Genomic DNA, 123,633 nt, shown 5'->3' on the forward strand with positions numbered 1-123,633 from the left:
ATGCTGCTCCACCTAGTGGTAGCATTGGCATCGGATGTAGCCAAGTGGCTAATCAGAACCTCAATAAATTCAAAAGGGGAAGAGGGGGCTCTTGTGGCACACTGGTAGTGTCCCTATCCCTGGCCCAGGAGGCTTGGGATCAAATTCCAGAGCTGCACAACATTTCTGAACAGGTTGATTTGGGGGAAAAAAAATAGGTCAAGCATAAGATAGGTAATGTGTGAGGGAACATCGGTGGAGAATTGACCAGGTCAGATGACTTGTTGGGCTAAAGGTCTTACTTCTGTGCTTAAAACTATTCCAGAGTTTTCCAAAGTGGGGTCAGGAGCCCAATTAGGGTTGTGAGCTTTGAGGCAGTAATGGTTGTCCTGGGATTCTGAACAAATTAAAACAGCTGTACTCCCACTCTGGCAGGTTCCCCACTCTGATGACACCCAACCTCTGCTGCCCCTCACTTCTCACTGAGGTATTGCAACAATTTTCAAGCCTAAAACTGTGGTCACAGTGGGGCAAAAACAAAACTGAGTGATCTATCCGCTCTGGTTATTTGTTGTGTGTAAATTTGTAGTTCTACTTCAAGAGGAATTGCTGTTCAACACAGCAGACTGAGAAAGAATTTGACTTTGTGAAACACTGAAATAGATTCATTATTACTTTCACAACAAGGAATCATGACTTTTTTTCCCCCAGAAAATGCAATTAAAATCCACCACTGAATTTGATGAAGGAGGTCATTAACAGCAAAGCATTGGCAGAATTGGATTGTGAGGGCTAGTAAATCAGGCTTGCCCCTCAAGCCACCAGAATCCAGCATGTTGGAGGGCTCATTTCAGCCCCCAAATACCAAATGGCAGGGAAGTGTGTGTGTGTGTGTGTGGGGTGGGGGGGGGGGAGGAGACGAATACTGTCAGAAACTACTCCTCCAATCAGATGACATCTCTCTCCCCCATTTGCTGCTGTTCAGCTCACTCTTAAGAAACATAAGAGAGAAGCAGTCTCTGATTGGTGGAGCTGCAAGAGACTTAACATAGATAGAAGAGGCCCAGAAACAGCAGAAGTATTTTCAGGGAGAGGTGGGCACCACAGGGCGTGGAGTGTATTATTTCCCCCCTCCAAATCTATTTTGATTAAATCCCTGCTGTCCCCTTCACTGTTTGATCACGGAGCAGTGCCCTTTGAGAAGGGCACTGCTCGTCACTGGCCACTCGGGTGTTCCCTTTCTTTCCTGGTGGTGGAATATAGATAAAGATTTACACACTTGTTGTTTTTCACTGTGTCTGACACCTGCGCATGCACACACACACACACACACACCACTTGGCTGCTGGGGAAAAATAAGCACTACTGCTGTCAGGTGGTAGTGTGGGAAAAAGAAAAGAAAAAAATAAACAGGAGTGGTAGATATCCTATTCACTCGGAAAATTAAAAAAACCCAGAATAAACACAGAGATGCTGTCAGCAGCTATCTCCAAGCACTTAGGGCCAATCAGAAGTCCTAAGTTGCTTATAATTGGTGTAAAGAAAGCTCCAAAATCAGAGGTGTCAATTAAGAAGACAACATTCAAGAATGTTGAACACGAGTTTAGAGAACTTATGCTATCCATCAGGAAGTTACGTTATTGCTTGGTGTAATGGTCTAGGGGAGAAATATTAAAATTAGATTACCTACAGTGTGGAAACAGGTGTTTCAGCCTAACAGGTTCACACTGACCCTCCAAAGAGTAACCCACCCAGACCCATTCCCCTACCCTAAACTTACCCCTGACTAATGCACCTAATACTAAGGGACAATTTAACATGGCCAATTCACCTGACCTGCACACCTTTGGATTGTGGGAGGAAACCAGAGCACCCGGAGAACGTGCAAACTCCACACAGACAATCGCCCAAGGTGGGAATACGAACCCAGGTTGTTGGTGCTGTGAGGCAGCAGTGCTAACCACTGAGCCACCGTACCACCCTTTAACTGAAGAAAACAGCATCTATTAACCATCCAGGAACTGGCCAAAAGGAAAATGATTCAAATATGCCAAATGAATGAGCAGGTTTAGTGTGGAAGCAGGCATGACTTTTCATTGAGGTTTGAGTGTCTGTGTTGAATGATTTACTGCTGCTCCTATTTCTTTTGTTATTTCCTGCGCTCCTATGAAAAAGTGACACAGGGAGTTGGGTTCAATTTCAGATTTTCAACATTTGCAATAAAATTGCAATAAATGGAATCACGGGCACTTACCCACACATTCAGAATAACTGAGGAGCCCTGTATGTAACATGATTTGTCTACAAACATGTTTTTAAAAATGTAAACAGTGACGCAGTAAATATATGAAAACTGACATTATTTTTCAGTTTGTTCAGGCCCGAGAATGGCCCGATCTTGTAAAATAGAAGCCTCATACTGCATGGACAGTTCTTGACATTTGCAAAGCAGTTTGGCTTCTTGGACTTGCCTTACACAAGACCCTTTTGGCTGACATCCATGTTGGTGCTCAACATAGCAGTGACATTGCTTCACTTTCCACTATTACCCATTTCATGTTTGAATATTAAAGAACAATCTGGTAAGTGACAGTAAAACAGTCCAATTTTATCCACATTAAAGTGTCCCTCGGCGCTTTCCTGTTCAGGGTGAAAAAGGCTTGTCTGCAATTTCATACATCAACATGGTCTAACTCTGCTCCTATATGCTGGTGGGGTCATAAATGACAAATGTACATGTGTGGCCAATCTGTAGTTACAAGAATTTTGGAATTTTTCTATTGGATTTCCTATTGTACCAATGGGAGCACTTGACAACTTTGTCACAACTGGAGTTTCAGGTTTTCTTAATTTGACTCATCACAGTTAGTGTGGCATGTTGCCAGTATAAATATTTACATGGAACATTGCCACTGGAAATTAGACTAATTTTTTAAATTGGGTGGTGCCCTGCCCTATAGTCTGAAACTTTCGTCAGGTTTCTCTGTCAAACTACTGCTCTCAACAATACTGCCAAAAGATTTTGAATGAGTGTTTTCCCCTGTATTGAATCTTCTATAGTTTGTTCAATTGTCAAGTCTGCTGGACATGTTCTTAGATCTGGACCAGGAGGTATTATTTACAGGAAGGTGAAGGAAGTGCTATGTTGCCATCCCCTGTGACTCTGTATTGCTGAAACAGGACAAATATCAACATGGCTGCTTAAAGTTGCTGAACTACGAAAAAAATTGTAATCTTTCTTTGTCGAGACCGACAAAAATGACCTGCTCTATTCAGTATGATCTCTTTAACTGCTTGTACAAGTTTGTTGAAGACTTCAATGGATGAGGTAGAGCTGGATGATACTCACAGAACATGTGTGATATAACAATCTACTTTCAGATGATGTCACCAATATCTGTTTCCAAAATATTAATTTACGATGTCTTGGCTGGATAGGATGTTTTGAAAAGCGGATAAGGACAGCAGTTTCCTTCCCTAAAGGACATGAGTGAAGCAGATGGGTTTTTCTGACGTTTGGCAATGGTTTCATCGTCACCCTTAGACTCTTCATTCCAGATCTTTAATCGAGTCCAAATTCCTCCATCTGCCAGGGCAGAATTCACACCTGCAACCCCAGAACATTAACTGGGTCTCTGGATTAATATTCCATGAGGCCACTGCCTCACCCCACTGGCTTACTGGCCCACTCCAGCCCCACTGTGAGCTCAGCTATTCATGACATTGGCATATTCCATGTTGCCCACCTGCCCACTCAGTATGCCACCCCACCCTGACACTTAGCTTCCTTGGTTCTCCTCCTCACCCCCACTCCTCCCCCATAATTTTGTGAGCTCAGATCACCAAGCACTTGGCTCTGTAAAAACTCCAATCCTGAACCACATTAGCCTGGAGGAGTAAGATCACATAACATTTAAGATTCTGAACATTACTGAAGCAATTGAAAAAAGAATACATTTGATTGGTTCCACGGTAGTTAAAATAGCTTTGAATTGCTCGATATTAGGAAAGGTCCTAATCACTGGAGCAGAAAGCTACCTGTGACAGCCTGGGTGGTGAGTGCTGCCCCTGTAGACATGTTGGAGTAACTGCAGCTAACCACACACTGATATTTGGAGACCCAGAATGTAAGGAAGTCTCAGAGTTGATGTGACCCAGCTCTTGGGTACAAAGAATTGCTGGATTTGAACAACCAGGCAGAGGGATTGGAACAGGAGTGTATGGACAAAATCCTGACCCCACATTAGTTTACTCTGAAGCCTCTTTCATGAAGGCTGCATAATCTGTGATTTGAAGGTACACCAAATAACTTAACTGTTGCAAATCAAGAGCGCTTAAGGAAGAATTCTGAATTAGCATTCAGAGAACAAAAGAATCACTCTTGTCACTACTGCAGACTGACTATTCCAATTAAAAACCTTTGGATACCTTTCCCCGTGAAATAACCCTTCAGTCATAAAGAAGCCCCTTGAAAAATGTATTAATGAATTTTCTTTTCTGACTTTACTTGTTACCTGAGTATGTTTTAAGATCTGATACGCTGCAGAGATTAATTGCCTCCTTTGGATGCTTGTTTGATGGAGATTGTGTGCCTTGTTTCTCCATGACTGGATAGTTGGGCATAGCAGTATATTATACCTTTTGTTCATGATTTCTACATCTTTGCCTGGAGTGAATTTTACCAATTAAATTAACTCTGCTAAGTTAAGGAACCTGGCTGGATTGCTTCTTAAACCAAACTATTCACAGAGAAGTATGTATTTATTGAATTAGCTGGAATATCACCCTTTTAGTATTTGACTCTGCTGTTACCAATTGAGGAATGAGACTGCAACTCTCTCTCTAATTTGAGAGAGCAGAAATTAACAAAAAATGTTTGCATTTATGCAAGTACCTTTCATGACCGAAGGATGCGTTGGAAGCCTAATAAGACTTCAGTTTAAAATTTCACATACAGAGCTGTGTTTCTCAAATTCAACTTAGACATTCCACGAGATGTTTGGCTTAGTAACTGACCTGAGAAGAAAATGGATAACATATTCTCACCTGTTACTGTCAACCTCTCAAAATGTATGCAAAGTGCATCCTTCTAAGAATAAGCTGAGATTAAAATATTGTCTTGAGAATGCATTTCAATACAGTAAGGATGTAAGAGGGACCAAAAACACAGTGATGTGCTTGGAACATACATGGAATAAACAATATAGAAACAAGGAGCAATCCTAAATGGTCTATCCATCCCCTGGGCCTGTCCATTGATACTAGACTCCCCAATCATGGAAAACACCCTCCCTGCATCTAGCCTGTCCAGCCCTGCTAGATTTTTTATACATTTCAAATCAGATTCCCTCGCATCCTTCTAAAGATGAGCAAATGCAGGCCAAGTCAAGCAGTCAAATCGTTGTGCCCAGAGTGTGGCAGTAGTTGGGGGCCTGGAGTGGGGACTTTGGCAGTCGGTGGCCTGACAGCTCATTGCAGTTATAGCAGCTGGGGGCCTGGATCTAGGACTTCAGTTGTCAGAAACTGAGCCCAATACAGGAAGAACGAGCACAATGCAGCAGTGAGGGAGGTTCCCCAGCACCTGTGGTGGTGAGATCAGTCAGCCGGAGGTCTGCCAGAGAGCGGGGCAAAATGAAGGTGATTGAGCTCTTGTAGAGCGAGTGCAGCTCTGCGTGGCTAAGAAAAGACCGTTTTTAGGAGAAAGTGAGGACTGCAGATGCTGGAGATCAGATTCGATGAGTAGGGTGCTGGAAAAGCACAGCAGGTCAGGCAGTATCCGAAGGGCAGGAGAATCAACATTTTGGGCATAAGTCCTTCATCAGGAATCTTGCCTGACCTGCTGTGCTTTTCCAGCACCACACTCATCAACTCTGATCTCCAGCATCTGCAGTTCTCACTTTCTGGAGGCTGGAATCAAACTCAGGTCCCTGGTGCTGACAGGCAGCAATACAAACCGCTGAGGTACCATGCAGCTTGGAGGAAAGAGCTGTATCTATGATGATGCTGGGAATGGTGACATTGTACATTTTTCACTGCACTCATGTACTTTTGTACTTGAGTACACCTGACAATAAATTCTAATTCATAAGATAGTCATGCCACCCCCAGTATCAGCCTAGGGAATCTTTGCTGTACTCCGAATATAGCACATATATACTTTCTTAGATAGGGAGACTAAAACTGCACTGTTCTCACCAGGACCCTATATAACTGCAATAAGTCATTCCTACTTCTGAACTCTCATTCCTTTTCAATGAAGGTTAATATAGCATTTGTTTGTCCATACAGAGGTCTAAATCACTTTGAAGCCTCCTTGCATCTTCCCCACAACAGTCTTGTGTTATCAGCAGACTTGAAAATATGAGATTCCCTGATCCAGGTAATTTGTGTAGATCATGAAGAGTTGGGCCCAAGCACTGATCTTTGCAGTGGGAGAAAGCGAGAACTGCAGATGCTGGAGATCAGAGATGCGTGTGCGGTGCTGGAAAAGCACAGCCGGTCAGGCAGCATCCGAGGAGCAGGAGAATCGAAGTTTCAGGTCCTTCCTGAAGGGCTTGTGTTCGAAATGTTGATTTCTCCTGGTCCTCGGATGCTGCCTGACCTGCTGTGCTTTTCCAGCGCTACATTCTCGACTCTGATCTTTGCAGTATCCCACTTGCCACTGCCTGACTCTTAGAACAAGTTAGTTCCACTGTTTTTCCAGTCTATCAACTAATGCTTGGTCCATGCCAATATAATCACCCTCTATCACGTTTCATCTTTGCGCACTAACCTTTGTATGAGCAATTGAATCAAAAGCCTTCTGAAATTGCAAATACACCATATCCACTGGTTTCCCTCATCTATTCTATTAGTTACATGCTCAAAATTGCTAATAGATCTATTAAGTATGTTTTCCCATTCATAAACCCATGTGTTCTGTTATCACACGTTTTATAATTGGCTCCAGCATTTCCCTTCTACTAAATGTTAGGATAACTGATCTGTAATTCTGTTTTTTTTTCTCTCCCTCATTACTTTATACATAATAGGGTTATATTTACTACACCAATCTATAGGAACTGTTTCAGAGTTTGTAGCATTTTGAAAGATGACCACCAATACATCCAACATTTCCAGAGTCATTTCCTTTAGTACTCTGGGACATAGATTATCAGGCCCCTGGTGATTTGTTAGCCTTTAATCCCATTAACTTCCCCGAGCACTATTTTCTTACTTATACTGATTTCCATCAGTTTTTCTGTCTCCCCAGACTCTTAGTTCTCTAATGTTTCTTGGCGATTGCTCATGCGTTCTTTTGCAAAGACAGAAGCAAAGAATATATTCATTTCTTCTGGAATTCTATCATAATTTCACATCTTGACTGTAAGAAACCTACATTTGTCCTTACTAAACTTTTTCTCTTCACATATTTATAGAAGCTTTTACAGTCAGTTTTTATGTTCCCTGTAATGTTACTTATACTCTATTTCAGGCATGCTGCTTTTTTTCATTTTTAATTATTCCTCTTTGGATCTACTCCCTAATTTATTTTGTAAGCCAAGGTTGAGTCACCTTTCCTCTTTACCTCATTGTCATGCACATGTTCTTTAAAGACAAGCCATTGCCTATCCACCCCCACCTTTTTTTAGTAAGGTCCCCCAATACGTCTTTGCCAATTCATACCTCATTGTTCCCTTTATTTAGATTCAAGGCTTCATCTTAAATGAATAATTTACCATATTATGGGTATTCTTCTCCAAGGGACAGGCATAATACGATTGTAAACCTCTCCTTTCTCATTGCAGTCATTGTTTAGAATAGCCTGTTCTCTGGTTGGTTCCTCAATGCATAAATCTTTAAAAAAAAACCACTCTAGCAAATCCTCACAGTATCATTGTTAATTTGGTTATCCAATCTATCTGTAAATTAGTCATCTATAATGGCCTATAGTAGTCTAGAGGACCAATGACAAACAGCAGATTGCCTTTAATGGGAATAATTGATTATTAGGTCACTGTTAGATGCATCTGACCATGATTGCAACAGGATCCAAGTTGCTCGCTGTGTTCCTACTATCTGTCTTATTATCATTGCTTTGCAGTTCCAGGAATTTTTGTTCAAATACCAGAAATGTTATTGTTTATTTGACAAGGGATAAAGCCACTCACAATTCCAAAGAAAAAGGTTTTATAGGATATTGCATCTGCTATAAATAATCTTTTACAGCACAGGCTTGTAATTTTGTTTTATATAAATAAGAAATTGTCTAATATTCTGTCCCTTTCATTTGTGCCTTTTGAACCTGGCTTTCTCTTACCTTAGTATGTTTAATATTTGTCTCCTTGGCTGCTTTGTTCCCTCTTCTGGAATTTCTTCTCAACACATTGCATCCTAATGCTGCATACATGCCCCCATTAGTCATTGTTGTCATTCAGCAGCTGTAGTGAAGATGAGGCACTGGGCAGAATACAGCTAGCCTTATCTTCCTGATGTTGGTGTGGGAGCTTTAAAAACAATTCTAACACAGATGTAGGTGCCCTGGCGACAGTAACATTTATTGTCCATTTCTAATTCCCATTAAGAGTATGATAATGAACTGCCTTCTTGAACTGAAAAATCAGTAAACGGAACTTATACGGAAATTTCAATGTAAAACAATGTGGTAGTGTCAGATTTAAATAGACATTATCCCAACAAAAGATCATTGCAAGGCAGCATCTTGATCTGCATCCCCTCTCAAGACTCACTCTCCAAATCACACATCAACCTGATGTGGAACTATCACCATTCCTTCATGGTAAAGGGGTCAAAATCCTGGAACTCCCTTCCTAACAGCACTCAGTGTCTCTACACAGATGGTCTGTAGCAGTTCAAGAATATTCTCAATATCATATAGGAGTCGGCATTAAATGCTGCCCTTGATGTTTTCCAGATCATGTATCTCTGTACCACAACAAGGGATCACCAGTCTACAAGGTTTAACAGGTAATGAAAGATCAAGCAGAATTGTACGTTTCCTAAGTGTATTTATTTTATACATAACTATGACAACTGGGAAGTAACACTGTAAACACAGATCACAAGGATACAGTATGCTCATGCCCATAGATTCCTGAAAAGAGGGTCTACCATTGAAGATACAGTCACACAATAGAAATACAGTGAAAAAAACATTGAAACTACTTTGAATAAATTAGTAATATAACAAAACAATTCCCCCATCTTTTTCAAGCTGAGGGGCTTTCTATCTGGTTTTAATATGCAGAAATTTAATGTTTCCCTACGTTTCTGCAAGACTGTTGTAGTAAACTATTAGGAGCCCAATGCGGCTTTAACAACATTGTGAACAAGAAAAACATGTTCGACCTCATCCTTTAATTCTCCCCATTCCCCTCCCTCCCCCTTTCCATTGCTGAGCACCACATCAAAGCTGCAGTATCCCTTCTCATCAGGTAGCATCAGCTCATGGTACATCAATTGTGCACAGCACTCATTGAAAAGGAACTTTATGCCTTACCCTGCCCTGCATCTTCATAGTGCAATAGTTGGGCTACCAGTCCCCAAAGTTGGTATAAACAGAATAAGGGACACCACGAGGGGCAGTACTAACAGAATGCTGTCAAGAAATCAGAGATATCCATCCATCAGTAGTTCCCAAAAGGCAGATCTCATATTCTGCAGGAAAATATGTTTGCTAGCGCAGTGTGAGGAAACACCAGACCCACAATTACAAACAGGCACATTTTAAATCCTACTGGCTGCAAAATGCCAGTGAGCAGCTGAAGTAAAATTCTGTTCGTGCCATTCTGCAGATCAGCCCTTTTTGCAAAACAGCAAAGTTTGAAAAACCTAAAAAGCAGATAAACATACCTAGATCAGGTTGTTCCTGTACGGTGGGCAGTCACTTTATGTGCTCTGACAAATCTGCATGTTGGTACTTCTCAGACCAGGCTGCTCCAGATTGAGTTTACCCAATATACTTCTGGTTTCAGGGTAAATTATTGCTCGCAACCATAACTATTTGCAACAACTTGGGACTGAGCAGATACTCCTTATCAAAGTCACAGTTAATACTGCATGCGTTCCAAGAGCACAATGTGGTCCAAGATCCTAAGCAAACCTGGTATCATTTCTTTAATTCTCTATTTCTTTTCATCGACCTTGAATTTTAAAACTGCTGTGCTGTCTGCAGAAAATAACGAGAAAGGAAGTTGGAACCTGACATTTTAAAACGTTCAGAGCTGGACGTCTCTCATTTCCTGGTCCCGTCAACCTCTGGTTCTCTGTAATTGAGCATGGTTAGATGGAAATGTCACTCAAATGCTGGTTCCTTAGTAATGTGCTACCATAGAAACAAAGGACCTAAAAAGATAGGTGCAGCTCAGAAACTGAATTGACGCTTAACTCATTTGTAATTGTTTTTGAAAAAAATCTTTAAACAACTAAGATACAACAGGTTAAATATTAAAAAGTACATTGCTAAACAACGGTAGCCCGTATTAACAAATTCTGGGCTGAATTACTTCAGAGTACATTTAATTCACTGTCAGTGTCTTGGAGGGCCATGAGGATCCAGGGCTGCTCAAAATATACTTGTCAATGAGTCACAGAATTGGTGCAATGCTTCTCAGAAAATATCCAGCAATAACTCTGTTAAGAAGCAAGATTGAAAGCTGCAGAGATGTTTAAACAGTACTATTTGAGTGCTGCTTATTTCTCCCATGAGGTAAGAGAAGGAGATGAGTGTAGTGGAGTGACTGGTTTATTTGTGAATGGGAAACTTGAGCCATTCAAAATCCACTGCACTGGTAAAATAAAATATTGTATTTATTAACAGTCCTTACTTGCTGAACTAATGAGCAACATGCATCTGCCACTAAAGTACCACTCAAATACCTGAATTATTTGACTGCTTTGAACAGCCATGTTGGTCCACACCTACATATGCCCAATAAAAGATTAAAAAACAATTCTGAGATTTAAAAATATTACTGACTCCCACCCCCCTACCCCATGATAACTTTCTTCCCCACATGAGCCTCCACTGTCTCCAATGCTATTTAAACTTGTGACAAACCATTTCCAGATCTTTAACCCTTGATACGGTCAGCCTGAATGCACATGCATGATGACCTTCACTACTGCTTGGTCCTAGCTGCAGATCTATAGCTCCCAGCATGCTCCATTAAACAGTTGGCTCCAGCTCAGAGGGATGGCCAAGTTCATGGTGACCTTCCTCTCTTCTCCTCTCTCCCCCCCCCCCCCCCAAAGTGCAAGGACTGTCCTGTTTTCTGGAATGTAATGAATTACATGTATGGTAGGCAATGAATGGACCTTCCACTTTTCCAGCTTACATTGAGAAGTACTCCTTTCACTTTCCCTTTGTCTTTCATTTCCCATTGACTAACTGAGGCACTGGAATAATGACAATTCAGTACCTCATTTATGGGCTATTCCACAAGGAATGCAAATGTTTAATTTTTATGGGGAGAAAGGCTTATAGTAAGAGATGGACACAGTGACAGACATGCATCAGAGTGCTCAGGTCCCTGCCACTGAGCCCTGGAAACATTCTACATCCATTGAATCATATCTAGCCCCTTCTTAATAGCTAGAAAATACAAATTAATTTGGATTCAGGATTACCTCGTGTGCAAGAAAGCTTCACGTAGAGTGCAGTGACGACCGGGAAACATTCAGATGAACAGAATTACGTTTAATATACGGTGCCTTACTAATTTTCTCTAAGAGTGTTTGTTATTTTGGGTTGGATAACACATTTTCAAAAGCATTTAATGATGTGCCAGGAACTTTGAGAGTAGGACGTGATAGGTTTTAGCTCAAGTATCATTTTCTGCTGCCTACTACACATGAACAAGCTTCGCTGTTCTGCTCCATGGCTGTTGCTTCACACTTGCTGAGAGAATCATCCAGTAACAAAGCCACCAAGGAGGACTATGGTTCAATCACCTGGTTAAACAGGTCAAGTAAATCAGTAAGATTTCCTTATGAGTTGTTTACGACTGCTCTTTTAGCTGGGAACTTACACTGAAGTCACTCCAGCAGATGCTGCAGGCTCTTGCAACTTTTTGGTATATTCTGTTTATCATCTGCGCTCTATGTACGATTCATCCCTCCCCTTCTTTCACAGCATCGGATATTAAGATGATACCAGTCACAGTTTAAACATCTGACAAACCTGGCAGTGTCAGAACAATGTTAAGAGCTTACTATAATACCATTCAACTTGAAAAGGCAGGGCTATGGAAATTACCTCAATCCACTTTACCCACAGACAGCTTGGCATACAAAGGTTTGATGTTCACAATAAAATGCTTACACGTGTTTGTGCTGACACGCCACGCAGTTTCATTCAACTGTAGTCCCTAAACTTGGTCACACAGGGCAATGCTCCAGGTCAGTGTCTGTCTCTAGGGGGAAACCAATCCAGGTTACAGCCTTTCTTACTCAAAAAGGGGATACTGCAGTTTTATGGGATAGATAAGATCCTGTAAACCAGGGCTCTCAGAACTTCATGATCCAGACTGGAATATACACTTCAAAAGACAAAAATAAAGATTTTGGAACAACGTAGCAAAATAGCAATCTTAAAAATTACACAGTAGAATTAGTTTGAAACTTGTAACTACTGCAAATACTTGTAAGCAAAGATGTATAAAGTCAACATATTTTAAAAGGATGGCAACATAACCGCTTCATGTTAGGAACAGCTTGCAGGTCAGTTTTATAAACAAACCTGCCAGCTGCATTATGCCAATGTGCTTTCCTACAAATTATTAAATGCCTCCACTGTATCAGCAGGATGTATTTCTGTAACTACATGAACAATAGGTGAAAACCAATTCCTTCTGGGGACGGGCAGCAGGAAATAGCTCTCACTCTTCTGGTTACATTCACTGGAAGTCTGCAACAGTCTTGCGCTTATTTATCTTCATTATCCAGTGTTGTAAAGGAGAGATTGTGATAACTGAAAGAGCCTTACTTTGTGATACTTGTATCTAAGACCCTTACAAAAGTTCTAACCTCACGGTGCACAGTCCTTTGCAGTAATCCAGCAGTGGTCCGTGATCTGACTCTTGGGACATTACTCTGATACATTTTCTGAAGAACGTGCAACAGCCTTCCAAAGAGCTGGCGAGCCACAGGCTCTGTGCATTAAATTGCTGGCACAGTGAGATTAACCCTGGCAAGATACTGAAGGGAATAATATTCAAGGGAAGAAGTGAAGTTCAAAACAAACCCGCACACCTGTCAGCTAAAGAACCTGAGTGTTAACCTATGGAGTCCTTCACTCACATTCAGGTGGTCGTAAATGAGGAAAATTGTCCCAACATTTACAAATATACAGCAATCCATGCAGTCTCAGTCTTTGGGAGCAGTAGGAGATTACCTGGCCTGCTTGCTGCTTTGGTACCGAGTGGGTGCCCCCACATGGCACCTGCCACTGTACAATAGGCCTCAGTAAGTGAATGGCATTGCTCCCTTTTTTCACAAGATGCATTAGTATCAGTACAGGCAGTGCTGTTCCATGTGACTATGTAATAATTTTATACATTGTGATATAACAAACAGTTCGAACAACAAACTCATTTTTTTCTGTCTAGCAATTTGCCAGAAGTTGACAGTATTTTTGTCTGTGGCATCATCGCTGCGATGAGTATCTGAATAAGCAATCATAAGGTATGTGCTTGAGGGGGAAAGTTCAGTACCTTTCCCTCCCGAATAATAGGTAAAGAATTAGGAACAGTTCGGAATATGCTATTGGTTCTGGAGTTGAATCTCTTCCAGAATACTAATGAGATTCTCCAGTCCAAAGAGATAACCTGTGTCAGGCCCATCATGCACAGTTTGGTCATCCCGAAACCCCTTGAATGTGCTGTGGGCAAAGTCTATCATCCGCACATCAATTTGCGGCTGATCCTGAATGCTGCTTGAGAAGGAAGATGAGGATGAACTGGTGCTTGCCTGCAGGTTGTCTTGGTTCATTGCTCCTGTGGATTTGTTTCGATGATCTGTCTTTCGCTCCTTTCCATCATAGATGATCAACAAAGAGCTGGAATAGAAGCGGTAAGAAGCTTGCTTCTCCAGAACCTCCTTGAGGGTGCGAAGTTTCAGCAGAATAGCATCAAACAAGTCCACACGTAGGTACCTGCCGTTGTGCAGAAACTGATACAGAGCTTTGCTAAACCCTTCGATGGAAAGACTGCGACCATAATACTTGTTCCTGCACACATAATGCCCTGAGTCTAACTGGTACACCTGAAAACACAAAGCATAACTGGTAAACATGGCTTCTTGGACAAATCAGTTACAACCAAGTTCACTGCTGGTCAACTAACATATAATACTATGAATTTATTTTCAACCTTTATATCCAGATAGACAAGGCAATGACTTCATGGTATTTTCACTGGACTGTTAATCCAAAGACCCAGATAATGTTCTGGGGACCTGGATTCAAATCCCGCCACAGCAGATGGTGGAATTTGAATTCAATAAATATCTGGAATGAAGAGTCTAATGATGACCATTAATCCATTGTTGATTGTCTGAAACACCCATCTGGCTCACCAATGTCCTTTAGGGCAGGAAACTGCCATTTCTACTGGATCTGGCCTACATGTGACTCCATACCACAGCAATGTGGTTGACTCTTAACTGCCTTCTGGGATGGGCAATAAATACTAGTCTAGCCAGTGACACTGTCATCCCATGATTAATGTCCTGCCTTTGTTGTACGCTCTCAATATCGCTTGATTTATTCTCTGTCCCACCACATAGCTACTGTCAGAGGGCCTACGGACCTTTCATACTTCTTTCTCTTTTTATTTCTTATTTGCATTCAAATAGATTCTGTGTCTTCTGATCCAAGGTAATATCTTACTACTTCTTCCATCTCATACTAAATGCTTCCCACCACCCTTCTGGTGTGTTCTTTCAAAACGTCAGATACCCCTGAATACTTAGTGCCCAGGTTTTATCTCCATAATGGCTATAAGATCGTGCACATTAACCTGTTTTGTGCCACTAGTTCTTTACTTTGTTGCAAATATTACACACTTTCAAGTAAAAAGCTATTAATCCTACCTTCTTATTGTTTCTCCCTATCTTTGACCCTTTTTACTTCTGCTTTTCTATGTACATTCTGTCTCTTCCAGTCCCACTCTTGGTTTGTAAGCTTAATATCCCCTTTCCCAGCCCGTTCCTCACCCCAGCACAACATCCAAAATTCTCTAAAGCCCTCTGTATAGCTCTGGTTACTTGACTCACCAGGACCATGATCCCAGCATAGTTCAAGTGAATCCCACAAGAATAGCTCCCTCCTGGGTTCTCTCTCTCCCCAGTGTCCCCATATTACACTGTACATCTCGCAAGAACCTTGTGACTATTGGACAACTGCATGGGCCAAAGCTCCTTGATAGTAACTGCCTGAGTTCTAATAGCTGCCTCACTTGCAATCACACTTGCCACCTCCTGAGCACAAATCAAGTTTCTAATCACATAATCTGAAGGGTGTGACTATCCTCTGGAGCAAAAAGTGTCCAGGTAAATGCCCAGGGAACATGTCAAGGAATAGACATTGTTTGAGATATCAGGAGAATTTAGCTTCTAGATTTTAAGAAAAAAACATCAAAAACATTTATTCAAAAGTTGGCCTTGATAACAAAAAAGGGCTAGAATTTAAAGGGAGAAAGTTTTACTATAGTTCTGAATTGGATAACACCTGGAGTACTGCGTACTGGAACACAGCACCTATTATCACCACCCAACCGCCTGCAAATGAACAGTTTGCATTGAACTGATTAAACCTGTCATTTAATGTAAATTGGAAACTCTAGTCACGCGAAGACCAAACTCTGTCACCTCAGCTTTCCTCCTTCCCCACTATCCCACTTCTTTACCTGTTACTTCTTGCATTGCAGCTCATTTCTTATCCATTCAACAGTTTTTTTAAAGAATAGTTTGAATCGCACAATGGGTTAAGTTTCTTTCAGCAGCAGATAAACAAAATAATTGATGTCAAACTGAATGGCAGGCTACATTTTATGATGTTAAATGAGTCACTTACTTGCATTCCGCACACTCGCACACCCAGTGCTCCAGAGGTACTCAGCTCACATTTTTTAATCTGTCGTGCCGCTTTCTCCTCAGATGCATCATCCCCGTGCTGCCTGGTCCCCATTTTTAGGTCCAGAATACAAGGATAGCCAAAATGATGAACCACATTCTCCAGGAGTAGGAATTCTTTGAAGAGCTTCGTTAAGGAATGTCTATGCTTTTCTATCCGAAACAGCAAGTATTATCCAAACACGCATAGTGTGTATAGTGTTTATGTTAGTGGATTTTACACGGAAGGGCCTGCACTGCTGATTGGGAGACAGGACAAAATCCCTCCAACACCAGATAGCAAAATTCAATTAAATAAATCTGGAGTATAATGCTAATATCAGAAATGGTGACCATGGAGGCTCACCACCACCCCCCACTCAAGGGCAATAAGAGGTAATAAATGCCAGTCTTGTCAGTGATGCCTCCATCCCATTATTTATTTTTAAAAAACTATTTCAATTGAAAGGGGATTCTCAAAAGATTTCTTATTAGTAGGCCTCTGCTCCTTTACTTTAAGGTGAGCTCTGATTTTGTACTCAGTCCATCCTCAAGTCTTTCCAAAGATATCACAGAGTAACTCTTAGACCTACATCAGATAAAAAGAAACTGGAAGAGTTTGCCCAATACTAAATAAGCCACTAACTCCTCAAACTCTGATTATGCAAGGGACTTTCAAACTAAACATAGCACAATTTCTTCCTCTCAGATTCCACTCAAGAAAATATCATTTTGGATCAGTGGGTGGAATATAAATTAGTATATCAAACAGTGACCTAGAGGTTCTGATTACATTCTAATGGTACAAAGGTATTTCTTTTCAAATATTTTCTCTTTTTTGCCATTGCCTCTCATCCTCTCTCAAACACACTACCTCACGCTCAGCTATTACTTCATCTGTCTTAAGTGGTCTTTCTATATCTTCAAGTCTTGATAGTGAGAAGGGATGCTGATATTTGACTTTGGAAACTGACAGTCAAGCTGAATTCTATTTCACTTACATTAAATACTTGCCTCTTTGCCAAGAGGATTCACAGTGTAGTGATCAGAGGCAGAAGTCTAGAGAGTGTTTATGTCAAAAGTTTTCAACCAGGCCTAATAAGGTCAACTAAAATGACTGGCATTTGCCAAAAATGGATAACTTAACACAGATCAAAACCAAATTTCTAGTTTCTGGTTGTATGGCTTGGTATCAAGATTCTTATTAATGCTTTTAAAAATGATACTATGGGAAAGGTCAGCTCAAATATACTTTTGCAGTCTGGATTATAGAAGTGGCTTTTATAAAATGTATAACACTGATCAATTATGCAAGGTTTGTGAAGGTTTGTAGCTCAGTTTGAGGTTAAGGGTGTAGGTTTGCTCGCTGAGCTGGAGGTTTGATATCCAGACGTTTCATTTCCTGGCTAGGTAACATCAGTGGCGACCTCCAAGTGAAGCAAAGCTGTTGTCTCCTGCTTTCTATTTAGAGGTTTGTTCTGGATGGGGTTCCTGGGGATGTCATTTCCTGTTTGTTTTCTGAGGGGTTGATAGATGGTATCTAGATCTGTGTTTGCTTATGGCGTTGTAGTTGGAGTGCCAGGCCTCTAGGAATTCTCTGGCATGTCTTTGCTTAGCCTGTCCCAGGATAGATGTGTTGTCCCAGTCGAAATGGTGGTTTTTTTCATCAGTGTGTTGGGCTACGAGGGAGAGAGGGTCGTGTCTTTTTGTGGCTAGCTGGTGTTAGTGTATCCTGGTGGCTAACTTTCTTTGTGTTTGTCCTACGTAGTATTTGTGACAGTCCTTACATGGAATTTGTAGATGACGTTGGTTTTATCCATGGGTTGTACTGGGTCTTTTAAGTTTGTTAGTTTTTGTTTGAGCGTGTTGGTAGGTTTGTGTGCTACTAGGATTCTGAGGGGCCTTAGTAGTGTGGCTGTCATTTCTGAAACTTCTTTGATGTATGGTAAGGTGGTTAGGGTTTCCGGTGGTGTTTGGTCTGTTTGTCGTGGTTTGTTCTTGAGGAATTTGCGGACTGTATTTTTTGAGTATCCGTTCTTCTTGAATACGTTGTATAGGTGGTTCTCCTCTGGTTTTCCGAAGTTCGTCTGTGCTGCAGTGTGTGGTGGCTCGTTAGAATAGTGTTCTGACACAGCTTCGTTTGTGTGTGTTGGGATGGTTGCTGGTGTAGTTAAGTATTTGGTCAGTGTTTGTCGGTTTTCTGTATATGCAGGTTTGTAGTTCTCCGTTGTCCTTTCTTTCGACTGTGACATCCAGGAATGTGAGTTTGTTGTCGGTTTCTTCCTCCTTGGTGAACTTTATGCCTGTGAGGGTGTTGAGGAGGTTAAATGTCTCTATCTTGTTTCGTTTTGTGATGACAAAGGTGTCATCTACGTAGCGGACCCAGATTTTTGGTTTGATGGTTGGTAGGGCTGTTTATTCTAGTCTTTGCATTACCGTTTCTGCTATGAATCCTGATAGCGGAGATCCCGTTGGTTTGATTGTAGACTATGTTGTTAAAGGTGAAGTGGGTGGTGAGGCACAGGTCCACTAGCTTCATGATGTTTTCGTTGGTAATGTGGTTGATGGTGGTTGGGGTGTGTGTGATGGTCTCTAGTGCAGTAAGTGTTTCCTTTGCCAGGTCGATGTGAACAGTGCTGTTACGTCGAATAAGATCATTGTTTCGTCTTCCTCTATTTTGGTATTTTTGATGATTTTTTAGGAATTCCTGGGTGGAGTGGATGGAGTGCTGTGACTCTTCTACTCGGTATTTCAACTTACAGACTGGCCAAAGAACGACTCAAGACTGAAAGACTCATCAAGTGTCTTTTCAAACATAAGCACAAATACCCTGTCCAATACCACTTCTGTATCAATTTTGAATCCGTCAACTGCTTAGGAACTTGACTTAAATTTTCCTCCTTTAATCTCACCGTTTCTTCAGCTCTCTCTTCCTTTAAGACACTCTCCAAACCTACTTTATTGACCAGGTTTTTCGTCACTTGTTCTAATATCCCTATGTGGTTCAGTGTCAATTGATGAAAGGCTTTTGCCCGAAACGTCGATTTTCCTGCACCTCAGATGCTGCCTGACCTGCTGTGCTTTTCCAGCACCACTCTGATCTAAACCCCAGTGTCAATTTTAGTCTGATAATGCTCCCATGAAGCACTTTGGCACATTTTACTATATGAATAAAACCAGTGTTTAGTCCCAAATGGCTTTGTCTTTCCCATACTTAAAGCCACAATAATTTTTATTGTTTGCATTGAGAATTTCTAGCCTATAAGCTTTTAATCTATCAGAAAGCAAAAAATACAGTTTTTCTGCACTTCATGAAATCTGCAGTTGCCTCACCCACATCTCAACAATGGAAAACCAAAGGGTTGCAATCAGCAATTTCAAAACAACTATTAAAAAAATGCATGGGACTAACCCTAACCTTAATTCAGTCATTGCTTGTCAGAAGCAAAGCAACAACTTAGAAACTGCTGACTCCACACGTGTAATTGTAAAGTAAATTAGCAGCTTCTGCTAGTTGGACAACATCCAAGACTGTATGTACAAAAACAAACTTAATGCAGGTTAACCCTTTGGGGCTGATGCATCACACCCTGAGACATCGTGACTGAGCAGATTCATCAAAACAAGGAAAAACTAAATTGTTCATTTCCTTGTTCCAGTCACACAACTGCACCTTGCACGTCTTATGTTTCTATTGATAAAGGCATGTCCAATATTTTCTGTTTTACTTTCCTGGCATAGACAAACACTTTGTCATAATCAATGTTCACAAAGACTCTATTCACTACACTTAAGACCAACACATTTAAAAGCAGTAATCTCCATAACATTCACACATCAACAGACAAATGCTGATGCAAAGTGAAAAATCTTTTAACTACACCAATAACATACATTCATATAGCACCTTCAATGTAGAAAGATTTCACCCTGCCCTTCAGAGAAAGACACTCAGAAGTGGCAAGGTAAAGAACAATATGTGATCAAATACTTGAGATATTGGTGAGTTTCAATGAAAATCTTAAAGGAGAGAGGGTGAAGGGGTAGAAAATTAGAGGAAGGAATACCAGAGTAGGAATAACACAAATATTTTTCAAGGCAGCTGAAACAGTAAAGGGCTTGGAGGTGATGAAGGGGTAGTGTTAGGAATGGAGTATATTAGAGTAAGGGAGCTGCAATGGCATAAACAGAATCAACCTAAGAATAATCATTTTAAATGCAATGCACTGAGAATGACTGGTCAATGTAGATCAAAAGCACAAAGATGATCAGTGAATGTGATTTAGTGCATAACAATATATAAGTAGCAGTGTTTAACTATTGCTATAGCTTAAAGAGAGAGAGTGTGGAATAGATGACCATGAGGAAAATGCAGTAGTTGATTCTATAGGCTCCAGAAGCATGGATGAGGGTTTCAGTAGATTTGCTGAAGTTGGGCAGTTGTAGATAAGGTTATTCAGGTGGAAGCAGCCAGTCTTTGTGATAGAGACAATATGAGTCTGAAACACAACTGAGAATCAAATACGATGCCAGAATTGCATATATTTAGTCAAGATAGTAGGAAAATAGAGGTGGGTAATGGACTCAAAGCAAGGATGTGTAACCCTGGAAAAGGAGTTGAAGATAATGGCTTTGAACTTCATAATGTTTAGTTGAATCGGGGGAACCTGTGACAACACCTTTATACTCCACCTATGTGGCTGATACCTGCACTTTATAAACGTACAGCATTAAATGTATTGTGTAAGATTACAGAACAGCTAACTGAGATGATATCCATGTTTTCAAATGGGCACGTGAATTAATGAATACTTCCAGACATGGTATATCTAGTAGTGATGGTCTGCCTAAGTAAGGACAGTCCTCTGGTTATTTCCCTACACCTTGTGATCTTGACCATTCTTCATCAGTTGCTTGTGGAAGCTGCTTATTTTTAATTTAAATGAGCAATATGACAAAGGAAAATAATGCACAAGACAGTTTCTCAGCACCTTCTGCATTAATGCTGAAAAGAAACAAATCCTCTTCCCAGAGGATCCTCCTCAACCTGTAAGCAGCCGTCACTTTTTCAGATTCTAAATTCCACTGTCAACATTGAAAGTTTGCTCGTTCTGCTGTTGGTGAAGGTTTGCAACCTTGAGCATCAGAACCCCCTCTCTCTCTCTCTCTCTCTCTCTCCCCCCCTCTCTCTAAACTTGGGATGACTTGTAAAAAGGGCAGCAAGGAGCCACCTAGTATCAAATGATACTTCTACATTAGCTACATAAAGTTGCCTGTGAAACACTGCTGGTCTCTGTTGTCTGAGCTTATGATGTATATAAAACAGTGCAACACTACACAGCACAGCATCATGACCCTGTAATGAGTCTGTCACATCCAATTAAAATAAGGCCGTTGCTAACATAAAACATATACAATTAACAAGACCTGCTTCCAATGTTTAGTAAGAAAACTGAGAAGTATAACGGAACAACTGTCTATGCCAGGAAAGTAAAACAGAAAATATCGGACATGCCTAGTCAGCCAACACCTGTGAAAAAGCAATATATGACACTTCAAGTGTGAAGCACATCAATGACCAAGAAATGTTCATCCTGTTACTTCTCACTGTTTGATGTGTTGTGTACATGCAACATTTTCTCTATTTAAGGACACGGACATCTGACAAGCAAACCTCACCCTACATTTAATAAAAGCAAACATTGCAGATCCTGGAGATCGGAAAAACTCAGCAGGTCTATTTTCTCTCTCCACATGTTACTAGAGTTAAGGTTTTTTGAGTCGATTCTGATTCTTCAGTTTTACAGTCCACGTGGTAAAGCACACTGATTCTCCAGCCCCACTACACCCTGGGCTGATACAAGCTTTAAAGAATTAATCAAGCTTTGCAAAAAAATGTCAATCTGCTTCTCTGATGAAAACAGGTAAACAGAAAATATTGACCAGGTTTCTATATTTAACAAGAACTACTGTATATTGCAAATAAATAAGCTCTAACCAAAGCGGACAGAAGTGTCAACTATCCACGGTTTAAACACTAACGCCATTCTTGAAAAAACAGACACACATTCAAGAAACAAACAAAACACTGATGCCAAGGGTGGAGGAAAAAAGCACTGGGAAGCATAGGTCATAACACCAGTCCACAGAAACAGCGAGACCTTCCCTTTGCTTTGCAGGTTCTCTTGTCCTCCAATCTCCTTATCTAGATTCTTTCCCCACTTCACAAGCAGTATAGCGTGATAAGTGGACTCATTATTAACTCTCTTGGTTACTGGGGTTAAAAGCAATGGCTTACAGCAACTGGTGGCAGGTAATAAGTAGCTTTCTTTGGACTTCAGAAAGATGAAAACGCAGAACGTGCTTCTTCAGCAGTCCAGAGACTTCTCCCACCCTTCTTATAAACACTAAAACTATGCACCTGTCCAGAAGCTAATCAACAAATTGTCATCGGGCTAAATGATTTCCAACATTTGCAACTTTCCAACGTTTGCACAAACCAATCAGCAATCTGTTGCTGGATCAACCTCACTCTGCACACAACCCCCCCCAAGTGCCTTAGCCTCTTACCTCTCCTCGAGCTTCGAGCAACTGTGTGTATAGTGTTTGCACATTCTCCGTGTCTCCTTGGGTTATCTCTGGGTGCTCCAGTTTCCTTCTGCAGTTCAAAGATGTGCAAATTAGGTGGATTAGCCTTGCTGAGTAGCCCACAATGTCCAGGGATATGCAGGTTAGGATTAGCCATGGGAAATGCAAGGTTACAAGGATAGGGTAGGGGGGTTGCTCTGCATTGAATACTCTTCGGAGCATCGGTATGGACTTAATGGGCAGAATGGCCTGCTTCCACACTTTTGGGATTCTATGATTCTACATTTTAAGTATTAAAGCAATCTGAAAGGTAACACAGGAAGAATAAAGAACCTATTCTCACAATTAAAATTCTAAATTATAATCACAGCAGTGCTAATTATTATAATTAAATTATGACAATCGAAAGATTTTTCTGCACTATACCTTTGACAAAAAAAATTGAAGTCCTGCCTCTATTGTGATCCCAGAGATCAGAGTGGACTAATAATTTCCATAGTATGCATATAAAGATAAGTCGCCTTATGGACATAGGAAATAGAAATACAAAATACAATACAATACAGAACATCAACCAGTTGCAGTAATAACACATTAACTGTTGGCATTGCCAGCTGTTACATAATAGAACGAACCTATCATCAAAGCAGCTTAACTGAAGTATTCAAACAAACCATGCTGTAATACCACCCCTCTTTTTTTAAAATCATGAACCTCACTGGTAAATGTACTTTCTAGCTCAATTGAGAGAAAACGGTCTTCATCCACTAATAATGAGAAACTAAATTACAATGCTTAATATAGTCAATTCAATAGCATCATATTCACTTCATACTCCAATCAGCATAATGTTTCCCTGCCATTCAGGAACAAAAATCAGGAAGTTCTTCTTCCTACATGGAGTAAAAATCTAGGAATTTCTCTTTGAAAAGGCTATGGATGTTGGATCTCTATAAATTCTTTAAGTGGAGACTGATGGATTGTTGCATACAATAGCTTGATGCATTTCAGAAATGACTCTAATCAAAAGGCATTGCCTCCAATTCTCTCAGCTCGTGTCCTGCTGAAATACCAATCTCTGGTCTCAGTCCCAGGAGATGACAATCTCCGATCCAACCTCCCCTCCTCTGCAACATTCAACTCATCCAAAGGGAAGAAACTCCTTCAGAATCTTAGTCCATCCCACTTAAATGTTCTGTTCCTCTTATTTTAAGATTTTGCTAATCTCCCTTTACCTTAAAATCTACCATAGATAGATAGTAGTATCCATGCAATGTGGAAACAGGCCAATTGGCCCCACAAGTCCACACTAACCCTCCAAAGAATAACCAACCCAGACCCATTCCTCTAGCCTATACTCAACATTTCCCCTGATTAATGACTAAACCAATACATCCCTGAACACTATGGGCAATTTAGCGTGGCCAATTTACCTAACCTGCACACCTTTGGACTGTGGGAAGAAACCAGAGCACCCGGGGGGAACCCACACAGACACAGGGAGAACGCGCAAACTCCACACAGACAATTGCCCAAGGCTGGAATTAAACCCGGGTCCCTGGCACTGAGAGACAGCAGTGCTCTCACTGAGCCACTGTGCCGCCCTGTGTTCTGTTCTCTTTGTCTCACTTTCAGAATCCTCTCCCTCTTTTTCAGCTGGCAATGGCATAGTGCTAACGTCATAGGGCATGCAATCCAGAATCTCAGTCTCAGGTTCTGGGAAATGGACTTAAATCCATTCCCCCAGTGAATCAGTGCTCCTCCATATTGAACTTTGCTCAGAGGAATGGATGGGTGGATTAGCAGACAGAGGTCTCCGGATGGGGAACTTCAACACTCATCACCAAGATGGTTCAGCAGACCCAGCTGGTTAATTTCTAAAGGATACAATTGCTAAACTGGATCTGCGGCAGGTGGTGAAGGAACCAACAAGACAGAACAATCTACTTGGCTTTGCCCTTGCCAATCTGTCTTACCAAGACAGTACTGTAGGACTAAGTGAGGACTGCAGATGCTGGATTGATTAGAGTCAAGAGTGGGGTGCTGGAAAAGCACAGCAGGTCAGGCAGCATCGGAGGGGCGGGAGAATCGATATTTAGGGCAGTGCACTTCATCAGTATTGTAGGAGTGACCACTGCACAATCATTGCGCAGATGAAGTCCTGTCTTCATATCATGAATACTCTCCATGTGTCATATGGCACTACCGTCATGCTAAATGGGACAGAATTCAATCACATCTAACAACTTAAAACTGGGAATCCATGAGGTATTGTGCAGCAGAACTGCATTCAATAGCAACCTGTAATCTCATAGCATATTCCCCACTCTATCATTGTCATCAAGCAGAGACCAACCTTGACTCATTGAAGAGTGCAGAGAGCCATGCCAGTAGCAGCAGCAAGTATACCTGAAAATGAGGTCACAACCTGTTGAAGCTACAGCACAGGACTATTTATATGCCAAAATGTCACAGCAGCATGCAACACAGAGCTATGCAAATCCACAACCAATGGATTACAGTTAAGACCTGCAGTCCCCTCACATCAAATTTTGTGTGGTGGTGAACAGCTCACAACTTGCTCCATAGTGTGTGGCGGCTCCATAGAATTCCCCATCCTCCATGATAGAAGATGAGCCCGGCACATTCATGCAAAATTAAGGATAAAGCAGCTGCAACAATCTTCAGCCAGAAGTGTTGAGTGGATGATCCAACTCAGCATCCTCCAGAGGTCCCCAACATCACAACCAATTCAATTCACTCTACCTGATATTAATACATGGCTAAAGACCCAGGATACTCCAATGGCTACTGGCCTTGACAACATTCCGGCAACACTGCTGGTTTGGTATTGGCTGCATCTCTAGTCAAGCCGATCTAATGTAGCTACAAAATTGACAATCTACAGCACAATGTGTAAATTTGTCCAGCTTTGCCTTATAAATAAAAAAGCAGGGCAAATCCGAACGAACTAATCAGTCTAGACTCCATGATCAGCAACGTGATGGCAAGTGTCAGACAGTGCTATGAAATGACACTTGAAAAGGAATAGCCATCTCACTTTTGCTCAGTTTGGGTTCCACCAGGGCCACACAACTTTCAACTTCATTACAGCCTTGAGGAGAAGAGCTAAACACAAGCAGTGATGTAAGAGCAACTGCCCTTGACATCATGCTGGTCTTGGCCCACGTATGGTAGCAAAGGGTCCCAGCAAATTGGCAGTCAGTGGAAACAATTGATAATCGCTTCACAAGTTGGAGTCACACCTATCTAGAAGGAAAATGGTTGTATTTATTGGAAGTCAATCATCTCAGCTCTAGCTCCTTTGGTTAACAAAAGCAAAAATCCATTAAAGATTTAACATTAATAAGAGATCTAGCATCAACTGCCGTTGTGTTCCAAACACATACCATCCTTTCTGTACAGAAATCTTGAACGATCGGGACCTAAAGTTTAGACTATGGTCCTTCGTTCCAGAATCTCCAACCAGTGGCAACAGTTTATCTTTATTGACCCTGTCTTTCTCTGTTAACACCTTGACGATTCCTTAACCTTCTAAATTCTGGAGAAAACAGATCTAATTTGTATAATATCTCTTCATAGCTTAATCCCAGGTATCATTTGCTAAACATACTTCCTTCAAGATCAGATCAGCTTGCAGCACTCCAATGAGCTCTAAACACAACTTCTGCAACTTTTTACTCCATCCTTTGGCTAAATGGCCAGCATTCCATTAACTTTTTTGATTATTTTCTGCAGGTTTTTGTGGCATTTTAAAGATTTATGCACCTGAACTCTCAAATTACTTTGGAGTTCACGGTGTTTAAATTAACAAAACCTAGAAAGTATCTTGATTTTTCAGTCCAAAATGGATAACCTCATTTGTTTACATTGAACTGCATCTGCCATAATTTAGCCCATTCACCTAGTCCATCAATACTCCTTTGTAATTTTATGCTATTTTCTACATAGCCTACAATGCCATCTAATTATGTAGCATCGGCAAATTTGGATACAAGATTTTCTATGCCATTATTCTAGTCATTAATAAATAATGTAAATAATTAAGGCCCCAACAGATCCTTGTGGGACACCACTGGTCACATCCTGCCAATCCTACCCATTATCTCTATTCCTGTCGCTTGCCTCCCAACCAATTTCCCAGTCATGTTAGTAATATGCCTTCAGTTCTGTGGGCTTCTATCTTAGATGACAGCATCTTACGTGGGACTTTATTAAATGCCTTTTGAAGTCCATAATAAAAATATTCAATTTTAAGAAGGTGCTCAGTTATCCTATCCTTGATTACAGACTCCAACCATTTCTCCACTACAGATGTCAGGCTAACTGGGCTGCAGTTCCCTGGTTTTCTTCTTCTGCCTGACTTAAAAAATGGAGTAAGATGCAATTTTTCAATCCAGAAAGATGGCACCTGTATCAATTATAGACTCGGAGATAGCAAGACTGCAGAAGCTGAAAGTCAGAGTGTGGGGGAGTCCAGAACTAGAGGGCATAGGTTTAAAATGAGAGGTGAAAAATTTAAAAGGGACCCAAGGGGCATCTTTTTCATGTACACGATGGTGCATGTGTACATTGAGCTGCCAGAGAAAGTGATGGAGGCTAGTACAATTACAACATTTAAAAGGCATCTAGATGGGGATATGAAAAGGTTTAGGAGGGATAGGAGCCAAATGCTGGCAAATAGGACTAGATTAGTTTAGGATATCTAGTCGGCATGGACAAGTTGGACCAAAGAGTCTGTTTCCATGCTGTACATCTCTATGACTCTATAAATGTGTAGCTGGAAAAACAGAGTCGGTCAGACAGCATTGGAGGAACATGAAAGTCGACATTTTGGGTCATAATCCTTCATCAGAGTCAAAACAAATGTGCTCCTCTTCTTTAACACCCTTGGACGGAAACCATTCGATTCTGGGAATTAGTCACTCTTTTAGTTCCATTAAGTAAACATTGATAATGAGGAAATTAAGTTAGATTTATTCAGTCCCTGTCCCACCCCACTATTAGTTTCCTCAGAACTTTGGCAAGCTATATTCCTTTTGTACTATAAATACTGAGGCAAAGTAATTATTCAAAACTAAAATAAAGGACTGTGGATGCTGGAAATCAGAAACTGAACAGAAATTGCTAGAGAAGCTCAGCAGGTCTGGCAGCATCTATGGGAAGAAAGCAGAATTAGGATGTTTCGATTTCAATGACTCTTCAACGCTGTTTATACGTTTCTCCAGCAAAATCTGTAATGATTCAACATGTCAATCAATTACCCAATCATTGATACTATCTCCACTTTCAATCTTTGGTGGACCAGTATTGCTCCTGACCACCATTTTCTTATCACAAGATATCTTCTTATTGATTTTGATGTCCCTTGCAAGTTTTCTTTCATAATCTCTTTTTGTAGTTCTTATAACTTGCTTTGTGATTCTTAATTCCTGCCAACTGGGAAAGATACTATGTTATGTTTGCATTTTTGTAAGCCCTTTCTTTTAGTTTTATGCTATCCCTTATCTCTTTAGTTGTCCATGGTTGTCTCTGCTCTTAAGTGGAGCTTTTCCCTTTCAGGGATATAAACTGGCTCTGTACTACATGAAATGTTTCTTTAAACATTTTTTCTTCAGTTGTTTTATCCATGAGCAGATGTTCTCAGTTTACTGTGGACAGTCTCTGTCTCATCACACATAGGTTAGCCATCTGAAATTCTAGTAGTTGACTTATGCTTTTTGATGGAATACTCTCCACTTGCCTGGATGCGTGCAGCTCCAACAATACTCAAGAAGTTTGACACCATCCAGACCAAAGCAGCCTGCTCAATTAGTGCTGTATCCACCACCTTCAACAATGTCTCTCTCCATTGCTGAAGGGCAGTGGCAGCAGTGTGTACATTCACAAGATGCTCTACAACAACTCACCTTTGACAGCACCTTCCGAACTTGTAACCTCTACCACTCGGGCAAAGGCAGCAGACACATGGGAACACCTCCATCTACAATTTCTCCTCCCTGTCACACACCGATTTGCCCTGGAACCTATGCCATTGTTTGTTCACTATTGCTATGTCAAAATCCTGGAATTCCTTTCCAAGTAGCAAGGTCTGCAATAATTCAAGAAGGCAGCTCACCACAACTTTCTTCAGTACAATTAAGGATGGACAATAAATAATAATTCTGCCAGTGACGCTCACACCCTTCTTTCTCCTCCTTCTTTCAAAATCTCTCTCTTTGACAAGATTTTGGTCACCAGTACTAATTATTTCTTTGTCTCTGCTCACCAATGAACTACCTTTCGAGTTATTCCACATTAGGAGGTCCAATGTAAATACAATTTCTACTTGGCACGGGGTACTGCTGCAGTTACACTGTTGAGAAGCAGAAGTATTATATGTTTTGTTCAGAAGTAGTCAGGTATTACAGTTACATTAGGCTGCATCAAATAAAGAGGATAAATTGATAGGGTGCTAATAAGGGATGGCACTATTGTTAAGCACTGTATATTACAAGCAGTTCTGAGTAAAGGATACTGTAGAGTTTCCGATCCTTTGATTCTGAGCGCATGCGACTCAGCTGCTGCTTGTGGCAGCGTAGACTCCAAGGGTTAAAGCTGATCTTCTCTGCAATCAGCGCACTGTTGCTATCCAACATTTGGAAGGGAATGTCCGATGGAACCTGCAGCTCCACCTTTGGACTCTTCATCTCCTGAGGGCTGTAAGAAAGGAAAAGAGGTAAAAAATAAACAGGGTGAAGAGCAGAAGAAAGTCTTTTCACACAGCAGTCACACATATTCACTGATGAAAGGGTTTGGCTAGCAATCTTCCCTTGCCACATTGACCTGAACGCAGTCACACTGGAATCCAAGCATTCAATGGATATTCAAACTGCATCTTATTGAATTAACATGTATTTGTTTCTGTAATCCCAACCAAAAGATAGTTATATTTTTTACTGATAACCTTTGATCTTGTTTGTTGGGAGCTGTTGAGAAATATTATGGAAATTTAACTTATGATTTTGTTAAAAGTTCAATTTCCTTTTATATGCAAAGCTGACAACTGGAAAAGATGCGTGATGTAGAAAGTATCCAGCTTATAACAGCAGCAACAGTGTTAGGGATTGATAGCTACTCTTGAAAAGCAAGCTGGTGGAAAATGAAAATGAAAACAGACACCTCCAGTGTTCTGGGCAGTTGCACTTCATACAAGCCTCATTAACAATAAGTAACGGTCTGCTGCTTGTTAAACTGTATGCCATGGAGGGAGCTGATTTATACTCACTGCAATGGGCCCTTCTACTATACAGTGCTCAGGTCTGTGTCTCACACACATTGTGCAAATTGGTACCAACACAATAACAAATATCTGTGGCACGGGTAACTGCCACATTTTCTGCTCAGGGTTTCAATTACCTTCACAGTACGTGGGCAATTGATATCACAGGTTGCTGTGTGGCACCAGTCATTCCATCCCTGTAGCAATGCAAACACATGCAATGTCAGAAACACGCACCACGAACAGAAATCAGAATCACCCACCTGTTTCAGTGTCAATTCAGCCAACCAATTAGAATTGCGTTCATTAAAATAGGCACTTCACCCATTTGCTCTGTTGCCATGGACAGCAGTGCAGAACAATGTGGGTTCACGTTACCATCAGAAGACCTGAATTTCTCAGTGACACCTCTGAATTCACTTCTGGGAATAAAGAGGTTACGCCTATCAAATTCAAAACCTCAACTGTTCTGTCAAAGTGAGAGTTTGCTTCAAACATTGTTAAAGATGCTACGAAGCAAAGACAATAGTTCACAAAAGGGCTGTGGAAATCCTCAGTGATTCACAGTAAAGAGTTTCTAACGCTTACCTAAAATATATTAAGGAAGTCACTCGATGAGAAAGTCTACAGAATTAGATTTAATTCATTTTGTTACTTTTACTCAAAGCTATATATTCCTCCAGTTTAATGTATGCATTGGTACACTTATAGTGCACTTAAATAATTTACTCAGCTGTCAATCTTAGCAAGTACCAGCAGCTTTATATCTAAGTTTTAGTCAGCTAGGTAAAACCTGCAACAGTCACATAGATCTCATACTACAGGATAAACAGTATACAAGTCAGTATACTTTTTGTGACATTATAAATGTATCCCATTAAGCCATTCTTACTATTGCCATCACTAGTACTCTACCTCACTGGTAGCTTTTAGCAACAACATATCTCTCCAGTGAAACAATGACAACTTTTTAAGTGATAGACCTGACCCCACCAGTATTGTAATCCAGGGTTGAACACTAGCAGACCTGTAACACAACTATTGTAACTCAGTATTATACAGTGACCATTCTGTGGTCATTAGTAAGGTACCTTACTGTCATGAGGAGACAGACATGTATTCAGAGGTATTGTACCCTATGGTATAGTGACAGACTTGTATCCACCAGTACTCTCTCATCGTTATAATGACAAGTTTGGATACAGTGCACAAGTAATTCGACATACAATTACTGAGCATCACTGTAAATGCACCTGTACCTATCAGTACTGGAGTCCACCCACCCCACAGTCTTAAATAGTAACAAAGCTGTACCCATCAGTATGTTTCACAGTTACAGATTTGTATCAATCAGAGCCACACCTTAGTGTTATGGTAGCAGGCCTGTACACACAAGTACTATATCCTAAAATATCCACCAGTACTCTGTGCTACAGTGACAGTAGTACCCAAAAGTACTGTACCTAATCAATGTTTATTAGTGATAGACTGTTTGCCCATCAGCACACTACCTCACTGTTGTTATATGGTGATAGGTCAGTAGTTCACTCAAGCAGTTTTACATAATGATGGGATGTAGAATTAATGGATTCAAACCTTAAACTACACTGAAAGGCTTGTATTTACCAATTCATTACCTCAATGTGATAAACCTGCCCAATATCACAAGGACATGGTGCTAAAGTTACTTAAAGCTGATCATCAGGTTTTCTAAATTAGTAAGTTAAAACATGCTGCATGCTTTGAGAGAGAGAGACAGAAGCTGAATGAGAAACATCAAAATACATCCAAGTGATTGTGGGGTCTTAGTGCAGTTCTAACAAAGTCCATACGTGAAGAGAGAGGATAGATCCAGAAAGGCGATTGATAATTATCAGACACCATGTCAGGGTGGTAGATAAGTGGAAATAGAATTGTAATCAATAACATTTTCAGGATCAGAGAAGAAGTGGAAGCAGCACCAACATCATCAGCTATGTTACGAAGGAAGAGGTCATACTGTTGACCTAAGTAGTGCATTCCATAGAAAATAAAAAGTTAAATTAGTCAGCGTTCTGTGAAGTGATTAAAAAAATTCTATTGAATAATCCATTCTGAACCACTGACTAGTATATTTGCACCAAATGCTCATTGCAGTTTCAGGAATTGCATATGTGCCAGCTTTTAGCAACAATCACCTAGCTCACTGCCCTCCCAAATCTTTTGCCCACAGCCCTGCAATATTCTTCTCTTCAGCGAATTATCCATTACCATCTCGAAGGGAATCTGCTTCTACTGAACTCTCAGGAAGTACGTTCCAGACACCTACTGTTAAATACCAGAGGTTAAAATACTGGATTATCAGAGCCCAGGAATATAACTTTTCCAGTCAGAGGTTTATTTCTGCTCTCACTCCACAAACTGCAATCACACTGATCATTTGATTTCCAGAGACATTCTTAAGTAACGTGTGACAAACTTCTGGTGTACTGGGTCTTAAATGCAGACCTTCTGGATCAGAGTAGGGACACCACCACTGTGCCACAATACTCCTATATCATAATTATAAATTTTATATAAACTGGCTCACCCAATTTATCCCTTAATCAACATAGAACTATTGCCTGGACCCTAAAATACTCCATAAAAAGGTTTCTAATATGTTGACCATGGTTCTTTTAAAATTCATCTTAAATATCACAGATATGCTTGTTTAAGGTAGGATGGAGGTGACTTCAGCAGAACATACCTTTTCCAATTGCATTAAGGGTGCAAAACATAAGCAAAATCATTTAGGTTGGTAAACATAATACAAAACAAAGAATACACTCTGCTTGATTAGTATTAAGTTCCAAGGACCAAGATGGTGTGGATTTAATTCTTAGTCTACACTGAGCTGTGTCCAGGCAGAACTGGGGTGCTAGGATCTGTTTTAGCTCCCAGGATGGCGACAGTAGTAGTCAAACAGGACCCCCCACCTTGGACTACCAGCAGATGGAAAAGGTGCATGCACAGGCAGCAAAACAAATGTAAAAATAATGCAATGTTGGAAATCTGAAATAAAAACAGCAAGTGAAGAAACTTAGCAGGTCTAGCAACACCTGCCGAAAGAGAAACAGGGTTAATATGGAGTCTGATATGACTATTGTTCAGGGCTCAGAATTCTGAAGAAGAGTAAATTGGACTTGAAACACAAATCGGTTTCTCTCTCCACAGATGTGACAGGCCTGCACCATTTTCTGTTTTTAAGCACAGAGAGTAAGTAAGCCAGGATTATATATATCTGTGATAATGCACAAGTCAAAAGCATGAAAACCCTGAGTGTCAAACAGTGAGCACATTTCAGATATCCCAAGTTACGTGTTAAAGCTAATTTCCATCTCCTGCTCCTTGCTTTCCCTCAGCGAGTTCTGAATTTTAAAATAAATTTAGTTTGTAACTTCTCTGGGTATCAAGCCCACTCTTCAACACTGGGAAATAACTGAGACTCAGCTAATGTGTCTTTTTGTTTAGTTTATAGCTCATCACTACAGTCTGTTTTTTTCACATTCAGCATATGGTACTGATCCTACAAAGGATTTCAATGTCAGTTACTTGTGTCAAGAAAAAAATTTTCTGCTCTTTAGATTTATTTGATCACTGTCCAGAACTCAACTCCTGGTCATAAATTCACAGTCCCGAGCAGAAGTGTAGTTGTTCACCACTTCTACATCATATTGTTATCTTCAATTTCACTCTCTTGTGCTGCCATGCAACCAAATTTTGCACATCTCCTGGACCTTGTTTTCCAGAGCATTTACTTCAACAATGCATCCTTCATTACTTGCTCCTTCAAATAACTTCTAGACTCTAAACTCCTGCCCCTCCAAACCTGGACAATGTTGATACTCCATGTTGATTCTACCCTTCTATGCTTAATTCTGAACAGCTTTCTATTGATTTCTCTGGATTCTCTGCTCACGTTTCTATCTGGATGTCAGCGTGTAACAGTGCCTACACAACTTAATTTTTCTGTTTGTGTTATGGCTGCTATTGCAAACTTTCAATTACCTTACTTTTTATTTTAAATTCCTTCCCTAGACCTCACTTGTTGTCATTCTGCCACCACTACTTGGAACTACTTTTGCTAGATCTCCTTTAAATTTCTTCCCCTGGGGATGCTCGGCCTTCTAAAAATCCTACTACACCCCTTCAGCACTCCCTAAACTACCTACTTTCTTTTGGGGTTGGTTAGCTCAGTTGTTTGGACAACTGGTTTGTGATGTAGAAAGACACTAACAGCTTGGGTTCAATTCCCGCACTGAATGAAGTTACCACAAAAGGCTCTCCTTCTCAACCTCACCTGAGGTATGGTTACCCTCAGGTTACACCACCACTGCTCTAATGAGAGAAGCAGCTCTATGGTCTCTGGTGGTATTACTTGCTGCTGTTGACTCCATCACAATTTGCCCAATGAAGTGAAGATGTTAAAGTCGTTAACACAGAGATTCAACCAACATTCAAGGGTACATAACAAGACTACAACAGCAACAACAACGTGCAGTCATATACTGTGTTAAAAATAGTAAAATCCACAAATTGCTTCACAGGAGCATTATCAAATGAAATCTGACATCCAGTCAAGCAAGGATATTCTTGCAGAAGTGTTGCAATGCTGGTCAAACTGCTGGTTTTAAAGGGTGTTACAAAAGGAAGACAGTGGCAGAGAGGTAGCAAAAGCAAATTCCATTTCTTGGAGCCAAGGCTGCTGAAGGCACAGGCACTGTTGCCGAAATAAAATAAATCAGAAATGCATGAATGGCCAGAATTTGATGAATACAGTGTTCCCAATGGCTTGTGGAACTGGAAGAGGTTACAGATTGGATTGCAAGATTCCCAAATATTTCCATCTAGGAAACCATTATTAGAACTGTTCCCCCTCACAGGGTTATTGAATACTATTCACTCTGACCATGTATACCCACAATTGAAACCTTCCGCCTACCTCTCTGCTATGTCGGAATCATCCTTCTGGATCAGGTTCTCGCTGCCACTTGTTGAACGATAAAGGCTTCTCCGTGAATGCTTCCTGCGAGGTTGCTCCCGCTCTTGAACTTCATCTTGCTCTAAATTTTCACTTTCCACGTATGGGTATGCCACTAGGTTAATGTAACCATCACGCCCTCCTTCAAAACATACCAACACAACACCTAGATAGAAATATCAACATTTGAACAAGCTAAATTAGAAAGAAATAACATGAGCATTTAAACAAGCTAAATTCATTTGTATAAATACCCCATTATTAACAATCTATTGTATTATCACACATTTGTGAATTGTCCAAATGTTAAAATTTATTACCTAGTCACAACATCCTACTTCAATTAAAGGTCACCAACTTGGAAGTAATTTCTCAATTTGTAAATGGCTGTAGTAATACAGACAGCATTGGAATTCACTTGCCCAATCTAATTCTTTCAGAATATGATTATAAATGATTGAATATCTGCATGCTTAAAGCATATGATTACTTTTACATGACTAAAAACAAACAGGTTGGAAACCCAAAAGTAAAATGGAAAATACTGGAAAACGCCAAGATCAAGAACCATCCGTTGAGATAGAAAGCAGCAGTGTAGTTTTCTGGTGTAGGCGTTTTACTTACTGGGTGCCCTCAGGTGGCAAATTAAACTCTCAAGCAATCAATGCCCAACAGCCACAGGAAGAAAGCACTGTAATATTACAAACCTGTGAAAACATTGATTTTTCCTAATACTCTCATGATGGATACACTCTATTCACTTGCACTCTCAGGATGAGGACACTCCTTATTCACTTGTAGCCAAGTTAATTCTTCTTCCCTCACACAGGACTCAAATAACACAAATTCATGCAAGTAAAATGTAGGATGTCTTGCCTAAGGTTTTGAAAGAGTTGAATCTCCTTAATATTGAATTCTAACTCTGGTAACTATATGATCTAGTATTGCTATGGAACAAGAAAATAGAGGGGCTAAACTTGATAAACTGGCCTAAGCAGGCTCCATATGCAGCTGGAGTGAATGTTGAAATAGTTAGGAATCTGATGAATGTATCTTTTACCAGATAAAAGATCACAAATCAATATAAACTAAGAGGCAAGGTTATATTAGTACCTTGAAGACTTTTATTAAAATAGAGGTTTGTAACTATTGAGCTCAGAATATTTTTTGCACTCATCTTAGTGAAAAGTGGTAACTTCCTGTTGGCAATTGGTTACCATGGCATGAAGTTGTGTGGTATCCATTGTGTAAAGAGTTACAAACACCTGACAGTTGCCTCGGTCTATCATGCACATTTCTAAGACTGTGGTTGCAGGCCACAACCAGTGAGGAAATAAATGGACTAGGTGACAGTCAATGTAGCAATTCAATACCTCATGTCATTCTAAAAGGATTTTTTAAAATAACAGGTTATGATAGGCATGTGTGGTTTAACCGTCTCCTTCAACATATAATTTATAAACAGATCTTTATAAGCTACACTGTGCATGCTGTGCTATTAATACCACACTGTTTACACAAGATTGCTTTAGTCACAGGCAGAATCTGGATGGGAAAGGTCACGATGCTTTCAATCTAAGTTAATTCAGCCTACACCCAGAAACTGGCTAGTTACCATCTTTGTCAACATCCACACTGATTTCAATCCACTGAGTAGTTGAGGAAAGGAAGGCCACTGCTAATGTTGTGGGATGTTCATTCCTTGGATTACAATGTGTTTATTCACTGTCTTCAAACTGTGGCATAAGTAGCTTCCTTCGGCTTGATCAGATTAGCACTACATCAAGTATACTTGGAAAACATTTCAAGAACATTTCCTGATTACAAGGACAAAGTTACTCTTTTTTCAGACTCAGAATTCCTACAGTGTGGAACCAGGCCATTTGGCCCAATAAGTCCACACCAACCCTCTGAAAAGTAACCCACCCAGACCTATTCCCCAACCCTATTACTCTGCATTTACCCCTGACTAATGCACCTAGGAGAAACTGAGGGATGCAGGTGCTGGAGATCGGAGTCGAGAATGTGGCACTGTAAAAGCACAGCTGGTCAGACAGCAGCAGAGGAGCAGGAGAATCAAGGTTTCAGGTATAAGCCCTTCATCAGGGATGCATCTACCCTACGCACCCTTGAACCAACAGGAATGGCAAATTCACCTACTGCACATCTTTCTAACTGTCCAATCATTGGGATTTAAACTAAATGGTTTGGGGGGGGGGGTGGGGGTGGTGGTGGTGGTGGAGAGCTGTGTGTGTGTCTGTGTGCGTGTGTTCAGTTACAGGGAAAATTACAAAACCCAAAGTAAAGGAGGGGGATAAGAGTGCAGAACTCAGGAGAGGTTATTAAAATCTTCAGCACAGACACAAATAGGACATAGTGTATGGAAAGGGTTAACAATCAAACTTCAAGCACACAGGACAAACGAATGACAATGAGAAGAGACCTATAACAAGGTGACCAAAACTGAATCCAATACTCCAAGTGTGACTTCACCAATGTCCTGTATAACTGCAACATAACATCCCAATTTCTATACTCCGTGCCCTGATCGATGATGGCCAGTGTGCCAAAACCCTTCTTCACTGCCCTGCCAATTTGTGACTCTACTTTCAGAGAACCATGCACCTGAACTCCAAGATCCAACTCCACTACACTCCTTAAGGCCTGACCATTCGCCATGTAACTCCTACCTTCATTTGACTTTCCAAAATGCAAGACCTCACACTTATCTGTATTAAATTCCATTTGTCATTGCTCAGCCCACTTCCCCAGCTGATCAAGATCCTGCTGCAATTTCTGATACCTTCCTCGCTGCCCATGAAACCGCCTATTTTAGTGTCATCCACAAACTTGTCAGAGGGTTGTGTGTCTTTGGAAGTCCTTGCCACAGAGAACTGTTGGAGGGTGGGGGGGGGGGGGGGGGGGGGGGGGGGGGGGCGGGGGGTGGGGGTAGATATGGGCACAGAGATGTGTATATTTAATGTTGAGGTAGATAGATACTTTATCAGTTGGGGAAAATCAAGGATTATGGGGAAAGGACAGGAAAGTGAATGTGAGGGATGTTGGAGTAGCCAATATCTTATCAATACCAGAGTAAGCTCAAGGGGCTGAATGGCCTGCTCCTATCTCTATTTCTTATGGTGTTAACTTTGACTATGACAAAGAACTTTTTTCCACAATGATGATCTGAACTACAGCTAATGGTACAACAACGCATCCTTATTTAAACTAAATTTGCACAGTCTTTTCCTAACATGTTTTTCATGCTCTTCCAAACCTTTGATGTTTCATCCTAAAGTAATTAGCCATAATTCATAAAGGACAATAGGCAACGTTCTTCATTCAAGAGACAGACAATTGGTTATAGATAGCTTGAAGGGCACCATTCTACAAGCATAGGGCAAGGTAAAAATGCAGACAACCAGAACTATTATATCCTACACAGACACCAACATTTGCAAGACTCAAACATCCACATTAGCATTAAGTTTCCTTGCCTATTTTCCTCTCATACCTCCAGTAGACCCCTTTTCTCCAACACATGGAATGAAAATCCTCGCCGGCCTGACCCGCTGTGATCTCCAGCAGTTATTGCTTTCAATACTGCGTTAGAATTGTCTCTTTTGTTAGGATTTCACTCCTACTTTTGAAACTCTTTTCAAATAAAGTCTCAGACCCTTTCCTAACTCTTTTTGGTTGCCCAGGATCTGCTTCTCCTCTGCAAACCTCCTCAGGATACTGTAGTTAAGGTGCAAATTTAACTTTGATGTCAGTGACTGTGAAATGATTAGGGAATTCCCAGGTAGAATTATTGCCACAAACCCACATTTCATTTCTCTGTGGCACAGGGACTGGTGCATATTTTCTTAAGCAACCTTACTATATCTACCAAGCTCTCTAATAAAACAACTTGTGTCTTCTTAAGCGAGCATCTCCATGCTGATGATCGCAGTACTAAATAGGATACAGGAATGTGAACCATAAGTTCCAAATAAGGAGATTGGGGCCTTCAAACTTTGGTACATTAATAAACAAACCACGTTAGGAATGATTTAAGTTACGTTCAGGCATGGGAATATTCTCAGAATACATTGAGTTTCAGGATATTTAAGGTCCACTTAGTCCTGCAATAAACAGCAAGTGCACAGCCTTGGTAACCTTGAAAATAGTATCATCTAACAAGTCTAAACATTTAACACCTTTCAAAAGCTTTTAACAAGTACAGATGATCACTGGTTACTTAACATGTAAACAGAGCTCTTGGATTTATCCTTGGGAATGTACACAATTATTAGCTTGACTTGTAGATACAACAATTGTACAATATCTTATTTAGTAATGGCCACTCAATGGTGGTTAAAAGACTTCTGGAATTCAACAATTAAAAATACCAATGATGGAAGAATGGGAAATGAGGGAACAAATTACATCGCTTATACAAAGCTCTGGAAAGAGCTATTTTTGAAGTATGTCCTGGGTATCTCACCTCAGGAATGCTACTTAGCCTTTGAGGGGGTGGACTGTAGGCTCAAAATTACTCTGCATTTAAAAGGTTTAAAGTATGAGGGCACGCTGTATTCCCTTGAACACAGAAGATTAGTGTGTCATACAATTAATGCGCTCAAGACGATTAAAAGATTTCATAATGTAGATTGAGAGAGGGGGAGAGGGCGAGGGCGAGGGCGAGCGCAAGCGAGTGCACAGCTAAGCCATTCAAGGACAATGTCAGAAGCTTACTTCTTTCTACAAAGTATGTTAGAAGTCTGCAATTCTCTCCAAGGAGAGGTTTAATACTTCAATTGAAAACTTCAGAATTGATAGATCTTTTCTGCAGATCGGCACTTTTAAAGCCCTAATTTTAGAAGATGGGATCAGTTCAATTGTGAAGCTTCAGTTCTTGCTGAATAATGCTTTTAGCCTGCAGCATAAACGAATGCTCAGATGGCAACAAACAGCAATAAACAAAGCAATAATGCAATTAGCACTGTACCACACCCCCCAGTGTTCGAGGTGCTGCAGGCATCTTCTCCCGTTCCAAGAAACAGAACCAAAATAGAACTTCTCACACAGACACCAACACAGTTTCTGCTATCACAGAACATACCAAGAGATTAAAAGGGGGCATTCTCTCTATCTCCCACTCAAAATGTACTAAAGTATGATACAATTAACATTGGAGCCAAGTCTGAAAATGCAGAGACAAAAGCAAAGCCAAAATGAGTTGCCAGGGGAAGTGCTGGAGGCTGGTACAATTACACTTAAAAAGGCAACTGGATGGGTAAATTAATAAAAAAGGTTTAGAGGGATATGGCACATGGGGCTAAATTAGCTTAGGATATCTGGTTGGCATGGACGGGTTGGACTGGAGGGTCTGATTTCATGCTGTACATCTCTATGACTATGATAAAATATGCACTGAGTTTGCATTACTGCAGACAAGTCATTGGTTTGATTGGATTTATTATTGTCATACATACTGAGAAAGTGAAAAGTACCGTTTTGCTGCTAACCAGACAAAATCACATTTTAATAAATACATCAGGGTAGTAGAACAGAATGCAGAATATAGTGTTACAGGTGCAGATAAAGATCAACTCCAATCCATTCATAATAGCGGGGAAGCAGCTGTTGGTATGCATTTTCAAACTTTTATATCTTCTGTCCGAATGAAGAAGGTGGAAGAGAGTATAACTGGGTTGGGAGGGGTCTTTGATTACTTTGGTTGCTTTCTTGAGGCAGTGTATACAGAGCTAATGGATGGAAGGCTGGTTTATATGATGGATCGGGCTGCATTCACAACTCTCCAATTTCTTGCAGGCTTACACAGAGCAGTTGCCATACCAAGCTATGACATATACGAACAGGATGCTTTTTATGGCGCATCTATACATGGTCACTGGTGATGAGATTAATTACAGCTGTTGGGATAGGAATGTAATTTTTTTTTGTTTTCATTGAGTTTTAATCCGTATACACCTAGACAAGAGAAAGATTTGATGGCCTAGCTATCGCATATACATTGTGTGTCTCCCACAGTCCCAGTTAAGCAATACCTTCAATGTAATGAACCGTAACAAATATTTTCTTTCTAGTGTAATATAAAAACAGGCATTTGGCCCAACTATTCTGCACTGGTGGTTACAAACCAAATAAGTATCTTCCATTCTTTGCACCTCTACACAGCCTTTCATCATTTCTTTCTGTTTACTTTTTCCCTTCGAGGGCAACATAGCTGAGCCAAATCATTACTATGTTCAGGATGGCACATGCTGATATTTTTCACTGAGATTCAACACATCATGCCTAATAATACATCCCTATCCATAGCATGGGGTCGCTGAGCCCAATTATGTTTTCCTAGCTTCTAGAGCAACTGAAAATGCTGAGCCCTGCAACCCTGCAAGGTGTCTGTGCTCCTCCAACTCTAGATCCACTTGCAGATATGTGACTTTTATTGCTCTGCGATTGATGGATTTGGCTGTCAGAATGCTAAACACTCAAATTCTCTCCTTAAACCCTTTCACCATTCTCTCTCTCCTTCTTTAAGTCACTTCTTAAATCATGCCTCTGACAACTTTCAGTCAACTGTCAACATCCCCATCTGACAGACTCATTTGCCAGTATTTGGTCCTCTAAACCCTTCCTATTCATGCACCCATCCAGATGCCTTTTAAAATGTTGCAATTTTACCTGCCACTGCTACTTCTCTGGCAGCTCGTTCCATCCTCTCCGTGAAAACGTTACCCCTCAGGTCCTTTTTAAATTTTTCCCCTTTCACCTTAAAAAATATGCCCTTTAGTTTCACCCACCCTAGGAAAAGGACCTTTGCTATTCACCCTATCCATGTCGCTCATGACTTTATAAAGCTCTATTAAGTCACCTCTCAGCCTCTGAGTCCATGTACATCGATCCCTGAAAGTTGCCATCCAAGGCTGTTAAGGCGGCATACGGTGTTCGGTTTTATTGGTAGAGAGACTGAGTTCCAGAGCCGTAATGTCATGTTGCAACTATACAAGAGTCTTTAGTATAGTCTGGTCGCCTTATTACAGGAAGAATGTGGAAGCTTTGGAAAAGGTGCAGAGGAGATTTACCAGGATGTTGCCTGGTCTGGAGGGAAGGTGGATCTGTTCTCATTGGAAAGAAGAAGTCTAAGAGGGGATTTGGTAGTGACATACAAGATGATCAGAGGATTAGATAGGGCAGACAGTGAAAGTCTTTTTCCTAGGATGATGAGGGGGCAGAATTACAAATTGAGAGATGACAGATTTAAGACATATGTCAGAGGCAGGTTCTTTACTCAGAGAATGGTAAGGGTGTGGAATGCCCTGCCTGCCAATGTAGTTACTCAGCCAAATTAGGGAGATTTAAACAATTCTTGGATAAGCAATTGGATGAGGATAGGATAGTGTAGGGGGATGAGCTTAGATTAGTTCACAGGTCAGCGCAACATCGAGGGCTGAAGGGCCTGTTCTGCATTGTACTGTTGTGTGTTCTATGATGCTCCAGGGAAACAAGCCCCAACCTATTCAGGCTCTCCCTCCAGTCCCGGCAACATCCTTGTAAATCTTTTCTGTATCCTTTCAAGTTTAAAAACATCCTTCCTACAGAAGTGGTCTCACCAATGTCCTGGAAGGCTGGAACATGCTGTCTCGACCCATACACTCAATGCTCTGACCAATGAAGGCAAGTGCGCCAAATGCCTTCTTCACCACCCTGTCTACCTGCAACTCCTCTTTCAAGAAACTATACAGCTGCATTGGTAGGTCTCTTTGTTTGGTAACACACCTCAGGGCGTGGATGCAATTAGAAACTCTCCTGAACTATGAAGCGAGTTTAAACGTGGGTGTATCAAGCATGAGCCTGACAGCACACTAACAATACAAAATCTTTTAGGGAGAACTACCAGGTTATCTCACTTCAAAAGGATGCAACCCATTATTCCAGATCAAGTTAATCTTTCAGGATACTCAATGCTTTTAAAATGGCGAAAGTGAGGACTCCAGATGCTGGAGATTAGAGTCAAGATTAGAGTGGTGCTGGAAATGCACAGCAGGTCAGGCAGCATCTGAGGAGCAGGAAAATTGGCATTTCAGGCAGGAGCCCTTCATCAGGAATTCCTGATGAAAGGTTCCTGTGCGAAATGCTGACTTTCCTGCTCCTTGGATGCTGCCTGGCCAGTTGTGCATTTCCAGCGCCACTTTAATCTTGATTCCAATGCTTTTAAAAATGTCAGCTTTCCTGGACACTTTCTATCTGAGGAATAGTTTCAAAATGGTCTGTGCAAGCCTTTTCAAAAAAAATAACCAAATTAGGTTCTGATTAGAGTTTGTAACATCTGGCTTACAAAGTGTTTAAGTCTTCCTAGTTGCATTATCTCACTGTGGGTCAAGTTATACTAGATCGATCATGACGTCATTACAGGTTAGAACAGAGTTAAACATTGACAATCACTTCCCAAAAAGTCCTTTGGTGATCCTGAATGTGCATGTTATAGGTGAAGGTAATAAGTGGCAACTTTAGAAGACTGACAATACTTGGGAGTGCCAGTTGGAGCGATCAGATGTCAGGCCAGGAGACCCTAAACATCAATTTATACTGTGCATATTTAGAGCCTTAAAAGTAATCAACCATCCCAACACACTTCATAGGAACACAAGAACCAGGATGATCTCGGCATAATTTAGCAGACATTAAACCAGTTTTCCATAATAACTTTTAAATACTATATCTCTTGGACAGCAGTGAATGGAGGTGAGGGCTGTACCAGGTGAATGGCTGGGATGAGAGACAGACTGTTGGTTTTGTTCAGAACTAAGACACCGAAAACACAGCAACAATCTTGACCCATGTATTGATCCAGGGTGGTAACAGGCCTGAATATTAGGTCTGAACTTCTGTTCATCAAATGACCTGCGTCAATGAATCTCGAACACGAATCTTATTAATTGTACAGTATTGACATAATGCTTTATCCAAAATATGTCACCTCAGAGTGTACGGCATTCATTCAGTGCTGTGCTGAAGTGTCAACCTAGATTATATGCTCCAGTCATAGAGATGCACAGCATGGAAACAGACCCTTCGGTCCAACCTGTCCATACTGACCAGATATCCCAACCCAATCTAGTCCCACCTGCCAACACCTGGCCCATATCCCTCATAACTCTTCCTATGCATATACCCATCCAAATGCATCTTAAATGTTGCAATTGTACCAGCCTCCACCACATCCTCTGGCAGCTCATTCCATACATGTACCACCCTCTGTGTGAAAAAGTTACCCCTTAGATCTCTTTTATATCTTTCCCCACTCACCCTAAACCTATGCCCTCTCGTTCTAGACTCTCCAATGCCAGGGAAAAGACTTTGTCTATTTATCCTATCCATGTCCCTCATAATGTTGTAAACCTCTATAAGGTCACTGCTCAGCCTCCGATGCTCCAGGGAAAATAGCCCCAGCCTGTTCAGCCTCTCCCTGTAGCTCAGATCCTCCAACCCTGACAACATCCTTGTAAATCTTTTCTGAACCCTTTCAAGTTTCACAACATCTTTCCGATAGGAAGGAGACCAGAATTGCACGCAATATTCCAACAGTGGCCTGACCGATGTCTTGTACAGCCACAACATGACCTCCCAACTCCTGTACTCAATACTCTGACCAATAAAGGAAAGCATACCAAACACCTTCTTCACTATCCTATCTACCTGCGACTCCACTTTCAAGGAGCTATGAACCTGCACTCCAAGGTCTCTTTGTTCAGCAACACTCCCTAGGACCCTACCATTAAGTGTATAAGTCCTGCTAAGATTTGCTTTCCCAAAATGCAGCACCTCGCATTTATCTGAATTAAACTCCATCTGCCAGTTCTCAGCCCATTGGCCCATCAGGTCCAGATCCTGTTGTAATCTGAGGTAACCCTCTTAGCTGTACACTACACCTCCAATTTTGGTGTCATCTGCAAGCTTACTAACTGTCCTTGAGGGATTGGAGATTTTATTTCCCAAGTCAAGATTCCTTTTCATTAGGGAGCATTTATATAAGAGTCCAAATAGGAGTTCTGTTTATAGCCTCTAAGCCAGAAATCACTTGCGCTTCCACGACTGTGGGATATTGCTTGAGAAAGTGGTTACCTAATACTTCATCTAGCTGCTCAGGTAAACCAAAATTAACCCGACTGGGAATTGACTATTCAAGCATCCGTAAGCCAAGTCAAAAGGTTCCACCAGATCCTTGGCTTGTCTGTCATCATATGGCAAAATAGTTGACCTCCACTCAAACACAGACAACAGCAACGTATTCAGATTCAGCTCATTTGGAATGGTGGACACAGTTCCTGATCCTAGAGGCTTTGGGACATTCACACTCCCCTTCAACAAGACATAGTTTGGGGGTACCATAAAATGGTATTGATTAATACTGACATGCAACCTAAAGAAAGAACTTTCACTAGCATCATGTGCAGCTCATGAGATCTTTGCAAACATTGAAAATGGCTGAAACGGTACTGATCTACATTAATATGTTGTGAAGAGTCACAAGTCTACTGCCCCAAACAAAGGCCTAAGGACCATGAACTCTGCTACTTTGGTCCACAAAACTGAAAGGTTTTATAGTTTCAATGATTACTCCATGGTTTCTGCTGTTTTGAATTTCATGGATTTTAAAATTTGGGATGGGACAAAGGGTCTAGGAGAATCTGTACTTGGAGCTCCTCCAATTCTGGTGAACTCAGCTTTGCTAAGTTCACTAAGGACTCACTAAGATCAGTTTGTATCGCCAGCACGATATAGATAGATTGACATTAACAGGATTTGAAATGTGGGGGAATGCCATGACATAAATCAAACAGAACTAGAGGGCATAGGTTTAGGGTGAAAGGGGATAGATATAAAAGAGACCTACGGGACAACGTTTTCACACAGAGGGTGGTACAGGTATGGAATGAGCTGCCGCAGAATGTGGTGGAGGCTGGTACAATTGCAACATTCAAGAGGCATTTGGATAGGTCTATGAATAGGAAGGGTTTGGAGGGATATGGGCCGGGTGCTGGCAGGTGGGACTAGATTGGGTTGGGTTATCTGGTCGGCATGGATGGGTTGGACCGAAGGGTCTGTTTCCATGCTGTACATTTCTATGACTCTACTGTTTACACGATAAAAGATCCATGACATATTGACAGGTAGGACTGGCTAAAAACTAAATAACTATGCATCTTGGATCATATTTACACTCCGAATATAAAATCCTGTATTATTTAATAGAATCAGGAAGCAGAGATAGGTAATTGTGTGGGCCACCATGCCAGTTTTCCATCTGCCAAATGGCTATTGTTGCCACAAATTTATAAACAAAGTCTTGGTACCATTTAAGACAATGACAATTTTCAGCTTTTGACAAGAACCACTTTACCAAAACAGAAATTGCTGGAAAAGCTCAGTGGGTCTAGCAGCTTCTGTGAAGAGAAATCAAAGTTAATGTTTCGAGTCAGGTGACCCTTCCTCAGAACCCCTCCAGTTCTGAGGAAGGGTCATTGGACCCGAAATGTTAATACTAATTCTCCTCCCAGATGCTGCCAGACTTACTGAGCTTTTCCAGCAACTGCTGTTTTGGTTTCTGATTTACAGCATCCGCAGTTCTTTCAGTTTTTACAATAACCACTTTGTTGCAGACCACATGCAGTTATTATTTGTTATGACTGCCACTGCATTTCCTTAGAATTTCATCCATGATGCATCTCTCTAATCTGAGAATTCACATATATGCTTGTGTGTAGATGCTTTTGTTCCTATACCGCCAAATAAAGCACAATATTTACAAATAAATCTACTAATTAAGATGAAAGATTTGAGTGATGGGGAATATAAAAAGCCAAGTACATCACTAGTGAAATGCGGGGTGAAGTTTGTTCTGCCTTACCTCATCCAACACTCACAGGCCAGAACTGGGAGGTGTTAATTACAGGATGAAGCTATGCTATATGAAATTCTTTTTATAGGTACAGCATAAATAAGTACACCCGAACATTATCCCTCCCATCTCTTCCTGGGTAGTACCATTCATAATATTACTCATTCTATTATAACTCAAGCTTAAGCTCAGGAGTGAATTTTCTAACTCTCATATCAATGACCATGTGTCCATTAGGACCTGATTGGAGGTCGCCCAAATTATGTCAGGGGGACATTCAGAGCCTGTGGGTTAAGTATTCATGCATATACACGTGAACATACAAATTGTGAGCAGGAGTAGGTTTGTTCCTATTGGATTGTTCCTAGTCCCATATATCCCTCTCATCCCCTTGTTTATCAAGAACCTATCTACCTCATTGCATCAGTTTAGGTTGGATTCGACTTCATACAGAAGAGATGAAAGGCCAGCTCCCTTCAATGCATCATCCAAGCTAAGTATTTCACGTGACCCAATGGCAGCTTGGGACACATTGTTTTACTTCCAGTTGAAGTTGTTTATTGTCACTAAACTCCATCATTTGCATGGATTAAGTCTGCACTGCTGAAATAATTCATTGGTAACAAAGCTCCTTGGGATGCCTTAAAGACATTATATTTGTTATATAAAATACAGGCTCTCTCGAGTTATAACCAAATTGGTAACATCCTGGAACAGCTTCCATCAGGTTGGCCCAAGATTATGACCCTGGTTCTAGAAATTAGTTCATTTAGAATGTAGGTTAGGAGGAATTTTATCACTCAGAAGGTGGTGAATTTGAAATTTTCCAGTTCAGAAGGCTGAGGAGGCTATTATTAAATATATTCAAAGATATTGATAAATTTAAAAGATATCAATGGAAATGGCTAAGGTGTGGAAAAGTAGTGTTGAAAAGTAGGAGATCAGTAATATTCACATTGAATGTTTCTATGTTCAATTAACCTCCAACACACTGCTTTTAAAGAACTGGAAGGTCTGTCACTATACTAACATCACAGGCTTGCAGATCTACACACGCACCAGCAAACAAAGGCAGTGCCACAAATAGCAATGACTACTAATTGCTGTGTAATGTATTCTAAGCATTCTTTAGTCAAAGCATGCCCACTTTTCTAATTTGGGATGCACTACTGATATTACATTGCAGACTGGTATTTGCAGCTTTGTGTAGAGCATTCTGGCATGGCTATCCTAACTCATATTGTGTTTTACAGTTTCTGCCACCTAATGTCTCAAATAATCAAGAAATCAAGGTTGCTGAATGCTGCTATGAATACATCAGCTGATTAGTCTCAATAGTAGGTGAAGTTATCCTTAATGCCCAGAAATTATGCAGGATTGAATTTTTTTTTTAAAAAGTGCATCTGAGATTTAGATTATGTAATAAAGTGTAGTACTAGATCACACAAACAAAAATCGTTATGTTAAGATAATTAACTTCTGCAAGGGATGACAAGACAAAGACTAGAACTAGACTCAAAGTGTGGAAAAATCAAGAGTCATTCTTGATTCTATCCGTCCTCCCTACCTGCACGTAGGTGTGTGACATAGCTAACTGTGGATTGCATGAGGCTCAGCTCTGATGTGCCAATACTCAAAAGTTCTATGACTACTTATCATGGCCCTGACATGAATAAAGGGCATTTAGGTTTAGGTAGACAAAATCATAGTTCAACCTAGACTCAATACCAGATAAGGAATCTGACAACACAAACTGTGGTGAGGTCAAGAGAGGTAGTGAACACTTAGAACTAAGCACCGTCTATGTGCTTGCGGAACTGACCCCTATGTTTCCAAGCAGTGACATGGAGATAAGGAAGAAGAAAAAGTCATCAGGAGGATTCCAAGGTTAGGAAGAACAGGGTAGGAGAACCCATTGCTGAAAAGCATACCGAATATGCTTGTCCAGAGTAGGAAGGTTCTCTCAGTATAGTAAGCAGATTTTCAGTAGGAACTAGTTGGTAGCCTGTTGTTCTGTAATTTTTTGAGTTTTTAAATTTATGCCCAACCAGTACCCATTTCTTTGAAAAAAGATCTATGACATTAGAATCAAGTTATATTAAGTACTGGCATGATTCCCAAAGTGAAGGTTCTTAAACACACTCAGCCTGATACCCACGAATAGGGGTTAAAGGAGTTGATATTTTAATTTCAAGAATCAGAAGAAATATAGACATGAATTTGATAATTCTTTGGGATTCAATTCTTTGTTAATTTAGGTTCAATTAGCCGTGTTTTAAATTTGGGCATATTCTCATGACATTGAGGATGTTTTGGCAAAACATATATATTGCCCAAGTTTTTACATTCAAGGACTTTGGAGGAGAAAGGGAAATTAGGGGTTTGACAATAGTCTCTAAGAGAGGTCCAGATGATTTTTGTTTTGAGAATTTGGGTTGTAATGGCAATTTTGAACATAAGGAGCTCAGTAAATATCAAAGGGGCTCAGTGTCCATCAGAAAATGACTTATTTTATACTGATTTTGCCGATCACAGCTGGGGTCAACAATGAAGCACAAAACTTACTGCAGCGGGACTGGACAGGGAGAAGAGCAACACTCAGTCAGTGTTTCTGTTCTTACCCACCAAAACCCACAGCAGGGTAGAGCCTTTGTGCAAAAAACTGGTGAATCATAGAATCCCTACAGAGTGGAAACTGGCCCTTTGGCCCAGCAAGTCCACACTGACCCTCCGAAGACCATCCCACCAAACCCATTCCCCATTACTTTACATATACCTCTGACTAATGCATCTAGCCTACACATCCCTGAACACGATGAGCAATTTAGCATGGCCAATTCATCTGACCTGTGCATCTTTAGACTGTGGGAGAAAACCAGAGCACCCGGAGGAAACCCACTTGGACATGGGGAGAATGTGCAAACTCCACACAGACAGTTGCCAGAGTTGGAATCGAACTTGGGTCCCTGGCACTGTGAGGCAGCAGTGCTAATCACAGAGCCACCGTGCGGTGAGCAGAGGATAAGGCTGCATCAGGCAGGATGTCCAAACCTTGGATCTGGAACAACTTTGAGCTCCATTATTTCGATCCAGTTTGTACTTCAATTTCATACCTGCTGGTCAGTCAATTGGTTTGAAATTGATCAATTTACAGGTTTGGAAGAGTGGTTGCTTCATTGGTGGATAAATCTCGAACAAGAACACCAAGAGCTACTGTTATCAGCAACTTGGAAATTAACAAAAAGGCACAAAATCAGAAGTTTGGACATCCTTATCACAATACATTTGGTACTAATATAGACAATTGAATATAACTGAAACTGAGAGTTCGGTCAATATAACATCTGTATGCTGAAAATCTGAAGTTTGACTTAAAGGGCTGAAGTGCTATTTTGAAACATGATTCTTGTCCACCTCTGCAATGCTCAGACTAATTTATCACCTCTACAACCATGATTTAGTGACGTGACTTAAATACAGGATCTATTTAAAGTAGAAACATTCAGAGTTCAGCAGATTCAGTAAACAGTCAACTGTTCCTATTTCAAACAGATAATGAATACCTTCACTCAATCTGAACTATCCTAAATCAAGCAAAGAACATGTTTTCTTGGATGTGCATTTAAATTTCCTGCACTGATGTTAAACAAGAATCTGATAGATTGGTACTGTAAAACTAACTTTAACTGCATGACATGAAATGTCTCACCTTTGTACTCTGGAGTAAATTCTTTCATTTCTGGTGGAAGCGACTCATAGAATCGCTGCTCCCGGCTGATGAGTGGTTTACAAACTGTGTGATCGTCATAGCGCATCATGCTGGTGTGTCCGCCAACTTGGTGAATGAAAGGCTCCAAGAGTACTCCTTTGCTTCTCTCTGGAACTGTGTTGTTACCATATTTCCCCACTTCCATGGTGTCCAAAAGGCACATCGCGTTACTGGGCCGCAGCTCAGAGGAGACATAGAGCACAGCACATAGGCCTGGCTTCACTGGGAGGTGATATTTATGGACCAGAGGACAAGCCGCCCAAGGACCAATGAGCGTCAGGGAAGAACAGCTTAAAAACTTTCTAACAGCGGTGGTCAATGCTTATTTCTGAAAGAGAAAAGGGAGAAAGGAAAAACAGTTTGAAATCCAGCAATCCCTGGCATCTCACAGGCATTAGCTTCCAACCTCTGGGATAGAGGCTGATCAACAACTTTCTTTTTGTTAAATTAACAAAAGTCCTTTCTGTAAGGAGTCAGTGTGCGATATTACTGGACAATCCTTATCCAATTCCAAGTGAGCACAAAACTAATGAGTCTGTCATTCATTGAGAGACCACAGGATAGCCTCACCTGCAGCAGTTAGAATGTTCTTCTCAGTTGGAGTAGAAGTATGCATAAAAAGAAAGTGTATGTGGTCCAGGTAAACCTTACTAAAAGGTGTTAGTGAGGCCACATCTGGAGTACAATGAGCAGTTTTGGTCCCCTTAATTCAAGTAGATATCATTTCATTGGAGGCAGTTCAGAGAATACTCACTAGGATTATTCCTGGTATGAAGGAATTGCCTTATGAACAAAGATTAAACACGTCCAGACTCTTACTCATTGGAATGAGAGGTGACTTCATTGAAACATATAGGATTCTTAAGGGGCTTGACAGGGTAAATACTGAGAGACTGTTTCCACTGGGAGAGCCTTGGACCAGGTGGCTTAAAATCAGAATAAAGGGGTGCCAATTTAAGACTGAGATGAGGAGGAATTGTTCCTTTCAGAGGGTTGAAGGTCTATGGAACTCTTTGCCACAGAGATCTACGGGGGCTATGGCTATCCTTACGGTTGAGATAGATAAGATTCTTGAACAGTGGGGGAATCAAAAGGTTTTGGGGCAAATACAAGAAAGATGTTTGGGGTGTTGGACCAGCCATGATTCTACTGAATGGCAGAGCAGGCCAACGGGCTGAATCACCTATTCCTCTTTCTATTCCCTATGATCTTGCATTGGCTCGCAGACTCCAACAAGTTTGACTCAGCATTCTTACCATTATGCAATGCTGAAACTCAGTCTCTATAGTGAAGTGTGGCTTTTCCACAATATATCTTGCCTTCATGAAAAGAAGATTCTCTCACAGGCACAGGCACACACACACAAGAAAGCAACAAAACAAACCAGGTCAAAAGATGCCAACTAGGACAAGTAGCAGCAACATGAAGAAAAGTGACATGGACAACAGATCAGTCGAATCAGGATCAACTTCAACTACAGAATGATTGCTGTATTATAAACGTTAGCTGAGAAGCCATTTGATTAAACCAAACAGAAGTGCGTTTCAAAGCAAATTTGGAGTACATTCCAGAATAATTAACTTCTTTTTTGCTGCAGATATGGAAACAAATGTTCTTTGGACAGTAACCATGTATTGGCAGGAGCTGGAATATCAAAGAATTATAAATGACTAGCAGGCAGCTGTGACTGGTGAACTAAGTGATGATGCAAGATACTTATAAAAGTAGCACTACAGATACAACAGGTCTACAGTTTATACAGACGACAGCAGTCTATTTTTAAAAATGACTGGCAAGTCTCTTGTGGAAAGTGAGATGATACACTCTAAAACAATGGAGTGCTACAATATTTCATATGGAAAATTATCTTGCTAAAGAGGAACTGTAATAAGAAGTCAAATTACTTAAATTATTGAGCTGTTGGATTTCATACAAATTCATATGTTGTTGTTAATCCAAATCTTGAAGGAAATATAACTTCCCCCAATTGACATTCGGACACTAAAACTTGTGTTTTCAGCACCTGCAACTAATTACTAGAATTCCATTGCTCTCATTCTTTCAGATACAGTTAAGAAAAACTCTACTCCCAAAGCACTATTGGGACTGCTCACCTTCGTCCCACCCCTACCTGACCTGCTGAAATTTTAAGAACCTTGTTCAGATTCATACCCAAAAACCTAAATACACTATTTGGTGACAGTTCTCCTCTTCTCCAGCAGCTCTCACTCCCACCCGAGTTATACATGTTCCACGAGCTTCGACTAGTTCAAATCACTATACATGTATCACAACTTAGAATACAGCGCAGTACAGGCCCTTTGGCCCTCGATGTAAACTTGAGCAGTTTTTCTGATGCTAATCAAAAAGCAACACAGTTTTATACAAAAAATATTTCATAAAATGATAGCTATTGTTTGTATTATAGAAAGTGAATATCCTCCACACGTTCCACTACATGCGAAAGAATGGTTCCAGGACACTAAGGTGCTTGTCTGTTCAACATTGACAGAATTTAACAATAACATGGTGGAAATTCACATCAACTCACATTTAGTCAGCTTGAATTATAAAACTGATCCTTGTTAAAACTGCTGGTGGCAGGAAGCAGCAAACTGCAAACAAAATCAATAGATCCTGCTATTGCTTTTGGAAATCGGGGAGAATAGGGTCAGACTCATTGATGCTGACACATAGTAATTAGAGAAAACGGTGGTGTGCGGGAGGACAATAAGTGCATACAAAAGAAAACTTGACAAAGTAGTTAAACACTAGAAAACAACTATATTTAAACAGAGTTGATGTGTATATTTTTAAAGAGAGCTTCATTTTAGTTAACCACACTCTACAAAACCACTGATCACTAGCTCCACATTTTTATACAATTCACACCCAATTAACATATCCATCACCTACTTCCTCATTCCATTAAGTTTCAGGTATGCCTTCCAATATTATGTGATAACAAAGACATCTTAAAAAAAATTATCTAAACTAAAAACAGGCAAGTGGTCAACAGAGACTACAAGGAAATGTATGGTTACATCAAGTGAAAATTGCCAGTCCTAGAGGCAGCTCTCTAATGACAGAGAGTGTGTTCAACTGGATGGTCATCACACCTCAGGCAAGGAACAACATTCAGAAAGCAGGACCTTCAAGGTGATCTTAGTCGGTATGGGAATTGAACCTGTGCTATTGGCATCACACCATGTCAAACTATATGTCAAGGACATAATGGAGAATAAACAGTCAGTTGTTAGGTTTCCTTTAGCTGGGATTAACATTATGGAAAAAACTTTTGTCTACATGAAGAGTCATAAGAGAGGCATAGCACAGAAACAAACCCTTTGGTCCAACTCATCAATGTCGACCAGATGTTTTGACAGTGCAACAACTTTGATGCCTAAGCAGATTGGTAAAGCATTCCAACAATCCCATGGGTCAATTAACTCAGGACAGTCCAGAATTCTTATCGGAGACACTGTTGTAGGCTGTGAGATAGAGTGACACCAGAAGTTAGGCTCCCATAAACACATGTGTTTGTCAGAATTTCTCTTACCTAGGGTCAAAATATTACAGATTTAACTTTAGAACTTTTCTGAAATTATCAGAATAGTAGCATTCTGAAAATTATTACTGGTCCAATGCAGAATAGTTGGGCAGCACAGCAGTTTAGTGGTTAGCACTGCTGCCTCACAGCGTCAGGGACCCATATTCAATTCTAGCCTTGGGCAACTGTGTGTGTGGAGTTTGCACGTTCTCCCTGTGTCTGCGCGAGTTTCTTTCATGTGCTCCAATTTCCTCTCACAATCCAAAGATGCGCAGGTTGGGTGAATTGGCCATCCTAAACTGCCCATAATGTTTGGTATGTGTAGGTTAGGTGCATTAGTCAGGGGTAAAAAAGGATAATAGGGTAGGGGAACGGGTCTGGGTGGTTTACTCTTCAGAGGGTCGGTGTGGCCTTGTTGGGCCGAAGGGGCTGTTCCCACACTGTAGGGATTCCACGAGTTAAGGGAAAATATTCTAAAAATTTGAATTTAAGCTCCTTTCAAACTCTCAAACAAAACCAGTAAGTAATAATGACAGAAAACAAAATCAGTCCTGTCACTGGGATTTCAGTGCATGGTCAGTCACACAGTGCTCAGTAGCCTGTGCACTATGCATTCTGGATTAGTGTTGCTGGAAGAACACAGCAGTTCAGGCAGCATCCAAGGAGCTTCGAAATCGACGTTTCGGGCAAAAGCCCTTCATCAGGAATAAAGGCAGTGAGCCTGAAGCGTGGAGAGATAAGCTAGAGGAGGGTGGGGGTGGGGAGAAAGTAGCATAGAGTGCAATGGGTGAGTGGGGGAGGGGATGAAGGTGATAGGTCAGGGAGGAGAGGGTGGAGTGGATAGGTGGAAAAGGAGATACGCAGGTAGGACAAGTCCGGACAAGTCATGGGGACAGTGCTGAGCTGGAAGTTTGGAACTAGGGTGAGGTGGGGGAAGGGGAAATGAGGAAACTGTTGAAGTCCACATTGATGTCCTTGGATGCTGCCTGAACTGCTGTGCTCTTCCAGCACCACTAATCCAGAATCTGGTTTCCAGCATCTGCAGTCATTCTTTTTACTCTGTGCACTATGCACCTACACACCGGTCACTACTCTGCTCCTGAGAAATTCCTGGGTAATTTTTGCCCACTTCACCATCGTCTCCTCCAGGGCGATGAGAAAGGGAAACAAATCTGAAAGGACTATTTCTGTACTGTACATCTCTATGTTTCTACAAATGCAGCCGTTCCAAATGACACCCACATCCCGGGAATTAAACAAAAAAAACAAACTTGAGAGATTTCAAACCTAACTTGTCAGCAGCTGTGTCATGACCAGCTAATGTTGAACCTCTTGCAGCAGGGGGGGGGGGGGGGGGGGGGAGGAATAAAAGAGTGAGGCGTTGTGAGATGTGGTTTCAAAATGACATGTTTCAATCATGATATTTCAGATCCAAATCAACAAATTTATAGTCCCAGACATGAAGCAGTCAGCTTCAGTACAGGGCCTAGATTGACCCACTAATTAACTAACTGGGATTGTTCTCATTCTGGATGAAGGGCTTTTGCTCAAAACTTAGATTTTCCTGCTCCTCGGATGCTGCCTGACCTGCTGTGCTTTTCCAGCAGCACTCTACTGCAGAATCTAGTTTCCAGCATCTACAGTCGTTTTTTACCTGGGATTATTCTCATTCAGTTCCAGAACATGGAACCCAATATTTTGGTTTTGGGCGTTCTTAGATAGTATGAAACTTACCAGTATTCTGAATTGGTTAGCGATGTTAAATCTATGTATGACGGATCAGAGCTCTCACTGCACATCTATACACAAGCTCTCTGGATTTCTTAATTTTAATCAGTGGATGCAGATTTCTCAGCAGCTTCAATCAAGACTCAAACATTCCAAAGGATTTCTAAATGTCAAAGCATCTGGTGCACAGAAAGCAAAAATTCAGGTTTTTAGTAAACCTGCATGACTAACATATACTGGTTTAAGCTAGATTCCTCTTACATTATGCTGGCACTCATATACTAACAGCATGCAGTGGAAGCAAGAAACAGCACATGGACTGGTGGTTTAATATACAAAAAAAACTTGAGAAAACGTGTATTGCTGGGGCCTTCATATGCATGAGATGGCTTTAACTTTTGCCTTCAGCCTGATCTCTTCAATGTCAGGATCACTCTAGCAGGTACCTGAAAGCCTGTGTCCAGACAAACTTTGTAAAATCCACTTTGTAAGTTGTAGTTACATGGACAGAACTCCTATCACAAGTTCCCGCTCTTTTCCGACATCCCTGCAATGTATCAATTCCCATTTGGAGGCCACCATCTCATCAATAGTGTGCTTGAAATCCTAATCACTCGGATTGCAATAAAATTCTCTTCCATGTCACCCGGTCCCTTTTCCACCCAATTCTATCACCTTAGATTTGGACCCTGTGGCTTTAAACCCTTTAGTTACTAGTAACATTGTTGACTCTTTCTGACTCTTATAACCTCTGTTCTATTTATAAAGTCCAGGATCTTATAAATTTGATAAACTACTTCATTAACATGTCCTGCTATCTTCAAAGATTTGAGCACCTACACTCAGGTCACTGTTGTTGTCCCTCCTTAAGAAATGCAACAGTTAATTTGCATTGTCTCTTCTCATTCTTTCCTAAATGTATCACCTTTTCTTTGCCCACACTGAATTCAATCTGTCATATGTTTTGTCCATTCCACCCAGCATTTGTCCTATGACCTTTTGCCTTTCATCATCTTTCCTTCATTTGCACTTTAGAATGTTCTCCTTTATCCTTGGTGCTTATAATTTCTATAATCTTTCGCTCCTCAGCCATTTTTCAAGTTCATTTCAAATGACTTTTTTATTTTATTAAATGCAAAATTACTTCATTCTGTTTTTAGCTATGTCTGAAATCTTTTTCCAGTGACTTTAGGCACCTTCTCAGGATACACTAGAGGCACAACCCCTCTCTCCACATTGTAAACCAGGTCACATCCAATCGTAATCTGGCTCAGTGGTTAGCACTGCTGCCTCACAGCACCAGGGACCTGGGTTCGATTCCAGCCTTAGGTGACTGTCTATGTGGAGTTTGCACATTCTCAGATTCTGTGCTGGCCTCCTCTGTGTGCTCCAGTTTTGTCCCACAATCCAAAGATGTGCAGTTTTGTGAATTGGCTGTGCTCAATTGCCCATAGTGGTCAGGGATGTGTAGATTAGTGCATTAGTCAGGGGTAAATAGAAGGTAGGGGGACTGGGCCTGAGTGGATTACTCTCCGGAGGGTCGGTGTGGACTTGTTGGGACGAAGGGCCTGTTTCCACCCTGTAGCGATTCTATGATAACCATGGCTACCTTAGTGGTAATGATGAGCCCATTCACATTGCTTTTCATTGTCCTGCGTAGTTCACAGTCAAGTACAAAAGAATTAATATCAAATCCAGCTTTCGGCTCATTCAGAGGCTCAGTATTAATGCTTCGGCTAAGCTGGATTTTCCATTCAAAGAAGGCAAAATATAACAAACCGCTGCAATTACAGGATCACTTTCAAGCTCACATAGACAACCAGCCTGATCCTTTAAGCCAAGGGGAAACAGGAAACCACTCCAATGAAATAAAACAGAGGGCAAATTACAACACTTGTAACTCCATATTCAAACTGAACATCTCACAACTGCATGTAGAACTGGCACAGAGCCTTTGACTACTATTTTGTCCATGAGATCCATTCTGCGAAACCCTTTAAAATTGGGGTATGGAACTAAAGCAACAGTGTAAGTTACCAACAATACTTTGCTGAGTTTGGCTTATTGCAAATTGGTGGAAAGGGGTCTCTTAATTAGTCTCACACAGTACTAGGATACAAGAAAGAAAATAAATCAGTTAATGCAATTGGCTGACAGGCTAAACTGGGATGCCCAATTCAGTTAAATAGCTGACAGCATTCATGTGCATCAGGGTCTATTTGAGATGAGATATGTAAAAACTGTGCTTAATTACCTATGGTTTGGTTTAAACAAGAATGAATAATAGGAGAGTTTTACAGTAGGGTGGAGTACATTATAATGATGTTGTCAGATGATGGCCTTTAGACCTATTCTGTTGGACAGTCAAGCTTAGGAGGTCAAATACACTTCAGAAACTGCATCGGATTTTCAATAACGAGGCAACTACCAGTGTCTGACAATGAAACAATTTCAATAACAACACTGTTATAAAAGGAAATTCACCAAAGATCCTCAGACAGCACCCTGCAAACCCACTACCAATTCCATCTAAAGGAGAAGGGCAGCAGGTATATGGGAACACCACCACCTTCAACTTCCACTCCAAGCCATTCTACCGTCCTGACTTAGAAATATATCACCATCCCTTCATTGTCACTGGGTCAAAAAAACATGGAATGCCCTCCCTCAAGGCATTGTGGGTCAACCGACAGCAGGTGACCGCAGCAGTTCAAGAAGACAGCTCGCCTCCACCTTCTCAAGGGCAACAAGGAGAGGCAATAAATGCTGGCCAGCCAACAACCACAAAACGAGTAATGAAATAGAAAATTACCTGTTTGAGGTCATTCTATGGAGTGCTCATTACTTGTAGGATCATTTGTAATATCCCAGTCAAGTGCATCTTTTCTCAATACTGTCATGTAACACATTCAGGGAATTTCAGTTCAATACCTGTGGAAAAACTGCTCAACTACAGAAACTATAAATGATAGACCAAATATCCAGCTCATGCAAAATTTCACATGAATCTTAAGGTCAAATTTAGTAATGAGAGGGGCTCCTCACACAAATAATGGAAAAAGTGAAGAGACTGATCAACAAATGTTAGATATACCCAGATCTGCAAACTCAAGAAGAGTAAAGACAAGATGTCAGGTTTAAAACCTCCAGTTGTTAATATTTATTCATGGGATATGGGCATATCTGGCAAGGCCAGCATTTACTGCCTATCCCTAAATGTCGGGCTGTTGTTTGTGAGCAGCTTTCTTGAACTACTGCAATCTGTGTGCCATAGAGACAGCCACAGTGCTGTTAAGATGGACATGTCAGCATGTTGACCAATAACAGTGATGAACAGTGCTACATTTTCAGATCAGGATGGTGCATGATTTGGACAGGAACTTTTAGAATGAGGTATTAGCTTGTCTATTTTCTCTGCCAAAGAAATTGTCCCAGTATTATGAAAAACCATTTGTCTCCACCTCTGCTCTGAAGTCAAATATTCTCGATGGACTGTAAAAGCAAAAACTGAGCTTTATGGGCTACCAAGCTAGATCACACACTGATCTGATTTGTTCAGCTTTACCATCGTTGGAATCATAATATTTTTTATACTAGTTGCATCATGTTTGGAATATCTGTAAGCATTCCAATCTCCCTGCTATAAAAATAATGAAAGCACTGTTTTGAATTGCACACAAGTCCAGAAACACACTTATCACTGGGATTTCAGTAGAATATTGGTAAATGCTATAGAGCTTTATTCTGTATCTTCTTGAACAGTGAGATTAGGAAGAGTACAAATAGAATTCTTCTCTTGCCTGTTGCAAAGCTTATTTTGAGCCATATAATGCATGTCAATCAAAACACTACAAATGCTGTTTTTTTCTCTTTATTGGTACCAGTCTGTTTAATAAGCCTGGTCATAAGTATTAAACCATGTGCAGCAATACTTTAACTCTTTCAAACTGGAATAAAAACTCCTACATCTAGGATTTAGATCTATCTCCCAATCAAACATGCCATGGTCAGATAAGTTTCTAAATATCAAATATGCATCAATGGTAATATGAATTAATCATACTGTAAACTTACACCAAGTGAGGGCTCTTGTGGCACTGTAGTCGAGTTCTTAACTCTGAGCCAGGAGACCTGGGTTCAAGTCCCAGTTGCTCCTGGGTGTGTAATAACATCTTAAACAGGTCAACTAGAAAATATTGGTGCAGAGAGTGATATGTTAGGATTCCTGTATATCCAATTTCTATTGCAGGAAGGCGTTATTTGCAATGCTCTGCCAATAATCATAGAAATTGGAGAGAAGGTGCAAGGAAGATCCATCACCTACAACTTGGCCATTGACACAAGACTTGCGGGCCACCAATACAATGCAGGGTTCTTACTTTAAAAGCTGGAAATGAAACTGCTAAGAGAGACAAGAATGATCAAAACCACGAACATCAACATCTTAATCAATACATAAACCATGTTTAATTTCAATTGCTCAGTTCTGGTCTTTTATCAGTTAAAAGTTACTGAAGGTGGCCTTTTGCCTGCTCCCTTTAATTATACACTCGCTTCTCAGAGTGTCTCCACCGTAATATTATGAATTATGAATAACCCATGTGTCAAATATCAAGTTAGAGGTATTGGATTCTCCTACCTTGACAGTTCCATAACAGCTATCAATGTTGTACACTTGATCATATTTGTTGAATATTCACATTGACAGGCTGACAATCTAATGTTCAAATAACAAAGCTACAATGTACAAGAAGCCCATTGTCCACACTGTAAACAAAGACTGGGTACATATAGACAAATCAGAAGCTGAGCATCTCTCAGCTTGCAAAAGTACTGAAGACCTGTGCTTCAGAAATCGCAGCACCCAGAACAGCTACAACATTGACAATATGGAAAATTACCTAGGTATAGCCTGTACACAAAAAGCAGGACAAATCCAACCCAGCTGATTACTGCCTCATCAGTCTACTCTTGATCATCAGGAAAATGATGAAAAACGTCAACAATAGTACTATCAAGCACCAGGGTCACTCAGCTCCTGACCACATTACAGCCTTCGTTCAGAAATGGTCGAAAGAGCTGAACTCGAGAGGTGAGGTGAGGTGAGGTGAGAAAGACAGCCTTGCATTAACAATGCATTTGATGGAAAGTCGTATCAAGGAGCACTAGAGAAACTGGAATCAATGGGAATGGAGAGAAAACTCTTCGACAGTTGCCGTCATACCTGGCACATGGGAAGATGGTTGTGGTTATGGGAGGTCAGTCATCTCAACTCCAGGTCATCTCTGCAGCAGTTCCTCAGGATAGTGTTCTAGGCCCAAACATCTTCACCTGCTTCATCAATGACCTTTCTTCTATCATAAGATCAGAAGTGGGGACGTTTGCTGATGATTGCACCATGTTCAGCACCTCCTCAGAGTCCATACCCAAATGTAACAATACATGGACAAAATACAGGCATGGGCTGAAAAGTGGCAAGTAACATTCGAGCCACACAGATGCTGGGCAATGACCATCTCCAATAAGCCACAACCGGACCATCGCCATTAGACATTCAATGATGTTACCATTACTGTATCCTCCACTAACAATATAATGGGGGTTACTGTTGTACTGAAACTCAACTAGACTCATCATATAAATGGAGTGGCTGCAAAAGCAAGTCAGAGGCTTGGAATGTTGCAGTGAGTAACTCAATTCCTGACTCTCCAGAGCTTGTCCATTCCCTACAAGGTACAAGTTAGGAGTGTGATGGAACATCCCCACTTGCTTGTACAAGTGGAGCTCCAACAGCACTCGAGAAGTTTAACTCCTATCAAGACAAAACAGCTCACTTGATTGGCACCTCATCCACAAACATCCATTCCTTCCACCACTGATGCTTAGTAGGAGCAGTATCTACAAGATGCAATGCAGAAAGTTACCAAAGATCCTAGAGAGCACCTTTCCAAATACACAACCACTTCCATCTCGGCAGCAGATACATGGGAACACCACTAGTGAGCTCCCTTTCAAGGGGAGGTGACGGCCTAGTAGTATTATTGCTGGTCTGTAAATCCAGAGAACCAAGTAATGTTCTGGGGATCTGGACTCTAATCCTACCATGGCAAATGGCAGAATTTGAATTTAATAAAAATCTGGAATTTAAAAAAAATCTGATAACCATGAAAACATGGTCAATTGGCAGAAAAACTCATATGGCTCACTAATATCCTTTAGAAAATGAAACTGGAATCCTTACAGAAATGTGGTTGACTATTAACTGCCCTCTGTCAATTCCAGTTGAGCAATAAATGCCAGCATAACCAGTGATTCCTTTACCCCATGAATGAGTTTTTTTAAAAAGCTGTTCACCAGCCTGAGCTGGAAATATGTCACCACTTTCTCACTGTGGCGGTGTCAAAATTGTAGAATTCCCTCCCAAAAGTATTGCGGGTGTACCTACAGCAAATGGACTGCAGCGGTTCAAGGCAGCAGCTCACCACAACCTTCTCAAGGACAACCAGGGCCAGACAATAAATGCTAGTCCAGCCAGCAATGCCAATGCCCTATGAGATTTTTTTTTCACGTCAGTGATGTTTCATCAGACATTTAATCAATTATGGACCTTTCCACTCTTGGATTATCACTAGAAAAATCACTAAGCTCTGCCACATTAGGGCAAAGCATTGACAGTGACAGGGCAATGGATTGCAAGGTATGATCAGAGTAGCTCATCAGATGGAGATCAGGATGAGCTAAAAAACAAAAGATGAGAGATTGGGAGATCTGAAGATTTTAATCTGACTCAAGAAACTCAGCAGCTCAAGCAAGAAAGAGAACATACTTATTGAATGCGATTGAGATAAGACTAGCTGCTTTAGTAAATTAAGACTAGCAAGGAAGCAGCAATACTTAATTAAGACATTTGCTTTGCAGTAGAGAACTTCAAACACTTAGACTCATTAGAAAAACATCCAAAAAGATCCCAACACATGTCATTTCTAGCAAGTCTAAATGAACCATGTTACAAGCTCAACTGATTAATTTAAATTGGCCAATGGTGTAGCTATCAGCACCCAAGATTCCTTGCACACTTAAAACAGACCTGTAAATTACCCTGAAAATGCAAAATGCCTCAAAAATGTGAATTACAGGTTAAGCAAGCCATTTTCTGCTGCTGCTACTATGCAGTAGCTACACAAGTATTATTTTCCATTAACAGGATGCTGTTGTCAATCCAGAAAGATGTTGAGAGTGTGGTGGTGAAAAAGCACTGCAGGTCAGGCTGCATCTGAGGCACAGGAGAATCGATGTTTTGGGTAAAAGCCTTTCATCAGAAATGAGGCTGCTGCCTGACCTGCTGCGCTTCTTCAGCACCACACTCTCGACTCTAATCTCTAGCATCTGCAGTCCTCACTTTCACCCAGAAACATGTTATGCCTATCATATAATCAAGGCATATTCTCTATGCATTTGAGTGCTGGTGCAATCCAAGGTATGCAGTCCGTATATTATGGCAATTAAATCAAATGCATGATCCTTTCACTGCTTTAAATGCAGAGTACAGATTATACTCAACAAGCATGTACTCACAAAACCCAAGACCCAATGTCTATTATTAAATATGATTATGTGATTGTTCTGTGAGTTATCCAATCATGACTGTGTTGGTTCTACACTAATTACCAATTTTCAAAGGGAACACCAATTTATACAACAGGAGAAAAAAAGGATACTGGCTGTTTGGCGAGTAGATTCTAATTGGTTGAGACATTGCCATAGAGAATGCGCCAGGAATCAGCGGTGTCCTGAGCTTTTGTTTAATTGAAAAAGGCCTGAACATGTTACTTTTGTTTACAAAAGGATATGTCCCTTTGAATGAATATATGTGACTAATTTAAAATAATCAACCAAGATTGTAATGTGGCTCAGTTCGACTTCCTAGAAGCTATATCTATTCACATGCAGGGACCTTCCGAACAAAGGTTATTTCCTGTCTTCTCTGAATCATACAGGGGCTTGGGGAGCCAACAGTTTCCCAATGTCTTCTCCACCGCAATGCCTCAGTCAACATGCAAACCAATTAGCATTCTTTTGTCCTCTAATATGGTGATCATTTGGAAGTTGTCATTCTTGCAATTGTTATGAACATAGAACATAGAAAAATACAGCGCAGTACAGGCCCTTCGGCCCTCGATGTTGCGCTGACCAAAGCCTACCTAACCTACACTAGCCCAATAACCTCCATATGCTTGTCCAATGCCCGCTTAAATGCCCATAAAGAGGGAGAGTCCACCACTGCTACTGGCAGGGCATTCCATGAACTCACAACCTGCTGAGTAAAAAATCTACCCCTAACATCTGTCCTATACCTACCACCCCTTAATTTAAAGCTGTGTCCCCTAGTAACAGCTGACTTCTTTAGCGGAAAAAGGTTCTCACTGTCAACCCTATCTAAACCCCTAATCATCTTGTACACCTCTATCAAATCTCCTCTAAACCTTCTTTTCTCCAATGAGAAAAGCCCCAAGTGCCTCAGCCTTTCCTCATACGATCTTCCTACCATACCAGGCAACATCCTGGTAAACCTCCTCTGCACTCGTTCCAATGCCTCCACATCCTTCCTGTAGTATGGCGACCAAAACTGCACACAATACTCCAGATGAGGCCACACCAGAGTCTTATACAACTGCAACATGACCTCAGGACTCCGGAACTCAATTCCTCTACCAATAAAGCCCAGTACACCATATGCCTTCTTCACAGCACTATTTACCTGGGTGGCAACTTTCAAAGATCAGTGTACATGGACACCAAGATCCCTCTGCTCATCCACACTACCAAGTAGTCTACCATTAGCCCAGTAATCCATCTTCTTGTTACTCCTACCAAAGTGAATGACTTCACACTTAGCTACATTGAATTCCATTTGCCACCTTTCTGCCCAGCTCTGCAACTTATCTATATCCCGCTGTAACCTGCCACATCCTTCTTCACTGTCCACAACTCCACCGACTTTCGTGTCATCCGCAAACTTGCTCACCCAGCCTTCAAGCCCCTCCTCCAGGTCATTTATAAAAATGACAAACAGCAATGGTCCCAAAACAGATCCTTGTGGAACACCGCTAGTAACTGCACTCCAAGATGAACCTATACCATCAACTACTACCCTCTGTCTCCTTCCAGCCAGCCAATTCCTAATCCAAACCTCTAATGCACCCTCAATGCCATACCTCCGTAGTTTTTGCATTAGCCTGCCATGGGGTACCTGATCGAACGCCTTGCTAAAATCCACATACACCACATCTACTGCTTTACCCTCGTCCACTTCCTTGGTCACCTTCTCAAAGAATTCAATAAGGTTTATGAGGCACGACCTGCCCTTCACAAAACCATGCTGACTATCCTTGATCACATTATTCCTATCCAGATGTTCATAAATCCTATGCCTTACAATTCTCTCTAAGACTTTACCCACAACAGAAGTGAGACTCACTGGCCTATAGTTACTCGGGCTATCCCTGCTCCCCTTCTTGAACAAGGGGACCACATTCGCTATCCTCCAGTCTTCTGGCACTATTCCTGCAGACAAATCAAGGCCAATGACTCCGCTATCTCCTCCCTAGCTTCCCAGAGGATCCTAGGATAAATGCCATCAGGACCAGGGGACTTACCTATTTTCATCCTTTGCAGTATTCCCCAGACCTCTTACCTACGTACCTCAAGGCCATCCATTCTAATCACTTGTGACTCAATATTCACATCAGCAACAGTGTCCTGTTCCTGAGTGAATACTGACGAAAATGAAAATTTAGTGCAAAATGAAATACCTTGGCAGCATCTCATTTTTCAGCAAAATTCAAAACATGAGACAGAAACAGTCAGTCAATGGTCTGACAAAATCTTAGATTGAGAGATTTTAGAGGTACAGCGGGATCTTGGTGTAATTATTCACGATCCTTGAAGTCGGCAGAGAATGTAAATAGGATACTTAAGGAGGCATATGGGACACTTGCCTTCATCAGTCACGGCATAATGTATAAGAGGAAGGAGGTAACATCGGAATGAAAGAGCTTTGGTCAGGCCACAACGGGAGTACTGTGTGCAGTTCTGGTCACCGTATGAGAGGTGGTACAGAGGAGGTTCACCAGGATATTGCCTTGGATAGAGATAATGAGCTGTAAGGAGAGACTAGAAAGGCTTGGACTGTTTTCTCGAGAACAAAGAAGACTGGAGGCAACATGATTAAGATCATAAGGGGTACAGTCAGGGTGAATACAGAGCAGCTGTTCACCTTGGTCGAGGGATCAATGACGAAGAGGGGATAGATTTAAGGTAAGGGGCAGGAGATTAATAAGGGATTTGGGGAAAAAAACCTTTCCATTCAGCAGGTGGTGGAATCTGGAATGCCTGTCGAACTTTCAAGGATATGGGACAAGTGCAGGAAATTGGGAATGGCACACATTTAGTGGTAGTTATGTTGGTGTAGACCCAATGTGCCAAAGGACCTTTTCTGCATGTATGCATCTATGAATCTACGAGACAGAAAAAGGCCATTCAGTCCATTTTACCCATGCACATTAAGCGAACATTGACGAATCAATGATGATGAAAACGAACCTCACAATCCAACTTAAAGGGGAGATGGCGAGGAGTTCAGTACAAAAGATTCGGAATAATTCAAACCTAACCAACGAAGAAAGAATTGGGACAAGTGAGTTGGTAAATTTAACACGTTATTAATGAATCTACACCAAAAGATAATTCGATAACAATTCAAGTTGCTATCCCTCAAAACAAATTTTGAGGTAATGTCCTTAGAATTTTTTGGTCCAATATTAAATAAAAATACATTTTATGGAGGAGTGAAGAACAGTGACAAGAAAGAGACAGTCAGATTACAAACAACAACAAACGTAGATTGTGAAAAAAAGTTTACAGATACTGTTAGGTTTTTGATATAGATAATGTATTCACTAACAGACTAAGGCACAATGAGTTGAAGAGTTGAATGAATTTTTTGCTTTTGGTTGTGAGAAGATTAGTGAAAGATCTTCCAGGCATTAATAACGCAACAGGAAAAAAAGTACTTAGCAAATCTCAGGACCAGAGGATTTTCACAATATGGTATGAAAATATTATACAGTGTGCCGAATTTCAAGAAAATGCCAGATTACTGAATGATTGTAAAACCTCTTGCCTGTTCAAAATAACGTCAGAGCTACAGGTCAGTGAATTTATCTCTAAGTGAGATCACACTAGTGACTGAATAAGCATATACTGAGGAACCTAGATTACCTGAACGACACGGGTGGGGAGTGTTTTGTTCAGATAATCGAATGCCGGATAACACAATTTAGTCAAGCATCGGGACCTTGCGATCTTGTCTGGATAATCGAATGCTGGATATTCGAGGTTTCTCTGTACTTGGAAAGCTAATCCAGGAATTGGCATGGTTCTGTGAAAAGTAGGCAATGTCTTGTTAGACCTAAACAGTATTTTGGTAAAATCACCAAAGTGTAAGAGTTAATGGATATGGCATACACTGGTTTTCAGAACGTCAACTAAAACCAACTGCCACAAAATTGAAGGCAACTTATGACAAGATAGGAAACTAGATAAGAAATAGGAACTCATGGCCATTCTCCAAATGGCGAGTATTAAAAAAATTGGTGTTGCGATTCCTGTTTCTCTAGAATAGAGTGGTATATTTCCATCTTCAAGTTATAATACTAAGGAACATAAGGAGTGACAAAGATCTTGAAATTGCATAACGCAGGCATGAAATTTTAATTACCAAGTTTTCAGATATGGTCTCTCATTTTAAAAATTCTGAATTCACCACATTGGCAGCAACGAGATTTATCGGAAGAGATCTTATGACAAAGCAAATCACAACTGATTGACATTATTCTTACAATTTTAAAAGATACGGAAGACTTAGATACGAGAGGGGTTTGAGAAGTAAGGATTACTCTTAAAGCCAAATGTGGAGATATATAATTCATTAAACCACATAGTTCCATTATACCTGAGACAGGAAGTTGTTTCCAGATTCAGATGCTCTCTCAAAAGGGATCATCCATCAAACTGGATGACTAAATTTACACACTTAAATTCCCTAAGTGTTTTCTACAAGTGGTGAGGGTCAGTCCTGTCAAAATACTAGCATAAGGCATTTACCAGTTAATAGATATCAGCTAAATTGGTTGCACTCGCTCCAAGTCAGAATGTGTGCTCAAGCATATAATTGGGTTGACACAGCGCTGCGGTAGTGCTGTGCCATCTACAAGATGAGATGCTTATCCGAATTCCCTCTACTCACTCAGGTGAATTCAAAACATCTCATGACACTATTTCAAGAGTGGGAAGCTCTCCAGGTCAATACTATATCATATATTCCAGCAATAACTATATTTTAAAGAGGTATTTCATCAATTATTATGCACTTTAGGGCATGGATATAACATGCCCTAAGTTATTTCTTTTTTCAGACATCCCTTTCAAAACCACGGTCTGTTGAGTGCACCTCAGTACTAGAATTAAAACTAACTTGATTTACAGCTGTGTGCAAAACAGCTGATTCCATAGAAAATAATGTAATTTTTGAAAATTTTAAACACGAAAACAAAATTACAAGTAGCTCTGCATAACAACTTGCAATAAACTATGCAGCCCAGGAAAAGCGGATATATGTGTTGATTTCAAACTTTGAATCCTGGAAACAGATACATCAAGACACCAAAGAACGTACAGTTCTCATGTGTCTCCAAACCAAATTCTGTACTAGCAGTGATTATATTTATAAGGGCAATGACTGCTCAAGTGTGAGAAGATCTGATGAGTGTACAGAAAACCCATACACAAAGAGAACAGCACTATGCCTAAGTGGGATGCAGCTCCTGCCTGAAGCTCACCCACTCTGTCCATTTTTACTTTTATTTCTTACTTTAATCAACTTATCCTCCGTGGAAAGAGCAAGCCTGGTACGGGGGAGGGAGAGTGAGCCCAGCGCAGCTGAGATAGCAGTCCCTTGGCAACTGTGGTGGTGGAGAGAACTGGCAGCCCGATGTGTCTCAGCATCTTGGTGGCAACAAGCATTGGTAATCAACCAGCATGGCTAAGCACTTAAGGACTGCGATGTTGAACTTTTAACTATACTTCCTTATTTTCCCACTTTGTACCTAAGATTTTGTAACTAGACGGCTTTGTATCTAAGATGGCTCGGGGAATGGCAATGTTGTGCACTTTTCACTGTACTCCTGTATCCCTATACTTGAGTACACATGACAATAAAATCTAATTCAAATCCAATAAGCTGTCAAACATCTCTCCTGAAACTTTAAGTCCAAACAAACTCCAACCAATTACATACAAAACAGGCTCTGAGACTTGCTAGAAATTTTGTTTGTTTAATATGCTTTTACAAATAGCTTCCTTCACTCGGTCTTGCTCATCCAGATAGAGAAGCTGTTGGCAGATCTGTCAATTGCAGACTAATTTCCACACACTTCTGTCAAGCATCTGAAAACAAGTGTGCACATGGAGCGAGCATGAATTCCTTTCCTACAACAACGACACACATCAATCATTAACATCACAAAGCGGCCGCTCTCCCTAATCTAATGCGTGAAAACAAACAAGTAAATCAGATCAGGGAAAGGCAGTTTACTGAATCAGCAGCATGGATTGAAAGATCTCAAAGGTGACCTGGCTAAGAGACTTAATTACGGTGATAAACCAGTTGCTGCAGATTAAGCACTTTGCATGTTAAATCTTTTCTACAACTGCTCACTTTCTCCCTTTCCTCAATGGTTCTCATGAAACCAGTTGTTGCTAGGTGATTGCCAAAAATTGGAAGCTGAATTTTAAACATGGAACTTGGTGAGAGGAACATAGCCCTACAATTCAATTGTGGAATACTAATCCAACTGTCTCACACTACAGCACCAACATAACCATATCAATGTGTGCTGCAAACTCCACCTCAAGTTGATGCAAACTGTATATGTGGACAGAAAGGAACTCAATGTCATCCTGAAGGTGACTAAAAGTAGCAGCCAGTCTCAAAAAATGGTGCTGCCAGACATTGAGGAAATAGTCTCAGCCGAAAATTGTGAGATATCCAATTGTGGGTAGGCCCAAAATAATCACTCTGCTATTTCTCACTGGGAATTAAAATTGTCAGAATATGCATTTCAACACAAAGGGTTCCTCTTCTCCCTAAAAATGTTATCTTTCCTTTAGTGTTTTATTTGGATCATGCAGGGCTAAGAGTGAAGTGCTCCAAAAGAAGCATAATTTTGAATCGCCTTCCCTTCTCCCAGTGTTTTCTCCCAACTACTGCTCCTTCACACTTTCCAGAGCTGGGCGGTCAAACCAGAGGTCAGGGCTGCTTCTATGCTTGTTTCTTCTTCACCCCAAGATGCTTCTGCTGCCTATCATAGCCCATGTACACACATGCATGGGCCCACTTGGCAATCAAAGCATGCATGGGGCCATACTGCGTTCTAGATAATCATTCTGATAACCGATAGCCTGGGTTTAAGATCAAATACATATTTAAAAGAACATAACTTGCATTTATATCATGCCTTTCATGATCTCATCATGTTCCAAACTCTTACTGTTTGAAATGTAGTCATTGCCATAACACAAGAGAAATAAAAGCAGCCATCCTAATGATACTAGTGGGGCATTGGCTGATGATTGCACAATGCTCAGAACTATTTGCCACTCTTCAGATACTGAAGCAGTCCATGTACAAATGCAGCAAACCTGCATAATATTCAATCTGGGGCTGACAACTGTAAAGTAACATTTACATCACACAAGTGCTAGGCAATGACCACATTTCCAACGAGAGAATCGAACCATCTCCCCATGACATTCAATGGCATTATGATCACTCAATCCTCTACTACCATCATCTTGGGAGTTACCATTAACCAGGACCAAATATTGTAGCTACAAGAGCAGTTCACAGGCTGCAAGTGCTCCAAGGTGAGTAACTGGACTCCAAGCTTCTTGAACCCTATCAACCAATTACAAAGGACAAGTCAGCGGTTTGATGGAACACAGAGGAATCTCAATGATCGAATATCGGATTATGCGGCATGATCGCAAGGTCCAGATGTTTAGCTAAACTATGTTATCTGACATTTGACTATCCAGGATTTGATTAACTGAACGAAATACTCCCCCGGCTGGTGTCCTTCGGATAATCTGTACATGCCACCTATCTGGATGTGTGCAGATCCAACAACACTTAAGTACAACAAAGCAGCACACTTGATCAGTACCCCAACCACCACTTTCAACACTCACTCCCTCCACCACAGCGGTAATAGTGTGCACCACAACAACTAACTCAGGACTCATTCAACAGCACTTCCAAACCTGCAATCTCTGCCACCAGGAGGGAGGTGCATGCAAAAATCATCACGTGCAAGTCCCATCCAAGTCAGATGCCATCCCGACATGAAAATGTACTACTATTTCTTCAGTGTTACTGGAACAAAATCCTGGAACTACTCCCTAACAGCATGTGGAGGTACCTACCAGAGATTGCAGTGGTTCCAGAAGACAGCTCACTATCACTTTCCCAAGAATAATTATGGATGGGCAAAAAAGTATGACCCAGCCTCCACTGTCCACCTTGCATGAACAAATAAAAAAAATGCTCAAAGAGTCCACAAACAAATCACACAACAGAAAGTTGCTACATTTTACAAGATGGAATTTAGATACTTCCCAATGAGAGGCTGATGGAGAAAGTGAAGTCGCATGGGGTCCATGGTATACTAGCTAGATGGATAAAGAAATGGCTGGGCAACAGGAGACAGAGTGTAGTGGTGGAAGGGAGTTTCTCAAAATGGAGACCTGTGACCAGTGGTGTTTCACAGGGATCCGTGCTGGGACCACTGTTGTTTGCGATATACATAAATGATCTGGGGGAAGGTATGAGTGGTCTGATTAGCAAGCTTGCAGATGACACTTAGATTAGTGGACTAGCAGATAGTGAAGGGGACCGTCAGAGAATACAGCAGAATATATAGATTGGAGGGTTGGTGGGGGGGAGAAATGGCAGATGGAGTTCAATCCAGGCAAATGGGAGGTGATGCATTTTGGAAGATCTAATTCAAGAGCGAACTTACAGTAAATGGAAAAGTCCTGGGGAAAATAATGTACCCAGAGAGATCTTGGTGTTCAGGTCCATTGTTGCCGGAAGGTGGCAATGGAGGTCAATAGCAGTCATGGCAGCATACGGCATGCTTTCCTTCATCAGATGGGGTATTGAGTACAAGAATTGGCAGGTCATGGTACTGTTGTGTAAGACTCTGGTTCTGGTACATTTGGAATACTGCACACATTACCAAAAGGATATGGATGGTTTGGAGAGGGTGCAGAGAAGGTTCACCAGGATGTTGTCAGTATGGAGGGTGCTAGCTATGAAGGCAGGTTGAATAGATTAGGATTATTTTCATTAGAAAGACAGAGGTTGAGGGGGGGGGGGATCTGATTGAGGTCTACAAAATCATGAGAGATATAGACAGATTAGATAGCAACAAACTATTTCCCCCAGAGTGGGGGACTCAATTACTCGGGGTCACAAGTTCAAAGAGAGAGAGGAAAGGTTCAAGGAAGATATGCGTGGAAAGTACGCAGAGGGTGGTGGGTGCCTGGAACTTGTTACCAGTGGAGGTGGTAGAGATGGGCACAATAGCATCACGTAAGATGTATCTAGACAGATACATGAATGGACAGGGAGCAAAGGGACACAGATCCTTGGAAAATAGGCGACAGATTTTTAGATAGAGGATCTGGATTGATGCAGGCTTGGAGGGCCGAAGGGCCTGTTCCTGTGCTGTATTTTTCTTTGTTCTCTTTGTACTTTGAAAACAAGCACCAAGCAAAAGAGGAAAATCAGTTATAAAACTAACTTGCAAAAAATTTACACCATGCAGGCTAGTATGACCACGGTATGCAGTAACAATAAATAAGGCCCAGTTTTGAATATTACCCTCCTTAAACACAGTTAAACACACTATCCATAATGCTCATTTGTAAGATGAAAACCTCAACCAGAGGAAGTAATCTTTAATCAATTCAATAACCTCTTACAGTTATGTCACAGAATGAAACTCAATTAGTATGCTTTAAAAATTGAAAGAGGTTTTCTGGGGAAGGGTCATTCGACTCAACAAAAACTCTGATTTCTCTCCCCAGGCGCTGCCAGACCTGCTGAGTTTTTCCAACAATTTGTGTTTTTGAATTGACATGTTTTGCTTGGCTTCATTGGTACATTTTTCGTTCGGCCAACAGCTGTAACATGGGGCTTCTCGCAACCGATACTGCTTAAAAATAAAGACCGCATAATGGAATCAAAAATATTTCAATGGGCTTTCTTTCTTAAAAAAAGAGAGTACAACTTCTATTAATACCTCTCTACCTTTGGTTGACAAGATGATAGTGGAGTTTGGAATGGGGCCCCAGGAACTCTCAGTTGTAAGCAACTGGGAAGAGGAAAGGAGTGAAACAGAAAGTCAGCTAACCCTCTTTCCATTCAGTGACCAGTGCTCCAAGCAGAAATTGGGCAAAGACTGAAGTGCACTTAGATGAGACAGGCTCCTCAAAACAAAATAGCTTTTACACAGAAACCTTCACCTCAGAAGCAAGGCATTCTCCCCACCTATGCCCATTTATGCCCAACAATCACTTCTTTGCTCCTTACTTACAACATATCCTTCTACTCCTTTCACCTTCATGTTCAGTTATCTTGGTCAGGAATACAAAAAGGCCAGCGTGACAAAGCATCAGTGAACAACAAATCTTATTTGGTAGGGGTCCGAGCCCATATGCTGGAGAGAAACTCTGAGGGAGGCGAGAAAAACAAACTAACTCAAAACCATACAGGAGGGGATGAAGGAACAAATAAGGCAAATGCAGCTGTGGTAAGGATATATCACAAATACATGACTGCTCAACAATGTGACACTGTATAAACGATATCTTGTGCAGCCACTGATTGATGACAGTGTTGACACACAGATCCAATTGCAAATAAACTGTGAGAAGCTCCTCTGCACTTCAGGAATATTCCATTACAACTCCCTCATGGAACTGTTGAGGACAACAGTCAATAATGCGATCACATTCATCAGAGCATCATGTGAATTGAAAAATAATATTTACATAAATTGCAGAAATGTTGTGACTGCTTTGTCGATTATATCAGCTTCAACACTCACCAAGGTTCAATTGGGATGTGTCAACCTACACTGGGACAGTGAACCTTGCAATGTTGCCAGCTCAGCTCTACTTTGTGCACGCCCATGGGCTAACTTCTATTCACTATGTTGGCTTAGTAGGGAATTGAGTATAGTTGTCATTGGCAAGGTCAGCATTTTGTGCCCATCCCAAATTGCACTTGAACTATCTGGCTTATCTAGTCATTTCAGATAGCAGCCTAGAGTTAACCACATTGCTGTGGATCACCTGTAGGCCAGACAAGTATAGTAGATTTTCTTTCATAATAAAGTGCATTAGTGAACCAGATGAATTTTTATGCTGACCTGTCAATATTTGTCAATGTCACCAATGACAGAAATAAACTTGATATTTAGACATATTAACTAGTTTTAAAATCCAGTTACCATAGAGAGATTTGAACACTTGCTTCAGGAAATTATCTTGGGCCCTGAGATTACTAATTCAATACATTAATACTACTCCAACATCTCTGCAAATAAGGAATATGGTCTGCCATCTGCAGATGCAAAATAAAAGCCTCTTTTGGCAAACTGCCCAATCTAAATCTGAAATCTTCATCACCGCAGCCACCTAAAATCCTACAGCTTTTAAAACAAGTGTTTTTGTTTAAACAAAATGTTTATTTCTGTCAAGTAGTAGTATATGCAACTTTCTAGCAAGTGGTACTGCATAGATGGCTTCAGCACCTATCAGGGAACTGAAAATAAGAGTGAGAATTGAGAATGTGAATTCTCAATTGAGAATGTGAAGCAGCAGGGGACAAAAACACAAGGTACCTGGAAGAATCAGCAAGTCACATTAAATAAATATAAATTTAGAGGTCAACAACAGAGATAAAGGCCATTTGGCTATTGAATCTGCTGATCAAAAATAACCACCTAATTATTCTATTCCCGTTTTCCACCACGAGGCCCATAGTCTTGTATCCTTTGGCATCACAAATACTTCTTCAATGTTATGAGGATTTCAGCCTCTTCCACCCTTACAAATATTGAGTTCCAGATTCTCATGATAGTAAAGAGTAACATATTTTGCCTCACATCCCCATTAAACCTTTGCTTCTAACCATAAAATTGTGCTCAGGTCACTGATAGCGAGGAAGGGTTACGCCCAAAACGTCGACTCCATGCTCCTCAGATACTGCTTGACCTGCTATGCTTTTTTCCAGCGCCACACTTTATCGACATTGATCCCTTTATCAAGGGAAAGGTTTCTTCCCGTCTACCCTATCTATGCCCCTCATGATCTTATACATCTCAATTATATACCCCCCACCCCAAATCTCCTCAGTTTCAAAGAAAATAACCCCACTCTGTCCAATCTCTCTTCACAACTAAAACTATCCAGTTCAGGCAACATTCTAGTAAATCTCCGTAGTGTATGTACATCTTTCCTATAATGCACATTAAACAACTGACTAAAGAAATTGTAATTGTAAATTCCAGAAAAATTCAACTGCAAGTGAAGTCAGAGTGTAGACAGGAGCAAAATTAACTTCAGGGAAGTCAACAGCTGATCGTAAAGGACAGTAAATAAGATTGAAGTTGTTTTTAAAAGAAAACAAACGGTAGATGAAAAGTACATACAGAAATCCAATTTATTTCATTTAAAACACTGATGCGTCGGCAGGTGCTGAAGTGCAGTACATTTCACCTGGAACTCCTTCCTAACAGCTTATGGTATCGATCCACAGCACATACACTGCACTGGTTCAAGAAGGCAACTCACCACCTCAAGCTCTACCAGAGACATTCAATAAATGCTAGCCCAGCCAACAATGTCTACATCCCATTGATGAATAAAAAAATGCGCATGTCTTTTACCTCTTTAGTTACATTGCCACTTTTACATTAATATGATGTTGCATTGACACAAAATCAGTACAAATTGTAATGCATTGTGAGAAATAATGGCACTGTTGAATTGCTTGGCATTTCCTGAATGGGGCAGAATTCAAACCATTTGCCTTTACACTGGGTGACATACAGTTTCTCAAATTTCCATTATTAATTTTTTTTTGCTGGGAGCAAACAGTTGGCCTATTACATCTTCAGCCTTAGAAACTGAACTTGATCTCAGCTATGCAACACAGAGCAAAACACAACTTGGCTTAGCTGTAAAACATTAGGCAGGATCTCTGTTGTTATCTAGTTATCTTTGTCACAAAGCAAGGTTGGATGGAAAGCTCGGTGCAGACGCGATTGGTTTTGGCCAGGAGATCTCTCCACAGTTAAAAAGACCACTTGATACTCACTGTCAAAGGTTATACATCAAGACCAGATATTGAACAACATACTGGACAGTGTAGACACACAAACAGGTCCAAAACAGGTGTGATTAAAGATTCTGCTACTTCTGTTGAATAAACACTTGGACTCCAAGAGCTGTATCAGTGTATGTTCTCAGTGATTTTGTTATTTCAGGAAGTAAAAATCCAAGGCAGGGTCCCCAAACCGCAGTATATTTCACAAATTTTCAAAATAGTCACCTCATATGACAAGACCTGAAGAGACAAAACCAGCTGCAGAGGGATTAGAAAATGAGTAAATTGTGCTCATTGCTCCATATGTAATTTATACAAATAGCCTTTAAATCCACTGCACTTTCTTCCCCCTCGCTACAAATTTAATTGCTTTAAAATAAACACAACTGGAACTTCTCAGTGACCATCTACTCCTTATCTACTCAGTGTCTGGAATAGTCCAGCACTCTCCTGTTGTGTTACATCCTCGGCACTGGAGTTAATCTGTTGCCTTTCATTTGTAGTAAAACGAATCAGTTGAGGTGCTTGCTTCTAATTCTGACCTGTCACTCAGCAATGGCAATATCACCTGTCAGTCTGCAGTTTCTATTTTTCAAACTTATTCAGATTTCAACACAGAATCCAGCTTCAGACTTCAGTGCAGCACTGAAACAGAGGTACTTGTTGGAGGCCTTTTGTATGAAAAGGTAAACTGAAGTCAGAATCTGCCACATCGCTAATTAATAAACAGGAACGGTGTACTTCTCATTTATTTATCAACCAATATCACTAAATTACTTGTGCATTATTTAATTTTTGGTTGTTGGACCATGTTGTGTACACATTATAAATATTGTCAGTGTTGGGAAATACAAAGACATCAGTGAGGTAGAAATGCATTGGGATATCCTGAGGTAGTGAAGAGGGTGTCACCCAGACACACAGCTTGATCTTGAAGGTTAGCACAACTGGCACTAGGAAAATGACTGTAATTTCTAAACATCTAATATCGTTAATCAGGTACATGAATCCTCGTTCAGCCTTTATTAACCTGAATTGAATTAACTTTGTTGTCACAGAGTGATGCTAAATTTTAACCCACAAAGAATTGCGACATCACATACAATCAGGTTGGAGACTGAATAAACAGGTATAATTCAAACTAAAGCAATGTGAAAAATCGCTACACCTGGTTACAGTCCAACAGGTTTATTTGGAAGCAATAGCTTTCGGAGCGCTGCTCCTTCTTCAGGTGGTTGTAGAGTATAAGAACGTAAGACACAGAATTTATAGCAAAAGTTTACAGTTTGATGTAACTGAAATTATATACTGAAAAAGCTGGATTGTTTGTTAAGTCTCTTATCTTTTAGAACACAGTCATTCTGTTGGTCTATAACTAGGTATTGTGTGGTTTTTAACTTTGTACACCCCAGTCCAACACTGGCACCTCCAAATAGAGTCATAGAGATGTACAGCATGGAAACAGACCCTTCAGTCCAACTCTTCCATGCTGACCAGATATCCCAACCTAATCATAAAGCAATGTGGACAGACTTGCAAAGCTATTAATTAACATTATTATTATTTTGCTGGAGTTTTTGTGACAAGCCTGTCATGATACTATGGAATCATTTGTTCCAGCTCATACAATCTCAACTAACACAAACTTTCTTTAATAGAAAGTTACTGCGATTATTCAGACAGGTCAGCAATACAAAACAGCTGTGGGAGGGAAAGCGACATGGGGTGGGTGTTGTGACAGCGAGAGAATGGGCTGGCTTGTTGTGGGAAGAATGGTATCAAGGAGGTCAGATTAGAACAGAGAAGACACTTGCTTTTGACTGGCACAAACATGATGAGCCAAAGGGCCTTTTTTTGTGCTGTAGATCTCTATGACTCAATGTCAGCAGGTGTTGTGGATGAGGATGAGGTTCAGGTTCCAGTGACCATTTATCACACATTGTCCTGGAGAAGGTGGTGATAGAACACTTTACTGAATTGCTGCAGTCTACGTGGTATAAGGGCACCCAAAATGCTAGGAAGAGAGTTCCAGGACTTTGACCCAATAACAATGAACGAATGGGTGGTGGTGCTCCCATGTATCTGCTGCGCTTGTCCTGCTGGATGGTACAAGTTTCAAGTTTGAAGATGCTGGTGAAGGAGTCTTGGTGAATTTCTGCAATGCATCTTGTAGATGTTAAGCACTATTCAGGCTGAGAAAGTGAAGGTTAAAAATGGTCGATGAAGTATTAATTGTGTGGGCTGCTTTGTTCCAGAGAGTTAAATAGGGGGGGGGAGGGGGAATTCAGTAAAGATAACGCTACTGAATATCGAGAGACAATGGTTAGATTCACTCTTCTTTAGGATGTTCCAACCTGAAATTCATCCCCACTCAACTTCTGCTGGCATTATTGTGGGGTGGTGAAAATTTGACTTGCTACATATTAGCCCAGGCCTGCATATTCTTTAGGTTTTGCTGCAAGCAAGTTGGGGCCACGCCCATTGAGAACTGTGTACTTATCATAAACATCTTCCCTTCTGATGAGGAAACAGCTCAAGACGGTCGGGTTGAAAACACTACCCGAAGGAACGATTGCAGTGAGTTCTTGGAGCTGATATGACTGACCTCCAACAACCACTACCATCTTCCTTTCTCCTCGGAATGACTCCTGAGACAGGAAACTTTCCCTGTTTCCTATTGATCCCAGTTATGACACATTCAGTCAAAAGCAGCTCTAATGGCTAGCTATGGAGCTCAAGTCTTCAGTTTGAGTAATATGGGGTGTGATGGGGCTGTAGGAGATGTGATGGGGCTGTGTTAGTGTAATCTGTGGCAGAGTTGGTGAATGCTGCAGGAGATTTAGAAGAGTGAGAAAGAGGGAGAGATGTGGGGGCAGGGAAGATCTGAGGTTTGAGTGGGGCTTGGGGAGGGTGATTGAGATGTGTTAAGGGAAATCTAGATGTGTAAGCAGCTCTGGTGGATTCCTCAAGGATGTAATCTGGTGTTAAGGGAGATTTTCAGGTCGGCAAATGGGTGTTGGTGGTAGTTCTTGGGGAGGTGATTTGGTGTTGGGGATATTTTTCAGCAGGTGATCTGGTGTTACAGTGAAGTGATCCAGTGGAAGAGATATCACACGGAAATTTGCTGTTGGGGAGGCGATCTTGTGTGAGGGGAATTTTTGAGGGAGTTGGTAATCTGGTTCCAGTAGGTGGTCTGGTGTCAGGGGACAGGAAATTCTGCAAATTCCAGTGTGGATAGCTAAAAAAGCAAAAAGGGGAGAAAAGATAAAATACAAGAGTAAGCTAGCTCGTAGTATAAAAGGTTGCAAGATCTATAAAATGTAAGAAAGAGGCAAGAGTAGACATTGGACCACAGGAAAATGAGGATGGAGAGTTGTAATGCAGAACAAAGAAATGGCAGAGGAACTACATCGCTACTTTCTGTCAATTTTGACTGTGCAATACACCAGATCTTCAAGGGAGTCAGGGGGCAGAGGTAGAGGCCATCTGTTTCCATGTTGTACATTTCTTTGACTCTATGACTAAGGAGAAGGTGCTGGCAGGGTCTGAACGTGGATAAATCATCCATACTGGAAGGACTATGCTCCAGAGTTATTAAGGAGATAGCCGAGGGGGTTATCGAGGCATTGGTGGTTATCTTTCAGGAACCATTGAAATCAGAGAGGTCTTAGAGGACAGAAAAGGTGGCTAATGTCAAATCCCTGTTTAAGAAGGGAGAGAGACAGAAGACAGGATACTGTAGGCTGGTTAGCCTGATCTTGGTCATTGGGAAGATTTTAGAGTCCATTATTAAGGACCAAATTGCAGAGTACTTGGAAATGTATGGTTAAATAGGGTGGTGTTGGCACTGCTTTGTGAAGGGGAGGTCATGTCTGATAAATCTTTTAGAAATTTTTGAGGAGTTAATGAGCAAATTAATCAGAGGTGAGCCACGGGTGTGATCAATTTGGATTTCCAACTGGACAAAATATGCGCTCACAATGTCAGGGTAAAGTTATTGGCATGGATAGAGGATTGGCTGACTGGCAGACAGTAGGGATTGCAGCCGTTGACGAGTGGACCAGTGGGACCACAACTATTGGCGTTATACATTGAAAACCTGGATGAAGGAACTGACAGCATTGTTGCTAAGCTTCCAGATGACACAAGGATGTGTGGAGGAATAGGTAGTGTTGAGGAAACTGAAGAACGACTTGGACAGGCTAGGAGAGTGGGCAACGAAGTGGCAGATGGAATACAACATGGTAAAGTGAGTGTTTATGCACTCTGGTAGGAATAATAGAGGTGTACACAGTTTTCTAAATAGGTAAAGGTTGTGGAAGCACAAAGCAAATGGACAATCATAGTTCAGTATTCTCTTAAGATTCAGATGCAGGTTCAGTTGCCAGGTAGGTTGTCAAATGCAATGTGGTAAATATTTCGAGGGGGCTAGAATACAAGAGCGGAGCTGTACTGCTCGAACTGTGTAAGGTTATAATCAGACTGCATCTGGAATGTTGTGAGCTGTTTTGAGCCCTGTATCTAGAAACATCTATGCTGGCGTTGGAAGGGGTCCAGAGGAGGTTCACAAGAAAAAAGGGCTTGCCACATAAGAAACTGCTGAGGACTTTGGGTCTGCACTCAACGGAGTTCAGAAGGTCGAGGAGGTGATCTAATTGAAACTTAGAGAATACTGAGACGCCTGCACGAGGAGAGACTAACAGCAGAGCATAGCTCATGGGGGCACTGCCTCAGAGTTGAGGGATAACCCTTTAGGACTGCAATGAGGAGGGAGTTATCCAGCCAGAGGAACACATTACCGCAGAGAACTGTGGGGAATTAGTAAAAGGATCAAGGACCCATCAGCCAGATCGAATGGCAGAGCAGGCTCGATGGGCTGAACGGCCTAATTCTGCTCCTTCATCTTACGGTCTGTAGGGAGTTAAGTGTCAGAGCAGGGGCAGTGGGGGTTTTGGGGTGAGGAGAGCTGGTGTTAATGGGAGGTGACCTGGTGACTGGGCTGAGGTGATCTAGGTTCTTTGGGGGGGAGCGGGGGGGGGGGATGTCTGAGGTGATCTGGCGGTCGGGGACTGAGATGGTGATCTGGTCTCAGACGTTGAGGCGACCTGGCTGCGGTGGAGGCTGACAATTTATTAATATCCCGATGCCGGAGCGAGGGGGTGGTCTGGGACCGGACGGGGGGGGGGGGGGGGTGGCGATCTGGTGTTGGGTGGGGGGGGGGGGGGGGGGGGGAGTGGCTGGGTGATCCGGTGTCGAGCTGCCCGGCTGCTGTCACTTCGGCTCGGCTCGGCTCGGCCCGGCCCGGTCCGGCCCGTCCCCCCCCTCCAACCCTCACGGAAGCCCGGCTCCTGCACCAGGAGCTACCCTTATCCCCCGGTGTCTCAGAGTGAGACCGCCCATCCTCTACTCACCTGTCTGGGCTGGCCAGCGGCCCCTGTCCCCGGGCCTCCCTCACTCCTTCCCTCCCTCGTCCGCTCGGTCCGTCGCCAAGTAACGGAGCGGTTCGCTCCCAACCGCCTGGAAACCGGACACAAACAAGCAAGATGGCGGCAGGCGGACGGGCGGCCACCTCATCACGCTCATCAATATGCGCACGCCGCCGCTGACATCATTCCGCTCATCAATATGCGCACGCCGCCGCTGACATCATTCCGCTCATCAATATGCGCACGCCGCCGCCGATGTCATCACGCTTATCAATTTTTGCAGGCACCATGACATCACCATGCTTGCCAATTGGTACACACGGCGTCACTGACGCCATCACGCTCATCAATATGTATGAAGCAAGAGTGGCGGGTGTTTGTGGAATAGAGACCCAGACACAAGTCATTGACCCTTTCCTGAACCCCAGTCATTCAACCCATTCAGATCCTGTACAGTTGAAAGGACACTTTCTCTGTATTGGGTTACTGTTCACGCGATTGAGGTAGTTCTTGGTTTTTGGATGGTGCATACATTCTATCCACAATGGAGAATCCTATATCAGAGACCTGTGTGACTTTGCAAAATTGGACAGCTCCCTCTCACCGTGTGTTTGGTGCACTCTTGTTGTACAGGGAGGGATATGGATTAAAGTGAGCTGCCTGGAAGGGTTGGATAGCAAAGAAATTCAGAGTGGTAGTGACCTTCACTGGTACATGGAATGTGCATGTCATGGAATTACAGCACTGAAACATGCGTCTCCTCATCCTTTACTTTCTCAATTCACCATCATGTTCCCATCCTCATGTTTCTTCCTATTGATATACGCACGCTAGACAGTGCTGGACTACTGGTGGAAGCAGAATAATGCAGGTCATTTGACAGGAGCTGGTAGATTTCCTCCATAACTTTGGTTAGAAAATGGTGAGAATGAGGAATCATAGAATGGCCCATTGAGTCCGCACCGACCCTCTGAAGAGAATTCCATCCCCTCTACCCTATCCCCATAACTCTGCATTCTCCTGTGGCCAATCCACTTAGCCTGGACATCTTTGGACTATGGCAGGAAACCGGAATACCTGGAGGCAACCCACACAGTCACGGGAAGAATGTGCAAACTCCACATAGTGGAGGTCCCTGGCGCTGTGAGGAAGCAGTGCTAACCACTGAGCTACCATGCCACAGAGGAGCACTGAACCACAGGGAACCCACTGGGGTCTTGAAACATGACATGAGGGATAAGGGAATGCAGAAGCAGTTAAGGGCAGAGTGGGAACGAAAAGAATTTTGTGCGGTAGATAAGGTGCCTAAGAAGGCTGAGGAAGTACTCGCCTTCATTCGTCAAGGTACTGAATACAAGAGCAAAGAGGTTATGATGGAGCTGTATATAATGTCACCTGCAATACCGTGTGCAGTTCTAGTCTTTGAACTATAGGAAGGATGCAATTACATAGGAGGGCGTGCAGAGGAGATTCACCAGGATGTTGCCTGGGATGGAGAGGTTAGCGATGAAGAGAGAATGGATAAGCTTAGTCTGCTTAGAGCAGACAACACTGGGAGTGGGGATCGGTTTATCGTGTACAGAGTTCTGAGGGGCATTGATAGGGTAGAGTCTTTCAGGGTAGAGAGGTCAATAACTAGGGGACACAGTTTTAAGAAAACTATCAGGTTTGGAGGGATTTGCCAAGTAATTTTTGGTGTGGCAATTTATCGAATGCCTTTTTCACACTAGCACACTCTGCTATGGACCTGGCATTTGTATTCTAATATTAACCTTCATTCTTATTAATAAATTGCCAACCTTGATGAGGTATCTGCAACACTGAGTGAAATGAAAATTTCATGTTTGTCTCTAAGCAACAAATCATTTGGCAATAGAGAATAGAGAGACCACAAAAATGTCTGCAGATATTCAACTAATTCAGGCAGGTTTGTAACCTGGAAGACATAGTAACGTATAATCAAATGCTTCAAGCAACCCAATTGATAATCAGACTTCCAACATGTGATAATCGAAAACTATCCATGGCACATAGTCTTTCAAGAATTCAGTTTATTCAGTTATTATAAACTGAACTAGGAAGAGTTTTTAAGTTTGAGACTTTGCAGTTTATCAATGGTGAGAAATTTTTTTCACTGCAGCAAGGGTTATATTTTTCTGCTTTTCTAAAGTCTCCTTATATGACTCTATTTGAGGAAAAGATATTTTAATCCGGAAAGTGGCGGGATCTGAAACACACTGCATGAAAGAGCGATAGAGGCAGGAACCCTCAAGATGTCTGAGAACTATTTAGATGAGCACTCGAAAAGACCACAAAACTGTTAGAACATGAAACTATGCAGCAGAGGAACAGGACCTTGGGTCCACAATATTGTGCCAAACATGATGCCACATTAAACAAATCCCTTCTGCCTGTCCTTGGTCCATATCCCTCCATTCCTTGCACATTCATGGGCTTATCTAAAAGTCTCTTAAACGCCCCTATTGCATCTGCCTCCACCACCACATAAACATCTCTTTTGAACTTTCCCCCTCTAAACTTAAATGCATGGTCCCTAGCTTTAGACACTTCAACCCTGGGAAAAAGATTCTGATCCTGTCTATGCACCTCATAATTTTGTCGACTTCTATCAAGTCTCCCCCCAACCTCTGCCCCTCCAGAGAAAACAACTTGGGTTTTCGAGCCTCTCCCAGGCAGCATCCTGGTAAACCCCTTCTGCACCCTCTCCAAATGTCTCCACATCCTTCCTGTAATGTGGTAACCAGAACTGAACACAATACACCAAGTGTGGCTTAAGCAAAGTCCTATGAAGCTGCAACACGACATCCTGACTCTTGTACTCAATTCCCTGACAAATGAAGGCAATCATGCCATCTGCCTTCTTCACCACCTTCTCTACTTGCATGGCCACTGGATGACTGGTGAGTAGCTAATGTTGTTCCTCTGTTCAAGAAGAGAAATAGGGATAATCCAGGAAACTCTAGACCAATGATTCTCACATCAGTGGTTGGGAACCTTTTGGAGAGAATTCTTAGGGATAGAATTTACCCGCATTTGGAAAAGCATGGCCGCATTAAGGACAGTCAGCATGGCTTTGTGTAGGGCAGATCATGTCTTACCAACTTGTTTGAATTTTTCAACAAAATAATGAAGGTGATTGATGAGGGTAGACCAATAGATGTTATCTTCATGGATTTTATAAGAGTTCTGACAAAGTCCCTCATGGTAGGCTCATTCTGAAGACTAAGATAAATGGGATCCATGGATGACTTGGCTGTGTGGATTCAGAATTGACTTGCTGAAAGCAATGGTGGAAGGTTGTTTCTCAGGCTGGAGATCCGTGACTAGTGATGTTCCGTAGGGCTCCATGCTAGAACCTCTGCTGTTTGTGATATACATAAAGGAGTTGGATGAAAATGTAGTTGGGTGGATTAGTAAGTCTGCAGACGAAACAAAGATTGATGGAGTTATGGATCGTGTAGAAGGTTGTCAAAGGATACAGCGGGATCTAGATCAGTTGCAGATATGGGCAGAAAAATGGCAGATTGAGTTTAATTCGGGTAAGTGTGAGGTGCCGTACTTTGGCAGTGTACAGTTAATGGCAGGACCCTGAAGAGCATTGATGTATAGAGGGATCTTGGGGTTCAAGTCCATACTGGCCAAGTGTTGGCAAATGGGATGAGACAGGATGTTGGGTGTTAGGTGCTGACATAAGGAGGGGGTAAAGACAAGCCAGGGAACTACAGACTGGTCAGCCTGACCTCGGTGGTGGGCAAGTTGTTGGAGGGAATCCTGAGGGACAGGATGTACATGTATTTGGAAAGGCAAGGACTGATTCGGGATAGTCAACATGGTTTTGTGCGTGGGAAATCATGTCTCACAAACTTGATTGAGTTTTCTGAAGAGGTAACAAAGAAGATTAATGAGGGCAGAGCAGTAGATGTGATCTATATGGTCTTCAGTAAGGCATTCAACAAGGTTCCCAATGGAATACAGGGAGAACTAGCCATTTGGGTACAGAACTGGCTCAAAGGTAGAAGACAGAGGGTGGTGGTGGAGGGTTGTTTTTCAGACTGGAGGCCTGTGACCAGTGGATTGCCACAAGGATCGGTGCTGGGTCCTCTAGTTTTTGTCATTTACATAAATGATTTGGATGCGAGCATAAGAGGTACAGTTAGTAAGTTTGTAGATGACACCAAAATTGGAGGTGTAGTGGAGAGCGAAGAGGGTTACCTCAGATTACAACAGGATCTCGACCAAATGGGCCAATGGGTTGAGAATTGGCAGATGGAGTTTAATTCAGATAAATGTGAGGTGCTGCATTTTGGGAAAGCAAATCTTAGCAGGACTTATACATTTAATGGTAAGGTCCTAGAGAGTGTTGCTGAACAAAGAGACCTTGGAGTGCAGGTTCATAGCTCCTTGAAAGTGGAGTCGCAGGTAGATAGGATAGTGAAGGAGGCGTTTGGTATGCTTTCCTTTATTGGTCAGAGTATTGAGTACAGGAGTTGGGAGGTCATGTTGAGGCTGTACAGAACATTGGTTAGGCCACTGTTGGAATATTGTGTGCAGTTCTGGTCTCCTTCCTAACGGAAAGATGTTGTGAAACTTGAAAGGTTCAGAAAAGATTTACAAGGATGTTGCCAAGGTTGGAGGATTTGAGCTATAAGGAGAGGATGAACAGACTGGGGCTGTTTTCCCAGAAGCATCGAAGTCTGAAGGGTGACTTTATAGAGGTTTATAAAATCATGAGGGGCATGGATAGGATAAATAGACAAAGTCTCTTCCCTGGGGTGGGGGAGTCCAGAACTAGAGGGCATAGGTTTAGGGTGAGAGGGGAAAGATATAAAAGAGAACTTAGGGGTAACGTTTTCACACAGAGGGTAGTACACGTATGGAATGAGCTGCCAGAGGATGTGGTGGAGGCTGGTACAATTGCAACATTTAAGACGCATTTGGATGGGTATATGAATAGGAAGGGTTTGGAGGGATATGGGCCGGGTGCTGGCAGGTGGGACTAGATTGTGTTGGGATATCTGGTCGGCATGGACAGGTTGGACCGAAGGGTCTGTTTCCATGCTGTACATCTCTATGACTCTATAAGGGGCCAAAGGACCTTTTACTATGCTGTAAAGCTCTCTGGCTCTCAAACAGCTGCGAGATGGACCACTCAAATCAAAGCAAAACTCCACGGATGAAAAAACCTCAAACAAAATACAGTAAGTGCTGCAGAAATTCAGCAGATCTGGAAACAGAGAGAAACAGAGTTAAAATTTCAAGTCTAGTTTGACTCCTGCTCCCAGCTCAGTGTGTGACAGACCAGTTAGCTGAATAGTCAGGCAAATCAAGGGGGAAGAGAGTGTGGGAAATGGATCTGTGGAGTTCAACTTCACTCAATGGGGCAGATCTGGTGCTTTCCCTCTTCATTTATCCATGCAGGAATTGAAATGCCAGCAAGAACTCGACACAGCGACAAGACTCGGTCAGTCACGTTTCATCAACTTGCCCCAAAGCTCAGATTCTCAGTTATACGACCAATATTAACTCCTGTTTCTCTTTACTCCATGGAGATTATCACGACCTTAACTGGGAAGGCTAGGCTGATAATTGCTCCTCATGATATGTATAAAATCCCAATGAGACCACCAATATGATCAACTTGCCAAACTGACTGCCACTCAGGGCAGAAACCATTAACACCAGGTCTCTTCAGTTACAACTGATGAATCATTATTTACTGGAAAACAAGGACAGGGTCAGAATGACTGACTTTTTTCAATTTTTTTACTTATTTATTTTTCTGATTTATTCCTATGATCTATAATGTTGCCTATTTATTGCTTTAGTTTCTCTTTTTTTTGTTTCTTAAGAATTTGATTTTAAGTATCTGTACCTAGGTACCCTTTTACCGAAGATGGCACAGTAAAGTGGCGACTGGAAACTTTTCACTGTACTCATTTGAGTACAGTACTTGTGTCTATAAAACTAATTCAATTCAATTAACTTTAACAGGACCAGTGAAAAGGAAGGATTTCTATTGATGCAATTTATTCAACTTAAAAGCTGCCCCTTCAAAATCTCTACCTCTTTAACACACACACACACATTTAACACATGCACTATTGTTGGAAAAGAAATTCCTCTTTTTACATGAGGTTTATTCATGTTTAATTCACATTGCTGCTGATTTGTGTCAAAGTTACAAAAGGTGAACTATTGTTGGTAATTTCTATTTTCGGGGTTGCTCAGTGAATTAGGTTATTTTAGCCTGTGGTTCTCTTGGGAGTCATAATACTCAGTCCCTTATCCTGTTCCAGCTTTCTATTTGATCTTACTATACTCCTTATACACTCACAACTGTGTGACCAAATTCAGCCCTAACTCCATTTGCAAATTTGCTGATGAGATCACTGTAGCACTTTGGATCTTTGGAGATTGAAGGAGGGAGAGATAGGTTGAAAGAAGGAGTGATGGAGAGAGGGACAGACAGTTGGAGAGTGAGATATGGATGGAGAGAGAGAGAGAGAGAGAGGGAGAGAGACGGATGGAGAGAGGGATGGAAGTGTGTTCTTGCTGACCTGTTGATCCTGTCCCGAGTCAATCCTGATTTCTGAAGTACAGGCGCCACCAGCTGGCCATGCCTCTATATTGCGCCTGTGCAGTTTCAAATCCCAAACTGTGGAGATGCTCAGACAATATCCCCATCCCTACCACCCACAGGCAGCGTGTCTCCAAAACTGCAGATGCTCTGCTCTTTCTACTGTAATGAATTTTGACGCAGAGAAGTGTGAAGTGCTGCATTTTGTCAAAAAGCAGGCGGAACAGCAAGCTAAAATAGCTTGTTCAATTTTACAGGTGACGCAGGAACAGAAACAGCTGAGAGTATACCTGCAAAAAAGTAGCAGGGCAAGAAGTTTATTAGAGAAGCATACAAGATTCTTAGCTTTATAAACAGAGACACAGAACAGGAAAGCAACAAAATAGTCCCAATCCTTTATAAATCAGTAGAAATGGAGCGGGGCACTGACACCACCTAGTTCCATCAGTCAGAGGCTGATACTTGACCTCACTCCACCTTTAGATAATTCAAATTTATTAATCTCAGATTAAAAATCTTTAATGATTGAGGATTGATTGCCATATTCAGAACGAAGGTCTAAGACTTGATTCTCTGTGGGTAGAAGTGTTCTGAGGCATATTTGTGAAAAGATTTGGTTCTGATCTTTAGACTATACCCACTCCCTCATCATCCTAGACTACCTCAGTTGCAGAACATTTTTCTCTGTCTCTATTTTCCAAAAAAGCTTCAAGCAAACCCATCCCTTAATCTTCTAAATTCCAGGGAATACTGTACATTTTGAGAGGATGTTTACATTGTTCAGAAATGAGCTTGCCGAACTACAAAATCATGAATTAACCTTTAAATCACTTAATTCAGTTGTTTCAGGATTAAGGGTCACATGAGATCTGGGAAAGAACAGCCAATTGAGTTAGCAAATAACACTAAATTTAATATAAGCAAAATAAAACAACACACTTGTCTTAACAACTGAAACAAAACTGTCGAGTGAATAATAAGAGGAAGGTTATAATTATCGAAGATACAGAAAAACGTTTAAGCTAAATGGTCAAACCACAAACTGTTGCGCTGACAGTGAATCTTTCAGTTCCAGAAATCGAAGCGCATCCAGTTCTCAGACTGATGGGACTGTTCATTTGGAGAGGAATTAACCTGAAGTCAGTTATCTGTTCTCAAAGGCAGCTTGAGATTGTGACCAGCCCTGAAATCTGTGTGGATCCAAATCCACTGGGAAAACATCTGTTTCTATCTAACTTCTGAATTGGGAATCCTTCCTACTCCACATTTCTGCCCCAATTGAAAGTTGTTGTTAAATGATAAATAACGGCACAACATCATAAATCTGAGATGGGCGGCACGGTGGTTAGCACTGCTCGCCTCACAGCACCAGGGACCTGGGTTCAATTCCCGCCTCAGGCAACTGTCTGTGTGGAGTTTGCACATTCTCCCCGTGTCTGCGTGGGTTTCCTCCGGGTGCTCCGGTTTACTCCCACAGTCCAAAAATGTGCAGGTTAGTGAATTGGCCACGCTAAATTGCCTGTAGTGTTAGGGGAATGGGTCTGGATGGGTTGCTCTTTGGAGGGTTGGTGTGGATTTGTTGGACCGAAGAGCCTGGTTCCATGCTGTAAGTAATCTAATCATGGGCCAAAGGGCCTGTTCTGTGCTGTACGTTTCTATGTCAGTGCCATAGAATCCGCACAGCGTGGATACAGGCCCTTTGGCTCAACAAGTCCACACCGACCTTCCAAAGAGTATCCCACCCAGACCCATTCCCCTACCTTATTACTCTACATTTACTCCTGACTAATGCACCTAACCTACACCTCCCTAAACACTATGTGCAAGTTAACATGCCCAATTCACCTAACCTGTACATCTTTGGACTGTGGGAGGAAACCGACGCAGACACGGGGAGAATGTGCAAACTCCACACAGACAGTCGCCCGAGGCTGGAATCGAACCAGGCCTTTGGTGCTGTGAAATAGCAGTGCTAACCACTGAGCCACCATGCCATGATCATCTGATTAGAATCTGCCTGGGTGTGTACATAACCTTGAATATTAAAGAAGATTTTGTGAGTGTTCAACTTATCTCAAAATGCACAGATTCTTATTCATGAGTGTTTAGCTTGAAAACCCGCGGACAGTTCCATGGGGATATGATGCTGTCACTTCAATTTTCATGTGATATTTAGATTAGCAAGAGACATTTTTCTGAGCACAGGTAGGTGAATTGCCAGTCACCGCAGAGGATAAAGGTATAGCAAGTTGAGTCACTGCTACCGGGCAAGATCTGGATCTTGTTGTGCAGGGGCCTATTTCCAAAAGTGCAGATGACACAAAACTTTCGAGAATTGTAAACTGTGAGACGGATCGTGTAGAACTTCAGAAGGCCATTGACAATTAGGAGGAGTGGACTGATCAGTAGCAGGTGAGGTTCAATGCAGGGAAATGTGAGCTGACGCAATTTGGTGGGAAGAACAGTGGAAGATAATATAAAATAAAACTTACAATTCAAAAGGGGTTGCAGGAACAGAGAGAGCTGGCGGGTATATGTGCACAGACCACTGAAGGTGGCAGGATAGCTGCGGAGGAGCAGTTAATAAAATAGAGAGTGTTCTTGGTTTTACTAATAAGAAGATAGAGTACAAGAGCAAGAAGGTGATATTGAACTTGTTCAAGGCCTTTGGTGAACCCCAGCCGGAGAATAGCATACATTTGTGAGTACCACATTATAGGAAAGATGTGAATACATTGGAGAGAGTGCAGAAGTGATTCACTAGAATAGTTCCAGCAATGAGAAACTTTAATTATGAGGATGAACTGAAGATGCTGGGAGCGTTCTCCTTGGAGAGAAAAATACTGAGAGGAGATTTGATAAAGATTTTTTTAAAGGACGAGCAGGCTGGATCAAGTAAATAAGAGAACGGTTCCCATTTATAAAAGGGATATGAATAAGAGGATATAGATTTAAGGTGATGTGGAAATGAGGCAAGTGTGATCTGAGAAAGACTTTCTCACACAGGGATTAGCTAGAGTGTGGAATGCGCTGCCTGGAAATGTATTGGAGACAGGTTCATTTGAGGGATTGGATGGTTATTTGGATAGAAATGATGTGCAAGGATATGGGGAAAGGGCTGAATGTCCTCCTTCTGTGCCTTTGCAATTCTGTGACTCTGTGAAGATACCCTGTGGCAGTGGGAAGGTCAGGTTCGTGCACAGTTGAAGGTTTTGGGGCAATAGAGTCGCCAACTTTATGGGCACTTAAATGGTCATTGGATAGGCATATGGATGCGAATGAAGTAATGCAGGTTAGATGGGTTTCAGATTGGTTTCACAGGGTGGCGCAACATCGAGGGCCGAAGGGCCTGTATGCGCTGTGATGTTCTATGTAAAATAGGTGGAATAAATAGGCCTCTACAGCATCAGGGCCCAGACAAGCTCCGTCGCCCAAGAACTGAAAGTCCAAGTTATGAAAGGAGCTATCGTCATAGGAATAGGAAAGCAGTGGTTCAGTTAGATTTTAAGTGAGTAAAAAAAGGAAATGTGGACAAATTGTGAGGAATGTGAACACTTTTTCACGGAGGTGGGGATAGTTTAATAGCACCCTCGTGTGGCCATAGTTAAACTGCAATAAACTCATCTATTGGGAACTAAGACTGAAAGAACTGTGGATGCTGTAAATCAGAAACAAAAACAGAAGATCAGCAGATCCAGCAGCATCTGTGAAGAGAAATCAATGTTAATGTTTTGCGTCTGGTGACCCTTACAAGTGTTCTGAGGCAGGATCGCCAGATCTGGAAAGTTGAGAATCTGCCTCCATTACATTTCTGTTGGGAATTTGACTTTCCAAAGTTGGTTTGGATTTCCCATAAAGACTCTTGCAGGGGAATATTGTAGTGTTACACCCGAGGTTCAACCTGTCCATGAACTGCACCTTCAAGGATCGGAAGGATTTCCATCAGAGCAGAAGAGATAGGTACAGAATTAGGCATTCGGCCCATCAAATCTGCACCACCATTCGATCATGGCTGTACATTTCTCAACTCAATTCTCCTGCCTTCTCCCCGTAAACATTGATCCCCTTACTAATCAGGAACCTATCTATCTCTGATTAAATACACTCAATAACTTAGCCTCCACAGCCCTCTGCGACAATGAGTTCCACAGATTCACCACGCTCTTTTCTGACGAAATTTCTCATCTCGATTCTAAAAAGTTGTCCTTTCACTCTGAGGCTGTCCACTTGGGTCCTAGTCTCTTCCAGTAGTGGAAACATCTTATCCACATCCATTATATGCAGGTGTCTCAGTCTTCTGTAAGTATCAATCAGATCCCCCTCATCCTTCTAAACTCCATTGAGTACAGACCCAATGTCCTCAACAGCTCCTCATATGACAAGCCCTTCATTCCCGGGATCACTCTTATAAACCTCCTCTGGACCCTTTCCAACACCTGCACATCCTTCCATAGATATGGGGCTCAAAACTGCTCACAATGTTCTAAATGCGGCCTTGCGGCCTGACCAGAACCTTATACGGCCTCAGCAGTACATTCCAGTTCTTGTATTCCAGCCCTCTTGAAGTGAATGCCAACATTGCATTTGCCTTCCTTACTGCCAACTGAACCTGCATGTTAACCTTAAGACAATCTCAAACTAGGACTCCTAAGTCCTTTTGTTTCAGATTTTCAAAGCCTTTCCCCATTTTGAAAATAGTCTGTGCTTCTATTCTTCCTGCAAGGTGCATAATTCACTCTTTCCCACATTGTATTCCATCTGCCAGTTCTCTGGCCACTCTCCTAGCCTGGCCAAGTCCTTCTGCAGTCTCCCCACTTCCTCAACACGACTTGTCCTGCCATCTATCTTTGTGTCATCTGCAAACTTAGTAACAATGTGCTCAGTTCCTTCATGCAGATTGTTAATGTACAATGTGAATAATTGTGATCCCAACACTGAGCATTGTAGAACTCAACTAGTCGCTGGCTGCCCCCTCATCCCCACTCACTTCCTTCTGTCAGTTAGCCAGTCCTCTGTCCATGCCAGTACCTTGCCCCTAACACCATGGTCTCTTAGCTTATTTAGCAACCTCTTATGTGTCACTTTGTCAAAGGCCTTCTGGAATCCAAACAGGTCACATCCACTGGCTCGCCTTTGCTCTAATTTATTCACTAACTCCTCAAAGAATTGTAACACATTTGTCAGGCATCACCTTCCCAGCACAAAGCCATGCTGACTCCACCCATTTTACCAGGAACTTCCAAGTACTCTGCAATCTCATCCCGAATAACAGACTCCAATATCTTACCAACAACCGAGGTCAGGTTAACTGGCCTATAGTGTCCTAATTTCTGTCACCCTCCCTTCTTTTGTTTTTGTAAATATATTTATTTGCAATTTTGTTTTAACTTTACAAACATATAAAATTATTGAAAAATAAATCAATAACAAATATCAGTATAATAAAGAGAAAAAGCCCACAAATTGCAACTACTGTCTCCTAACCTACCCTATAATACAAAACAAACCCTAACACTGTATAAAGCAACCACCAATAAAGAAGTAATTAACTAATAGATCAAAAAAAGAAAGGCAAAAAGACCAAAAAAAAACCCACAGAATACAGAACAGTTATGTTTGGCGCAAAGCTCCCAAACAGAGGAACCGGAGCATTGTATACATACCCATATTAACTCAGGAGACCCCCTCCAGGGCCCAGGGCTCAACAAACCTAACCATCTTGGTTAAACAAACGCCCTAGTTAAGATAGCTGACAAATCTATATCCAAATAACTCAAGTAGGGCTGCCATGTCTTATAAAAATGGTCTGTTGTTTGGTGCACCATGTTTGTAAAAAAAAATCCAAGGGAATGTGCCTCCCTCCCTTCTTAAACAGGAGTGTTACATTAGCCATCGTCCCGTCCTCTGGGACCCCTCCTGACTCCAGTGGTTCCTGAAAGTTCACCGCCAATGCCTCCACATTCTCCTCAGCTATCTCCTTCAGAACTCCAGGGTGTAGTCCATCTGATCTGGGAGATTTATCCACCTTCAGATCTTTCAGCTTCCCCAGCACATTCTCTTTAGCTCTGAAAAAGGGCTACTGGACACAGAATGTTATCTCTGATTCTCTCCACAGATAGTGCTAGAACTGCTGTGTTTACCCAGCAATTTCAAGTTTTGTACTTTCTCCTTAGTTCTGTCTACTGCACTCACCTCTGTTCCCGTAATTCTTGATCCCTTTTACAATCAAGAATTTATCTATCTCTGTGTTAAATATACTCATTGACCTGGCCTTCACTGCTTTCTGTGGCAATGAATTCCATAGATTCTTCACTCTCTTGCTGAAGAAGATTCTCCTTATTTCTGTTCTAAAAGGTCTTCCCTTTACTCAAAGGCTGTGCCCTTGAGTCCTTGTCTCTCCAGCCAGTGGAAACATCTGCCCAAAGTCCATTCCGTCCAGACCATTTAGTATTCTGAAGGTTGCAATCAGATTCCCCTCCTCAACCTTCTAAACTTTATCGAGTACAGTAATTGCAATGGAGGTGCACCCTGTAGCTGAGGGAGGCACTGCTAATTCTCTAGTGCATTACACCCACCAGGAAGTTCATCTGCTCCTTTCCCCGTGCAACAGGGCATTGGCGACACCTCCCTGCAGCTTTCTGTGGCTGTGAGATTCTGCAGCGATCTCCTGCTGAGGTCCCTGGACAGAGCTGCATCAACGAGTCAGAGCCACAGTGACCATCAGGGTGACCGGCAGGGTGTGGTTCAAGATCCTAGGGGGGGGGGGGTTGACACGATCTTGGATTGGCTCTCAGGGCATGTCGAGATATGGCCATCCCCAGTCGCAACCGGTAGACACAAACTTCAGCACAAAACCTAGCAGTGCCCCTCCACCTCTTTCTTCACCCTGGTCTACCCTGCAGAATCCAGGCCTGGTCCCGTCTTTTAAAAAAACATTTTATTTTTAATTCATTCATGGGGTTTGTGCATCATTGGTTATGCCAGTATTTATTGCTTGTCCCTAATTGCCCCAAGATCAGTTAAGATTCAACCACATTGCAGCAGCTCTGGAGTCATACGTAGGCCAGCCCAACAGTGAACCAGATGGGTTTTTCTCCAATAATCAACAATGGACATCTCAAGACTCCCAATTACATATTTTTATTTAATTCATCTGCCATGGTGGGATTCGAACCCAGGTCCCCAGAACATTACCTGGATCTCTAGATAATACCATTAGGCCGTCACCTCCCCTTAATAGGAATGGCCCTCCTCTAATGGGCTTAACGAGGTGAAAGTGTGATGGTGCTGACCCCCTTTCCTAACCTCTTGGGAACGACTGCTCCCTTCCCTGAAACACTCCTCTCTTCTGCCCCTTGGTCACACAAGGGCAAAAGTCTCTGCTTTTCGGAGGCCAGATACTCTTCTACTGGGCAGCAACCTTGAGATGCAGAATTAATTCCTGACCAGTGATGAGGTGTGCTACGTAGAGAATGACTCCTCCCTTAACCTTCAGTATTCCTGACTGATGAAAGTTTGTGTGAGCCTCAGACATTGACGGGGGAGGGGAGGAACCCGACTCTCACAAACACATCGTGGGACTGACAAATACAGAAGAAACTGCACTCACATACAGTACTTGGGCCTGTAACCACGTCGGTCCCAACAGCAATGCGGTTGACTCTTAACTACCCCCTGCCCAATAAGGGATGGGCAATAAATACTGGCCTAGGAGAAAGTGGGGTCTGCAGATGCTGGAGATCAGAGTCGAGAGTGTGGTGCTGGAAAAGAACAGCAGGTCAGGCAGCATCCAAGGGGTAGGAGAATTGACGTTTCGGGCAAAAGCCCTAATAAATACCGGCCTGGCCAGTGACACCCACATCCGTGAATCATTAATAAAACATGTGTTGAGGTTTTCTATCCAATCAAACCATGACTAATGGATTCCGAGGTGTTGGGAGAAAGTGATAATGTTGAGGTGTCATTGCTGGATTCGCAATACAAGTAATAATGTCCTGGGGACCTGGGTTTGAATCCAATTTGAATTGAAAAAGTTGCAGGAATTAAAATGATGACCACAAAAACGTTGTGGGTGGAAAACACATCTGGGTCACTAACATCTTTGAGGGAAGGACATCTGCTATTTTCAGCAGGTCTGACTTGCGTGTGGCCCAGACCCACAACAATGCGCTGTCCTCTGAAACGGCTGGGCAAATTGCATCAGACCACGGAGTGGTCAAAGGAATGAAACCAGACAGACCACCTGACACTGACCTGGCAACAGAGACAACAAACTCAGCCTTGTAGACAAGACTCATAACCACGGAATCATACCTTGGAAACAATGTCCCAGCCACCACCATCATCATCCCTGGATATGTCCTGTCCCACTGACAGGACAGACACAGCACAGGTGGCGGCACGTGGGATGAGGTTGAGTGGGAGCTGCCCTGGGAGTCCTCAACATTGACGCTGGATCCCATGAAGTCTCGCGGTTTCAGATTAAACACGGGCAAGGAAACCTCCTGCTGATTATCACGTACCGTCCTCCCTCAGCTGATGAATCGATACTCCTCCATGTTGTACAACACTCGGAGGAAGCACTGAGGGTGGCACAAAATGTACCCTGGGTGGGGGATTTCAATGTTCACCACCAAGAGTGAACAATAGCAGCAGCATTACTGAGTGAGCTGGTCGGGTCCTAGCTGCTAGACTGAGTCTGCAGAAGGTGATGAGGGGACCAACGAGAGAGAAAAACATACTTGACCTCATCCTGACCAATCAGTTGCTACAGATGCATCTGTCCATGTCAGTATCAATAAGAGTGAACATCACACTGTCCTTGTGGAAACAAAGTCCTGCCTTCACATTGAGAGTGCTCTCCATCAATTTTGAATGTAGAACATAGAACAGTACTGTGTAGTACGGTCCTTCGGCACTCAATGTTGTACCAACCTTTATCCTACTCTAAGATCAAACTAACCTACATACCCTTCATTTTACTATCATCCATGTGCCTATCTAGGAGTCGTTTAAATGTCCCTAATGTATCTGACTCCACTACCACCACTGGCAATGCCTTTCATCCAACCACCACTCTCTGAGTAAGGAACCTACCTCTGACATCCTTCCCTAAACCTGCCTCCAATCACCTGAAAATTATGCCCCCTCATGATAGCTATTTCCACTCTGGGAAAAAAGTCTCTGGCCATTCACTCTATCTATGCCTCATCATCTTGTACACCTCTATCAAGTCATCTGTCATCCTTCTTCACTCCAATGAGAAAAGTCCTAGCTTCCTCAACCTTTCTTCATAAGTCATGCCCTCCAGTCCAGGCAGCATCCTGGTGAATCTCCTCTGCATCCTCTCTAAAGCTTCCACATCCTCCCGATAATGAGGTGACCAGAACTGAACAAAATATTCCAAGTGTTGTCTAACCAGGGCTCTATAAAGCTGCAGCATAACCTTGCGGCTCTTAAACTCAATCCCCCTGCATATGCCTTAGAATAGAATAGAATCTCGACAGTGTGGAAACAGGCCATTTGGTCCAACAAGTCCACACAGACCCTCTGAAGAGTATCCCACCCAGACTCATTCCCCTACCCTATTACTGTACATTTACCCCTGACTAATGCACCTAACCTGCACATCCCTGAACACTACAGGCAATTTAGCACGGCCAATTCACCTAACCTGCACATCTTTGGACTGTGGGAGGAAGTCAGAGCACCCGGAGAAAACCCACAGAGACACGGGAAGAATGTGCAAACTCCACACACACAGTCGCCTGAGGCTAAAATTGAATCCATGTCCCTGGCGCAGTGAGGCAACAGTGCTAATCATCGAGCCACCGCGCCTTCTTAAAAACCCTGTCAACTTGGGTCGCAACTTTGAGGAATCTATGGACATGAACCCCAAGATCTCTGTTCCTCCACACTGCCAAGAATCCTGCCTTTAACCCTGTATTTTGCATTCAGATTTGACCTTCCAAAATGAATCACTTCACATTTTTCCAGGTTGAACTCCATCTGCCACTTCTCAGCCCTGCCCTGCATCCTGTCAATGTCCCGTTGCAACCTACAACAGCCCTCCACACTATCCACAATTCCACCAAACGTCATGTCATTGGCAAACTCACTAACCCACCCTTCCACTCCCTCATCCAAGTCATTTATAAAAATCAGAAAGAGCAGAGGTCCCAGAACAGATCCCTGCGGAACACCACTGGTCACTGAGCTCCAGGCTGAATACTCTCCATCTACCACCACCCTCTGTCTTCTATGGGCCAGCCAATTCTGTATCGACAGAGATATTTCCCTGCATCCCATGCCTCCTTACTTTCTGAATGAGCCTACTATGGGGAACTTTATTGAAGGGATTTGCTAAAATCCATGGACACCACACTCACTGCTCTACCTTCATCAATGTGTTTTGTCACACCCTCAAAGAATTCAATAAGCCTTGTGAGGCATGACCTGTCCCTCACAAAGCCATGCTGACTATCTCTAATCAAACTATGGTTTTCCAAGTAATTATAAATCCTGTCCCTCAGAATAGTCTCCAATGATTTGCTCAGAACAGATGTAAGACTGACTGCTCTATAATTTCCTTTTCCCTTTCTTGAACAAGGGAATAACATTTGCCACTCTCCAATCATCTGGTACTATTCCAGTGGACAGTGAAGATGCAAAGATCATCGCTAAAGGTGCAACAAGCTCTTCCCTCGCTTCCCATAGTAACCTTGGGTATATCCTGTCTGGCCCAGGGGACTTACCTACCCTCATATTTTTCAAAATTTTCAGCACATCCTCCTTCTGAACATGTTGTTTGGCCGTGTCACTGAATACTGAATGGGACAGACTTTGAACAGATCTAGTATCTCAAGGTTGGGCATCTATGGGGCGCTCTGGGTCATCAACACCAGCAGAATTGTACTCCAGCACAATCTGCAATGAGTTTGCAGAAGTGAAGGCTTCATTCATTGCAGTTTGAGAAATTGTTGGCTATCCCACAGGATATAAGCTCTGATACAAGTGCTGATGTTATTAATGCTGTGCTGACTCATATTTCTCTTTTATAGCAAAAAATGATTATTGATCCTCAAACGGTAAGCGTGTGCGCGCACGTGCGTGTGCATGTGTGTATGTGTTGGTTTATTTTCTGTTGCAGATTTCCAAAGAGAGAAAAATGTCATGTCAGAATGGTGAACCAACAGAACATAGGCAGGGGATTGCTCACGGAGTAACCATGCCGCTGACACAGCGGTTGGGGAAGGAATTAGATCTGGGGATACCTTACCGGGGTCAGAGTTCACCATAACCGGTAGTCAGAGCTAGATGGGGAGGCAATGGCCTAGTGGTATCATCATTGGGCTACTAATCTAGAAACATGGGTAAAGTTCTGGGGACCTGTGTTTGAATCCTCAATGACAGAATATGAATCCAATAGAAATCTGGAATTAGGAGCCTAAATGAATACCATAAATCCACTGCTGATTGTTGGGGAAAACCTATCAGACTCACTTATGTCCGTCAGGGAAGGAGACTGCCATCATTACCTGGACTGGCCTGCACGTGACTCCAGACCCACAGCAACTTGGTTGACTCTCAAGTGCCCTCTGGCCAATGAGGGATGAACAATAAATACTGGCCCAGCCAGTGACACCCTCATCCCATTCATGAATAGTAAAAGAAATGACCAATCAGTACTCTGCGATGAATTTGGGAGCTCTTCAGTATGAGCATAATCCATTTCAGCTCTTTAGTTAGTCACTTGACTGACATAATGGACTCAAAAAATCCTTTCATTTGTCAGAAAGTCTACAGGGGTCAGACTGCGGTGATGTTTGTTCTTCCTGAATTAGGAGATGGACGTTTGCTCTTTTTTATTGTGTCTGAGAGTTGGCTGTTGTTCCGCTGAAACTGCTTCAGAGCAAATAACTGCGTGGTGGCCCAACAGAAAGGTAGTCGTTAAGCTGAGTGTTGCTTGATGTTTACAGGTGAACATGATAGAATTGCACTTGGAAGTCAGGCAGCACCAGAAAGTCCTTGCACGCACCTCCAAATTGACTTTATTTGCCCGTTGTCACCATCACAGAAAATTGGAGGCAACCACTTGTGATTAGTGACCAGTTAACTAAGTGCATTGAGGCATTTGACTGCTGCTTAGACTTTGTTCAGCTGTGGAGGTGGCAAGTTTCCACACAGTCGGCCAGAGATCAGGGAACTCACATTACTGGGGAAGTGTTTTTTTGAAGTTACAAACCAGGTGAAAAGTACCACGGAATGGGTGTTGTACCAGGGGATAATCTGACTGATTCTTGAGAAGGGAAGTTTACCTCAGAGAGGCTGAGATGGTGCTCCAACTGAAACACTGCCCTGTGGGAGCAGTTTCAGAAGTTTGTGCTGTAGACTTTGATCATGCCCATTTATGTGATGGGCAATGACAGTGGATGAGTTTAAAAATGCGACTTCGACAACAAAACAGAAAGGCAGACTTGAGACAAAGTTAAAAATCGCACAACACCAGGTTATAGTCCAACAGGTTTAATGAAGGAGCAGCACTCTGAAAGCTAGTGCTTCCAATTAAACCTGTTGGACTATAACCTGGTGTTGTGCGATTTTTAATTTTGTACATCTCAGTCCAAAACCAACATCTCCAAGTCTTGACCTGCAAGTTCACCATCCTGACTTGGAAATATATTGCTGTTCCTTCATTGTCACTGGATCAATATCCTGGAAATACCTCCTAATGGCATTGTGGGTCTTCCTACAGTAGGTGGACTGCAGCAGTTCATGGTGGCAGCTTAACCCCACCCCCCCCCCACACCTTCTCAAGGGGGCAATTAGGGGCAGGAAATAAATGCTAGCCCAGCCAGTGATGTCATGAATAAAGAAAAAGAAGTGGATGGCACAAGGGAGGCTTCGCAATCTGTCTCAAGACTTGGAGATGTTGGTTTTGGACTGAGATGTACAAAATTAAAAATCACACAACACCAGGTTATAGTCCCAACAGGTTTAATTGGAAGCACTAGCTTTCAGAGTGTTGCTCCTTCATTAAACCTGTTGGACTATAACCTGGTGTTGTGCGATTTTTAACTTTGTCTCAAGTCTGCCTTTCTGTTTTGTTGTCGAAGTCGCATTTTTAAACTCATCCACTGTCATTGCCCATCACATAAATGGGCATGATCAAAGTCTACAGCACAAACTTCTGAAACTGCTCCCACAGGGCAGTGTTTCAGTCGGAGCACCATCTCAGCCTCTCTGAGGTAAACTTCCCTTCTCAAGAATCAGTCAGATTATCCCCTGGTACAACACCCATTCCGTGGTACTTTTCACCTGGTTTGTAACTTCAAAAAAGAAACTTCCCCAGTAATGTGAGTTCCCTGATCTCTGGCCGACTGTGTGGAAACTTGCCACCTCCACAGCTGAACAAAGTCTAAGAGCGATGGCAGAGAAGGGATGCAAAGGAAGCAGACCCTGCACTCAGTATGCATTAGGGTAGAGGTTGAGGAAATCACTCTGTCTCCTCACAAAGACACCCGCATACCACACAGAGACCCACGCACTACAGTCACCCACACACTACACAGTCACCCACACACTACAGTCACCCACACACTACACAGTCACCCACACACTACAGTCACCCACACACTGCACAGTCACCCACACGCTACAGTCACTCACACACTACACAGTCACCTACACACTACAGTCACTCACACACTACAGTCACCCACACACTGCACAGTCACCCATACGCTACAGTCACTCACACACTACACAGTCACCTACACACTACAGTCACTCATACACTAAACAGTCACCCACACACTACAGTCACTCACACACTACACAGTCACCCACACACTACAGTCACTCACACACTAAGTCACCCACACACCACAGTCACTCACACACTACAGTCACTACACACTACACAGTCACCCACACACTACACAGTCACCCACACACTACAGTCATCCACACACCAGTCACCCACACACTACAGTCACCCACACACCAGTCACCCACACACCAGTCACCCACACACTACAGTCACTCACACACTACACAGTCACCCACACACTAGTCACCCATACACTACACAGTCATCCACACACCAGTCACCCACACACTACACAGTCACCCACACACTATAGTCACTTCCACACTACACAGTCACCCATTCAATACACAGTCACCCACACACTACAGTCACCCACACACCACAGTCACCTACACACACCAGTTACTCACACACCACAGTCACCCACACACTACACAGTCACCCACACATTACAGTCACCCACACACTACACAGTCACCCACACACTACACGGTCACCCACACCCACCACACAGTTACCCACACCCACCACACAGTCACCCATACACCACAGTCACCCACACACCACAGTCATCCTCACACTACAGTGAGTGTTATGTAGAGTTATACAGCATGGAAACAGACCATCAATCCAACTCATCCACGCCGACCAGATACCCCAAACTGATCAAGTCTCATTTGCCAGCATTTGGCCCATATCTCCCTAAACCTTCCTATTCATGTACCATCCAAATGCCATTTTAAATTGTACCAGCCTCCATCACTTTCTCTGGCAGTTCGTTCCATAAGTGGACCACCCTCAGCATGAAACAAATTGCCTCTCAGCTCTCTTTTTAACCTTTCTCCTCTCATCTTAAACCTGTGCTCCCTGGATTTGGACTCCCCTACCTTAGGAAAAAGTCCTTGACTATTCACCCTATCCATGCCCTTAGGGATTTTATGAACCTCTATAAGGTCACCTCTCAGCCTCCAACCACTACCACCCCCCCCCCCCACCCCCCCACCCAGGGAAAAGAACTCCAGTCTATTCTGCTTCTCAGTATTGAGAAACCTCCAATCTTGTAAGTCTTTTCTGAACCCTTTCAAGTTTCACAACATCTTTCCAATAGCAAGGAGACCAGAACTGAAAGCAGTATTCTAAAAGTGGCCTCAACAATGTCCTGTACAGCCACAACATGACCTCGCAACTCCTACACTGAATGTTCTAACCAATGAAGGCTATGTGTAACAAACACTGTGTTCATCACCCTGTCCACTTGCAACTCCACTTACAAGAATCTTTGCAGTTGCACCCTGAGGTCTCTGAGTTCGGCAACTTACCACAGCCCAACTTTCACTAGAAGCTGGAGGACATGTTTATAGCCCCTGTGCTCCTGGATAAGAGAGGACTAACCGGGCAGTGGGAAGGAATTTAGTTTCATGTGAGTACTCTTTGCCCGTCTAGGCTGCTCTCTGCTGCTGTCACTGAGGGCACAGTGCAGCATGAGAATAAGAAGGGTCAACCATCACTAAATCTTAAAATAAATGAGTTCACAGCTTCCAAGATTGGCCCATGTGCCAGTAAGACCTGTAGGTGTACTTTGGTCTTTGGATTAGACGGTCAGGTAATTTGTAAATATTCACAGGAGGATCAGTAAACCGTGTGCACAGATTTAAGCGGATTGACAAACAACTAGTGATATAAACACAGCAAACTCTCATGATCTGGAATGTGCTTTCTGAAAGGATGGTGAAATCAGATTCAATTGTAAAGTTCAAAAGAGAATTGGATAAATACTTGAAAGGGCAACAATAGAAGAGTCATCGAGATGTACAGCACAGAAACAAACCTTTCGGTCAACCTGTCCATGCCGATCAAGTATCCTAAACTAATCCAGTCACATTTGCCAGCACTTGGCCCATATCTCTCCAAACACTTCCTCTTCATAAACCCATCCAGATGCCACTTAAATGTTGCAATTGTACCAGCCTCCACCACTTCCTCTGGCAGCTCATTCCATACACACACCACTCTCTGCGTGACAAGGTTGCCCGTTAGGTCCCTTTTATATCTTTCCCCTCTCACCCTAAACCTATGGTCTGTATTTTGGACTCACCTACCCTGAGAGAACAAAAAAACTATGGCTATTAACACTATCCATGCCTGTCATGATTTTGCAAACCTCTATAAGGTCACCCCTCAGCTTCCGATGTTCCAGGGAAAACAACCCTAGCCTATTCAGCTTCTCCCTATAGCTCAAACCCTCCAACCCTGGCAACATCCGTGTAAAACTATTTTGCCCCCTTTCATGTTTAACAACATTTTTCCTATATCAAGGAGACCAGAGCTGAATGCAGTATTCCAAAAGTGGCCTAACCAATGTCCTGTACAGTCCCGACATCTTATGGAGCTGGGGGGAATAGCAGGAAAGTACAACTAGTTGCATTGCTCCAACAAAGAACGTACACAAGAAAGACAAACCGAACACCTTTTTTTCTATACTGTTTCATTGTACAGTGTGGGAAGAACTAACCCTTCTTTCACATCTTGATGCATTTCAAAACAAAAATAAAATATTCACACAATACAGTTAAGCGCACATTAAAGTCATTCACATACTACAGTCATCTGGACACCACAGTCACCCACACTCCTCAGGTCATCTACACACTATAGTTATCCACACAAATACAGTCATCTGCACATCACAATCATCTGCACCACAGTCATCCACATGCCACAAGCATCTATACTTTACAGTGGTTGACACATAGCAGTTATCTGTACACTGTCGTATCCATATATGATCATGTTTATGGTGGTCAGTTTGGTTTTGGCACCGAGGTGACTTGTGGTCTATCAAGGTGATATTTACTACTCCTGCCACGTGGTACTCAATCTTTGGTGAGCACTATCAGGCAGATTGTAAATTGTATGGGTCTATCACACAACTGTATTTGACACAGATTTTGAAGCATGTGACAGCGTGATTTTCCCATTTGGGTGAGCAAACGACATCCTTGAAAGTTGCAGTCAGTTGCAGATGATGTTGGCCAAAGATGTTTCTTTTCTGACTCAGGGGAGTCCTGTGACTCAATGCATGCGATACGCAGCTTCAGGGGCTTGGGACTCCCAGGTACATAGCCTGACCCTGTCATTAATTCTCCCATCCCAACGGGACATCTCAAATGAGCCCTGGTAGAAACCAAATCCTACACAGATTTCATGTTGAGAATGCAGGGTTATTCACTTGTGGGACGTGGGTGTCACTGGGGTGGGCCAGCATTGATTGGACGTCCCGAGTTGCCCTTGAGATGACGGTGGTGAGACGATGCCTTGAATTGCAACAGTCCACATGCCGTTGACCCACAATGCCCTTAGGGAGGGAATTCCAGGAATATGTCGATGCCAGGTTGTCCGTCTGGTGTCATTCCTTTTCTCCTTTTTAATGGTTGTTAGAACTGAGTGGTGAGCTTGGCCATTTCAGAGGGCAGTCAACCACACCAGCAATCCTTGCCTACGGCCAAACTAGTCTGAAAACACCCGATCTCATCTGATCGCGGAAGCTAAGCAGACTCAGGCCTGGTTAGCACTTGGATGGGAGAAAAGAAAGAGCCAGCCACATTGCTGTGGGTCTGGAGATACAAGTAAATCAGATCACGTAAGGATAGTAGAGTACCTTTCTAAAGGACATTAGTGAGTCAGAGGAATTTATTTGGACAAGTGGCAATGGTTTCACGGTCATCAGCATGAGCTAGTCTTTGCATGGGATTTTGTACACTACATTGGTTTTGCTCATGTTGGGTATCGGGTCCTTCGTTCTGGTGAGTTGTCGTCTGAGAGTGGCTGTTGGTTTGTGTGCTGTTATGAGTCCTAGTGGTCGCAGTAGTCTGGCTGTAAGTTCGGAAATGCTCTTGATGTATGGTAGTGTGGCTAGTCCTAGGACTGCACAAAACACTACATAGGACAAACAGGAAGACAGCTAACGATCCGCATCCATGAACACCAACTAGCCACGAAACGACATGACCAGCTATCCTTAGTAGCCACACATGCAAATGACAACCAACGTGAGTTCGACTGGGACAACACTACTATTATAGGACAAGCCAAACAGAGAACAGCCAGGGAATTCCGAGAGGCATGGCACTCATCCACAGATTCAATCAATAAGCACATCGACCTAGACCCTATATACTGACCACTGCAACGGACAGCTGGAACTGACAACCGGAAATGGCAGATTCAGACCACTACAAATGCTGGAGGAAAGATCACAGAAGCGCTTCACAGGAGGCTCCCAAGCACTGAGGATGTCACCTAGACTGGGGACAAAACGTCTGTAACACAAATTCCCAGCTCAGCGAACAGAACCACAACAAGACAGAGAATGCTGGAGAAACTCAGCAAGTCTGGCAGTAGCTGTGGAGACAGAAACACGGTTAACATTTTGAGTCCAGAACTCTGTTTTGAAGAAGGGTCAGCAGACTCGAAACATTGACTCTGCTTACTGTTTTTGTTTCAGACCTTCATAGCTCAGACGTCTGTGCAATGGTTGAAAGCCTAATTGGTTGGGGAACATGGAGTTGAGACGGGTTGGATTATTTAGAATCATTGAGTCATACAGCACGGAAACAGGCCCTTCGGCTCAACTCGCCCCTGCTGACCAGATTCCCGAAACTGAGCTAGTCCCATTTGCCTGCTTCTGATCCTGATTCCCCTAGACTTCTCCCATCCATGTACCAGCCTCCACCACTTCCTCTGGCAGCTCATTCTATACACACACCACCCTCTGTGTGAAAAAGTTATCCCTTTTAAATGGTTCCCCTCTCAACTTAAAAATATGCCCCGGAATCTTTGACTCCCCTTGCCTAGGGATAAGATCTTTGCTGTTCATCTTAACTGTAGCCCTCATGATTTTAGAAACCATTGTCACCTCTCAGCATTCTATACACCAGGGAAAAAAGTCACAGGCTATCCAGCCTCTCCTTGTAACTCAAATCCTCCAGTCTTGGTAATATCTTCTTAAATTTTTTTGGAGTCCTTTCCAGTTTAATAACATCCTTCCTATAGCAGGCTGACCAAATCTGGGTATATTACTCCAAATGTGGCCTTACCAATGGTTGTACAGCTGTAACATGATGTTACAACTCCTATACTCAATGTCTGGATTAGTGGTGCTGGAAGAGCACAGCAGTTCAGGCAGCATCCAAGTAGCTTCGAAATCGACGTTTCGGGCAAAAGCCCTTCATCAGGAATCACTCGTTTTTACCTCCTATACTCAAAGCTCTGTCCGATGAAAGCAAATATACCAAACTCTTTCTTCACCACCATGATAATTGTGAATCCACTTTCAAGGAACTACATACCTGAACTCTGAGGTCTCTCCATTTGACCACCATCCCCAGGGCCCTACCATTAACTGTGTTACCAAAATGCAACTTGGAGAAAGTGAAGACTGCAGATACTGGAGATCAGAGTCGAGAATGTGGTGCTGGAAAAACATAGCTGGTCAGGCAGCATCCAAGGAGCAGAAGAATCGACGTTTCGGGCATAAGCCCTCCACGGGGAAATGCAACACCTCACATTTATCTAAATTAAACGACATCTGCTACTCCTTAGCTTCTTAGCCCATCTGATCAAGGCCCCATTGTACTCTGTGATAATCTTCTTCACCGTACACCACACCACCAATTTTGATGTGGTTCACAAAATTAATAATCATGCTTCTCATATTCTCATCCAAATGGTTTGTATGAATGACAAACAGCAGTGGACCCAGCACTGATCCTTACGGCACCCTGTGGGCCACAGGCCTCCAGTCTGAACAACAACCCTCCAACGCCACCCTGTGTTTCCAACGTCAAGCCAATTTGGTATTTGAGGAGAAGGGTGATGATGGCAGTTGATTTAAAGAAGATAGAGACAACCCTTGAAGAGTGGAATCAGTTTGCCACCGCAGCCGACATGGGGATCAGGAGGGCACAGCGGGTGAATGTCCGTTCAGTGGGAATGTGATTGAGGGAACATGAAGTGGGTCTCGTGGGCAAGAGGAGATCGAAGAGACCAAAAAAGGAGATGGGAGAGAAATGAGGGCAAGAGCTATAGGGAGAGATTGAATAGGCTGGGGCTTTATCCCTGGAAAGTCAGAGACTGAAGGGTGACCTTATAGAGGTTTATAAAATCATGAGGGGGATGGATAAGGTCTTTTTCCCAGGGTAGGGGACTCCAAAACTAGACGGCATAAATTTAATGTGAGAGGGGAAAGGTTTCAAAAGTACCTGAGAGGTAACATTTTCACGCACAGGGTGGTGTGTGCATGGAACGAACTGCCAGAGGAGGTATAGAGGTGGGTACAATGACAACATTTAAAAAGGCATCTGGTTGAGTATATGGGTAGGAAGGGTTGAGAGGGATAGGGACCAAATGCTGGCAAGTGGGACTAGATTAGTTTGGGCTATCCGGTCGACACCGACAAATTGGAAGGAAAGGTCTGTTTCCGTGTTGTATAAGTCTATGAGTCTATATGAGATTACAACTTGGGAAGGGATGGATAGGAGTATAAACAAAAGCTTGGCCCCATGGTCTCGTGGAAGCAAAGGAAGTGGTAGAAGTAATTATTTAAATAGATTCATTCTTCTTTTATAATGTATTCACTTGTGAGAAGGAGGCGTCACAGGCTGGCCAGCATTTAGTGTTGTCCCTAGTTGTCCCTCGACAAGGTGGTGGTGAGCTTCCTTCTTGGACTGTCCATGAGCAGTACGCTTGCCTTCATTGCTCAGCTCTTTGGGTATAGAGGTTGGGACATCAAGTTGAGGTTGTATGTGACGTTGGTGATGCCGCTTGTGGAGTACTGTGTAGAGTTCTAGTCGCCCTGCTGGAGGAAGGATATTATTACATTGGAGAGGGTTCAGGAAAGATGTACCATGATGCTACCGGGAGTGGAGAGTTTGAGTTATAAGGAGAGGCTGTTTAGGCCGGGACTTTTGTCACTGGAATGTAGGAGGTTCAGGAGTGATCTTATTGAGGTTTAATAAAATCATGAGAGGCATAGAACAAATAACATTACAGCACAGTACAGGCCCTTCGACCCTCGATGTTGTGCTGCCCTGTGACACCAATCTGAAGACCATCGAACATACACTATTTCATTCTCATGCATATGCTTATCCAATGACCAGTTAAATGTCCTTAAAGTTGGTGAGTCCTTAAAGTTGCAAGCAATGTGTTCCACGCCCCTAATGCTCTCTAAGTAAAGAAATTACCTTTGACATCTGTCCTATATCTATCACCCAAGAGGAGAAAGTGAGGACTGCAGATGCTGGAGATCAGAGCTGAAAATGTGTTGCTGGAAAAGCGCAGCAGGTCAGGCAGCATCCAAAGAGCAGGAGAATCGACGTTTCGGGCATGAGCCCTTCTTCAGGATTCCTGAAGAAGGGCTCATGCCCGAAACGTCGATTCTCCTACTCCTTTGATGCTGCCTGACCTGCTGCGCTTTTCCAGCAACACATTTTCAGCTCTATATCTATCGCCCCTCAATTTAAAGCTATGCCCCTCATGCTAGCCATCACCATCCGAGGAAAAAGGCTCTCCCTGTCCACCCTATCTAACCCTCTGATTATCTAATATGTCTCAATTAAGTCACATCTCAACCTTCTTCTCTTTAACGAAAAAAGCCTCAAGCCACTCAACCTTTCCTCGTAAGACCTTCCCTCCATTCCAGGAAACATCCTAATAAATCTTCTCTAAACCCTTTCCAAAGCTTCCACATCCTTCCTATAATGCAGTGACCAGAACTGTATGCAATACTCCAAGTGTGGCCACACCAAAGTTTTGTACAGCTGCAGCATGGCCTTGTGGCTCCGAAACTCAATCCCTCTCCCAATAAAAGCTAACAAACCATATGCCTTCTTAACAACCCTATCAACCTGGGTGGCAACTTTCAGGGATCTAAGTACAAGGACACCGAGATCTCTCTGCTCATCTACACTACCAAGAACTTACCATTAGCCTAGTACTCTTTATTCCTCTTACTCCTTCCAAAGTGAATCACCTCATACTTTTCTGCACTAAACTCCATTTGCCACTTCCCAGCCCAGCTCTGCGGCTTATCTATGTCCCTCTGTAACCTACAACATCCTTCGGCACTAACAACAACTCTTCTGACCTTAGTATCAGCCGCAAATTTACTAACCCATCCTTCTACATCCTCATCCAGATCATTTATAAAAATAACAAACAGTAGTGGACCCAAAACAGACCCTTGCAGTACACTAGTAACTGAACTCCAGGATGAACATTTCCCATCAACCACAAGCCTCTGTTTTCTTGCAGCAAGCCAATTTCTGATCCAAACCGTTAAATCATCCTCAACCACCTGCCTCCATATTTTGTGCAGTGGCCTACCGTGAGGGACATTATCAAATGCCTTACTGAAATCCATATACACCACATCAATGGTATTACCCTCATCTACTTGTTTGGTCACCTTCGCAAATAACTCAATAAGGTTTGTGAGGCATGACCAACCCTTCAGTAGAAGGTGAGGACTGCAGATGCTGGAGATCAGAGTTGAGAATGTAGTGCTAGAAAAGCACAGTTCAGGCAGCATCTGAGGAGCAGGTGAATCGATGTTTTGGGCCTAAGCCCTTCATCAGGAGATCTTGATGAAAGGCTAATGCCCGAAACGTTGACTCTCCTGCTCCTTGGATGCTGCCTGACCTGCCGTGCTTTTCCAGCACCACACTTTCGACGACCGACCCTTCACAAAAGCATAGATAAGGTGAATAGCAAGGCTCTTTTCCTAGGGTAGGGAAATTCAAATGTAGGTGACATATTTTTAAGGTGAGAGGAGAAAGATTTAAAAGGGGCGGAAGGACAACTTTTTAACAGAGAGAGTGGTTCATATGTGGACTGCCAGAGTAAGTAATAGATGCAGGTACAGTTACAACATTTAAAAGACATCTGGATAGATTCATGAATAAGAAAGGTTTAGAGTGATATGGGCCAAATGCAGGCAAGTGGGCCTAGTTTAGTTTGGGAAGCTTGGTTGGCGTGGATTAGTTGGAGCAAAGGGTCTGTTTCTGTGCTGTGTGATTCCATGGCTTTAGAAGAAGCCATGGATTATCTTTGTGTTCAATGATGAGACTGGAAGCATAATGTCTTAATTATCATGGCCAAATCCACTTAACCTGCACATCTTTGGACTGTGGGAGGAAACCGGAGCACCCGGAGGAAACCCATGCTGACACAGGGAGAATGAACAAACTCCACACAGACGCCTAAGGGCGGAATAGAACACAGGTCCCTGGCACTGTGAGGGTGCAGTAATAACCACTGAGTTACTGTGCTGACTACAGAATCTCTGTAATTAATACCTCATCTCTGCTTCCCTGTGAGTTTCTGTCATTCACATACATATCCAATTTAATAAGGAGCCAAATGCAATAGCCTCTCTTTTGGCCCTACTTGCAGCTCTTCATTGGACTTGATTATTGCCCGTTTGGCTGTGGGACAGTGACATAATGAATTATGTTATGTGACTCGTTCTTCAGCAAGAAAGATGCATGCAACTGTCAAAAATGACACGTGTCTACCTCAGATTTTACACAGCATGAAAACACCCAACAGTGTGTTGGGGGTGGGAGTGGGCGTTAGAAACAACACATGCACACAATTTGATTCCCTCTCATCTTCCTCGCAGCTATTCAGAGTGGCATAACTGAAAGCAGGAGCTCTTCACCTGTCGCGTACAGGTTAGCCAGGGTAAAAAAAAACCATGTGGGGTGAAAGGATACAGTAGGGGTTAGGTCAGACAGGGATGATCTTCGAAGGCTTGGTGCAGACTCGATGTGCTGAATTGCCTCTTTTTGCATTAATGTTCAATGTTTAGAGTACACCAGTTAGTCCCCAGCATTGAATTATAATTCTATGATTCCAACTAGCAACTCTATCAGCAGAGAGTGAAGACACGATATGCTTAATATTGTCCAATAATATCCAGCAATTAATAATCTGCCTTAATTTTCCAAACCCCAGATTTAAGGGAGAGGAGGTGAAGGCCTCACTGACTGAATGAATGAATCATTTTATTGTCATGTTGTCACGAGACGGGGTAAACCCCCCTGCTTAATTTAAACCAGCAACATAGAAAAGATTTATCCCGTGCAATAACTTGTGAAGATTTGAGAGGCCAAGAACGATTTAAAGTAAAATATTAACAACTTTATTTCGTAAGGTATAACAGAGAATAATTAACTAACAACTATTTACAATTCCTTCCTCTAACCTACCTTTTACCTTCCCTTCTACAATACTAGCCGAATAAAACCCCCAATTTACCAAAATTTACCCCAATTTACCAAAAATTCAAGCTTGCAAAAAGCAGCCGGATATTGAATCTTTTCTTCCTCGGTCTTCTTTTCTTCTTCTTAGGGATTTCTGCTTCACAGATTACTGATCGAGTCAGGTACCTTTAAGAGAGCTACTCTCTGGGCAGTCTGAAGATGCAGGTGGCTTGGTAGTTCTCCTCCTAATTGTTCGATTTTTCCCGGCCTTATAGCCCCACAGCATCAGATTGTGTCATTGGCTATTAAGACTGTCAATATGCTAAATTTAAACTTGATTGGAGTTTGCTTTTTTGGGGGGGCATAATTTAAACTGATTGGCCTAATTTAATTCTGTTTTATCGTTTCCAGGCAACCAGCTACCCTAGCTACAGAACCACATGTTACATTATATCTTGTTCAGAACTCTTGGTGCTGTCAGGTAGTTCTGCTAGCTTTTAACACTCTTAAAGGTACAGTATACCCACATCTTTAAAAACTATGTGTATTTTATAGTGAAAACTACAGTAAAATACAGTGAAAGGCTTCCACCATCAATAATGATCTGGTGCCATTTTGAATAGTTTAAGAATAATAATGAAAGAAAGACATAGCTTAAAGAGTGTCCATACCCTTCCACCATCGCTTCACCCCTGCCCGCGCTGGACTCAGCAAATGTTGACGTCACTGCTCCTCAGGCACCATCTTTTGTCGCTAGGCCTACCCTGCTGACTTCACCTCTGCCAGCTACCTCCTCAATGCTGCTCCTGGCTCACCAGCTACTGTCACTCTCCAAACCCTGACCAGGGAGATAGTGAGGAAAGAGATCAATCTGAGACTGGTACAGCTGAGAACAGAAGTGAGTCAAACTGTCAGGGCAGGCAGGGACAAGGTAGGACTAATAAATTAAACTGCATTTATTTCAATGCAAGGGACCTAACAGGGAAGGCAGATGAACTCAGGGCATGGTTAGGAACATGGGACTGGGATATCATAGCAATTACGGAAACATGGCTCAGGGATGGGCAGGACTGGCAGCTTAATGTTCCAGGATACAAATGCTATAGGAAGGATAGAAAGGGAGGCAAAAGAGGAGGGGGAGTGGCATTTTTAATAAGGGATAGCATTACAGCTGTGCTGAGGGAGGATATTCCCGGAAATACATCCAGGGAAGTTATTTGGGTGGAACTGAGAAATAAGAAGGGATGATTACCTTATTGGGATTGTATTATAGACCCCCCAATAGTCAGAGGGAAATTAAGAAACAAACTTGTAAGGAGATCTCAGCTACCTGTAAGAATAATAGGGTAGTTATGATAGGGGATTTTAGCTTTCCAAACATCGACTGGGACTACCATAGTGTTAAAGGTTTAGATGGACAGGAATTTCTTAAGTGTGTACAAGACAATTTTCTGATTCAGTATGTGGACGTACCTACTAGAGAAGGTGCAAAACTTGACCTACTCTTGGGAAAAAAGGCAGGGTAGGTGACTGAGGTGTCAGTGAGGGAGCACTTTGGGGCCAGCAACCATAATTCTATTTGTTTTAAAATAGTGATGGAAAAGGATAGACCAGATCTAAAAGTTGAAGTTCTAAATTGGAGAAAGGCCAATTTTGACGGTATTAGGCAAGAACTTTCAAAAGCTGATTGGAGGCAGATGTTCGCAGGTAAAGGGACGGCTGGAAAATGGGAAGCTTCAGAAATGAGATAACAAGAATCCAGAGAAAGTATATTCCTGTCAGGGTGAAAGGGAAGGCTGGTCGGTATAGGGAATGCTGAATGACTAAAGAAATTGAGGGTTTGGTTAAGAAAAAGAAGGAAGCATATGTCAAGTATAGACAGGATAGATTGAGTGAATCCTTAGAAGAGTATAAAGGCAGTAGGAGTATACTTAAGAGGGAAATCAGGAGGGCAAAAATGGGACACGAGATAGCTTTGGCAAATAGAATTAAGGAGAATCCAAAAGGGTTTTACAAATATATTAAGGACAAAAGGGTAACTAGGGAGAGAATAGGGCCCCTCAAAGATCAGCAAGGTGGCCTTTGTGTGGAGCCACAGAAAATGGGGGAGATACTAAATGAATATTTTGCATCAGTATTTACTGTGGAAAAGGATATGGAAGATATAGACTATAGGGAAATAAATGGTGACATCTTGCAAAATGTCCATATTACAGAGGAGGAAGTGCTGGATGCCTTGAAATGGTTAAAGGTGGATAAATCCCCAGGACCTGATCAGGTGTACCCGAGAATTCTGTGGGAAGCTAAAGAAGTGATTGCTGGGCCTCTTGCTGAGATATTTGTATCATCAATAGTCACAGGTGAGGTGCCGGAAGACTGGAGGTTGGCAAACGTGGTGCTACTGTTTAAGAAGGGCGGTAAAGACAAGCCAGGGAACTATAGACCGGTGAGCCTGACCTCGGTGGTGGGCAAGTTGTTGGAGGGAATCCTGAGGGACAAGATGTACATGTATTTGGAAAGGCAAGGACTGATTCGGGATAGTCAACATGGCTTTGTGCGTGGGAAATCATGTCTCACAAACATTTGTTTGAGTTTTTTGAAGAAGTAACAAAGAAGATTGATGAGGGCAGAGCAGTAGATGTGATCTATATGGACTTCAGTAAGGTGTTCGACAAGGTTCCCCATGGGAGACTGATTAGCAAGGTTAGATCTCATGGAATACAGGGAGAACTAGCCATTTGGATACAGAACTGGCTCAAAGGTAGAAGACAGAGGGTGGTGGTGGAGGGTTGTTTTTCAGACTGGAGGCCTGTGACCAGTGGAGTGCCACAAGGATCAGTGCTGGGCCCTCTAATTTTTGACATTTACATAAATGATTTGGATGCGAGCATAAGAGGTACAGTTACTAAGTTTGCAGATGACACCAAAATTGGTGGTGTAGTGGACAGTGAAGACGGTTACCTTAGATTACAACAGGATCTGGACCAGATGGGCCAATGGGCTGAGAAGGGGCAGATGGAGTTTAATTCAGATAAATGCGAGGTGCTGCATTTTGGAAAAGCAAATCTTAGCAGGATTTATACACTTAATGATAAGGTCCTAGGGAATGTTGCTGAACAAAGAGACCTTGGAGTGCAGGTTCATAGCTCCTTGAAAGTGGAATTGCAGGTAGATAGGATAGTGCTCTCTGTCACAGTGTGTAATATAACCATCCAGAAACAGTGCTGTCTCTGTATTGCAGTCTGTAATACAACCGTGCAGACACAGTACTGGTCTCTGTATTACAGTCCGTAATATAGTCATCCAGAAACATTCCTGTCTCTGTATCACAGTGTGTAATATAACCATCCAGAAACAGTCCTGCTCTCTGTCACAGTCTGTAATACAACCATCCATAATTGGACCTGTCTCTGTATTACAGCCTGTAATTTAACCATCCAGAAACAGTGGTCTCCATGTATCACAGTCTGTAACATAACCATCTAGAGATAGTCCTGTCTCTGTATCACAGTCTGTAATATAATCACCCAGAAATGGTCCTGTTTCTGCATCACAGTGTGTAATATAACCATCCACAAACAGTCCAGTCTCTGTATCAGTCTGTGACATCACCATCCAGAAACAGTCAAGTCTCTGTATCACAGTTTGTAATATAACCATCCAGAAACAGTCCTGTCTCTGTATCACAGTGTGTAATATAACCATCCAGAAACAGTGCTGTCTCTGTATCATAGTCTGTAACATAACCATCCAGAAACAGTGCTGTCTCTGTCTCACAGTATGTAATATAACCGTGCAGAAACATGGCTGGTCTCTGTATTACAGTCCATCATATACACTTCCAAAAACAGTGCTGTCTCTGTATTACAGTCTGTAATATAACTATCTAGAAACAATCCTGTCTCTATATCACAGTCTGTAATATAACCATCCAGAAACAGTCCTGTCTCTGTATCACAGTATGTAATTTAACCATCCGGAAACAGTGCTGTCTCTCTATCACAGTCTGTAATATAACCATCCACAAACAGCACTGTTTCTGTATCACAGTCTGTAATATAACCATCCACAAATGGTCCTGTCTCTGTTTTACAGTTGGTAATATAACCTTCCAGTAACAGTCCTGCCCTCTGTCACAGTCTGTAATATAACCATACAGAAACAGTGCTGTCTCTGTATCGGAGTCTGTAATACAACCATGCAGACACAGTACTGGTCTCTGTATTACAGTCCGTAATATAGTCATCCAGAAACATTCCTGTCTCTGTATCACAGTGTGTAATACAACCATCCAGAAACAGTCCTCTCTCTGTACCACAGTCTGTAACATAACCATCCAGAAACAGTCCTGTCTCTGCATCACAGTCTGTAGTACAACCACCCAGAAACAGTGCTGTCTCTGTATGACAGTCTGTAACATAACCTTCAAGTAACAGTCCTGTCTCTGCATCACAGTGTGTAATATCACCATCCAGAAACAGTGCTGTCTTTGTATCACAGTCTGTAATACAACCGTGCAGAAACACGGCTGGTCTCTGTATTACAGTCCATCATATACACTTCCAAAAAGAGTGCTGTCTCTGTATCACAGTATGTAATATAACCATCCAGAAACAATCCTGTCTCTATATCACAGTCTGTAACATCACCATCCAGAAACAGTCCTGTCTCTGTATCATACTGCTGTATCTGTTTCGCAGTCTGTAGTATAACCACCCAGAAACAGTGCTGTCTCTGTATTACAGTCTGTAACATAACCTTCGAGTAACAGCCCTGTCTCTGCATCACAGTGTGTAATATAACCACCCAGAAACAGTGCTGTCTCTGTATCACAGTTTGTAATATAACCATCCAGAAACAGTCCTGTCTCTGTATCACAGTTTGTAATATAACCATCCAGAAACAGTGTGGTCTCTGTTTCACTGTATGTAATATAACCATCCAGAAACAGTGCGGTCTCTGTATCACATTCTGTAATATAACTATCTGGTAACAGTCCTGCCTTTGTATCACAGTCTGTAATATAACCATCCAGAAACAGTGCTGTCTCTGTATTACAGTCCATCATGTACTCCTCCAGAAACGGTCCTGCTCTCTGTCACAGTCTGTAATATAACCATCCATAATTGGACCTGTCTCTGTATTACAGCCTGTAATATAACCATCCAGAAACACTGCTGTATCTGTTTCACAGTCTGTAGTATAACCACCCAGAAACAGTGCTGTCTCTGTATTACAGTCTGTAATACAACTGTGCAGAAACACGGCTGGTCACTGTATTACAGTCCATCATATACTCCTCCAGAAACAGTGCTGTCTCTGTATCACAGTCTGTAATATAACCACCCAGAAACAGTGCTGACTCTGTATCACAGTCTGTAATACAACCGTGCAGAAACACGGCTGGTCTCTGTATTACAGTCCATCATGTACTCCTCCAGAAACGGTCCTGCTCTCTGTCACAGTCTGTAATATAACCATCCATAATTGGACCTGTCTCTGTATTACAGCCTGTAATATAACCATCCAAAAACAGTCCTGTCTCTGTATCACAGTCTGTAATATAACCACCCAGAAACACTGCTGTATCTGTTTCAGTCTGTAGTATAACCACCCAGAAACAGTGCTGTCTCTGTATTACAGTCTGTAATACAACCGTGCAAAAACACGGCTGGTCTCTGTATTACAGTCCATCATATACTCCTCCAGAAACAGTGCTGTCTCCTTATCACAGTCTGTAATATAACCATCAGAAACAGTCCTGTCTCTGTATCACAGGCGGTAATTTAACCATCCAGAAACAGTCCTGTCTCTGTATCAGTCTGTAATATAACCATCCAGAAACAATCCTGTCTCTGTTTCACAGGCGGTAATTTAACCATCCAGAAACAGTCCTGTCTCTGTATCACAGTCTGTAATATAACCATCCATAAACGGTCCTCTCTCTGTATTACAGTTGGTAATATAACATTCCAGTAACATTTGTGGGTGGCACGGTGGCACAGTGGTTAACACTGCTGCCTCACAGCGCCAGAGACCCAGGTTCAATTCCCGCCTCAGGCAACTGACTGTGTGGAGTTTGCACGTTCTCCCCGTGTCTGCGTGGGTTTCCTCCGGGTGCTCCGGTTTCCTCCCACAGTCCAAAGATGTGCAGGTCAGGTGAACTGGCCATGTTAAATTGCCCGTAGTGTTAGGTAAGGGGTAAATGTAGGGGTATGGGTGGATTGCGCTTCGGTGGGTCGGTGTGGACTTGTTGGGCTAAGGGCCTGTTTCCACACTGTAAGTAATCTAATCTAACAGTCCTGCTCTCTGTCACAGTCTGTAATGTAACCATCCAGAAACAGTGCTGTCTCTGTATCACAGTCTGTAATACAACCGTGCAGTCACAGTACTGGTCTCTGTATTACAGTCCGTAATATAGTCATCCAGAAACATTCCTGTCTCTGTATCATGGTGTGTAATACAACCATCCAGAAACAGTTCTGCCTCTCTATCACAGTCTGTAATATAACCATTCAGAAACGGTCCTGTCTCTGTATCACAGTCTGTAATATAACCATCCAGAAACACTCCTGTCTCTGTGTCACTGTAACATAACCATCCATAATCCAGTAAACAGACATAATGGAAGCAGACATTTGATATCCTGATCAACCCTAATTTAATGTAATGAATGAATTTGTGCAGACAACCCCATTTTCCCTGCTCCCGTCCTGAATAGATGGCTTTGTTCAATTATCTTATGAGCTGTTTGAGCTTCAAGTTTGCGTTTGCTGAGTTTGCAATCCAGAGCAGTTAGCAGCACAGTGAACAAGGGTTGATCGGGAGAACAAAGTGCAGCTGTACTGTTGGCACTGACCAGTCCACTTTAGCTGCAGCTCCTGTCATGAGTTAAAATTCGATCACACTTGTCAGATATGGCCTTCTCTTATCAATCCATTGTGGCTCCGTCAGCTCAACACTTTCCAAGTGGTTGGTCTCTTTTTTTTTAACCACTCCACTCATCTTCATTCCTTGCTAATGACAAGTTTTCTTCTTTCATTTCCCCAGTTTGTCGCCATCCCCGTCCTGAATTGTCAAACCCTTCAGAGTTCCTCAACCTGCCTGCTCGCCCCCACCCCCGCTACCTCTCTCCTGTACTAATTCCTTTTTAGGCGAATCTACAGAATGCCTCTCTTCCTTTCCAAACTCCCCAGTCGGAACACAAACTGATGCCTCCTTGGCGAAATCTAACCGTTGCCCGCGCTCACCTCTCCTCCTGATTAGGCTGCTGGCCCACTGGGTAGCAATGTCAGCCTACCTACTGTCTTTGCCACCTTACCCAGAGAGTGAGGCCTGGCAAAGGTGGGAAAAGACGGAAATGAGCCTGCCCAGGGAGAGGATTGGGCCTCCCCCTGGCTGGTGGGAGGCTGCATTGGTTCCTAAGCAGGACAAAAGAACTTGGGAACATTAAGAGGGTGGCACTTTACTCGATCCCTGGGGGATTGGGATGATAATATTTGTCTCCTCCACCCTCCTTACCAAAATGCATAACCTCATGGTTTTTCATGTTAGGTCCTAACATCAATGATGTTCACGTCACTTGACCTGTCTGAGTCCCTCTGTAGATCCTGAATCATCCTTGTCACTTGCCTTTCCATCTCATTCCATCATTCAAGTCATTGATCTATAATAATTGTGCCCTCAGCACTGATCCCTGTCGTACTCCACTAGTTACAGGTTGCCCTCTTTATCCCAGCTCTATGTCTTCTATTAGTTAGCAATCCTCTATCTATCCCAATATACCAGTCCTGATACCACGGGCTCATCTTATCAAGTGGCCTTATGTGAGATACCTTCCTAAGTGTCCTTTGAAAACCCAAATAGATTATACCTATTGCTTCCCTTTCATTCATCCTGTTTGTTACCTCCTTAAAGGACTGGTGAGTGGGCAAAATGTGGGAAAATACCCCCTCCTCAGCCCCTAGGGAGAGGGAAAGATATCCTTAGGGGATAATATGGAAGGGAAATGGAATGTTGGCTTTTGTTTCAATGGGAATGGGGTATAAAAATTGGAAGTTTTTGCTAAAACACTACAAGACACAGGACAGATCATGAGTAGAATAGTGTGAACAGTTTTGAACCCTTATCAAAGGGAGGCAGTCCAGAGAAGGTTCACTTGGCTGACCCTGAGTATGGCAGGATTTTCTTCTGAGAGGTTAGGCTTGTACTCATTTGAATTTCGAAGAAGAGAGCAGACCTTATAGGAACAAGGAGGATTTTGAAGCGGCTTTACATGGGAGATGCTGAGAAATGGTGACCACTGTGGAGAGAGGCTCAGAGCAGAGGGCACCCTCTCACTACAAAGGGTTAAACATTGAAGACAGAGCTGAGGAGGAATTTCTTCGCTTAAAGGGTAGTGAGTCCATGGAAATCCATGGAAGGCTGCTGAAGCCAGGTTGTAAAGAATGTCTAAGGCTGAGATGGACAGATTTGTAATGAGTTGTGGGGAAAAGGAAGAACGCTGGATCTGAGGATGATCAGATCACCATGACTCCATTGAATTGTGGAGCAAATCCAAGGGCTGACTGTCCTACGCCTGTGCCTATAGCCTATTGGAGTATTATAACCCCCCCCCTCCCCCCTGAGCCTACACACACAGGATGAAGCCCTCCCACTTCACCCTGGGGAAGAGGGAACTAATCCTGGGGCATGGAATACCCAAGGAAACAGAGGGACATCCCAGACAAAGCCTGTGGGGAGTTGACATCCTGGAGCAAGGAGGAGGGTAATAGGGGTTTAGTGAGTTGGGGGGGGGAGTATGGGGGGGGTGGGGGGGGGAAAGAGAGAGAGGGTTAGAGTCACTGTCCCTCCATTCCTGTCTCTCTCTCTATTCTAGTCTCTGTATTCCACTCCCTCTCTCTGTCTGTTCCAGTCTCTCTCCCTACCCTCTCTCTCTTTCACATTCTCTCTCTCTCTCCCCCCTCTCTCTATCACATTCTCTTTCCCCCACCTCTCTCTTTCATTCTCTTTCTCCATCCTCTCTCCCCCCTCCATCTCTCATTCTGTCCCCCCCTCTCTCTCTCCCTATCTTTCACATTCTCTCTCTCTCTGTTCCGCCCTCCTCTTTCCCTATCTTTCACATTCTCTCTCTCTCTGTTCCCCCCTCCTCTCTCCCTATCTTTCACATTCTCTCTCTCTCTCTGTTCCCCCCTCCTCTCTCCCTATCTTTCACATTCTCTCTCTCTCTCTGTTCCCCCCTCCCTATCTTTCACATTCTCTCTCTCTCTGTTCCCCCCTCCTCTCTCCCTATCTTTCACACTCTCTCTCTGATCCTCTCTCCCTATCTTTCACACTCTCTCTCTGATCCTCTCTCCCTATCTTTCACCTTCTCTCTCTCTGTTCCTCTCTCCCTATCTTTCACATTCTATCTCTCTGTTTCCCCCCTCCTCTCTCCCTATCTTTCACATTCTCTCTCTCTATCTCCCCCCATCTTTCACATTCTCTCTACCTATCTTTCACATTCTCTCTCCCTCCCTATCTTTCACATTGTCTCTCTCTCTGTTCCTCTCTCCCTATCTTTCACATTCTCTCTCTCTCTACCTATCTTTCACATTCTCTCTCTCTCTGTTCCTCTCTCCCTACCTATCTTTCACATTCTCTCTCTCTATCTCCCCCCATCTTTCACATTCTCTCTCTCTACCTATCTTTCACATTCTCTCTCCCTCCCTATCTTTCACATTGTCTCTCTCTCTGTTCCTCTCTCCCTATCTTTCACATTCTCTCTCTCTCTACCTATCTTTCACATTCTCTCTCTCTCTGTTCCTCTCTCCCTACCTATCTTTCACATTCTCTCTCTCTATCTCCCCCCATCTTTCACATTCTCTCTCTCTACCTATCTTTCACATTCTCTCTCCCTCCCTATCTTTCACATTGTCTCTCTATCTGTTCCTCTCTCCCTATCTTTCACATTCTCTCTCTCTACCTATCTTTCACATTCTCTCTCTCTCTGTTCCTCTCTCCCTACCTATCTTTCACATTCTCTCTCTCTATCTCCCATCTTTCACATTCTCTCTCTCTCTCTATCTCCCATCTTTCACATTCTCTCTCTCTCTCTATCTCCCATCTTTCACATTCTCTCTCTCTCTCTCTATCTCCCATCTTTCACATTCTCTCTCTCTCTCTCTATCTCCCATCTTTCACATTCTCTCTCTCTCTCTCTATCTCCCATCTTTCACATTCTCTCTCTCTCTCTCTATCTCCCATCTTTCACATTCTCTCTCTCTATCTCCCATCTTTCACATTCTCTCTCTCTATCTCCCCCCATCTTTCACATTCTCTCTCTCTACCTACCTTTCACAATCTCTCTCTCTCTATCTTTCACATTCTCTCTCTCTACCTATCTCCCCATCTTTCGCACACTCTCTCTCTACCTATCTTTCGCACACTCTCTCTCTCTATCTTCCCCCCATCTTTCACATTCTCTCTCTACCTATCTTTCACATTCTCTCTCTCTCTATCTCCCCCCATCTTTCACATTCTCTCTCTCTCTCTCTACCTTTCACATTCTCTCTCTCTCTATCTCCCCCTATCTTTCACTCTCTCTCTCTTCCCCCATCTTTCACATTCTCTCTCTCTCTCCCTATCTTTCACATTCTCTCTCTCTATCTATCTTTCACATTCTCTCTCTCTATCTCCTCCCTATCTTTCACATTCTTTCTCTCTCTCTACCCATCTTTCACATTCTCTATCTCTCCCTATCTTTCACATTCTCTCTCTCAACCTATCTTTCACATTCTCTTTCTGTCTATCTCTCCCTATCTTTCACATTCTCTCTATCTCTCCCTATCTTTCACATTCTCTCTCTCTCTCTCTCTACCTATCTTCCACATTCTCTTTCTCTCTATCTCTCCCTATCTTTCACATTCTCTCTCTCTCTCTACCTATCTTTCACATTCTCTCTCTCTCTCTACCTATCTTTCACATTCTCTCTCTCTCTCTCTCTACCTATCTTTCACATTTTCTCTCTCTCTATCTCTCCCTATCTTTCACATTCTCTCTCTCTCTCTCTCTCTACCTATCTTTCACATTCTCTCTCTC

General features: G+C 42.3%; 1 protein-coding gene across 3 annotated transcripts; it reads right to left on the minus strand.

Moving 5' to 3' along the window:
• Positions 1 to 8,967: 8,967 nt before the first annotated feature.
• Positions 8,968 to 82,002, minus strand: ip6k1 (inositol hexakisphosphate kinase 1). 3 transcript variants are annotated; one of them, XM_072582771.1, is made up of 7 exons: positions 81,846 to 82,002; positions 67,197 to 67,356; positions 50,579 to 50,966; positions 34,923 to 35,127; positions 29,216 to 29,397; positions 16,052 to 16,227; positions 8,968 to 14,241 (listed from the first exon to the last, which is right to left on the minus strand). In XM_072582771.1, the coding sequence occupies exons 3-7, from the start codon at positions 50,799 to 50,801 to the stop codon at positions 13,741 to 13,743; spliced, it is 1,287 nt and encodes a 428-aa protein (XP_072438872.1). In that variant the 5' UTR covers positions 50,802 to 50,966; positions 67,197 to 67,356; positions 81,846 to 82,002; the 3' UTR covers positions 8,968 to 13,740. The 3 variants fall into 3 exon arrangements, with proteins under 3 accessions (XP_072438872.1, XP_072438871.1, XP_072438873.1); XM_072582770.1 differs by lacking the exon at positions 67,197 to 67,356; XM_072582772.1 differs by lacking the exons at positions 50,579 to 50,966; positions 67,197 to 67,356.
• Positions 82,003 to 123,633: the final 41,631 nt, after the last annotated feature.

The sequence above is a fragment of the Chiloscyllium punctatum genome, chromosome 12 (genome assembly GCF_047496795.1).
Source record: "Chiloscyllium punctatum isolate Juve2018m chromosome 12, sChiPun1.3, whole genome shotgun sequence".
NCBI lineage: Eukaryota > Metazoa > Chordata > Chondrichthyes > Orectolobiformes > Hemiscylliidae > Chiloscyllium > Chiloscyllium punctatum.

Excerpts from the sequence above, each read along its gene's own strand:
- ip6k1 (XM_072582770.1), bottom strand. The coding sequence starts at position 50,801 with ATGTGCCTTTTGGACACCATGGAAGTGGGGAAATATGGTAACAACACA. Across the intron at positions 35,128-50,578 it reads ATTTACTCCAGAGTACAAAG|GTGTTGTGTTGGTATGTTTT; the intron begins GTGAGACATTTC and ends ATTTCTATCTAG. Across the intron at positions 14,242-16,051 it reads TGCGAGTGTGCGGAATGCAA|GTGTACCAGTTAGACTCAGG; the intron begins GTAAGTGACTCA and ends TTGTGTTTTCAG.